General features: G+C 39.5%; 7 protein-coding genes and 1 long non-coding RNA gene across 10 annotated transcripts; 4 read left to right on the forward strand and 4 right to left on the reverse strand.

The window, feature by feature from the left end:
• The first annotated feature begins 26,317 nt into the window (after nt 1-26,317).
• LOC145769165 (uncharacterized) lies at nt 26,318-27,745 on the forward strand. The gene has a single exon (XM_082580757.1). It carries the CDS (start codon nt 26,318-26,320, stop codon nt 27,593-27,595), a length of 1,278 nt encoding a protein of 425 aa, XP_082436883.1. The 3' UTR covers nt 27,596-27,745.
• Nucleotides 27,746-39,348: 11,603 nt separating this feature from the next.
• LOC145769166 (uncharacterized) lies at nt 39,349-39,981 on the forward strand. The gene has a single exon (XM_082580758.1). It carries the CDS (start codon nt 39,349-39,351, stop codon nt 39,979-39,981), a length of 633 nt encoding a protein of 210 aa, XP_082436884.1.
• Nucleotides 39,982-40,159: 178 nt separating this feature from the next.
• Nucleotides 40,160-42,196, forward strand: LOC145769168 (uncharacterized). Its single transcript, XM_082580759.1, has one exon. The coding sequence runs from the start codon at nt 40,160-40,162 to the stop codon at nt 42,194-42,196; it is 2,037 nt and encodes a 678-aa protein (XP_082436885.1).
• Nucleotides 42,197-54,987: 12,791 nt separating this feature from the next.
• LOC145769499 (uncharacterized) lies at nt 54,988-74,320 on the forward strand. The gene is made up of 4 exons (XM_082581147.1): nt 54,988-55,149; nt 68,857-68,930; nt 69,157-69,316; nt 72,067-74,320. The coding sequence occupies exons 1-4, from the start codon at nt 55,013-55,015 to the stop codon at nt 72,143-72,145; spliced, it is 450 nt and encodes a 149-aa protein (XP_082437273.1). The 5' UTR covers nt 54,988-55,012; the 3' UTR covers nt 72,146-74,320.
• Nucleotides 74,321-85,403: 11,083 nt separating this feature from the next.
• On the reverse strand, nt 85,404-90,075 carry LOC145768097 (uncharacterized). Of its 2 annotated transcripts, XR_014288905.1 has the most exons (3): nt 89,697-90,075; nt 88,052-88,292; nt 85,404-85,584 (listed from the first exon to the last, which is right to left on the reverse strand). It is a non-coding gene; the product is annotated as an uncharacterized LOC145768097 (long non-coding RNA). The 2 variants fall into 2 exon arrangements; XR_014288904.1 differs by lacking the exon at nt 89,697-90,075 and having other exon boundaries at nt 88,052-88,364.
• Nucleotides 90,076-103,007: 12,932 nt separating this feature from the next.
• On the reverse strand, nt 103,008-103,448 carry LOC145769169 (uncharacterized protein F54H12.2-like). Its single transcript, XM_082580760.1, has one exon. The coding sequence runs from the start codon at nt 103,446-103,448 to the stop codon at nt 103,008-103,010; it is 441 nt and encodes a 146-aa protein (XP_082436886.1).
• A 5,991-nt stretch (nt 103,449-109,439) lies between these two features.
• On the reverse strand, nt 109,440-111,885 carry LOC145769697 (uncharacterized). Of its 2 annotated transcripts, none has more exons than XM_082581375.1 (4): nt 111,720-111,885; nt 110,914-111,103; nt 110,570-110,688; nt 109,440-109,556 (listed from the first exon to the last, which is right to left on the reverse strand). In XM_082581375.1, exons 1-3 carry the CDS (start codon nt 111,747-111,749, stop codon nt 110,576-110,578), a joined length of 333 nt encoding a protein of 110 aa, XP_082437501.1. In that variant the 5' UTR covers nt 111,750-111,885; the 3' UTR covers nt 109,440-109,556; nt 110,570-110,575. The 2 variants fall into 2 exon arrangements, with proteins under 2 accessions (XP_082437501.1, XP_082437502.1); XM_082581376.1 differs by having other exon boundaries at nt 110,914-111,099; nt 111,716-111,885.
• An 11,181-nt stretch (nt 111,886-123,066) lies between these two features.
• Nucleotides 123,067-126,479, reverse strand: LOC145769171 (uncharacterized). The gene is made up of 3 exons (XM_082580762.1): nt 125,582-126,479; nt 124,081-124,820; nt 123,067-123,438 (listed from the first exon to the last, which is right to left on the reverse strand). The coding sequence occupies exons 1-3, from the start codon at nt 126,477-126,479 to the stop codon at nt 123,067-123,069; spliced, it is 2,010 nt and encodes a 669-aa protein (XP_082436888.1).
• Between the last annotated feature and the right edge of the window lie 17,700 nt (nt 126,480-144,179).

The following is a 144,179-nucleotide window of genomic DNA, read 5'->3' on the forward strand; positions in this document are numbered from 1 at the left end:
AATGCAAATAGGGTGATATTTTTATAAAAGAATCTCCCAGCTGGGCACGTGTCTAAGCGCCGGCGAAGTAGGAAGTAACCCAAATAAAACATCCAGCAATAGTAAGATTGAATCAATCTCTTAGTCTGTGTAGTCTTAAGAAAATTAGTTTTTTCTTGTAATCTTGTGGTCCTTACAATCACCTCGGCAATTGACGCTAATTTCGAAAAGTGTGGTTAGTCTTTCTCACAAAGACTGCGTTTAGCGTCGCTGCAGCAATTAAGCTTTAATAGGTTGGATGTTTTCTTTCTTGCATCTTGCGATCTTATGAGCGCTGCTAAACTAAACAAACTTCTTTTATGTTTTCCGTTGCGACCTAAAAAGCGCGTGACTCGTGACCTGTTATCTTTAAAGTGGCGCCTTCGGATTAGCCGGATTTTGATTAGCAAAAGCGATTGTTTTAGTACGTCTTTAGTTTGTATCGGTTATTTTATTGTCATGTTCATTATGATGTCTTATTCACATTCCCTTACGCTGACCGGGAACTGAAGTTTCATTGTGACGTAACCAAAGTGAGACCATTCCGAGAAAAAATCAAATTACCGACGCAAATTCGGAGAAAAAATCAAACGTGGCTTTCTCTCACCATGAATTGCCAGCTGTGGCAGTTGCCGTAGCAACAACAATGCAGTGAGGACCGCATTTTTTCCACGCAGCGTTGTTGTGAAATTGCTTTGTTTTGTCGGATACCTAGCGAGAGACATAGCGTAAAACAAGAAGTTGCGCTGCAGTTGGTTGGATAGTCCAGCGTTTAACAAAAACGGAAATAATTGTAACGAACACTTCATAAGTGTCATGAAAACAGGGTGGGCGAAACATATTTTGCCCACCCTTGTTTCACGGCAGGGTGGGCGTCGCCCACCCGGCCCACCCTATTTCGACGCCTATGGGTACATACACTACAAATGATAACAATTAATAGCAGAATTCTTTCGAGAACAGTGGGTTCTTGGTTGTCATGTTCGACTTATGCTACAGTGTGGGGAGTTTGTAAGGGGCGTCGGTATTACAAAGGTGTCATTTTGAAGATATTCTTTAATTTTTGTTTTAATAACCCAGAGGGTTGTTTTGGTAAATTTTTTGTTGTCCCACATATATTTATCTCCAATGTCTAGTGAAATTTTATTTTTAATTATGGTACTCTTAACTGTATTTAGGATCAGCAGAATCAATAGGTTGTCAGCCTGTCTGCTTGGAAAATGGTTGTATAGGATTATATCAGTTGTAAGTTTAATCTTTTGTTTTGTTATTGAATGATATAGCTTTTCTATTTTTTTCCAAATTGATTTCGTGAAGGTACATTCAGTTAACCTTTAACATACCAAGCCTAGCTCACCAACGTCGTTTACCAAGGTGGGGTCCTCCAAGGACCCCATCGTTTCTATTGCTTAAAGTATACGGTATATACAGGGTCATCAATAATTAACGTTACAACTTCAAACAAATGTATTTAACACATGGTAGATAATAATTGAATAATAAACATGTAATATTATTGTCAAATAAATACATATTTAGGAAAAACAAGTTTTACTCAATGTGTCGGCCATTTGCGTCGATAACAAATCGGAGACACTTCGAAAAGGACCTGCAATAGTCACGAATAACTCTTTGAGGTATTTTGGCTCATTTTTTTTTCAGATTAGCCTTCAGTGCTTCCAAACGTTAGTGGTGCTTAGTCGAAACCCTGCTCTCCAGGTAAGATCAGATGCCAAAGTCTAGGGGGTTCAGGGTTGGGGATGAAGGAGGCCATTCTTCCTTGGAAATGGAAAACAGCAAATTAGCTGAGCCAGTTTTGCGTTCTCTCACAACACATACAATCAGTATACCTACCGGCACACCAAAGCACAAGCCAACTTGTAGTCTACTTTCTTCATCCTTACTTAGATTACAGTTTATACAGCTAATGTAACAAAGAAAGATTGCTAAAATTGTAAGTAAAGCAGATGCCATTTTTATGACTCTGTAACAAACCCCTGTTTTTATCCCAAGTGGTATAAAAACTAAAATTTTAGTCTTAGCATCACATACAGTATAATATATGTGTTTCTACAAATTACCTGGACAAAAGATCATATTCAAAAACACGCAATTCATTCTTCACATTGTTTTACACTTGTCACAGTTGTGTTGGTGACTCGGTGCTGTTTGCAAACGAAACGTTTGCATTTGGAGCATATGATGTTAACTTTTCTATCGTTGTTTCAAGGACATTGAAAACATCTTCTTCTCTTCCGTCTCACTAGCTGCCTTGATGCTAAGAATATATTTGAAGCTTTGATCAGTGTTTCGAGCTACAGAAACTCCCATACCTTCAATAGCTCTAACGATGTGAAGCTGAAAACCAGATGGATTACATGCTCTGCGCAAGACATTAGGTTTCGTCAATTCTTTGCCTAACTCCATCAAGAAATAATATCCTCGATTACATTTTCTACTGTTCCAGTGTCTGTTTTTGAACACCCAAGTGATATAGGAATTCAGGGCTCCAATGTCAAGAACGTTCATAAAAAGTCGGAAAGGCCATCTTGACATTCGTCTGGCACAAGAATATTCACTCACCAACTTGTCTGCATTATCCAATCCGCCTTTTGTGCGGTTATATTCAAGTATCATGTTGGGTTTCTTGTGATCTTCATCAGACAGTGAATCATCAAGATACTGAGAATATAGTAAACGAACCGTCTTGTTTCTTTTAGGCAAATAGCTTACAACTGACAGTTTATCTGAAAAGATAAAGTTTGACGATAAAACATATCATCCCTTCGCAACTTCCATAACTTCAGGAATATCTGACTTTTTTTCTCAGTGTTCCTGTCTTCGTGATATTTTTCTGGAGCAAAAATTTTGCAGTTGGCACTGATGTAAACAAATTATCTATGGTGACACTTCTTCCAGTTCCAAACAGTGGTTTTATCATGTGACACAGTACACACAACCCGACGTCCTTGATTTTTCTCTGGTGCACTCCCAAGAAGTTTTCCAGTACTTATAGATTTGGAGATTATACAGGTAAGTGGTTTTCACGTCTTCAGCTGCCCACACTTTAATTCCATACCTTGCTGGTTTTGATTTCATGTACTGTCTCATTGGACATTTCCCTCGGAAAAAGACTAATTGTTCATCTACCGTTACTTTTTCAAATGGCTTATAGAGTTTTTTGCAGTTTTCTACAAATCAATCCCAAATTTCGCGAAAATCTGCAAGTTTAGCATTTTCATTTCTTTGACCACGTGTTGATTTGTCATCAAATTCTCAAACTCTGGCAAAATTTAAGGACATTTTTCGCGTGAAGTTAACTGGATAACATTCAGCATTTGTAACCTAATATACCAAGGGGGGTCCCATCAGGATCCCAGGTAACGTTATGCTGCTTTTTGCATATGTTTCAAATAATTTTTTAATTTTTGTTGCACTATACTGAACTTGCTTACATTTATGACACATACAAAGAGTAGGAGAAAAAATGTTGCTATAGGTAAGGCGGGAGGTAAAAAAATTCACCACTGGGGTCCCTACGAGACCCCGCTTGGTATGTTAAGGGTTAACAGGTGTTTTATATTGTCAACAGCTATTTTGCAAAATTTGCACTGAGTAATTTTGTTCTGGCTGCAACGCCATGAGTTAGATTGTTTGTAAAAATCGCCCCATTTAAAAGCTGAATGTGCTATTCGATAGCAGATCGATATGTCAGAGTTTGAAAAGTATGGTTTGATATTTTTCTTCATAAGGAGCATGTCTGACCAGCTTATTGGTTCATTGTTTTGGCTCTTAATTTCAGTTTTAGTTTCTTTTTGTGTTTTTAGGGTTGTTTATATTGTGTTATATGATATATCAGTCCAGTCAAGATTGTGTTTTCGGAGTTGGAGAAAAGTGCTGAAAATATCAGAATAAAACGAATTTGGGCATTCAGAGTGTGGTTCACTTAGGTTATATAATTTTTGGTTGATGTGCCTCATTTTATAGTTTAGATTGTGGGTCATTTCATTATAATTTTAAGAGAATTCATGATTTTTTCCACAGGGTTCTTTAATATTCGTCATGTTTTTATATGTTAATCAGTGTAAAAAATTATGAACAATAAAAAAAAAAATTTTTGAAATTTGTTGAGTGGTTTTCGAGATATAGCCGTTGGAAGTTTTCACCACTAGGTGGCGATTTTATGACCGAGCGAGGTGGTCCAGAAAGTCTTTTTGTTAATATATGATATGTTAGTGAAATTTTGAAGTGTAAATATATGTATCCCCCTATTTTTAAGGTCAAGGAATCCAATTCTGAGGTCTAAAATGCATTTAGATCAACCCAAGTGAGTCTAAATAGCATTGCAAAATCAATTTCCAGACTTTGCATATGCCGGACTTCTGGAGCCCTTTTTGGCATGTTTGGAAAAGTTTGGAAATTTCTTTTTTTTTTAATCATGATCTATTAATCCTATTCTACTAGGAAATACATGATTTATAATTTAGTATTGACCATAGAGAAAGTTAAAAGTCTTACAAGTAATCTTGTAAATTTCATGCAAAATTTATACAAGTATCATATATATAATTAACAGATGGATTACTTTTTAACATTGTTAAGAAATAATTTTTTTTTTATTAACTCATCAAATTTATAGGCTATTGCATGAATGATGTACCTGATGCCTTATTCACTATTTAATCATTAATTAAATTATTGTGACAGTATAACTATATAATATTGTATTTTTCTAGAATTTAAGTCTTACATGATACATGAATTAATTTATATATAATATTCTGTAATAAATTGTGTTGCAAACGTCAGTTTGAGTAAGATAGAACCCTGCAGTCTTGGAGTTATATTGGACGATGAAAATTGTCACAAAATGAGCTATGTGAGGAAAATGGAATTAAAAGCATTTGCCGAGTATGGGGATAGTGACAAAAAATTAATTTTGTGGAGATCTGAACTCAGATACACTCACAAAGAGTCAGACCTATCAACAATTTGTCTCCATCATGAAAAATTATTTCTTGGAATTGTCTTCGAAAGAAAGTTTTCTAAATGTTGTAATATACTTAATGCACACAAATACAAAGCAAAAGGAGAGAGAGAGAGAAACCTTTTATTTTGTCTGTTGCGAGAAAAGTATACGGTACAAAATATAGACAATGCAAATAAAATAGCACCATAACTAGAATCTACAACAGACAGGAAGCAGCGAAAGACTATATTAGTCATCGAGTCAGCTGCTTCCCGTGTTTTTAATGTGACAAATGTCAAACATCGGCATTACGTTGAAACCAAGATATGCGTTAAAACAGGATAAGCTTAAGTTCCGTAAAAGATGAAAACAAAAAGTTGTTTACTGCTGCGACAGTCAAGTGAATCCTGTGATTTTATTCAAATATCAAAAAATATCATGCCCTACAAAAGTAGTAAGTTATGAGAAAAAAAAACAAAAAACTATGCATAAACAACAACTTCTAACTGCTAGCATAAAAGACGAAACAGAAACACTAAAAGTAAGAATTATGCTGGTATATAACTTTAATAACTTTAATCATAGTATATAACTTTAAACCTTAACAAAATCAGTCAGTTTATAGGCCGACTTGAAAACAGTTAATAAGATGACAGCCGTTAATAAATAGTACTTAGCACCAGTTTGTGAGTAGTAGGCCTAGGTCTACGTAGTATCAACAATGTTCAATCCGAAAAATTTGCGATAACACTCGTCAATGTTGTGGCAATAAAAACAGTCACAGACAAAGTTTTTTCATATAATAAATTTTACATTTTTTTGTGAAAGTTTTTATACTCGTAGCCCCTACTACTTCTGAAGGTAAATCATTCCATATTTTTGGGCCTAAGAATTTCAAACTGCCTTGGCCTTTTCTTGAGCCGACACTACGTAAGTGAAAGTTATTTTTTTGAGAAGCTCTCGTGCCATGGCAATGTACTTCAGTAATTTCCTTAAAGTAAGGTTCAAAGTAGCTTGGCAATAGCATGTTTTTAAATTTAAAGACAAATTTAGAAATTTCTAATTGATGCAAGTTAGTGATGGGAAGTATGTCAAGATCTTGGTACAGTAGTGAAAGTTTTGCTCTTCTGTTGCTAAAGGTTATTGTGCGAATGATTCGATTTTGCATTGTCGAAATTTTCTTGAGCAGTTTTTGTGTGCTTGAACCCCAGCATAAAATGCCATATTGTATTATTGATCGTGCAAGAGCATAGTACAGTGTTAACATGCTTTGTTTGTTTGTGTAGTTTCTAATTTTATAAAATATTCCAGATATTTTTGCCAATCTCCCAGATAGATCTTCAATGTGATAATTCCAACTCAGTTTGTCATCAAGAAATATGCCAAGATATTTGATGTTGTTTGTTTTTTGAATTTTTGTGTTGTTTAAGACTACATTTAGTTTTGAAGTTGACCCTCCTTTTCGTTCAAGTAACATGTAAAATGTCTTGGAGTAGTTGATACATAATTTGTTTGCATTGAACCAATCAGTGATACGCTGCATCTCAATTTCAGTGTTTTGCTGCAATTGCAAAATAGATGTGGCTGAAGTAAAAAAAACAGTGTCATCAGCAAATAGCTGAGAATCGAAAGTTGTTATCAGAGGCAAATCATTTATGTAAAGCAGAAAAAGCAATGGTCCAAGTATAGATCCTTGAGGAACACCACATGTGATATTTTCATGCTTTGATTTGAAGCCATCAGCAGAAACATATTGTTGGCGGTTGTGTAAGTAAGATTTTATAAGGCCTCCCATTAAACCTCTCAGGCCATAAAACTCAAGCTTTTTTAGAAGTATTTGGTGGTTAACGGTGTCAAACGCTTTTGCTAAATCAAGAAATAACAGGTAAACGTAATGATGTTTTTCTTTGAGTTCAATTAGTCTTTCATGAAGATTACTTAATGCTAACGTTGTAGAATGACCTTCCCTAAATCCAAATTGTTGATCATTAATCACGTTGAATTTGTCAAGAAAGCTCATCAAGCGTTTGTAAATAATTTTTTCTAAAAGTTTGCTGATATTTGAAAGCAAGGAAATAGGACGGTAATTAGTTGGATCTGCTTTTGCGTTTTTCTTGAAAATAGGAATAACTTTTGCAATTTTTAGAGCGTCAGGAAATATTCCTTGTTTCAAGCATGCATTAAAAAGTTTAGTTAAATGAGGTGCAATAATACTTTTTGATAACTTTAACATTCGAGAAGAGATGTCATCTGGTCCATCCGATTTTTTAACATCTAGTTTGTTTATTAGGCATTCGACTTCATTTTCATCAGTTTCATATACCGCACATGTTTGTTTTAAAGCAGGCCCCATGAATGAATCAAAGTTTGACTTTTGCTTTAAGTGTGAAGTTAATTTTTCGCCAATATGTGTAAAGTGGTAGTTAAGTTGGTTGCATATTTGTTCATGTTTTTTGTATGAAATGTTTTCTGCAATAAGTTCATTGGGAAGAGTATTCGTTTTAGCTTTCTTTCTTTGAAGAAGTTCATTGATAGATTTCCATGTTTTTGATGAGTTGTGTCTCGATTCATTGAAGCGTTGTTTGAAGTAGTTTTGTTTTGACATTTGTTTAATGTGAGTTAATTTGTTTCTATATTTCTTGTAAAAAGATACTTTTTCAGGACAATTTTTTTTGTAGCAAAGTTTGAATAATTTATTTTGGTGTTTGATTGAAACCAGAATTCCTTTTGTGATCCATGGCTTGTTGTACAATCCAGACTTTTTCCTACTGAGTTTTTTTAATGGGAAATGAGAGTTGATTAATGTTTGCAAAATAAGTATCAATTTATTAGTGCTGTCGTTAATATTTTTATAGCTTGTGGTTAGTTTTAGGTTTTCAAGTTGATCTGAAAGTTCACTCAAAAAAGCATCAATTTTATTTTCTTCAATTTTTCTTGTCAAATACGGACGTTTTTTCATTTTGCGTGGTACAGTTTTGATTAATAAAAATGTTGGTAAGTGATCAGATATATCATAAGTCAATACATTAGTTTGTGCACTTTCACTGTTATTAGTATAAATGTGATCAAGTAATGTTGACGAACTTTCGGTAATTCTGGTAGGCACATTAATCAAGTTAGAGCATCCCAAAGCAGTTACAGCTTGCAAATAAGAAGAAATTCTGGATTCTTTATTAGATTTGGCTAAATCAATGTTGAAATCACCCACAACGAAGAAGTCACAACGTTCTTTTTGAATCATGTGTAAAGTATCACTGAATTTATCCAAGAAAACTTCATAATTTCTGTAAGATGGATGTCTGTATACAACGCCTATAATAATTTTTTTAGAATTGGAATGAGACAGCTCTATCCACATGTTTTCACAGTCTTCGATTATAAATTGTAAATCTTGTCTTTCAGAGTAAATGATTGAGTTATTAAGGTACATTCCAACGCCACCAGCAGTGGTTGGAGAATCAGCTTGTATGAATTTGTATTCAGCAATATTAACTAATGGATTTTCCATTTTTAATTTTGTTTCCGTTATGCACAGTATGTTAGGTTTAAAATCCAACTGAGTCATTAATTCTTCTAATTTAAATTTGTTTTTTATTAAGCTAACCATGTTGAAGTGAAATATTGAGAAATTTTTTTTTGATCCATGCTTTAGTTTTGTACGTATTTCGGCAACGTCTGCATACTCAGAGGTGGTGACGATGGTTTTTTTTGACATGTTTTCAGTGGCAAAATTTGCAGGCGTAGTAAATGTGTTCTGGTCATGAGAATATGTTTTGTTACTAGAGAGGGAGTTTTTTGAGTAAGAATTTACGTAGTCAGCAGACATTGCAAGAAAGAAAATGTTTCCAATAGACAAATAAACAACCAATGATATAGGATACAAAAGATAACGGAATGATTGTACAACAAAACAAATAAGTGAATAAACCACCAACACCTGCATTTATATCTTATAATCAATATAACAGAACTGAGAAATTACTTAGGCTATGGGTGACAAAAGAGACAATTTAATGCAAGAACTTGTAATTAATTAAGACTAAATAGAACGTACAGCAAATCAAGTCGAAGTAGTGTGAGAAAAAAAAACTTAGAAACAAAATCACTATTAATACGTCATAATAAAAAAGTTTAACAAGGAAGTTAAAGCATCAGCCTTCTACCGTACGTACCAAGTTAGTGTTTTTAAGTAGAAATTTGCAATAAAAAGTTAGTGGTGAAATACAAACTATTGGCCAACAAAACAAAATTAAAGAAAAAGCAGAGTTGTAACATACAGTAGGCCTACAATGAACAGTCCAGATTTAATCCTTTAGAAATTTGATTTGGTAGACATAAACAACCTTTTTCTGAGTCAATGGTTACAGCACCAAGCCTGGACAGGGTTTTCTCTTGTTCTGGGTGAGAATGAAGGTTGACAACGGTTAGGTAAAATATAAAGACGTCCGAAAAGATTTCTTGTTACTTTTCTTCAAAGTTCAATTAACTCTAAGCAATCCAACTCAGAAAATGCAACTAACTGAATGGCTGACAAATTCACTGATAGCTTCTAGCTAGCCTAAATCAAGGTTTCTTTATAGTGACCTCTTTCTACGAGTTCTTTTTCAATTTCGAAAGTTTTGCTACTGAAATGATCACAATTAAATTCCTTTCTTAATTTGTCCGAATTTAGTTATTCTCCAGGTCTTAGTTTTTCTTGAGTCCAATTTATATATTTAGACCTGGAGAGCAAAATCTTTGCTGTTTACTTTATAAAAGCGCGGGAAAAGAAAAAGATAAGGAACCCATAAAATATCAATAAAAATTGCTGAAAAAATGGAACAGAAAAACTTATTTGTCATACCAGGATGGAGAATGTGTGCGTCTTGTTACAAGACCATTTCAGCACTGGAAATACCATGTGTAGCTTCATCAGATGATGACAAGAGCATAACCTCAGACGATTCAGTGGATGCTGAATACTCCAGTGAATTGAAAAAGATAGTCAGTAAGGCTAAGGTTAACAATACGTTGGATGCACTTGACTTATCACCAATGCATAGCTCACATGGTCTCTCAAAACGCCGTAGAAAAGATCAAGGGATAGAAAAAATAAACACAGTTAAGAAGAAGCTAGGGGATTTGTACAGTGGATTGCTTGATGTAGAAAATATTTCAATGGAGGAAGATAGTGTCATTAACATGAAAGAACTTGCCCTGTTGAAGAAAAAGGCTGCTGCACATGATAGATTAAATGAACTGATAAGAGATAAATTACAAGCCACCAAATCTTACAATGAGCAAAAACACATTCTCACATTAATACCGGAAAACTGGACAATTTCTGAAGCTGCAATTTATTTTAAAGTTTATGAATATCTAATCAGAGAAGCAAATTTATTACGAAAAGAGCATGGCATACTGGGACATCCAACACGCAAAACAAGGTTTGGAATTGATGATGAAACGGTGAAAGCTGTATTGAAGTTTTACCAAGATGATGAGAATAGCAGGATAATGCCTGGAAAAAAAGACTGTGTTAGCATTGGTAAGAATATCTATGAACAAAAACGTTTGCTTCTTTGCAATGTGAAGGAACTGCATGCCAAATTTTTGGAAAAGCATCCCTTCAAACAAATAGGAATTACCAATTTTTTTTCCCTGAGACCAAAGTGGTGTGTTAATGTTTCGTCCAGTGGAACGCATTCAGTATGTGTATGTTTACATCATCAGAATGCTTTGCTATTAGCTAATGCTGCACACACATCAGGTAACGATGACTACAAGTCCTTAATGGCAAAGATAGTGTGTAATGTTGATAATAGAGTTTGCATGATGCATCGGTGTGACAACTGCCCTGGAAAGGAATGTCTTCGAGAATATTTGGAACAGGTCACACCACTTGCCAAAGATTCTGATGAAGAACAAGAGATTAAGTTCCAAAGGTGGCAATCAACAGACAGATGTAGCCTTGATACACTAATTCTGCCTCGTTCTAACTCCCTTGATTCATTGGTGACTGCAATAGATGACTTAACTTCCCATTCGTTTCTGGCAAAATGCCAAGCAAGATTTCTCAAAAAACAGAAGGAGGAACTTGATGACAAATCTGTAATTCTTTTGTTAGATTTTGCTGAAAATTATCAATTTGTGATACAAGATGAAATACAATCGTATCACTGGAATCAAAGTCAGTGTACACTACATCTGGTGGCTATGTATTATTTGGAAAATGGTGAGATTAAACAACAATCCCTGTGTATTATATCTGATGATTTGGATCATGATGTCGTATTTGTGTATCAATTGATGGAGAAATTGTCAACTTATGTTGCCACGCAATTTCATAACAAGGTCAAAGTTCTGAAATATTTCTCTGATGGATGTGGTGGGCAGTACAAAAACTATAAAAATATGATGAATCTCTGTTTTCACAAATCAGATTTCAAACTTGAGGCAACTTGGAGCTTTTTTGCCACAAGTCACAGCAAATTTCCTTGTGATGGGATAGGAGGTACTGTTAAGCGTACGGCCGCCAGAGCAAGTTTACAACGTCCACGTCATAACCAAATTTTAACTGCAGAATCATTGTTTAAATACTGCAAATCACACATGACAAGAATAACTTTCTTTTTCTTTGAGCATTTTACTTTGAAAAAACAACGTCTTGTAATGGCCAAGCGTTTTGAACTTGGATCAACAATTCCTGGTACCCGTTCCTTTCATCATTTTCAACCCCTTTCTTGTTCTTCTATTGGATACAAGAGAACAAGTGAGGATGAACATTTTGCTGGAGTGCACACATTTAATGCTGTACCAAATGTTATTAATATATTGGATACAAATGTCAATGATTATGTTGCTTGTAAGTTTGATGGTCAATGGTGGATAGGTCTTGTTGACGAAATTAATCAAGAAGAAGTGGATGCACACGTTATGTTCATGCATCCATCTGGACCAAGTTTAGATTTCAAATGGCCGACTGATAAAGATCAATGTTGGGTTCCATTTACAGAAATTATCTGCATAATTTCAATACCATTTGCAGCAACTTCAATAGCACGTACCTTTCGAATCAGTGACAGTGACCGGAGTAACATTGTTGCTAATTTTGATTAATTTACACCTTGTCAAAATAATAACAATTTCTTCATTTGTCTGCTTGAACCGGCCGGGACCTTGTATTAGTTATTTGTTTCAAGATCATTGATTTACAGTGGCTTACAGCTACAGGTATGAAACTCATTATGACAATTTAGTAAAATGTTTTAAACATTTCATGTTCAGCTGTGTGCTTTTTAAGATCTTAACAGAAATGAAAATAAGACATTATTTGTATTTTCGGTTAGTATTTGATGACCGCTATTTACACAAAACCTTGGTACTATCACAATAATTTATTTAATGATTAAATAGTGAATAAGGCATATAGTGCATACATAAGGCATATAAGGCATTAAATAGTGAATAAGGCATCAGGTACATCATTCATGCAATAGCCTATAAATTTGATGAGTTAATAAAAAAAAAAATTATTTCTTAACAGGGTCATTCCATTATAATTCAACAAGTGAAGGCAACCCGCCCCTCTTGGAATTTTTTTGTTTCTAAATATGTTGATGTGCATGAAATTCTGAATGCAACAAAAAAAAATTATGAAAATTGATCAACCGGTTCACTAGATATGCCATTTTGAAATTTGTTGATCACTTGGTGGCGCTGATGAGCTCTCAAACATAAAAATGTCATTTGTTGCGCCCCCTGATGATAGAGAGGTGATCAAACATTCGATTTCACTATTTTTAAGGGTGAGGATTCCAAAAATGCAAGTGTTTTCTGTGTATTACTATCACAAAAAAGTTATAGCAACTTCTATTGTTTTTAGGTGGTCGCAAAAAGACGCCCAAAAAACCTTGTGGGAATCCACGTAGAGTGAAAATTTTTTTTTTGTAAGATAATCAAAGATGTATTTTATTATAAAAAAGAAAAAAATTAGAGGTGTTTTTTGTTATTTTTTTTTAAATTTAATTTTAAAGTAAAGTATGGTTTTCACAGAATTTGTCCATTTCCAAGCCTTACATTGTTGTTCTTGTGTCATGTAATAATAGGCACACCAATGACATCATAATGGTTATTATTTCTTAACAATCAGCCTGTTAGTGGAGGTTCAAAATGGCTGCTCTTTTAAACCTGACTGCTTCTCTATTGTGTTTTCTATCTGAGAACACCCTGTGTAGGTTAGTTAGTGGGTGTTGTGAGTAGAAGGTATTGAGATGGAGGACTGCACTGTTGGAAAAAAAAGTAGTAGTACTTGTCATTTGAAATGGTATAGCCGTAAGGACAGCTACATATCTTTGTCTGACCTTTCTGAAACTGAAACAAAGTTAGTTCTATGGAGATCTGGGATTGAACTTGAAAAAGAGGAACTGCCAATGTCAACAATTTGCAATCATCATTTGCTTACTTTCTGAAAAAATATTCGAATCATTAAATATTGATTTCAAATGACAAGTATAATACTACTACTTTTTTTCCAACAGTGCAATCCTCCATCTCAATACCTTCTACTCACAACACCCACTAACTAACCTACACAGGGTGTTCTCAGACAGAAAACACAATAGGGAAGCAGTCAGGTTTAAAAGAGCAGCCATTTTGAACCTCCACTAACAGGCTGATTGTTAAGAAATAATAACCATTATGATGTCATTGGTGTGCCTATTATTACATGACACAAGAACAACAATGTAAGGCTTGGAAATGGACAAATTCTGTGAAAACCATACTTTACTTTAAAATTAAATTTAAAAAAAAATAACAAAAAACACCTCTAATTTTTTTCTTTTTTATAACAAAATACATCTTTGATTATCTTACAAAAAAAAAATTTTCACTTTACGTGGATTCCCACAAGGCTTTTTGGGCGTCTTTTTGCGACCACCTAAAAACAATAGAAGTTGCTATAACTTTTTTTGTGATAGTAATACACAGAAAACACTTGCATTTTTGGAATCCTCATCCTTAAAAATAGTGAAATCGAATGTTTCATCACCTCTCTATCATCAGGGGGCGCAACAAATGACATTTTTATGTTTGTGAACTCATCAGCGCCACCAAGTGATCAACAAATTTCAAAATGGCATATCTAGTGAACCGGTTGATCAATTTTCATAATTTTTTTTTTTGTTGCATTCAGAATTTCATGCACATCAACATATCGCTCACCTAGAACCGAACTATGTTATGTCCATTTTTTGCAAAAATCACTTTTTCAACTTTTCTTGGGTTTTGGACATAGCTCTATCTGATGGCATGCTCAGATTTCTCTTATGTCAATTAGTTTAGCTTTTACCCTATGTTAAGTCCTGCAGAAATTTCAAAATTTTTAAACTAAACTGTGCTATGTCCTTACCTGGACTTAACATAATGTCAACCTATTAACTGTGTCTGGACATAACATAGTATGTTGGACTTAAACTAGTTGCTACTTTTGACTGATTGAAAATGCTGGACATAATACATGTTGTGAAAAGGTGATCTTCTGGTTTATGTATTGATGGTAAATTCTCAGCACAGTTTTGACATTGTGTCACTCAGAGATGACAGGCTGTGTAAGGCTGGTCGCTATGGGTCATTTAAAACCATAGTGACACTAGTATTTCCTACCATAGTGACAATCACTGATTTTAGCCAAGTTGTTGACTTCAAACAATTTGTGAATGATTCACCACAATACTCACATATCATGCGAGGCTCAACTTTTGATTCTGGGGTCCACGTCTTTTAGGCGCTGACAGTTAAGCACCGGTCAAATAGGTGTGCAGGTGCACACTGTGGCATCAGGATATTTAGGTGCACAGCACTGTGGCGTCCGTTCATTTAGGTGCTATTCCTAGTAAAGTCTGCAGGTTGTATCAGCTCAGCTTTGGCAAAACCTAGTCCGGGTTTTGACGGAAAACTAAGTTACTCTTCACTCAAGCCTACCACCCGCTTGAATATAGCCTACAGTATATTTTTTACTTAAGCATTGCCAGATAAAGCAGCTTCACTCACTGAAGCCAGGCCTCGAAATTCATGGCGGACATGTCCGCCGTCACAGCATGTAATGTCCGCGGGAAGTACCCTCTAGATCGGTCATATTTGTCCGCCGATAAATAACACAGGAACTACCGATACAAATCGTCATTGCATAGCACAAACAATTGTTGCGAGAATATAATTTCCCGCGCATCTAGAAAATGTGAATATTGTATCTCCTAGGTTCCATTCAAGAAGGAAAACTTTCGATTTTTACGTTGCTTCAACGATTGATGAGATTGAATCAGCGTAACAAAGGCGAATTTTTCGCTAAGAATTGATGGGAATACCAGTACTTCTACACTAATCACGCGCAACTTAGTTCAAGTCTTACGTCACTATGTCCGGCTTTGATCGAGTAATATTGATAACGCAAGGTTGGTAACAAAATTAGATTATATGTACCAGTAGGCTACTACAGCAAGATGTAGCAAAATTTGTTAAGTTTTGGTATTACAGTAAGAAAGAAAACGCCCAGAGAAAATTCACTTTTGCTCACAAGACATGCAAAAATAAACCTAAAGAAAAAGCCCAATGAAACTTCGCACAGCAGAAAATAGTGGTGTTAGTGTAGAAGTTTTCCGACTTGTGCCCAGAGCATTGTGACGCAAGAAGCCACACGACCTGGATCGGTGGAAGTTAATCAGTTATGCGGCGTATTAAGCATTTACATGGCGATTTGACTCTTCAAGCGCACGTCGTTGGTCTGATGAAAGCCTTTCAGAGTGACTTCGCTGAAATTTTGGAAAGCCTTCTAAACAGTAGCTATATTTTTCGAATGGCGAAGAATTATCAAGATGAAGTGATTAAACATGACGATCGACGCTAAAACTGGCATGTCTGCCGTAAGACTTAATTTGTCCGCCGAAATAGCTGCTCAGACCGGACACGTTTGTCCGCCGTCGACAAAAACGAATTTCGAGGCCTGGAAACCATGACTAACCACAAATACAAGCACGCGCATTAACAAAACAATATATTTTTCTTTTCAATATAACATTTTTTGTGAAAAGCATTGCCCTATCTGCCAAGCTGTTACAATCTGCAGACTTTACTAAGAATAATATGTAAATGAACAGGTGCCACAGTGCTCCGCACCTAAATATCCTGACGCCACAGTGTGCGCGTCTATTTGACCAATGCCTAACTGTCTGCGCCTAAAAGACTTGCTCACTGATTCTGATGGTGAAAAATTACTGTGGACCAAGATTATGCAATTAAAGTTTTGCTAGGTAAATCTAGTTAAGCTATACTTCAAATACAAATATTCAGAGCCGTCTTTCAGTGAGATAGACTTCATAAAATCAAGTCGACAGAGCAGCAGACGACTTGCAACTGAATTTTCATTGCCGTTAGTTATGGAACTACCCAAACGTTACAAATCACAGCTGGTAGTGAAAACGGATAAAAAAGCCGGTTTGATGAAGTTATGGAAAAAAACTTCATTCCTCCACACCACCACCACCACCAGTTTCATGCAGACATTCCAGAAGTGGCTGAACAGTGAACACCAATGTCAGTTTTGCTTTTGTTTCAGCTGGACTCATCTTAACTACGGTACCGTACTCAAAAGAACTGTTGAGAATTCTGAGATCCTAAATATCAATTTTGCTGATAATTAGGTTGCAGAGTTATTATCTTTCTTTGTAATTTCATTATGTTGTTTGTTCATTCTGTAGATACTGTTAGAAATTAGCAGAGAGATTTTATTTAACCATTCCTTGAATTCTAGTTTCATGAATGCATCACTGGTTTGTAACAATGATTAAGGTTGTCAGATCAACTAATTTAGTAAATACAGTATTGTTTAATAAATTACAGTATTATGATTGGGATGTTTTTTTTAATGTCCAGATGTTAATTTAGTTGAGCTGTTGGAGATTATTTCAAAGTCTGATGAAAGTTGGTGATTAGGCAGCTAAATTAGATATTCAGAAATCTTAGTTATGTTTCTATCTAACAAACGCGATTGCTGCATTAAGCAATAAACCTTTCAGCGATTTACTAGCTAGGTCATTTGAGGAGGCCATGTATCAAAAGTCCAAAGAAGACCTGGCAGATTTTATAGCACTATTGCAGAAGATTTGTAAGAGTATGGCAAAGAAACAATTGAACATAATATCACATAAGTGAAAAGATTGTGTAGTACCAAAACAGGAAATCATGGTTCTACACTGTAAAAAAGTTTACAAATGCTACCTGGATGCTTCTATCTCAATTTATAGCTCCATCTAAAATTGTTTCAATGTAAAAACAGTGGTTACAATACTTCGATCGATTTTATAAGTATGCTATGTCCGTTATGTTATGAAATTACCAGTTGGAATTTTCAAAATCAAACAATGTTAAGTCCGTCCGATGCTTAAAAATTCAGAACAAGGAAGACCAAAGAAAACATGGAAAAAGCAAGTTGAGGAAGAAAGCAGCAAGGTGGGCTTGACAAGAGAGGACGCGCTAGACAGATCGATGTGGAGGCAGGGTGTGAAGACCATTGCGGCACTTGGAGGTGAATCCGGCCACCCTCGGTAACGGGGACATCACTGGATTAAAACTGGACTACTACTACTACTACACTGGTATAAAATATTGCACATATATCCGGAGATAATTTACAAAAACCCAATTCAAAATCTATTTTCCTGTTTTTCTCAAAACTTGAAAAATGGACATAACATAGTTCGGTTCTAGGTGAGCGATATCTAAAAACAAAAAAATTCCAAGAGGGGCGGGTAGACTTTTTGAAGAAAATCTGTTGAATTATAATGGAATGACTCAACAGTGTTAAAAAGTAATCCATCTGTTAATTATATGACACTTGTATAAATTTTGCATGAAATTTACAAGATTACTTGTAAGACTTTTAACTTTCTCTATGGTCAATACTAAATTATAGATCATGTATTTCCTAGTAGAATAGGATTAATAGATCATGATTAAAAAAAAAAGAAATTCCCAAACTTTTCCAAACATGCCAAAAAGGGCTCCAGAAGTTCGGCATATGCAAAGTCTGGAAATTGATTTTGAAATGCTATTTAGACCCACTTGGGTTGATCTAAATGCATTTTAGACCTCAGAATTGGATTCCTTGACCCCACAAATAGGGGGATACATATATTTACACTTCAAAATGTCACTAACATATCATATATTAACAAAAAGACTTGCTGGACCACCTCGCTCGGTCATAAAATCGCCACCTAGTGGTGAAAACTTCCAACGGCTATATCTCGAAAACCACTCAACAAATTTCAAAAATTTTTTTTTACTGTTCATAATTTTTCACACTGATTAGCATATATAAAAAAGATAAAATTTTGGGGACCCTGTATTTTCTCTCTTAAAATTATAATGAAATGACCCTTGTACTTTGCCCACTCATGCCATAGTTCTGCAGCTTTATCGAGTGTGGACAGGTGTCTAATTCTATCAGCTCTACTGGTTTGAAATTTTGTTTCTATGTCAATCATTTTTAATCCTCCGTTTTTAACTTCTGCAATGATTTTTGTTCTGCTTAATTGCTCAATTGGAGATGGATACCATAGAAAATTGTATAAGGTTTTGTTTAAGGATTGGATATGCTTTTTTTGTGGGTAAAGAACCCTTCCCATGTGAAGAGATATAGGCACGAGGAGAGTATTTATTATGGTGATTTTTCCTATAAGGGAGAGTGGTCGAAATTTATGAATGTTGGCAGTCGTTTCAGTTTGTTTTATCACTTTTTCCCAGTTAAGAGTGTCTAGTTTTTTGTTGTTGTTTCCTAACCAGATTCCAAGGATTTTTATTTCATTTTGAATGTGAATATGTGGGTAATGTTGCTGTACTTCACTTTGTAACTCAGGTTGTGATACAAGCATTTGTGTTTTATTTTCGTTAATTTTTTGTCCTGACATTTGTTGGTAAAGTTTTAATTCTTTAAGTATTTCAGTAATAGAATTAAGATTATTTGTGATAAACGTTGTGTCGTCTGCATATTGTTCGATTTTTACTGCTTTTTTATTTATGAAGAAGCCTTTTATTGATGCATTGCACTCTATGCGTTGTGTGAGTACATCGGCGCATATTATAAAAAAGAGCATGCTCAGAGGGCATCCTTGTCGGATGCCTCGCCTAATGTCGATTTTTTTTGTCAGTGCTCCATTCATTTCAACTCGACTAGAGATGTTTGAGTATATAAGAGTTAAGTATGAAATCATCACTGGCTTAAATCCAATTTTTTGGAGTATTTTGTACAGAAAAGAATGTTCCACTCTGTCAAAGGCTTTTTCAAAGTCTGTTACCATTGTATATATATAATTTCCTGTTTTTTAGCTTTGCTGCTTCGATGGCTGCTTGAATATTCATTGTAGCGTGTTCAATTCGTCTGTTCGGTAGACCACATTTTTGGTTGGGTTGAATCAGTGTTTTCATTAAGGGCGTGATTCTATTGGCTAGGATTTTGCTTAAAATTTTGTAATCAGTGTTCAATAATGAGATTGGTCTCCAATTTTTCAGCGATGATTTATCTCCTTTTTTGTGAAAAAGTTTAACTATGGCTTCTCTCATCGTTACTGTCATAGTGTTTTTTAAAAAACAGTTAGTATATATACATTTCAAGCAAATCATATTTCAAAATGTGCCAACATTTTTGATAAAATATTGCGCTGAGGCCATCCGAGCCTGGGGCTGAGTTTTTATTTAATGTATCAATTGCGATCTTAATTTCATCTTTTGTTATTAGTCTTTCATTTTCTTGTGCTTCATCTGCATGTATTGTAGTGTGGTTCAAAATGTTTAGATATTCATCTTGTTCAGTTAGATCAATTTTTCCATCAATTCCCCATAACTTATGGTAAAAATTGTGTGTTTCTGTTAAGATGTCATTTTTGTTGGTTACAACTTTATTGTCCTCTGTATGTAGTTCGGTGATAGTATTATTTTTACCTCTGATAGTATTATTATATCGAAATATGTGATAGTATTATATCGAAATATGTCTATTAGTTGAAAATTATTAACTAGTGTTTTAAAAGTCTTTTTGACTTCTAAAGGTGTTTGAGAAGGATTGAGGGTTTGCAGTATCTAGTGGGTCTGTGATGAGGTTAAAGTCACCAAGTAGTATTATTTTGTCATCATTCCATTTTTGTAAGTTTGTGGATAGTATTTTTGATAGTGATGTTTTGTCTTTATGATTTTGTGGAAAGTATGCATTGATAATATGCATATTTTCACCATTAATATTGATGTGTAGTTGGTGGAGGTGGTTGTTCTTTAAAATAGTATGTCTGGGTTAACCCTTTTGATATATTTCATTTTTTAGTATTATCATAGTTCCTGCACGAAAGCTTGGAGAATCAGGGATATGTTTGAGAAAAGTTTTATGTTATAAAATTTTTCCCAATTTTCTAATTGTTTAGGTAAAAGTCGATGAGTTTCCTGAATAGCTAAGGCAGAGAGTCTATGAAGCTTAAAGAATTTTATAATGTTGGTAAATGTTTTGGAGATTCCATTTATATTGATTGAGCAAATTTTAAGCTTTTTAACTTGCATGTGACAAGTTTGACTCTCTGCCTCAGAAAGCATTTCACTAGGTGTCAAAAGTATGATACATAATCACATTAGGCTATATTATAGGCTATTTAACACTATGATTATTAGTACTTTTTTTTCGGTTTTTAAGCGATAAAGGAATTCAATAGAAATTCGTTTTAAATATTATAGTTAGTAGGTATTTTCGTTGTGTCTTGGCAGCTCTTCATCTTTGTTTGGTTCAAGGATAGATTTTTCATCATTTTCTGATGGTGTGGGAGGGTTTTCATCTGTTTGATTCTGGGATGATGTGTCAATCATCAGAGGCATTGAGTTTTGTTCTGAATCGGAGGATAATTCTTTTGAGTAGTTTGGATCTATTTTTTGTGTCTTGTTTTCTAAGGGCGGACTATCTTCAAGAGGTCGCTTATTAGGTCGGATGTGGGTGGGTGTAGGAGAATGGTGGCTTTCAGGTGCATTTCTTGTTTTAGATATCGGATGTCTTTGTTGATTGTGTGTTGTTTTCTTTTTCGTTTTCTTTCTTCGTGTGCTTTTCTTTTCCCATGGGTGTGATGCTATGTCAGTGGACTCTATATCTGAGGATAGTCCTTACGTGTTAGGGCTTGTAGTACCACTTTCAGTTTCGACGTTTCTTTGTTGAGTTAGGAGAGCACGTTTTGGGCATTCCGTACCTTTATGTCCTCGGTGTTGGCAATACCCACACAATATCCTCATGGGACATGTTGCATCGAGGTGGTCCAGTCCTTTGCAGAAGCGACAAAGATGACGTTGAGGAGTATTGTTCATTTTTTGTGTCGTTCGACATTGTTGGGCTGTGTGCCCCTTCTTTTTGCATATATCGCACTGGGCGCAATCTGCTGCCCAATGACCTCGCTTTTTGCATATTATGCACAGGGGGAGATGCTCCTCTCCTGGCTTTGTGATATATATCCATATACCATGAACTTTTATTTTGTCTGGGATATTTTCCAGGTTTATGTCCCTTAAATGGATATGGACATATTCGTTTTTTATGTTTGGGAATTTTTTAAATCGGCCAAGAAAGATTTTTTCCGGTTTTCCCCATTTACAGTCGTTTGCAATGTCTCTTGTTAGTTCTACCGGCCACTCTACTGGAACTGGGTACAGTGTTACTATGTCACAGGGTGGTTTTGGCTTCCATGCTGTGACTGTTATTGTAGCTCCTTGGAATTGATATGCTGTTGGGGTTTGGTGATCTATAGCTAGTTTTTCCAAGTTTTCTTTTTCTGATTCGGTGTGTGTGATAACGAATTGATGTTCTTTTAGGTTTAACGTGCGCACTCCTTCAAGTCCTTTAGAATACTTGCTTAGAAAGCCATCTTCCATGAAGAAACTAATAAAATTGTCTATGCTCAGCCAACCTTGGCATTCAGCTTTCACTATAAGTCTTCTTTGGAAGTTGTATGGCTCGCTTGGTATCATTGTTGCGAGCTATACTATAGCCTACTGCTTTAATTCTCAGATCACAATTGTATGTACGAGTATTTGTTAAAATTTTCAAAGCAAAAGTTAAATAGTTTGTGGTATTATAAACTAGCACTTGCAGGTTTTACCACGTTGGCAGTGTGAACGCTGCTGGCGCTTAATTAGTTACAAAAAAACTGCCAACCTTTTCGAAAGAAACTGCTTAAGGCGTTTCTTTCTTTTTCACATCAACAAAATAAAAGTTTTTCCTTTTTGAAGAAATCAGCAGAATGCCTCAGGGAAAAGAAGCCAGCTGATTGCCTCAAAAAAGAAAACTCTAGATCAGTGGAGCCTAAGGCAGAGTCCACTGATCCAGCTGATGTAGGCTACTCTCTTCACTTCTGTATATTTACTATCCTAGGCTAAAGTATACTAAACACAAAAGATCATATATATATATCTCCTTTTACTATACTAAATTCTTTAAACACGAGTTTCTCCCATGAGGCTGGGCTCATCAGTATCGCACTGTATTCTTGCCACTTGAGTAATCGACCGCTGCTTTCCCAGTCAGTTTAACTCTTATCTTTGTGGAAAGAGCCAACAAAACCAGCAGGTGCCAGGGGTAGGTCAATGTGAAGAAAGGCTACAGGTGTCTTTCGCTGTCTATTCGATGCTACAATCGGCTGCCCAGAAACTTATCGTTTATGGAGGTCTCAATGGCTACCGTGGAATCTACACCGTTCTGGTTAGCGAAGCGCAACTGCTGCTCGCTGTACTAGTGAGTGATCAGCCTTGTGCTGATAGCCGGGAAGAACGCCTTTCTTCACATTGACCTACCCCTGGCACCTGCTGGTTTTGTTGGCTCTTTCTTTCCACAAAGATAAGAGTTAAACTGACTGGCAAAGCGGCGGTCGATTACTCAAGTGGCAAGAATACGGTGCGATATTGACGAGCCCAGCCCCATGGGAGAAACTCGTGATTAAAGTTAGTACAGTAAAAGGAGATATATATATATGATCTTTTGTGTTTTGTCTAGTTTAGCCTAGGATAGTAAATATACAGAAGTGAAGAGAGTAGCCTACGTCAGCTGGATCAGTGGACTCTGCCTTAGGCTCCACTAATCTAGAGTGGTTACTTATATTTTGCTTTTTTTATTTTTTTTGAGGCAATCAGCTGGCTTCTTTTCCCTGAGGCTTTCTGCTGATTTCTTCAAAAAGGAAAAACTTTTATTTTGTTGATGTGAAAAAGAAAGAAACGCCTTAAGCAGTTTCTTTCGAAAAGGTTGGCAGTTTTTTTGTAACTAATTAGAGCGCCAGCAGCGTTCTCACTGCCAACGTGGTAAAACCTGCAAGTGCTAGTTTATAATACAACAAACTGTTTAACTTATTGCTTTGAAAATTTAACAAATACTCGTACACACAATTGTGATCTGAGAATTAAAGCAGTAGGGCAGTTCCATCGTGACGGACGTACCATTCAGAGAGTTATAGCAGTCTATAATTGTTGATGAAATGGAAATCTAGGCAATTCTACTACATAGCATGAAAGGGTACCCTACCACTATGAAATCACCTCAAAAATTATTTCCTAACTGCTTTCTGTAAAATAGATACAGCTCGTTTATCATGCGTGACGGACGTATGCAGAGAAACAAGAAATCATAAGTACCTTTCGTAAGATACAAAACGCTCTGAATTGTACACAGGTAACTACAATTTTTTAACTTAATTAGTTTAATGAATGAATAAACTAACTCACAAAAGTTGTTGCACAAATTTATTGTATGAATTGAATACACTATGCCCCAGAATGTAACGTGACGGACGTACAAAATTTTTGTGACGGACGTACGACTCTGAATTTTAAGCAAGAAAGGTGCAAGAAGTCTACTATAAAAGAAGTGAAAAATCGCATACATAGTTCTAAACTTAATGGATGGGCTATAATTGCCAATATGTTTTAATTGAGACTTTACAAGTAATTACAATTATAGTTGAATATTTTATTTTATTTTTTATATATATTTTATATAAATGGTTTATTTTTCATTCCCAGTAGAATCACTTGTGTTGTTGCTGTAGTGCCGTACAGGCATACACACATAGTTATAGAAAACGGGTCTGCTACTATTCGGTGAGTCCGATTTTGTGAGAGCCTTTTCGGTGAGAGCCTTTTTCGGAGAGTTTCCTATTCGGTGATTTTTTGAAAATTATCGGGTACCGTAGCCTGATTATTATTGCCGCTTTTACATCGTTTTAACGTCGCTAAACGTTGAAATAAGACCCTAACCCGTAACTCCTACCCCCTAACCCTTAACCCCTAACCCTTAACCTCTATCCCTAAAACGGCAATGATAATTAGGCTACGGTAGCCGATAATTTAAAAAAAAATCACCGAATAGGGCTCTCACCGAAAAAGGCTCTCACCGAATAGGGAACTCACCGAATCGGACTCACCGAAACGGGCCATTCCGATAGAAAACAGCTTAATTTGAATTTTGGCAGTGAATGTCAATTGTTATCAGCGCAGTAATTTCCAATTATTGTGACTGATGTACATTGTACAAGTGTTAAAATTCAGATGGTAGCCAATACCGGTATACAATAGATCCACATAACAAGTGTATCTACATGCACATACAAGATTACAATGCTACAAAACACAGTGCTCATTTTCATAGTACACTGAAAACTGCAGTAAGAAATCTGTAACACATTTTGAGAAAAATTAGTGAAGCCCAGACGGAATCCCAGTTAAAGCACAGGCTAAATAACATATCATGTGCAGTTGTGCATAGAAAAACTAACAGTTTAACAACCATAAACAAACAAAAAACCAAACAATACTGATACAAAATGAATCTTACTAAACAATTTTCAAAAGAACTAGTTTGCAGTTTAGTCAACGTCTCTAAACTTCAAACTCCTTTAAATTTAAATTGTCCACGGTATCCAACCACTTCATGTTGATTCAATTTCTTTGCAACTTTTTCGTCAGTGTAAACAATTTTGTCCTCAGGTGGAGGCCATCGCCACACACTGCCACTTGTGGGCATCACCTAAATTTCGTAGTTTGTGCCGACTACTTGTTGAACTTCACCAGGGTAAAATTCACTATCATATTCAACAAGTTCAACAAGTATTCAACATCACTTTTTTGATAGCAAACACTTTCTTCTGCTTCATATGTCTTCATTAGATTCTCCATAGTTGGAAGGTATAATAACAAATAGGTATATAAGTTTGTGCAACAACTTTTGTGAGTTAGTTTATTCATTCATTAAACTAATCAAGTTAAAAAATTGTAGTTACCTGTGTACAATTCAGAGCATTTTGCATCTTACGAAAGGTATCATACTTATTATTTCTTGTTTCTCTGCATACGTCCGTCACGCATGATAAACGAGCTGTATCTATTTTAAAGGAAGCAGCAAGGAAATAATTTTTGGGGTGATTTTATAGTGGTGCGTACCCTTTCTTGCTATGTAGTAGAATTGCCTAGATTTCTATTTCATCAACAATTATAGACTGTTAGAACTCTCTGAATGGTACGTCCGTCACGATGGAACTGCCCAATAATAACTAAGATTTGTGGTACCTGGTATAATAACTTTTTAAATCAATGACAGCATGAAATAGTGACAACATAAACATAAGCATGATCCCTGCATTAAGCACCACAAAATGACTAAGTTAAAGTTAGTTAAACAGTATAAAAGCCTGTGATGGACGTACGTGACGGACGTACATGATGGAAATTCCATTACGGTGTACATCCGTCACGCATTTTTACTTAGTTAAACAAAAAATTTTAGAAAACCATTTGGGTTGTAGGTTGATATGTAGGAACTAAAAGAAGAAATGAAGTTTCAAAATTTTAATTCATCTGATAATTTTATAAAATAAAATAAAGGAAAAAATTTGTGACGGACGTACAGGACCCCCAGGTCGAAGTCCCACATGCTATAAGTCCAACGTTACATCTTGTTCAAAAAAAAATTTTTTAGAGATTAATCTTACACTCATTTCTGATTGTACAACTGCGGTATTAACAAAGTTTCTTGAAATATCAATCAGAAGCTTCAGAATTCAGTATATGAGTATTTTTCATGATTTTTTTGACATTAGAAGTGATGTTCGCTTACTGAGGCATAACTTCCAACCATTTTGTGTGGGGGCCAAATATTTTTATTTTCTGAAAATTAGAAAGAATAAGCTTTTCAGGGATACCATTTTTATTGTTATCAGATAAAAAATATGTTTTGATGGGTTGGTTGTCCTTATCATGGAACTGCCCAGTAGGCTATAGTAGCTCGCAACAATGATACCAAGCGAGCCATACAACTTCCAAAGAAAACTTATAGTGAAAGGTAAATGCCAAGGTTGGGTGAGCATAGACAATTTTATTAGTTTCTTCACGGAAGATGGCTTTCTAAGCAAATATTCTAAAGGACTTGAAGGCGTGCGCACGTTAAACCTAAAAGAACACCAATTTGTGATTACACACACTGAAGCAGAAAAAGAAAACCTGGAACAACTAGCTAAAGACCACCAAACTCCCACTGCTTACCAATCCCAAGGAACTACAATAACAATCACAGCTTGGAAGCCAAAACCACCCTGTGACATTGTCACACTGTATCCAGTTCCAGTAGAGTGGCCGGTAGAACTTTCAAGAGACATTGCGAACGACTGTAAATGGGGAAAACCTGAAAAAATCTTCTTTGGGAGATTTAAAAAGTTCCCGAACATAAAATACGAATATGTTCATATCCACCTAAGGGATATAAACCTGGAAAATATCCCAGACAAAATCAAAGTTCATGGTATATGGATATATATAACAAAGCCAGGAGAGGAGCATTTCCCCCTGTGTAGAATATGCAAAAAGCGAGGTCATTGGGCAGCAGATTGCGCCCAGTGCGATATATGCAAAAAGAAGGGGCACACAACCCAACAATGCCGAACGACACAAAAAATGAACAATACACCCCAACGTCATCTTTGTCGCTTCTGCAAAGGACTGGGCCACCTCGATGCAACATGTCCCATGAGAATATTGTGTGGGTATTGCCAACACCGAGGACATCAAGGTACGGAATGCCCAAAACGTGCCCTCCTAACTCAACAAAGAAACGCTGAAACTGAAAGTGGTACTACAAGCCTTAACACTGAAGGACTATCATCAGATATAGAGTCCACTGACATAGCATCACACCCATGGGAAAAGAAAAGCACACGAAAGAAGAAAAAGAAAACGAAAAAGAAAACAACACACAATCAACAAGGACATCCGATATCTAAAACAAGAAATGCACCTGAAAGTCACCATTCACCAACACCCACCTACATCAGACCTAATAAGCGACCTCTTGAAGATAGTCCGCCCTTAGAAAACAAGACACAAAAAATAGATCCAAACTACTCAAAAGAATCATCCTCCGATTCAGAACAAAACTTAATGCCTCTGATGATTGACACATCATCCCAGAATCAGACAGATGAAAACCTTCTCACACCATCAGAAAATGACGAAAAATCTATCCTTGAACCAAACAAAGATGAAGAGCTGCCAAGACACAACAAAAATACGTACTAACTATAATATTTAAAACGAATTTCTATTGAATCCCTTTATCGCTTAAAAACCGAAAAAAAAGTACTAATAATCATAGTGTTAAATAGCCTATAACATAGCCTAATGTGATTATGTATCATACTTTTGACACCTAGTGAAATGCTTTCTGAGGCAGAGAGTCAAACTTGTCACATGCAAGTTAAAAAGCTTAAAATTTGCTCAATCAATATAAATGGAATCTCCAAAAAATTTACCAACATAATAAAATTCTTTAAGCTTCAGCTATTCAGAAAACTCATCGACTTTTACCTAAACAATTAGAAAATTGGGAAAAATTTTATAACATAAAACTTTTCTCAAACATATTCCCTGATTCTCCAAGCTTTCGTGCAGGAACTATGATAATACTAAAAAATGAAATAAAGCATATGACACAGCAAACCAACAACTCCAGATCTTAAACTCTAAGATTGAAGACGAATTTCATCCAAACCTAGTATCTGATCGAGCAAAATTTACCGATGTTATTGAACAATTTCACAATAACACGCAAAGAGGAGCACAAATTCGCTGCAAAATACCTCAAAACGATTCAGAGCAAACAAGCAAAGGATTCTTTCATCTTGAAACGAAAAGAGGTAAAAATAATACTATCACTGAACTACATACAGAGGACGATAAAGTTGTAACCAACAAAAATGACATCTTAACAGAAACACACAATTTTTACCATAAGTTATGGGGAATTGATGGAAAAATTGATTCAACTGAACAAGATGAATATCTAAACATTTTGAACCACACCACAATACATGCAGATGAAGCACAAGAAAATGAAAGACTAATAACAAAAGATGAAATTAAGATCGCAATTGATACATTAAATAAAAACTCAGCCCCCGGCTCGGATGGCCTCAGCACAATCTTTTATCAAAAATGTTGGCACATTTTGAAATATGATTTGCTTGAAATGTATACTAACTGTTTTCTAAAAAACACTATGACAGTAACGATGAGAGAAGCCATAGTTAAACTTTTTCACAAAAAAGGAGATAAATCATTGCTCAAAAATTGGAGACCAATCTCATTATTGAACACTGATTACAAAATTTTAAGTAAAATCCTAGCCAATAGAATCCCGCCCTTAATGAAAACACTGATTCAACCCAACCAAAAATGTGGTCTACCGAACAGACGAATTGAACACGCTACAATGAATATTCAAGCAGCCATCGAAGTAGCAAAACTAAAAAACAGAAAATTATATATTATGGTAACAGACTTTGAAAAAGCCTTTGACAGAGTGGAACATTCTTTTCTGTACAAAATACTCCAAAAAATTGGATTTAAGCCAGTGATGACTTCATACTTAACCCTTATATACTCAAACATCTCTAGTCGAGTTGAAATGAATGGAGCACTGACAAAAAAAATCGACATTAGGCGAGGCATCCGACAAGGATGCCCTCTGAGCATGCTCTTTTTTATAATATGCGCCGATGTACTCACATGCCACATAGAGAGCAATGCATCAATAAAAGGCTCTCCATAAATAAAAAAGCAGTAAAAATCGAACAATACGCAGACGACACAACGTTTATCACAAATAATCTTAATTCTATTACTGAAATACTTAAAGAATTAAAACTTTACCAACAAATGTCAGGACAAAAAATTAACGAAAATAAAACACAAATGCTTGTATCACAACCTGAGTTACAAAGTGAAGTACAGCAACATTACCCACATATTCCAATTCAAAATGAAATAAAAATCCTTGGAATCTGGTTAGGAAACAACAACAAAAAACTAGACACTTTTAACTGGGAAAAAGTGATAAAACAAACTGAAACGACTGCCAACATTCATAAATTTCGACCACTCTCCCTTATAGGAAAAATCACCATAATAAATACTCTCCTCGTGCCTATATCTCTTCACATGGGAAGGGTTCATTACCCACAAAAAAAGCATATCCAATCCTTAAACAAAATCTTATACAATTTTCTATGGTATCCATCTCCAATTGAGCAATTAAGCAGAACAAAAATCATTGCAGAAGTTAAAAACGGAGGATTAAAAATGATTGACATAGAAACAAAATTTCAAACCAGTAGAGCTGACAGAATTAGACACCTGTCCACACTCGATAAAGCTACAGAACTATGGCATGAGTGGGCAAAGTACAATCTAAACTATAAAATGAGGCACATCAACCAAAAATTATATAATCTAAGTGAACCACACTCTGATTGCCCAAATTCGTTTTATTCTGATATTTTCAGCACTTTTCTCCAACTCCGAAAACACAATCTTGACTGGACTGATATATCATATTATATAATACAATATACACAACTCTAAAAACACAAAAAGAAACTAAAACTGAAATTAAGAGCCAAAACAATGAACCAATAAGCTGGTCAGAAATGCTCCTTATGAAGAAAAATATCAAACCATACTTTTCAAACTCTGACATATCGATCTGCTATCGAATAGCACATTCAGCTTTTAAATGGGGCGATTTTTACAAACAATCTAACTCATGGCGTTGCAGGTAGAACAAAATTACTCAGTGCAAATTTTGCAAAATGGCTGTTGACAATATAAAACACCTGTTAACTGAATGTACCTTCACGAAATCAATTTGGAAAAAAATAGAAAAGCTATATCATTCAATAACAAAACAAAAGATTAAACTTACAACTGATATAATCCTATACAACCATTTTCCAAGCAGACAGGCAGACAACCTACTGATTCTGCTGATCCTAAATACAGTTAAGAGTACCATAATTAAAAATAAAATTTCACTAGACATTGGAGATAAATATATGTGGGACAACAAAAAATTTACCAAAACAACCCTCTGGGTTATTAAAACAAAAATTAAAGAGTATCTTCAAAGTGACACCTCTGTAATACCGACGCCCCTTACAAACCCCCCACGCTGTAGCATAAGTCGAACATGACAACTAAGAACCCACTATTCTCGAAAGAATTCTGCTATTAATTGTTATCATTTGCAGTGTATGTACCTGACTTGTGAATTTTATGAAATGCGCCATAGTAAATGATACTTATTCACACATACCATCTGCATGTAGCATCATTGCACTACAAGAGAGCAATGAGGCAACATGCAGATCCTTCTTCGTTTATGCAATTGCATGCATTACATTATATTCCTACTTATTGATTTGTTTATTTTTTGGCTACAAATGTGCGTTGTGGGACGCACAGTAACATAAACACTTTTATTGTGACTGGTAATGTGTTACCATAGATATCTTACATATAGATATGCAACTCAGCAATCGTGGAATTATCGTCACGCTCGACTGACTTTATGGACACAATCAACAATCAAGGTTGCCAGCTTGGCTAGCGTATCTATGGTAGGCTATTATTGTACGGTTTGGGCTTGGCGAGTGGTGGCTTTTGAGCTCCTTTGGAATATTTTTGATGTCGCATATTTCAAGTTTTCACAGAATAGCCTACTATGAAAAATCAAGACAATAATTTTTCTTCACGTAGGTTACGCAACTTCTGTTTCATGATCGTTGGAACTATCATTTAAGCTTATTTCCAGTGACTCATTAAAGCTTGTTGTAGGCAGTTTACAAACCTGAGATAGAGGGGCGCCGGAACGATTTTAGAGTGAGATATACGGTAGCGATAATTGTCAAACATTTTCAGGGGTTGTCGAGGATTTTCAGGGGTTGTCAGGCATTGTAGAGTAGCTACTTTCAGGCATTGTTGGGAATTTCCAGGCATTGTCGATCAATATCAGTGGTTGACAGGGTTTGGTAGTCATTATGGAACATTTTCAGGCATTGTCGAACATTTTCAGGAATTGTCAAACATTTTCAGGGGTTGTCGAGCATTTTCAGGGGTTGTCAAGCATTGTAGAGTAGCTACTTTCAGGCATTGTTGGGAATTTCAAGGCATTGTCTAGGATTTCCAGGCATTGTCGATCAATATCAATGGTTGACAGGCTTGTCAACCATTATCAGTCATTGTCGGAAATTTTCAAGAATTGTCAAATATTTTTAGGTGTCAGGGGCTCTCAGGCATTATAAAATACTTTAGATTCTTTCTGGCAGGCATTGTCGGCAGTGGCGTAGCTAGGGAATGTGCCGCCCGGGGTGGATTCAGATTTTGCCGCCCCTTCAAGAAAAAGCATGTGAAAACAGGCCCGATTTAGAGGGGGGGCAGAGGGTGCAGGTACCCCGGACCCCCCGACTTTTAAAGGGCCCCCCTACGTGAAAAAAATGTGATTTTTTTACTATTAGCTTTTGTGGTTTCTGCAAAATGCTGTGCAGTGCTGGATTGATGCTACTGTAGACGTCGAGGGGGTGTTTCGCGCCGTAGGCGAATTTTTTTGCACGGGGGCCCCTGATCTAAAAGTGCCCGGGCCTCCCATTAGCTAAATCCGGCCCTGTGTGAAAATGAAATGCGTTTTTTATCAGATTATAATCAAAATCAAAATCTGAAAGTAGCTTAATCTAGAATGCCTGACTACCCCTGAAAATGCTAGACAACCCCTGAAAATGTTCGACAATGCCTGACAAACCCGTCAACCACTAATAATGATCAACAATGCCTGGAAATCCTAGACAATGCCTGGAAATTCCCAACAATGCCTGAAAGTAGCTACTTTGCAATGCCTGACAACCCCTTAAAATGCTCGACAATCCCTGAAAATGTTCGACAATGCCTGAAAATGTTCCATAATGACTACCAAACCTGTCAAACACTGATATTGATCGACAATGCCTGCAAATCCTAGATAATGCCTAGAAATTCCCAACAATGCCTGAAAGTAGCTACTTTGCAATGCCTGACAACCCCTGAAAATGCTCGACAATTCCTGAACATGTTCGACAATGCCTGAAAATGTTCCATAATGACTACCAAACCTGTCAAACACTGATATTGATCGACAATGCCTGGAAATCCTAGACAATGCCTGGAAATTCCCAACAATGCCTGAAAATAGCTACTCTACAATGCCTGACAACCCCTGAAAATGCTCGACAACCCCTGAGTATGTTCGATAATGCCTGAAAATGTTCGACAATGCCTCACAAGCCTGTCAACCACTGATAATGATCGACAATGTCTGGAAATCCTACACAATGCCTAGAAATTCCCAACAATGCCTGAAAGTAGTTAGCCTACTCTACAATACCTGAAACCCCTGAAAATGTTCGACAACTCCTGAAAATGCTCCACGACCCCCCAAAAAGCCGACAATGCCCGACAATGCCTGACAATGCCCGACAATGCCTACAATGCCTGACAAAGGGTATTTAGAGGTACCCTCTGTGACTGTGATTAGTTTTCAATCGCCAGAATCTCCATAAAGCAGTCCATGCGGAACGAGAATGTGACGTCATCACAAGCAATCCATACGTCAACTTGAAAACGAAGAAAGTTTTATTTAAACAAAAACCAAAAAAAATATATTAAAAATAAAGTTGTTTTGCTGTGCCAAGTTTGAAGTCAATGCATACAGCCATAGCTACGCTGTTAGCCTTCAAACATCTTACGCACCACTGAGTTGCATATCTATATATAAGATATCTATGGTGTTACCTACCTGCCTGCGCAATGCATCTAATTTAATGTCGAACACAACAACGCCTTTTGGCATACGCATGATAAAAATATCTTTTGGGCTACTATTGTATGAACGTACTTGTTAGATGACCGTTATTGTGGAGATAAAACACTAGCCTCAAACATAAAAGTTATATCATAGCTACAATGAATTTCCAAATCTATCGCATGCCTTTGATCTCTTAATTCAGGAATAACTTATACTGTGCAACAGATTGGTATCAATAATATGATTGCATTCACCAATTGCTTCTTTTGTATTGTTTACTGTACAACTGTTTTTACTTTTCAATAAAAAAAAAAAAAAAAACACATGTAAGGCAACGTCGATCAACGGGTGTGACGACTAGCGACCCTCCCCTGCAACAGGTCCGCTGGCAGAATCACAAAACGGAAATGACGTTTCTTGCAAGCAATTCCACATACAAAGCATGTGCCCTTCTCAACCAAATACCATGGCTCACATAGAGAGCTTCCCATCACCCTCCTGAAACGGACTACTGCTCTCCACATCTCGAGCTAGGCCCGAGCCCAGAATTTGAAGAATCACCGACGTTACCTCTCGATGCAGATCACAGTTCGCCTGCACTCTCTTGCCCCACACCAGCCTCAAGCTCAAAGCTTGTGAACCACAGCACTTACATGACCTTCCAAAGCAGCCGATAACTTTTGATCTAGTGGAACCAACCGAACCCATAAGTGGAGTCCCTCATATTAAAAAATCCCCTATTCTGTGCCATTCTACGCGGTCCCGAGGGCTGGCACTGGATCTAGACGCGCATCTGGTCAATTAGTGCAGTCGTGGGAGCTTAAAAAGTGGTGTTTGTGGGAAAAAATTGTTATCAAGCTGATACTTTTCTCAGACCTTCCCCATATTATGCAGATGGCTCAGAAAAAATTCCCCATCAATCGGATGATGGGAACCCCCCTTTTGGACCCATTTTCCAAATGACGTCACAATCCCTTTATGAAAATTTTAAGTTTTTCAAAATAGGACATATTATACATCATTTTTTAGGTTTTTTCAAGGGGAACAACTTTTTCTATTAACAAGAACCCTGAAAATGTACAGAAAAAGAGTTATTACCGATTTAGCAAAAGGATAAATCTGTCAATTTCAGGCAAATTTGAAATTATTCGTCACTGTTGGACTTATTCTTCTATATTCTATAACAAAAATTAAACAAAGTAAGCTAAATGTAAATTGAAGCTATCATCAAAAACGACAAAGATGTTGCTTTCCTCCTCGTCTTGTCCCGTTTCATATCTTCATTGTACGAGAATTCTTTTTCTTCGGTACCAACATCGACGTTACGCAGTAGTGAAAAAAAGTCTTCATTCTTAAGTTTTTCGTCTAGTCTCTGGAATATGTCCTTCATACAAATTATTACTTAGATACGAAAAAGATGTGAAACTATATTTGTATTTCAAGCATGCTTACTGCTTAGGCTACTATACTACAGTATTACATTCCACACCATGACATTCACCACACGAAGAAACACATGCCATTCCATAATTACGACAGGTGCAAGTTTTCGTTCCACATGGATTTTTCGTTGATTTCTTACATCTGCATCTAATTACTTTGGTCAATGCTTCTGGTGCTATAGGCATATCCGTCATTATTGGGACAAGTTCGTTGTTGCTATTGTTTCTCCATCCCCATTCACAAACATTGAATTTAAATTCTAAAGACGTACGGTAACCCATGAAAGCAGGCTGCTCTTTGGCTCGGTGGTAGCTTTTCGGTGCAATTATCCCTTCGCATGCCATATACATGTAATTGTCATGTCTAAAAGTAAACAAAGATAAATATTACATACAGGGTATCTAGAATTGGACAATATCTTGAAAGTGTAAACATTATTATATAATCCCTATGTAAAAATACATACCTGAGTTTAGTAAGCGTTGAATCTTCATTGCCACAATACCAGATCTTGAATGCAGTTATAGAGGCTTCTCCGACCTCGTTTTGGGAACTCCAGACATTGCTGATAATTGCAGAATTCTCTTTCAGCGTTTCTGATTTTCGCAAACTTTTTTTTCCTTTTGTAGAATCCGCTTGAAGAATTGCCCCTTCTTTGACACTTCGTATTGCTCTCTGCTGCCGCCACTAAAAGCATAACAATTCTCTGGCGTGCAGATTCTGTTGAATCTCTTTTTGTGTGAGCTACCCTAGCGTGAGGGTGTGCTAAAGTTTACTGCATGGCCTGTTCGACTTCCAGCGTGGCTTCTCTCAAAAGGTTTGTGCTAACTATGTTTATTTATTTTGCAGCACTTAACCCTAATGTTTAAAAATCAGATAACCAGATAAAACAGGCTTACAAGCATTTTGACAATTGAACTAAGCTCTGAATATTGACTTGCAAATAATCTGTGGCACATGAAACTCTGGATTGGAGTTGTCATTTTTCCCCTCTCTTTTTCTTCTGAGCTAGCCTGGGTTGTTTTTTTTTGTTAGCTCAGTTAGTTGTAATATTTGGGTGGGTTGGGCCTTCTTGATCATAACTTGGGATCATTTGGTTTGGCACTCACATGTGCTATTGTCGGCTACCCCTTAAAGTACATTTTCCCTTTATTATTTGTAGTGTAACTTTCTGCATTTTTTGTGTTATTTGTTAGTGCTTTATTCATTAAATAGAATCACGTTGATATTGGTGTCAACATCATTTTTAAACAAGGTAATTGTTTGGTAAATTAACTCTAGTTCATTGGCTGAACTCTTGTGTGTAGTTAGTTTAATTGGCTTGTCTTTGAAAATACATATTGAACATTTACTTTGTTGCCTTTGCTACTGTTGCCTAACTCTGGTTCATTGGTTGAACCATTTTTGGCTTGGTTAGTCACAATAGTTTGGTAAGGTATTTGATTGTTTTTGGTACGGTATGTATGTTAACTTGTGATTAAGTCGCCTTGGTAAACACAGTTGGTGTTTATACTGTAGACTTATTCTAGTGTATTGGTTGCACTGTTGTTAAAGTTAATTTGCCTCTTTGTTAAGTAAATTTGGGTTGTTTTGTTCCAGTATCAGTAGTTGTGATAGCTTGACATCTGTGTTTAAGTAAATTTTCAGTAATTTTTGGTATTGTAATTATATAAGTATGCATACTCGAAAGAGTATAGGGACACATGTTAAGCAAAATGTAGCTAGTGAAGAGGGCTACCAGGCAGAAAAGCTGCACAGCTTAAAAAAGACTTGGCAGTCTCACTTGGGCCTTCTCACTAGAAGAGAAAGAGATGTCTTGGGTGCCTTAGCTGATGGGATTGGTGTGGATCAAGTGAAACAATTTCGAAGTGAGTACAATAAAGCGTACCAGTCGTGTATAGGGGCATGTTCGCAATACATGCTTGCAATCCCTGTCAAGCAAGAATACCTTGTTGAATTGGAAGATGCTCGCCAGCGATGGGATGAAGTACAGAAGCGCAAAGATAAAATGGATGCCCGCCTTTCTGGGCAAACTAGTCCTAAAATGCCAAGCTCGTCGAGTAATGCCCAAACCTTCCGCCAGTCTTCTGTAGCACCAGCCACTATTGGACAAGTTGTGCAACCTGGAGTGGCTGTCAAACAAAACATACGTGAGAGGGCAATTCGTGTAGCTAGGGAGGCTGCAAATGACTATAATAAGCAAAAAGAAGAGGAGAGGTCTGCTGGTTATCGCCTTCAGTACAGGTCGGAAATGTACCCTCCTCGGCCAGCGCCCCCTTCTCAGTCCAGTGATCATTTTCAAAATAGTGAACAGGGTGAGACAGGCAGTCATTATGTAACATACGATAAAGTAGGCCCTTCAGAGCCGTCACTAAATAGGACCAGAGTAGAGGAACGTAGGCCTGGCCGTTTGACTCCCTCCGGCTATACTATGGAACATTCTCCAGTGGAACCTGTTCGCTTAAGCCCGCCTGCTTTCAATTCAATTCCTTCTGTTGGAATTAGATCAACTCAAGACGAAAATTGGACATCCATTTCTCAAGACAGAAGACCTCGTGAACCTGACATCACTGGACTTGTTGACGCATTGTACACTATGACTACTTCCATAAATCGGAACCAATCCAGCATGGAACCGTTTGATGGTGCCCCAGAAGACTATCGGCGTTTCATCCGGCATTTTGAAGCATACACCATTCGGGGAGTTATTGATGCAGCGACAAAACTTGACAAGTTAATTTCTTCCTGTGTTGGTGAAGCAAGAGAAAGCATTGCAGACTGCATCCTCAGCTCTTCTCCAGATTTGGGCTACCTGGAAGCAAGGCAAATTTTGGAAAGCTCTTATGGTCAAATGCACAGCATTGTAAGTGCCTATACTAGAAAGTTAACTGAGGGAGCTCCCATCAAACCTAATGATGCAGAGAGTATTGTTAAGTTAGCTAGAGACATGCGTAGCTGTGAGATTGCTTGCAGTGACTTTCCAAATTCAGGTCTAGACACACAACAAGTCATTGGCTCCATATTTGGCCGACTCCCTATCTATATGCAAGACAAGTTTGTATCTTCTGTCAGCCATCAATTGGAAAGAGGACAAGCTGTGACCTTTTCCCAGCTCTCTCAGTTTGTTCAGAGGAAGGCCCAGGCAGATAGAAGTTTCCTTGGACAGCTCGTTGGAAGAAGAAAAGAAAAGGCATCAAGTACTGTTGCACCCACTGCTAGACAACCACGTAGAGTTTCAACATTCTTGAATCAAACTGTCGTAGCGCAGAATGCAGAGGCTGGTCAATCGAAGGGAGTCAGAGATTCTACGAGGTGTTTGGCTTGCAAAGGTGCACATCAAGTCTGGAATTGCCAAACCTTCAAAGACAAGTCTGGACCTGATAGGTGGAAGCTAATTTGGTCCAGCAAGCATTGCCTTAATTGTCTTGGAAACCATTTTGTCAGAAGGTGCCCTTCGTCCAGGACATGCCAAATTTGTAGACAGAAGCACCACACCTTGCTACATCAGTCTAGCCAGGATGGACGTAGGAATCATAGCCCAAGCTCGAATGCCAAGAGTCCTCATGGGGCCGGTGTTGTGTCCAATGCAGCACCAGAGAAGAAAGTGTGTAGTACCACCACTTTGCAACACTCTAGACATGGTGAGGTGAGACTTAAGGTAGTCCCAGTGGCTGTGTGGGGATCTGACTCTCAGAAATGTGTGAACACGTATGCATTTCTGGACGAAGGTTCAAACTCCACTTTGTGCACCATGAGTTTGATGAAGAAGCTTGGAAGCAGTGGCAAGAGAGTTGGGTATTCCCTTTCAACTGTAAATGGGACAACCCAACAAGAAGGATTCAAGCTCAAACTGTCAGCAAGGGGCATTAGAGAACAAAAGGTCATCCCTTTAGCTGATGTGTTAGCAGTACCAAGCTTGCCAGACTTGGAAAGCAGCATCCCCTCCAACGACATTGTAGAGCGTCATGCCCATCTTCATGGTCTGGACTTTCCTATGTTGGACCAAAGGAAAATTGATATCTTAATTGGTGCAGATGTCCAGGCAGCGCACATTGCTACAGAGTTCCGTCAAGGCAGAAGTAATGAGCCAGTAGCATGTCGGTCAGGATTAGGTTGGACATTAGTTGGTCCCACTGGCGTTGAAAATCCAGAATCTATGGTGCACCTAAACTTTGTTAGGAGTGAAAATGTCTTGCTCCATCAACAAATGGAGCAAATGTATAACACAGATTTTAAAGATGCTGGTGTAGTCGAAGTAGCGCCATCAGTTGAAGACAAAGAAGCTCTAGCCATAATGGAGGATTCGGTGTTAAAGGTTGATGGACACTATGAAATTGCCTTACCCTGGAAGAATGGCCATGTAAATCTTCCATACAATAGATCGCTTGCTGAGAAAAGACTGAACCAGCTGAGACACAGGTTTTTGAAGGACAATGACTTGTTTGAGCTTTACAAGGAAAAGATCTAGGAATATGTAGAAAATGGTCATGCCCGTCCAGTACCAAATGATTTACTTTCTCCCTCATCCAAAACTTGGTACATACCCCACCATTCCACTGGAGGGAAATTTAGAGTGGTTTTTGACTGTGCCGCAAAGTTCAAAGGAACTTCCCTGAATGAGAATCTGCTTCAAGGCCCAGACTTGACTAGCAATTTGGTTGGAGTTCTCCTTCGGTTCAGGCAGCAGCCAGTTGTAGTAGTTGCAGATATTAAAAGTATGTTCCACCAGGTGAGGGTGAAGCCAGATGACTGTGACAGCTTGCGTTTTTTGTGGTGGCCTAATAATGATCTTTCTTTACCTCCTCAAGACTACCAAATGTTGGTACATCTATTTGGTGCAACATCCTCCCCTAGTTGCTGTGGCTTTGCACTCAGAAAGGTGGCAGAAGACAATGAGTTAGGGGCCAGCCAAGAGGCAGTGGATGCCATAAAAGGTAATTTTTATGTTGATGACTTCCTCAAATCCTTTGAGACATCTGAGGATGCTAAAAGAGTCGTCCTGGAAATTAAAGACTTACTGCAGCAAAGTGGTTTTGTGCTTACTAAATTCATTAGTAACTCGGAAGAAGTGGTGGAGTCTTTGCCTGATGAGTGTGTGGTGAAACCTTCTTTAGATCTACATCTAGACGAGGGTCCTGTGGAGCGTACCTTAGGAGTGCAGTGGAACACACTTCATGACAATTTTGGAGTGAAGATCAATGTGCAACAAAAGCCAGTGACACGCCGTGGCATTTTATCAATGGACACTGGTCAGCCAGGTCTACGATCCTTTGGGATTTGTGCAGCCATTCTTGTTGCCTGCAAAATGTATCATGCAGGATTTATGCATCAGTGGCCTGGGTTGGGATGATCCAATACCTGAAATTAAAGCTGTAGCTTGGCAAGAGTGGGTAAGATGTTTGCTAGCACTGCAAGACTTGAAAGTAAGTCGGTGTTTTCGTCCAGCACAGTTCAAACCTATTTTGACAGAATTGCATTGTTTCTGTGATGCAAGTAATATCGATTATGGCGCAGTTGTGTACTTGAGGATGGTGGACAAGAGTGGAAATGTGCATTGTGCCTTTGTCATGGGGAAGTCACGAGTGACTCCAGTGAAGCCCATGACTGTTCCGAGGTTAGAGCTGTCAGCTGCGGTGATTGGTGTCAATTTGGTTCGCTCAGTGAAAAATGAGCTTGATTTGAAGATTGATAGGACTTTCTTTTGGACTGACTCCACATCTGTACTACAGTACATTAGGAACACTGCTAGAAGGTTTCAAGTTTTTGTGGCAAACAGGGTTGCAGCAATTCATGCTGGGTCAGAACCATCACAGTGGCATCACGTTGGAACCAAAGAAAACCCAGCAGATATTGCGTCTCGTGGTCTTGGTCCAGTCAAGCTTTCCAAAGCTGACCTGTGGTTTAAAGGACCAGACTTCTTGCAACTCAGTGACGAGTTTTGGCCAGCCGGTCCTGAAACTTTGGTTCCTTTACCTGAAGATGACCCTGAGATCAAAACCATGTACCGAGTGAATGCAACTGAAACTGAGGAACCTATTGGAGGGTCCCCTCTCAATCGCTTGTTAAACTATTTCTCTTCGTTTGTTCGTCTAAAGAGGGCAGTTGCTTGGATATTGCGGTTTCGGCGATACCTGAGGTCAAAGACTGAGCTTCCCAATCAATCAGGTGCATCTGTAAATCTCAAGGGCGACTTATCGGTATCTGAGTTAGAAACTGCCACAATTGAGATTGTGAAGGCAGTGCAAAAAGAAGCATTTCCTTTGGAGATGAGTTCGCTCCAGAATTGTAATGAGTTTGGTGTGGGTGGATCCCAAACTGTGTTGAAAACTTCCTCTGTTAAAAGGCTTTCCCCTGTGGTGGTTCATGGTGTGCTTAGAGTTGGTGGCAGATTGCACAAGTCCCCTGTCTCTCAGGATGTTAAACACCCTGTTATTTTGCCTAGTAAGCACCATGTTACGAATTTAATTATTGAGTTTTACCACCAACGTGAGGGTCACATGGGTGCCCTACACACACTTGCTGCCAGTAGAGAGTTATTTTGGATTGTTCGTGGTCACTCTGTAGTTCGACGTGTTTTGCACGCTTGTAGAAAGTGTCGTCTTCGAAACATTGTTGCTGGTGAGCAGATTATGGCGCCATTGCCCGAGTTTCGTGTTACTCCAGGGAAGCCGGCATTTGCATGTGTGGGTGTCGACTACATGGGTCCAATTATGGTTAAGTTAGGTCGTAGCTGGGTAAAACGTTATGGTTGCATTTTTTCGTGCATGGCCACCCGTGCCATTCACATAGAGATTTCACACTCCCTTTCCACCCATTCATTCCTGCTGGCATATCAACGATTCACCAACCGTCGAGGAACACCAGAGAAGATCGTGTCCGATAACGGTACAAACTTTGTCGGTGCGGCCAGAGAACTAAAAGAAGGAATACAACGATGGAATAACAGCATCATCCACAAGAAGTTCAGTCAACACGGTACGCAGTGGAGTTTTAATCCGCCAGGTGCTAGTCACCAAGGAGGTGTCTGGGAGCGTATGATACGTACCGTCCGCAAGATTATGCTCTCGCTGACTGAAGAACGTTCACTAGATGACGAGAGCCTCATCACATTCATGACCGAGGTCGAGCGCATCATCAATAATCGTCCTTTGACCTCAGTTACTTCTGATCCTGACGACCTGGAAGCTTTGACTCCAAGCTCGTTGTTGACCGGACGATTGGCTGCATCTCTACCTACCGATGTATTTATCGAAGCAGACGGCTACCGTCGTTCGTGGCGTCTGGCAAATTGGTTAGCTGACCAGTTTTGGAGTAGGTGGCTGAAAGACTATTTGCCTACTCTTCAAGTTCGGCAAAAGTGGTTGCAACCCAAGCGCAACTTGCAGGTTGGGGACATTGTACTTGTGAAAGACGAGTGTTTGAAAAGGGGTATGTGGCCCAAAGCCCGAGTAGAGGAGGTATTTCCCGGGTCAGACGGTCATGTTCGAACAGTACGAGTAAAGACCGCGGCATCGTCATACAATAGGGACATCCGCAAACTTTGCCTATTGGAGGCATCGGATTGATCAGGACATTTGTTGAAATCATGCCTTTTGTGTCGACACTCCTGTGTTAGACCTTTCGACAACAACGGAATGAAAAGGACATTTATTTGAAAACCATGCCTTTCGTGTAAACCTTCATAGTCTCGACCTTTCGACGACGGAATGCACAGGACATTTATTTGTAGTTACTGTATTATTTGTGTGTACTCTTATGATTCAGACTTTCGGCGAGCGACGGAATCTACAGAACATTTGTCTGCATCAGAACTTTTGAACTTGCTTGCCTTCTGTCTTTTTGTTTGTTTGTGTTGTTTTCTATGTCACATGCCGCATCAAGTTTATTGCTGCAATTGTATCTACTCGTTTTAGGGGTAGCCTTCACATTTTAAATTTTATTGTTTATCTAACCATTCCTCTTCGTGCTCATCGTTAGCTGTTCTCAGTCCTACTTGTCACTGCTGGGGTCGGCCATTGTGTTGTGTCAAGCGTCTTAATATGAATATAATCTGTTTGGTACAGTTATATTGGGGCCGGTGTAGAATCCGCTTGAAGAATTGCCCCTTCTTTGACACTTCGTATTGCTCTCTGCTGCCGCCACTAAAAGCATAACAATTCTCTGGCGTGCAGATTCTGTTGAATCTCTTTTTGTGTGAGCTACCCTAGCGTGAGGGTGTGCTAAAGTTCACTGCATGGCCTGTTCGACTTCCAGCGTGGCTTCTCTCAAAAGGTTTGTGCTAACTATGTTTATTTATTTTGCAGCACTTAACCCTAATGTTTAAAAATCAGATAACCAGATAAAACAGGCTTACAAGCATTTTGACAATTGAACTAAGCTCTGAATATTGACTTGCAAATAATCTGTGGCACATGAAACTCTGGATTGGAGTTGTCATTTTTCCCCTCTCTTTTTCTTCTGAGCTAGCCTGGGTTGTTTTTTTTGTTAGCTCAGTTAGTTGTAATATTTGGGTGGGTTGGGCCTTCTTGATCATAACTTGGGATCATTTGGTTTGGCACTCACATGTGCTATTGTCGGCTACCCCTTAAAGTACATTTTCCCTTTATTATTTGTAGTGTAACTGTCTGCATTTTTTGTGTTATTTGTTAGTGCTTTATTCATTAAATAGAATCACGTTGATATTGGTGTCAACACCTTTTTTAAATATCGATGACGTTGTGTCGCATCCTGACCATGCATGGAGGAAAAGAAGATCTTCTTTAATACTTGGGTTGGCTTCTTTGATTCTCCAGGCTTTGTTGAAGCGCTCCTTGGTCGAAGTAAATATCATCATGAGTGCCAGTCTTCCAATGATGCAGTAACATAGTAACTACATCAGTATCATCAGCAATGACATTTACTGGACCTTTTCAAAGAAGAGCATAATCGAGGGATTTCGCTACAATGGAACCGTCAGCATCATCAGAGCATTTTGCCTCGCGTAACTAACCGCCATGCGATGTGCCTTTTTCCTCTGCTTTGCAGTTTTATTCTTGTGCATTTCGTTTTTCAATATTCATTGTGTAGATCAGTTATTTTCAATGTAGATGTTATTGTAAAATCATCACAGCAGTTGTGAACTTCAACTTCGGATTGTCTCAGAAGGGTAGAAACAAACTTGATGAATTCAGCCTTGGTTTCGATGCAGCTGAGGTAGCGATCTTGAGTAAAAGGAAGTGAATTGCTCGGATCAATTTTCACAAACGTGCTCTGTGGAACGGAATTTCGGCGCAAGTGCTCGTGACTTTTAGTACTTTCGTCATGATAGACATCAAATACAACTACAGCATGGGTATAATGTTTTTGGATATATTTCACATACGAATTTCAAACTTCCGAAAACTTCATTCCTTTTTTCCAGCGAACTTTATGTAGTAGGCCTAATGCACCACCGTCGATATAATAGAAGTTGCTTGTTGATTTCCTCTAAGGCATGCGACGAAGAACCAGGCAAAAGAATTTTTCGAAGAGAGGGTTCGTCAGGCTTTCTCATCATGCCTTCCTTGAACATAGACATTGGCTCTGAAGTCAACTCGAATTCGAAAAATTGCTCAAGGCTTTCCTTGCTTTCAGCAACAGCAAACATCCTATTGAACATGACTTTCGAACCAATACCACTTGCACTACTTTTTGTTTTGTTTACTTCCATTAAGGATTCTAATGGTTTGAACAATTGATTGATGCGATAGTAATTGCTACCCCATCTAAACCTTTTTGGATATTTTGACCAATTTGCTCCGCTTGTTCACAATTGACGTCATCTTTTCCGGCGATGGACACTAGACCGTTTGAAGGAGAAGATAGGTTTACATCTGGTACTAAGAATGGGTTTTTCGTTGTTAACCAGGCCAGAAACTTTTAAAATCTTCGTAATCCCTCTTTTTTCTTGAAGCACCCAACTCTTCATGCTGGTTAGCCTACTTCATAGAAACTGAGCCTTGTTTAGTTGCGTCATTGCTTCATGAATACTTGCCGAGTGACTCACACCAAAAACCCAAAGATGTCGAACACTTTCTGCATACTTTTCCTTCCGTCAATCCTCCACGCGACTTAATTGAGCGCATAAGAGCTTACTCGATCGCAAGATCTTTCCAAATTCCGGTGAAGCTTCTTGCTGTCCTCTTTACTGTGTGCTGCTCGGTTAGAAGTTGATCGTAGGCTTACAACCATAGATGAAAAGAGAATTCTGCAAATATCAGCAATATCTGGAGTCATGGTGTCGAATGTAATAGTATAGTAGCCTAAGTATGCTTCAAATACAAATATAGTTTCACATCTTTTTCGTATCTAAGTATAATAAGTATGAACGAGTGAACGACATACTCCAGAGACTAGACGAAAAACTTAAGAATGAAGTTTTTTTTTTCACTTTTGCATAACGTCGATGTTGGTACCGAAGAGGAGTGCTCTTACAATGAAGATGAAACGGGACAAGACGAGGAGGAAAGCAACATCTTTGACGTTTTTGATGATGATGATAGCTTCAATTTTTGTTTCGCTTACTTTGTTTAATTCTTGTTAACGAATGTAGAAGAATAAGTCCAACAGTGACGAATAATTTCAAATTTGCCTGGAATTCATAAATTTATCCTTTTGCTTAATCGGTAATAACTCTTTTTCTGTACATTTTCAGGGTTCTTGTTAATAGAAAAAGTTGTTCCCCTTGAAAAAACCTAAAAAATGATGTATAATATGTCCTATTTTGAAAAACTTAAAATTTTCATAAAGGGATTGTGACGTCATTTGGAAAATGGGCCCAAAAGGGGGTTTCCCATCATCCGATTGATTGGGAATTTTTTCTGAGCCATTTGCATAGTATGGGGAAGGTCTGAGAAAAGTATCAGCTTGATAAAAAATTTTTCCCACAAAAAGCCTTCCACGACTGCACTAAATGGGTAATCAAGGGTTCGAGCTCGTAAGTCTACAGATCGCATTACGAACTGGAGGAATGCACATTGCACAGATGCCTGCAGTTATCATGCCTTCTTAATTAAGACTCGTTTCTTTTGTCTCGTGTACTCCGCAAGACAGAATCGTACTCTGTTTTATTCATGTCATTTCATTTAAGCAAGGCTAGCAAACAACAGCTTATTTTGTTGTGGTTCAGGTGTTGAGTCTGACAATCTTACAACAGCTTCTCTTGCTGTAGTAGTTCAAGTGTTGAGTTTAACAATCTTTCGTAGTGTATTTTGTTGTAGAAATTGCATTTCGATCATTTTTCATTTGTGCATTCAAGAAAAATAACCGTCGTTGTTCAAGGTCCACTTCATTTACATAGAGACGAGCTGATACCGTCGCCGTGAAAGTCGCATTCTTTGGATTGTACAAATTTTATCACCTTATCATCAATCAGTAAACAGCGCTTGTTCAATTTTCACCTTGTCAGGTTAGAGCATCCCATTTGCGCCGGTGTCCTTTCAAACAGGACATCGCTTTGAATGACTCAGTATTGTATCATCTTATTTCGATTGAATCATTTTGGACTTGCTAGTAGTTACTATATCTATCCGCACAAAATATATGGCCCTCCGGGCAGTCGTATCCACCCTACTCTATGATTGTAAAACCTGGACATTATACCGCCGTGACATCAAACGTCTTGAACAGTTCCAGCAGAGGAAACTGAGGCAAATGCTAGGCACTCGTTGGGAAGATTGTCTCACCAACGATGCAACCCTTGATCGCGCTAGGTTGCCCAGTTCAGAAGCCACCATATTGCAACACCACCTTCGCTGGACAGGACATGTCGTGCAAATGGACCGAACGAGGCTTCCACAAATAATGCCTTATGGTGAATTGGTTTCGAAAAAAACAAAAAACAAAACAGGATACAAAAAGCCCAAGGAAACTAAAGCACTAGAAAAGCTAAAACTACCCACCCTCCATACAATGTGACTTTTTCCCACGTCTTTTCCATCATAGACTGGGCCTCCAAAACCATATTCGATTTGACAACGAAACCAATGCTTGGGCACGAGCTGGAGCCGACGACAACGACTGTCAGTGGCGTATAGCTAGGGTTTGTGCGCAGGGACGAACCATGATTTTCCACCCCTGATCGCGTGAAGTAGGATTCAGCAAATAGAATTCGAGCCAAATCCGTTTCAATATTTTACTATGCTTTTAGTAGCTAGTGCGCCCGCCTCTGTATCTGTAGGCATGGGTTCAATACCTTGTCGGGTCATACCAAAGACTTTTTAAAAATGATAGGCTACTGAATATAATTCCTGCTTGGCACTGAGCAATGGAGTGGATTCGGGTAATAATGTACTCAGTTGCGCCTCTATACGACTGCATTGACATTGTCCGCTTTGTAAAGCACTGAGGAGCAACGCATTCTGCGATGGATACAGCGCTATATAAAAACTGACATTATTATTATTACAGTACATGTAAATATTCTGCAGCCCACAAGCTGAGGATCAGTGGGGGACTGCCTACTTGGGGGGACCGCCCTCTCACTAGCCACGCGGATGGTTACAGTGAATATAATATGTTTATACGATAATTTTGAAACGTCCTTCAAGAAAGATCTGACAAATTTCTACCGAAACAAACACCTGTTTCTGTTAAGGTATTGCGAGATTTATATTTGACTATGTAGCTGGTGTCCTTTTGAAACTAAAGGCAAACAAAAAAATGCATCAAAAAAGCTAAGATTACCAGATTTTTTTGATCTAATTAAAAAATTAAGACAATACAATACAACTTTGTGGCTGAAATATCACCTAAAAAGATCAACGGGAACTTGTGGCGCCTTTTAATGGGATAAGCACCCGCCCAAGCGAGCAAACCTCGGATTGATTAACTTTGCACGTGTTTGGACAGAGCTCGTCGGTTAAAGTTGAAGCCCTCCACCTGTTTTGTCACAAACGTAGCGATGCCGCTTTGATGGGATAATTGTTTGAAACCTAAGAAGCAGTTTGCTCAATGGTTCAATTTATTCACAAACAACGGAAACGATGTTTGCATTGTCTATTTCCTTCTATTGATTCATCTGGTAACGGATTATATCGCCACAAACAACTAATTGAAAAATTGTGGCCTCGGCGAAACATGTTTAGTGTTGTTTGAAATGAATTGTTAGTTTTAAGAAATGTTGGTTGTTGCTGAAGGGCAGCAATCTTTTGAAAATTTGAACCTTAGAAGCATTTTTAATTGTTCGTTAACAAAATAGTCTACACAACCCCAGTGGGTTTTACACTAATAGTCACCCCTTAAATAGGCGGAGGGTATGTTTAAAAGCACAAAGCCATTAGTTAAAAGGAAATTACAAGGGCACCAAGATAAATTGGGCCTCGAAGTATATTTTGTACAAAAATAAGTGAATTTTGAACAGTGGGAAAACAGAGATGAAGAACACTTTGGTTTAGGGTTTGACTTTGTTCCTGAAGGGCAAACATAATCATAGAACGTTCCGATGAAATACTCGCAGCAATTTTCTCATTAAATTAACTTGTGGTGTGGAAAGCCTCTCTACCCATCTAATGTGGATTCAATGTCAGGACTGTACATTGCCATGGCAACAGAACAGTCGATTGCAAGTTTTAACTATTTATGACGTGTGAGCCTAACCACGTAATGAACGTTTGCTGGATCTTAGCATAGCTTACTAAACGAATTTATTTATCACTTGTGATTGTTTTGTATGTTAGAGATATCATGGAATCAAAAATATCTGCAGAATGTGGATTGCAAACACTGTGTTTTGGAGAAAATTAATAATGGTCTCGCAGCCATTGAACCTGCCCCTCCTTGTGCATCCAGGATGAACATTCTCTGGAGCAGAGTCTTGAGAGTATATTTTTTGCTGCTCGATCAAATAACCAACTTCAGACGATCCCTAACTTGTTGGCAAATTCTCTCTGCCAATGTGTTGTCAGATCAAGAGACATTCGTACATGACAGATGGTGTACACAACACCTTTGAATGCTTGCAATTGCTGAGACATTTGAACAATAGGCAGATGAACATTGTGAATGAGGTGGTTCAAAGAAAATACACACGTTTTTCTCATCCAGACGATTTTTTTTCCATCATGTGTAGGCTATAGATGAAGCAGTCTGAAAAGAAACTGTTAATTAAATTTAGAAAGTTAAAAGATCAGTGGTCTACAATCCAAAATTGAAGGTGGAGCTTATTTCAATGTTGAAGAGGATAGTGAGAGGCCCCACATTGATAAAACTATTTTGTATCAACTGATGATGAAGCAAAAGAAGATACAAAGGTGATATGAAAGTCATGTAACATGCCTTCCAAGAATATTAGGAAAGTAAATTTTCCAAAGCTGAACTATCACGCAACGAATTACTATCATATGTTTGATTGGGAGATGGGACACTGAACTGAAAACTGAGTCTTTATTTTTAACATTACTCACTGATGAAGAAGTATTAAATATCCTTGAAAAACCTCGGAGCATTCCGAAGTGCCAACCACACTCAGAGAGTGGAGTCAGGAATTAGATTATGACTAAAACTTGGACAGAAGTGGCAAGTCACAAGAGGTGGTTACATGAGGCGGCTCAGCAGCCGACGCATTATGCCTACACTTGAAATAAAAAAGCATTTCAGCTTCAATTATGAATTGAAACAACAAAAAATCAAAGGCATCGCAATACTTGAATAAAAAATACCTAATACTTAAACGTCAGTTAATCTACGTTGTCGTCGTGTGAGCCTCTGGGTCCGAGGGTTTATCTTTTATCACCCCAGATTCACGATGCAGACCTTCCACTGTCCGCAGAGCGCTGCTGATGACAGTGACGATGTTGTGGCATTGAAAATTGCGGCACCAAACAGGTGCGCAGTAGGCTACTCTGCTGAGGAGTAGACAACAGTAAGGGCTTCTACACGCAAAGTGTCAGCACTTGCTCCCCAGCTGGAGCCTGCCAAACTTTCGAGCAGCGCAGCACGCGATGTGAGTTTCTTGCGCAATGACACCAAATGGTGGCGGTGCATGAGCATTCTGTGTAAGGTCACGACGAGGTATTTTAGTTTGAGGCAGAAGGACAGTGATTTTCCGTTGTTTAGGACATTCCGCTCACGATCAGCTTCCCCGTTAAGTTGATCGAAAACTACTGCCACAGTTTCGGTCTCGCTGAGTTTTTGGTTTGGTTTTTAATCTTTTTCATCGGACTGACAAAGCCTTGATATGTTATTCCTGGTACAGCAGGGGTTCCCAACCTTTTTTACACCGTGGCCCCCTTTGAAAAATTTGAAAATGAATGCCCCCCCTATTTTTTCAACCTTTTAAAAAAATTAAAAAACGTCATTTTAATTAAAAAACTTGTTTATACAGTAACCGGTAGTTAGAATGATAAAATGATATAAATACAGCACACAATAAATATGATAGTACATTAATTAGTTATTACATAATATGCAGTTAATTTATAGTATTTTTATTACATTTTAATTTATTTCTTTAGTTATATTGTGTTGGAGTGAACTTAGAGATGATAAATTAAAAAATGGAACAACAAACAAACAAACAACAAACATTCCTGGGGGGGAAGAACAGTCACCTTCACGCTGTCCCCCCTGTAAGTAGCATCATAAAAAATGCGAAACGAAGACTGTCAAAACCGAACCTCGACCCGGAACGCTCAGCACAGGACCCCACGAGAACCGCTCTTTTCAGAGCGCGGCAGTTCCACTGTCGACAAGTACCGCCGTCCCACCATCTTACAGCCGAACGCTGAGGGCATCACGTCCAGCAAGATTGATGTGATCGAGCACCTCGCTCATAAGGACCGAGCTCTTGTCATCCTCCTCCAGGAGACCCACTGCACTTCTGCAGACAAGCTAGTAATTCCACACTACTCACTAGCTGGGTTTACCCAAAGCAGGAAGCATGGCCTTGCCACGTTTGTCCATGAGAGCTTAAACTGGACGCTTGCAAACTCCTCCGCCAATGAGGAAATAGAATGGGTTTGTGTGAGCATTGAAAATTACAACATCATCAATGTATACATGCCACCATCCTCACACCTGAACCTATCATCTATACCCGCATTCCCCCCACCCAGTATCTATGCTGGTGACTTTAACTGCCAGCACACCGACTGGGGTTACAAGTACATCAACAGCGACGGAGAATGCCTGGCTGCTTGGGCTGCAAACAACAACCTCGCCCTCCTTTACAATCCAAAAGATCCAGCCAGCTTCTGGTCCGGACGCTGGAGAACGGGCACAAACCCTGACCTGGCCTTTGCAAGCATGGATACAGGCAGCTCTCTTCCTGACAGACGTGTGCTAGAGAAGTTCTCACGTTCCCAACACCGACCTTCGCTTATCACTGCCCCTAAGCTTGTCTCTCCCATCCCAAGTGCCCCAGTGAAGCGATGGAACTTTAGAAAGGCCAATTGGAATCGCTACAACCTCATAACCAATCAAACCGCGGCGGAACTACCCTCACCTTCTACCGCCAACGTGGATAAGGCTTACCAAGACTTCTGCCGTGCTATCAAATCTGCAGCTAAACAAGCTATCCCTCGCGGCCGCCGAAAGAACTACACGCCGTGCTGGGATTCAGAGTGCGAAACTTTATACCGCTCTTATATTCGTGCCTCACCAGGTGCTGCTTCTATCTCAACCGCAACAAGACTGCTTGATCGGCTGGACTCACGGAGGCTAGAGCGATGGAAAAACACCGTCAACACTATCGACTTTACACACTCTAGCTGGATAGCATGGAGTACTGTCAACAACCTTACGGGCCGTTCAGCACGCCCTTCCCGCCAATGCCCCGTTACTGCCAATAACATCGCATCAGAACTAGTGAAAAACGGGACGTATAAAATAGGCGACCGCAAGTTCTCCAAACTTGTAAAGAGGGAAACGTCTGATCTCTGGAAAATCCCAACACCAGACGAGGAAAGCATTTCTGGTGAATTTACGTCCGATGAGTTCACCGCTGCCCTACAATCAACTAGGCCTAAGACCCGTAAGGCCCCTGGTCCCGATAACATCTGCCCCGAACTTGTACTCCATGCTGGCACCGCCATGAAGTCTTGGCTGCGCAAATTCCTGTCTTCCTGCTTATGCCAACTCAAAATCCCCAAATGGTAAACCAAGCAGGTTACGACGCCTTAAGAATGGCGTCCCTAAGGAATCTGTCCTGGCCCCCCTTCTGTTTAACCGTATCTGTCACTGCTTCCTTTTGGCGGCAAGAGTTACTGGCCGAGACCATCAGGTCTACGTCTCTCTTATTGCTAATTACTCCGTCGGCTTATATCAAATAACACCGGGAAAAAGTATGCCGTTGGTCAAAAGCCTTATCTATCACTTCAATCAATTTATTTCGCAAAATATATTCGTGATTGTGTATTTTAGGTAGAAAAGGTGATAAAGACTCGGTTTTAGACCTATTTTCGCCATTTCTTGGTCAAATTTTTCAGTTGCCATTTCATTTTGAAAGTCCTCTTGCATAGAACACAGAATTTCATCAATTTTGTTTTTCCGTTTCTGTGCAAACAGTATTCCATGCACTATTTGCACTACAAAGCAGTTTGCGCAACTAATAAATTACCTTCCTAATCATTGTCTGCCAGCAAAGAATGACTCATATTGCGTCAGAGACCGACTCTCTACCCAGACAGCAAAATCGACGTTAAATCAATGTAAAAAGACGGATTTTGCTGCCTGGAATTTTAGCGCCGTCGCGTTTGACTGACAAGCACAAAATGAAACCGCACGCTAATAGTAAACTGTCAATCAAGCTATTGAATAAACCCGAAATTTTCCTGCATTTCATAACTGGCTGTGACAAAAGGTTTATTGTGAACTTCACCATTATCCGATACCAACATATTCCGGATTAAAATTTGGGGCAAGAAAAAAAAGTAAAAGTCAAGAAATCTCAGGTTTCTAGCGTCACTGCTTCTATGTAAAATTGCTGAATTAGCAGAGGGCGAGACCATAAGGTCTACACCAGTGACAGATACGGTTAACATCTACATCCACGACTTGCCAATCACGATATCCGCAAAGTACGCCTACGCCGATGATTTGGCCATTTTACACTTGTCGAATCAATGGGATACATTAGAAGAGACTCTAAACCAGGACATGTCGACACTTTCGGCATACCTCCAGAGATGGAGACTGAAGCTCAGCGAAACCAAAACAGTGACGACAGCCTTCCACTTAAGCAACCGGGAAGCGAAGCGTGAGCTCAAGATCAACACCGATGGAAAAACTCTGCCCTTCTGCCCAAACCCTAAATATCTAGGGGTAGTCCTGGACAGGTCACTCACTTACCGTCAACATTTGGAGTCACTACGCAAAATGATCTCAACACGCACAGCTTTGCTAAGGCGCCTGGCCGGCTCAGGCTGGGGAGCCGGAGTCGATACCCTGCGCATTGCCACCATCGCGCTAGTTTACGCTCCAGCAGAATACTGTGCACCTGTCTGGAGCCGCAGTGCCCACTGCCATCAAATCGACACTGCCATAAACGACGCCTTGCGTATCGTGACAGGATGCCTGCGACCTACACCATCGGAAAATCTCCCTGTCCTTGCAGGTATCCAACCAGCTGAGCTTCGTCGCGAAGAAGCCATCCTGTCTCTTTCTCGTCGCGCTACGAACCCCAACCACTTGCTCTACTCAAGTCTCTATGAGTCTGTGAACGAGAAACCTCAGCGACTGAAATCGAGACACCCATTTGTACGTGCCGCACAACTCCTGATGAAAACCGCTGAAGACTAATCCATCAGTGCGGCTACCTGGGCAGACCACCAATGGAGCTCGGAGTGGAAGAAGAACTCCTCAAGACTCCAAAGTTTCATCTCCGACACCAGCAACCACCCAACCGGAATGCATTTGCCAAGGAAGGCCTGGGTGCGGCTCAACCGCCTGCGTACTGGCATCGGACTATTCCGCTCCAACATACACAAATGGGGGATGGCTCCATCCGCGATTTGTGAGTGTGGCAAGGAGGAACAAACCGTAGACCACACCATTTGTAATTGCGCCATCTACCATGCGCCAAATGGTGTGCGTGGTCTGCGTGAACTGGATGACAAATCAATTGAATGGCTGCTCGACACCTGCCCAAACATCTAGACCGCGTCGCCGCCACTGCCCAAGGGTGGTAAAAGGCAGAGCCCCTCGACCCTTGGAGTGGCGAAGAAGGTTCAAACGAAGAAGAAGAAGAATTAAAAAAAATATTAATTTTCAAATTTTTCCATGGCCTCCTTGAAAAAGGCTCATGGCCGACTAGGGGGCTATGGCCCACAGGTTGGGAAGCCCTGCTTATAGAGGCTCTTGACGCAGGGTCGGTTACCGTGATTGGCAGAGTGAAGTTTTCCGATTGTTGAAGTGTTGTTGCCGGGGATTTATTCCATTCACTAGGTACCGCAGAATGGAGGGCAGTCCTAAAATGCGTTGCTCAAACGCACACCCCGAGAGTCGAACCAGCGCCGCGTGATCTTGAGCCGAGCGCGTAACCACTGAGCTATTGGGGCGAAGTTTTGATTGTCTTTACTGGAGATAAGCTGAGAGGGTTTTCATGTCCTCGCTCAAGGTGTCTTTTAGGTTTTTCCACGCCTTTGTGGAGTGGAAACTGCCATGTCGTCCGCGTTTGCGTATTTTGCTGAGACCGTGCTTGGTAGATCGTAGGTGTAGATGTTAAAGAGATGTGGAGCCAGAACCGATCCCTGTGGGACGCTATTATTCAGGCACCTTACTCTGCTTCGCCGTGAGTTGGTGGTGAGGGTGAAGCTTCGATTCCTAACAGGCTTTATGATCATATGGAACAATTGTGGAACATTTGAAGCCATGGTGCCATGCGTTAACGCAGGCTGCTGCAAGATCTAAAAAGACAGCGCCGGCCTTCTTTTTTACCTCAAAGCAATTCTCGATGTCTTCGGTCAAAAGTGTGACATCATGATCTACGGTGGATTTTTTGCACCGGAACTCAGCTTGCTCTTTCGGGAGGAGTGGGTAAATGTTTAGTTAATGTTTACAACTATATCAAAACTTTGTAAGGAATTACTTAGCCTATACCTAAGCAAAATTAGACGAAAATTGACATGGATCGACGGTGAGGATAATGAGCTCATTTCAAAACAAATTGAAGCATAGACGTTTATTTTACCCATAGAAACAATACTAAGCGGGCATAACACAATTAAAGAAAATTGTATTTTTTCATTGCCCCCTGAGAGTCCCATGCACTCAAACAATTTGACTTGCTACAACTAACACAGTGCCCCAACCTTACCCCGAAATAAATCCAACATTTCACAAATCAAACTTTTGGCCGGTTTTATTGTGTGAGTTTCATTCGATGTGTTTGCAGGTGTTGAAAAATACAAATTTATTTATAAATCCCAATGAACTTTGGACTGAAGACGATGTGGCAGCAATTGTCAGTGATTTTTCTTCTTGGTTTATTTATGGCGCTGTGTTCCTTATATTTCCAAGAACAGAACACGAGGTATCAACAAAATGAAGTTGCAGCTAACCAGAGGTGGGTATAGTAACACCTTACTAAATAATGGTCATTACCCTATATACAGTATGCTGTAACGCTGCTAGTGGTTAGCCTACTGTTTTTGCAAAGATTTTTAGACTCCCGCTCTATTCCGACCGAAAACCGAGACTCCGGCTCCTAAATGCTCTAAAACTCTATCCAACTAAAGTAGGTTACACCTCTGTTTCATAAGGTACTTAAATAAAGCTTTTCAATATAGGTTTAAGACAAAAGTATCGAGTAGAAGTAGCGGTGGCGCGCACAACCTTTGGTCTGAGTAGCAATAGAGCACTACTTTCAAAATAACCGATGCCCACCTCTGCAGCTACCACATTTGTTTATTACTATGAACTTCACTACCTTGTTGTCAATCAATTAAAGACCTGAGTTGAAGAACTACCGTACTTAAGTCAAAAATACGAATTTTGAGTTAACGTCTTTTCAATGTTCAAATTTTTATTTAAATGCAAACACCAGCGCATGTTATAGAGAAATTTAGCGGTATTTTTAAATCAAATTTTGCGTGACGACAGTCATTGACCGGCGTTATTATCTGTATTGGTGATCTCCATTTCCACAAAATGTGATTTAACCGTTTCTGTTACTCTTTTGGCGGCAAGAGTTACTGACCGAGACCATCAGGTCTACGTCTCTCTTATTGCTAATTACTCCATCGGCTTATATCAAATAACAACGGGAAAATGTATGCCGTTGGTCAAAAGCCTTATCTATCACTTCAATCAATTTATTTCGCAAAATATATTCATGATTGTGTACAGTAGCGCACCCAGAATTTTTTTTAGGGGGGGGGCTAATTCAGAAATGTCGGCCGAGTGATTGAAAGTTTGAACATTGCGCGGGGGAGAAGAGTTTCAGCTGCTGCATTTGCGCGGCTGTCAACATCAAAGGCTGGAAATTGCGCGGTTGTCAATATCAAACGCTGGAAATTGCGCGTTTGAAAATTATTCACAAAAACGTAAGGAAAACGCTTACTGAAACCTTAACTTTGCAATTGCAATGCTGTCCTGCCTCGCTGAGCTTCTTTTGGAAATAGCATAACAGCTCAATAACTGCGCTAATCTTGACCACAGTATCTATGATCCCACGGACCACGATAGGCATTTTAACATAATCCACTGGTCGACGCAATCATGCGTGACATATGACATCACTGATGTTGGTAGCGCTATCATGCGTGACATGACAGATTTGTGTGAAGGCTACTGTGACAACTTGTTGTGTAGGTGCATTTTTTGGTTTTCTCATAGGTTACTACGACATTTTTTGATATCTGAATAAGGCTACAAAAGCTAAAAGTTCGGAAAAGCATTCAATTCAAACCTTAAATCAATAAAAATAACCAGCCTTAATCAACTTCGCCTACCGTACTGCCTTTTAGTCAAATATATTTCGTAATTCTGTTCTTGATCTGGTAAACACGAGTGTTGTAGAAGTACGTCACTACTTTGCACTCCTTGATGTCACAAAGGCGATGGATAGAAACGAAACAAAGGCTATCACAAGCAAACAAAAGGCCAGGCTTAAAAAACTGCGTGAAGGGATGCCAAGCCAGCTTAGGCTACTAAAATATATCTTTTAAGTTTGGTTTGGAAAACAAGTTGCCTGAAAATTTTTACTTTCCACAAAATTTTTTTTTTCGGGATTGTGTTATTTTTTTGGAAGGTGCTTGGCGGTCCTAGAAATTTGTCTCGCGGACCCCAAAAGGACCGCGGACCCCAGTTTGAGAACCACTGGTATAACGTAAGCTGTGACTTGATTTAACGTGCCATAAGAGCAAGGCATGGGATGGGAGGCATATTTTGGGATGGAAGATCCAAGGATGGAATGGAAGATTTGGATGATGGGATGGAAGAAGGTCTTCCATCCTCATTCCATCATTTATTTTTAATCTAGGCTACGTATCATGGCACAAAACAATTTTTAACTTAAATGCGTAAAATTTTGATATGATGGTCAGAAATAACAACAACTGAACTGAACTTTCTATCCAAAACTAAATTTTGTTTCTTGAAAACAATGAAATTTTTCCTGTTTTTTTTTAACAACGCGACCGACGACCGTTAGACGTTGCAGTAGAAAACATTATTTCGCACGTAATTTCATTGCGGTTCGGTAATTTAAATGTGCTGCAGCGCTCTTGCATGATTCGACCAGTGCGCAAGACATGGGGCTACATAAAAATATTAAGAATGGCGTGCACAGTAACTTACAGTTTTTTTAAATATTGAGCAGTGTGTAAGGGCATAGCTAGGGGGCCCGCTTCCCAATCCAACAACTTTATGAGCGATATATTGCAACTTTTGTACATTTCGGACAAATTTTTCAATAAATTGCGGCTAATTGAATTCACTTTAACAATAATTTAGCTGATTACGAAGTAAAACCAATATTATTTAACATTATGCCAATTTTGACGAAAAATTTTGACATTGTTGGTTCAAAAATGACTACCAAAAGGGCTATGTTTGGTCAAAAATAGTCAAAATGTTCGGGGGAGACAAATTTTGCTTGACATCTGTACTTCAAACTTTGCCCCCCCCCCCAATCGAAAATCCTGGCTACGCCAATGGCAGTGTTGCAGCAAAGGGTTACTATAATAAAACAGGTACGGTAGGGGAAAACCTCATACAGTGCCCAGGTTCCTACAGTGCCCATATTCAAATTTTACCCACAATGCATCATCAATTGCGCGCCCGAATTTATTTTGAGATGTCCACATGCCCAATGATTTCTCGCATGTAACGTGAAGATGCAATGTGAAGTACTTGGCAAGTGATAACAGAAATCCTTTTTTTAGGAAAATAGAAACTTTTTTGTGACTTCATTGCTAATGTTACAGTATTGTCTGTTACACTGTGGATATAGTTAGTTAATGTAGGCAAGCTTTGATACTGCTTAATGCTTGTAATAATGTAGTTTATAAATATTGCAGCACATTTTGTCCAAAATGGCGACGGCCCCAACAGTGCCCATCAGTGACGGAGCCTACAGTGCCCAGGGGTGGGCACTGTTGGATCTATGTTTTTTTTATTGATCATGAGCAACAATCTTCAGATAGGGGTACGTTTAGTGTTTTTGTCCAGACAATAAGTTTTAATCTTTTATATCTTATTTTCAAAATGCCCAGTAGCCTACAAAGAAGCTTGTTAGACATCCAGAAAATGTCATAAAGAAAGCATGCATGGAGGTGATTGTAAAAGGTAGATAAAAAAAATTTGTATCGGAAGAGTTCGGCATTTCTCGTAGAACAATTCGGCGTTATTTAGCTAAGTGTGAAGGAGATCTAGAGAATATTACCATGAACAATTTCAAGCAAACAAAAAACAGGATTTTCAATGACCAAGAAGAGCAGAAACTTTGTGACTATCTAACAGAGTCTGCTAAGCTCCATTTTGGTTTTCCAATAAGAATGTTAGACAGTTGGCATACGAACTTGCTACGTACAAAATATGACAAAAAAATACCGGAAGCGTGAAGGGCAAATAACATGGCTGGAAAAAAATGGTTAAGAAGGTTTTTTTATTTCTTCATCTGCTTCTTTTATTGTTGAATAGTGTTGTTCATTTTATGTTAGGCTATATGGCTTGAATTCAACATTTTTGTGTGGTGATTGCTGCAGCCAGAGTATTACAACACAAGATAAGTAGGATATGACCTTTTAAGCAGTAGCCTACGATAATGTGATGCTTTGTAAAGTGGGCACTGTAAGTACTCCCCATGGGCATTGTATGGGACCGATACCCTACAGTGCCCACTTTTGAAAGCAAGTTTTTAAATGGCTACCGTACCGAACAAAAATTAGTAATCCCAGAACTTGGACAAATAGGCCAAAAAATAGAGAAAACCTCAAACTATAGAATAAAAATCAAAACTTCAATGTTTCTCTGCAACTTTTTTCAAAATTTATAAAAATGTAAAAAAACTGGGCACTGTAGGAGGTTCTCCCCTACAATAGGTTTAATTACGTGCTCTTCAATCACATAATTACAAAACATAATACACAAAAGAATTTATTTACATTGCCAGACCCGGCATTATAACTTGCAAATTTACGTTTACATAAATGCACTGTTAAATATCATCTTCATAATATTATAACTTACTGCGTCTGGTTACACTGTAATTGTAGGCTAACTGGTAGAGTATAGTACGGTAATGAAATTAGTAACCTACAGTCTGTACACAGGGAGACCACAATAATAGCAAAAAATTTATGTCTAATGTTATTTAAACACTCAAGAGCCAGATATGAAGGAGGCAGGGTAGGCTATTCATGTTTTGCATCGATAAATCCTGGTAGGCATCATCCACGTTGTTTGAATCAGGCGGTGGTAACTTCTTTAGTGGTTTCGTTGGTGATTTCGATAAATCAATGAATGCCGGATTGGATTTGGATGTTGCATGTTTTCGGGTTTGTTACTTTCCTAAAAAGTGGAAGTAGCCTAGACACGAAATCATTAACCGAATCAGCCGCGACATGTAATCAATCTCCTAAAAAGTTGTTATCATTATAGCCTACTATTATACAAGATACATTCTATAAATCTATAAGTTACAGTTATACGTTGGTCGTCGAGTTATTATATTGTAAGTAACTTACTGTTACTGCAAAATTCGTGAATGTTACATAAATTGTCTTGTTTCTCTGAGTTTGTCCTGTTCAAAAAAAAAAACAGTTTGCGCTGCGGGGCAGAAAATGATGGTTCGGCACAGACTAAAAAATATTTGTTAGCAACAAGGCTAAGCTAAAACAAAGTTGAAATCAGAAACATAGTTTGACCACACTTCAGCAGAAAAACGTAGCCTACGGCATTTTACCAAACTTAGGCTAGGCCTAGCCTACTTGGAAGTGAGGGTAGGCTACGTTGATAAGCCTTCAACGCTTCTTTTGCTAGCGGGCTGTGTTCTGAGACAATTTTGTCCGTTGAGACATTGCAATTCTTGTGAACAGAACCAATGTGTGCTTTTGATGTTGAAGTATTGAATCTTCCCAACCAAAATTTACTTTTGTTTTGCTCAAAGCAAATTAAGCAAAAGGACATCAACGTTTTTTCATGTCCGCTTTTCGTTCTTTTTTTACTTACTCCTCCACAAATATCCTGTTTTGATCGCCGTTTAAGAATAAGTAGGCCTACGTCTGAAAAATATGAAATCATTAAATAACACCAGTTTGTCAATGGGTAGCCATCATAGGCGTAAATCCTGGAGAGAGGAGAATTATTCCCCCTAAAAGTTTGGCGGGGGGATGCAAATATTCCCCAAAATTTTCTCTTTGTCAGTGACGTCTTCACAATGATCTGAGACTGGTGAAAAACTTCAAGATACTAGGCCTATTCATGATACTGACTCAGTCTGTGTACAGTATCTATGCTGTAGGCCTAGGCTATAGGCCTACACATACACAGCCTAGCTAGCTCTATTATTATGACAGCATAATAGGATAGCATAGGCTAGGCTATAACTAACTTTTCTAAACCGAAAGGATACCACTAGCCTAAGCTTATCATGCCTAACTGTACCCTACGTCGAAGCTCAGTGAACTTTGTCATTGCTACTCAAGTTCAACTGTAAATCAACGGATTACCTAACTTTAACTAAAAGAATTGAGAACTAACTCACTCACTGCACTCACGTCCAATTTCCAAAATGGCGAAAATAGAAATCAATCGACAGAAAGGCGAGCATGGGAAAGGGAGTGAGAGGGGGTTCCTGGTGGCGAGTGACGACGGAAACCAGCTGATCATCGTTATTCCAATCATTTTTAGAACTTTTGAAAGGGAATGTTAATAATATTTTCTTTAAAAGTGCTAAAAACAACAATTCCCTTTTTAAGACAAAATTTCCTTGTAAAATTGTTAAAAATCCTTAAAAAATCCTTCTGATCTTCATTTCCTTTTTTTATCCTTCGAAGCGTTGAAAAATCCCAATTTCGGGATAAAATCCTTCAAAGTGGAAGCACTGCAGGGGTGGGCAATTTTCGTTGTTACGTCACATAAGGTGAAACAATGGAACATAAATTGTTGATTTTCTCGATTCAACAAAAACTCACGAGTGGTTTTTGCATAAAACGATAGAATTGTTGCGATTATTTAGTTGCATTCTCGCGGCTGGCCGGAGCGATTTTGCGCGGCTGAGGTTGTGATTTTTAGTGAATTGCGCGGCTGCGCTTGTGATTTTTCGTGAATTACGCGGCTGACACCGCGGCTGGAAATTGAAGTGCGCGGGGGATTTATCCCCCGCGCAGGCCAAACTTTCCAATGTGGAACAGACGTAAATGAAAAGTTGTAAATCCAGCCTACCATTGCTCTTGCAGAATCTTGAGTACCCTACCTGACGACATATGAACTATCTGCAGTTTCAAAACTTTTTACCTGTTTAATAATAAGAATATCAGCTTTACTTTTTTCTTAAAGCTAGTCCAAGCTTTCATTAAAACGTCAAATCTCTCTAAATCCTAATTGCTTGCAGCAACCATCGTCGTGAAATTTCACAACGTGATACGGTACTTGCCGTTCCATTTGGGATAGCATCCTGGAGTGGTCAATTGTAGGGTGTAGGCCGACTGTCTACTGTCTCGCTAGCTCTGCATTATTCGTGAAATGACATGCTTGGAGAGGTCGTATAACGTCACTAACGCAAAACTTTGTGAAGACAACGGAGAGAATTAAAAATTGCCATGGTTTTATTTAAATTGCCAATCACAATTAGAATTAGTTATGTGAACCACGTTAAAAAGGCCAAATTAAGATATGCCAAACAATATTTTTGTTTTGCCCTGACATCCTTCACAAAAGGCTATCTGTACTCCAGGCTTCTGGTCATGGCGAAGATGCTTGATGTCGTCATGTCCTCTAGTGGCCTGTTCTTCAAACTCTGTAATGATCTTGGTTATTTCTGGCCCTGCCACCATCCAGCGGCTGAGTGCTCCAGGGTTTCCTGTCAGTCCAATAGCTACACAGGTCCCTTTGACTATAGCGTTGTGCTGCTCATTACATTGGTCAATCGCCATGGCAGATAAATTATTGTTTGTCTTGAGTACCACAAAGTTTCCAGACTTGAATTCTGCAAGGACATCTGAATGCTTGTCAATGAGGCTTATCATATCCACCTTACCTAGAATTACTGCCAAACAGATATTGTAAGCATAATATTGGCCAGTGCTTAGGTCATCAATGATGTCTTGAGTCAATTCAGGAAAGTTGGTGCTTGGAATATTACAGAAATCTTCCACAGGCCAATGAGACACTTTCCATCCAGAATTTTGCCAATTGGCCCAGAGAATGCATCTGGGCTTTGAGTCGAACAATCTAACTCTAAAAAAACATGACATAGTGGTAGTTTACATGCGTGCATTATGCAAACCACTCATTGCAATGGTCTGTTTAACAGCTCTTCTAAAGCTTGTATACAGCCATTGTGTCATCCTGTCATTGACGCTGTATCATCTGTATTTTAGTCTGGTCAGTTATGCACATTTCGGTGCAAACTTGGGTAGACATTTTTCACCTATATTTTCGAGTTGGTTAGGTGCAGTAGATGTAAAAACCGTCTGGAGCTCGAAAATTTCGGGGGTGGAAGATGCCCAAACGGCTGCTCCCACTTTTGGGGCTACAAGACAATGAAGCGCATACAAGAAAATGCCAAAAAATTTTAAATTATAGCATGTGGGTGATCAATTTAGGGTAATTTGGCCCAAAAACTTGTTTAAAAACACTTATTTTCATCTAAAATCATCACAAAGCCAGTTATTTGCATTAAAATAGCAAAAAACTGCAAAAAAAACGTCAAAAAGCACAATATTTTGCAAATGGTTAGTTGGTTACCGTACCGTATATAATATAGTTGTTGTTTGTTTTACTCAATGAAATGATCTTCTTCAATTTCATGCTACACTATACATTGTCTCTTACAGGTACAAAAACTAAGGCATTGCAACCCTAATTTTGCACATTGACAGGTGTCACATTTAGCCATCTTGCACTTGCATGTCTTCGTCAGTCTTTCCAACTGTTGTGCTCTTGCATCTGTTGTCCACTGAATGCTCAGCTCATTCTGCAATTTAACCCAACCCCATTGTTCAAACAGACTGATTTATAGTGTTCCCCATAATTATCCATCCTGCCTGATACGCGCTGCAATGAACATGTAGAGTCAGGGCATCAAGTGTAGGTGGAAGGTCCCTTAATTCATTCGATGATGATGAGACGAACAGCTCATACCGAAGTCGATTCAAGTTGGCCTCTTTTTTTGTATATGCAAATGAAACAAAATCAGCAATATCTGACATGCTCTCAGTGAGACATGCTTCTGATGGTAGCCACCTGAACCTTTGGAAAACTCTTGTGAGTTGTTCCACTTTAGGATATTGCTTCCACATATGGAACCAGCTGCGCTTAGAAATTTTTTAAAAGGAGCTTGTTGTATCTCCTCCAGCAAATGCATGAAAAAACAATATACCCAAGCAGGCAGCCTCTCCTAAATGATTGTACATAGCATTGATGGAGATGGTCTGCCTGTGTTTTCCGGAGCCAAAGTCCACAGTTATTTGGGTGTTGGCATTCCTATCAATAAACTGCTTCATGAAAGCAAGGAAGATAACAATTACATCTGTATCCACAGTCCGTACACATAGTGTTGACAAACCACTTCGCAACATATCCTTAATGTGGCAAACAATCCTGTTATCAGCCTCTTCTAAGGCAAGGTGATCACCATAGCTTGTATCATAATTGCCAATATTGGCCCAAACGCTACTACCGCTAGTGATGCAAAAGTCTTTTTGCCATGACCAATAATGCTCTTTGCTGATGTCAGCAATAAGTTGTTTCAATCTCGTTTTGTTTGCCGAGTTTGTAAGATATAAGCCAGAAAAGTTTGGTGGTAGGAGACCCTTTTTTTCAAACTTAAGTTCTGGGTTAGTGTCCGACCTACGTTGTTTCCTTGTAATGCTCTTTATGCTTAAGGCGTGGTATTGATCTGCAACCAAGTCAATTCTGTGCTGCTTTTCTCCCATGTTGGCTGTCTCATTTAAGACCATTATTGTAGATTCCTTAAATGTAGACTTCTTTTCCACGGTGGCAGCTTTGGCTCGAATGATGACAGAAAGATCGACCACAAGCTCATCTGCCTTTTCTGGATAAGTGACTGACTTGCTTGTCAAGCAATAAGTGATCCTTGATTTTGGGTTGTGATATAGTAAGCCATCTTTGGTTGCCAGGCACTCTGGTAACCCTAAAAATATAGACATTAAGAATTGTGCGCATATTACAAAATACCGGTACTTTCAACTAATTTGCTGGCTAACAATAAAACAAAACTACAGAAAAAGTAGGCATAAAAAATATAAAAGGCCTTCTTCAAACCTGTAAATTCGAAGCAAAAAACATCTATTGCAAGTTCTTTCCTGTTCCAACAGGCATCACGAAGCTTGTTCATCATTGCAGGATTAAGCATCATTTTGGGGCATTCCATTTGAATTTTCCCAGCAGTGCTTGGCAACTTCAAAGCGTTCTTTCTGATAGGTGTTTTTATTACATCATCTGTCCCTTCAACAAAACGGGTCTTCTTGAAGTTGTTGTACTGTGCCTTTCCCAAGTCAAAGATTTTCTTACAATCAACAGTAACCTCTACTGGAAAAATGGCCGACGAGTTCAGCTTTGTAAACTGTTGTTGACTGCTGAATGGGTTAATGTGGAGCTTTTTGTATATCTTTTTACAGTCCTGCACAAACTGCTCGATAAATGCAGTAGTATCATTCTTACCATCGACTTTCTCCAGGTAGTGAAGCATCTCTGGAAGAGATATCTCGATCTTGCGTAGAAAGTCTAAATCTTCTTTGTTGACCAGATTGATATATCCTCCTTGGGATGCTTTTACTTGTTTGTTGTTTTGCTCGTGGCGCTGGTCAAACGCTACTTTGAAGAATTGCTGTCCCACAGAATTTACAACAACGTGATCAGCCATAAAGTGTTCAAACAAATAGAATGTGTAACACTTCGATTTATTTTAAGTTTTATATGAAGACTGACGACCACCTAGCATAATTGATGTGATTCAATGCAAAAAATGGAGGTATTAATTCTTCGATTGTGCCTATAAAAAGTGGAAGGTTAGCCTCTCGCAAGGATCTCACGTACAGTAGAACTGTTTTTATGATCTGTAGAATTTTGAACCAATACTTGAACATTGTACTTTTATTACTTTTAGACAGCCAATCGTGGAATGATTGTTGTACGTCTTCATGTTCTGGATAGTTCATAAGCATCTTTTGAAAGTTTTTTCAAGCATACTGCTGTCATTTGCAAAGCGTATCTTGCTTTTTTAATGTGGTTCACATCACATATGGCATTGGCCAATTCGACAGTATGTAAAGCAGTCGAGTTGATAATCGTATCAAGACCAGTGCCTTTCAGCAGCTGTCCAACACAGAGTAGAGCAGTCCAACACAGAAATATGCACTCCACCTAGGAAACAAAAGTACCGGTAATCGTCTTGGTTTGGACATAACCACTGTATCTGTTTCTTCATTGCGTACATCGGTTGATCTGAACAGTGAACAACCAACAGCGACCTGGCCGGGATTCAGATATGCTATATAATCTTTGGCAATGCTCATAATGTGCAGTTGCAAGTCCCAGCTATGACTCACATGGTCGATTATTGGAAGAATGCTATTCATTGTTGTGATGTTTGCAGTTTGATCTCTTGCTTTAGTTGAATGGTATGCAACCCATGAAGGAGGAGTACCGGTACTGTAATCTTCTCCTTCCCTTTGCATTGTAGTAATTGCTGACAGCATCCTTCACATTCAGCAGTTATCTTTTTCACTGTTTTGTTTTGGAGTATCAGTTGAATGTTCTTTTTAAATTATTCTTCAAAGTCATGCATAGTGTATTAAGGGCGTCGTGCATGTTTAGGCAGGTTTGCAAGTGATGCATTGAGAAATGTATCAAGTGAACATGTGTTATTTGACTTCAGTTGGTGTACCTCGTCTGTGGCCATGTCTGCATACTTTCTTCTGACCCGCTGTTCACCTTGATCATTATGCAAGTGAAACTGCATGATTGAAACGGACGTTCCATGCAGGTAATGAATTACAGCCGAACTGGAGCTGTTTTGGTAGATGTTATCAACTACCACAGTAAATACACCATGCCGTAGGGCAGTTGGCAATACTCTTCCACCTGATCTGCAGTAAAGGTCTTTTACTGTAACTGAGAGTTCTTCAATGAAGCGAAGAGTGTTATAGTAAGATAAGGCTATCCCATGATGAAACAAGGCTTGCATCATGTTTTTAAACCTAGTAATAGAGTACAGCTTGATCGTAAGGTGACAGTTGATAAAACCAGCCTTGTCCTTTGTGCGTCCACGAGATAGCTGTGACTGAGTTGCAGGGGTGCGACAGGGACGAGTGACAGTTTTGGTGTTCTTTACAATCAACCTACAAATAGCTTGATAAGGCAAACAAATTTTGTCATATTCTGGCTGCTTCTGACAAATTAGTGTAATCAGGATGGTGAAATGATTGAAATGGTGAAACAACGTTGACAACTGTCGTACAATTACACTTGAAGCAAGTCAGAACCACAAAAGTGATAGCTTGTTTATTCTAACACTAATCAGTTTTCATAACCTATAGGATAATTCTAACACCGCCTGGTTTGTACCAATATTAAGTCATATTATATGAGACAAACAAAAGATGTAGGCTACCGTACCGTAACTCAGAAAGATTAAAATTGTTGCAATGGTGTGTCTATTGACTGAATAAAGGGAAGTCAGACTTTTCCATTCCCTGCTGGAAATAGACTAAACAAAAGAGGAATCCAATTTTTGTATTCCCTGTAGAGAATAGTAGGCCTATAGTTGGATTTCTCTTTGTGCCTGACCAATCTCAATGTTTCCCGAAGACTGACTGACTGCTTAACAATCCTACTCTTAAAACTCAAAAGTTAATCTGTCTGGTGAAAATGCAATTCAAAACTAAATTCGCACCCCTTTCACTGCCCAGGTTACTGTAAACTTGCCTCCCGCTTTCGCATATTGCCACGTAGCCTACACAAAAACGGTCATTTTATTCATACGGTTTTAGTGTTTTGGACAGCTGTTGTCCATTATCTGCTTCAATGATTGTTTTGGGTTAAAACTGATGCTTCCAAACGGTTTTTCAGGCCAAATTACCCCCAAACAAGTACTCATATGCCATTTAAAAAAATAAAACAATTTTTGTAGCCTACATGCGCTCTAGCCATCACTACCCCCCAAACGGGAGCGGCATTTTGGGGACCTTCCACCCCCAAAATTATTGGGCTCCAGACGGATTTTGAGTCTGATGTGTCTAAGGAACTGGAAAATGCATATGAAAAATGTCTACCCAAATTTGCACATAACAGCCTAAAACGTGCATAACTGACCAGACTATTTAGACAAATGAACTACCATCAGTACTTAACATCATAATGGTAAATTTTCGGTTTTTATTCAAAAACTTAACTATTTGTGAAAATACAAGAGAAAGTTCTTAGAAGTTACATGGGAACATGGCAGTTTCGCTTCTTTTACACTCAAAACCATATTCTTAGCATGTAGCCTACGGTTCAAACGTTATGAAGATTTTCATGTTTTTGGGTTACTTGAGTCACCTAGTGGCTGGTTGCAGCCAGGAAAATGGTGGTAACCTCTCATATTCATTTTTGTGGTGTTTTTATCATATTTGTCCGGACTTGAAAACTACTGATTTTTGAATTTCAAAACAAAATATTTCAATCCACCCTATTTTAGAGGTTAGCCACGTGGGAGGGTTTGAATACAGGGGCATTGTCCTCATCTTCATGCATGTCCTCCATGAACACCACCAGCTCAGCAAACACTATGCCATGCAATCGATCATCGTTCTCATCTTTGAGTGATGCTGGTCTGATTATGTTGTATAGCCACGTTGCAGTTTGCAACAATGAGACCAAAAAGTTCGATGTTTATGATGTTATAGTTGAGATTAAACAATTTCGTAAATACGTTGTAAAAAGTGTAAGTGGTCGACTGCTGTTGCGTAATCGCAGGTTTATACGTAAGCGCATACCCGCTTCAATGCCTGAACATCAATGTACTAGGTCTAACGATTCTGTGGCAACCACCCTCGACAATGATAGAAATGTACGATCACGTAGAAATGTTTTTAAGCCACGTAGGTTGATTGAAGACCCTGATTGGCATTGATGATTGTACAAATTGTGTTGCTATTGGTGATTTATTTGTGGAAGTCCATGCCATTGCATGATTGCAATGTACTTAAAAGGGAGACGTGCGATATGGCAACCCTGTAATGTCATGGTCGACTGAACATTGCATTGTTTCGTTTCCAGTTCTAACCACTGTGCTAACGGGGCGGACGTTAATCCAGAGTTCTACTGTGATTTAAGATTCAATGATCATTTTAAAGAGAAAATTTGTAGGCTACATGTAGCCTAGAGTTTGCAATCAAAATTACCGTACATTATCTTCCACTTGTTAATCTTTCATGGGTTTGCACGTTGGCAAGATCTTTATGTTGTATAGGTGTATAAGTCACACACACTCTGCCTGTTATATCAAACGAAATTTATTGACCAAAAGTCCAACATAGCCTATAGCTTTCGAAAGTGTTTGATGATACTATAAAGCTGAAGATAACTTTTTGTTTTTCAGTAAATTGGCTTCCTACTCTGACGTCAGCAATGAATTTATAATTGAGCAATCACCAAGTACCCCCATCTCTTCAGGTATCGTAAGGCCAAAAGTGGAGTAGGTTGAACAGAAAAAGGTCAAGTAAAATGTATTTGCGGTTACAAGATAAAGCTCTCACTATGACGAACAAGCAAACAAGAATGCAGCCACGTGGCAATTGTTGTCTCCGACTTTTATTGAACTTGTTACTTGAACAACGAAGGAGCGATATATAATTATTTGGTTATTTATTTTGGTCTCAAACTGGCAACTTGATTTTAGATTCCATTGACAACAACATGGCACGAGTTGGACAATTCGCTAAAAAGCTCCTAGGAAAGTCCCTGCAGATGCAGGAATTGATTCAACAGCTTGTTGAGGATGTGAATCAAACGTCTATTGACCGAAAGAAGAACTCCAAAAATTTACTTTTTCTGCAACGGTAACTGAGGGAAATGTTTGCTCAATGGATATTACAAATGAATATGACGTCATAAATTCAATTTGTGCAAAGTTGAGTCAATCGCAATTGTAATCGAAAGTAATCACTTACACCAGGGGTCACCAACCTTTTTTGCATGCGGGCCACTTTAGCACTAGCCTAAGGAGAGCTGTGGTGGGGCCGCACTAATAAAATTGTAGGTAGGTTGACTCTTATGCTAGAAAAGAACGCATTTCGTACCCAATATCGAGCGTTACATGTTTTTAATACTTATCTTAGAATACCGCAGCAACAAAATTAAACGCTACTGCCTGGCCAAGCTCTTTTAACAACACTTTTGGGCTCTTTAACCCTATTCGGACTAAGCTATTTTTGTGAGGTAATGGCCTGACGTGTGGACTTATTCCATCCACACTTTCATTTGCTAATAACTTTTGATATTAAAACGTTACGAGGTTGCTTTTTTCGCAAAGTTAAAGCAAACTTATTGACAAACTGGTTAAAATTTTAAGTGGACACACATACTCTACCAGTTTTTTGCTATTGCTTTTTTGCAAAAAGTAGTCATTTTTTTTTAATTTTTCTGATGTCTCCGTCATAATCTCCTGAAATCGCTAATATCTTCGTTAAATGCACATGGTCCAGTCATGCATGTAATCCGAAATGGTCAGCAGTCATGTAGGTCACGCAGTAAATCTTGGAAAGCACAAAACGATACAAATGTTTGCTAACTTGCTTGTACAAGATGATAAAGTTTTTCAGATGACCTGGCAATTTTAGGAGTAGGGTGTCAAAAACTGCTGATAACTAAAAAAACTATACCACATAAAAATGTCATTTTATTACTAAAACAAAGATGAATAATTTTTAGGAAAAGTCATAAAACTTCAGCTAATTTGAGCCAGTAACTTTTACGTAATCGATGAAAGTTTTAGGTATGGACGGAACCCGTCCACCCGTTAGTCCAAATAGGGTTAACAGAGATGTACGTATACGCCGCAAATTCTACGCCGTAGACTTGCGGCGTAGAGTTTTTGTTTATGCTAACGTTTACGGCCACATTTTTTTGGAGATGTCGTTTGAGGCTACGCCGTAACGTTTTTGCGTTTTTTTAGCGTATAGCGTCAACGAATACTTTTTAATGTCTTTTTAATACTTTTTTTCACTACAACACGCCAATACCTTCCAGCGCTGCAGTTGAAAGAATGTTTGCAACGGGCAAAGACATATTGAAACCAAATCGCAGCAAAGTGTCAGATGAACATTTTCAGATGCTTGTTTTTCTTCGTGGAAATTCAAAATAAAACTTGTTTGTTTCGAGTGGTTTTTAACGTGTGAATATTTGGCACCTAGCAAACAAAATAAGTTTAAGCTAGTATATGCGCTGACGCCGCCAACTTTTTTTACAAGTTACGTTGACGCATACGGCGTATCTTTTTTCGAACGTTTGCGTTTATGCTGACGGCGTCAATATTTTTTGTATACGCGTACATCACATTTCTTTAACAATGCTTAATAAACGAGGCACTTGTTTTGAACAATTGCAGCGAGACGAGCGGTTGCAGCGAGACGAGCGGTTACATCAGAATATTCGTCGCCAAGCAAGAGTGGTGTCGTCACTTCGCTTCACAAAAGATATCTTTCAATTAACAGTTTCAATAAACAAGGAAATATTTGACACATCGCATTACAGACAACAGTAGTGACCTGCAAACATATCAGTGAAAAATAAGCTCCAATAACAGGGAGAAAGAAACAGGCACCATGAAACAAACGCTTGTGGAAATCACCGAAGAAACGTTTCTGTCGTAGCCTAGGTCATGAACAGAGTTCCTTTAAAAGCGATGAATTGGTTTTTCATCCTTTTTGTGAGAGTCTCTAAAACCGCCTTTCTTTGATTAATTATAGACAACTGTCACTTGCGGTGCTTATCAGCATGGCAAGAATTGTTGACTAACAACATTTTGCAGTAGGCTACTAAGCTAAATATTTTCGTATTATTACAACCAGAAAAACGTTTTTAAATGTATATATAATATTCTGCCAAGTTATTATAAATTGAGGTGGCACAGTTGCACACCGACCTATTTGCCAACAAAAACTTGCATATAGGGAACCCTGCTCATGAAACACAATATCGGTGAATCGCACAATTACATGAAATTTACAAACTTAAAATAAGCAACCCTATGCTCACACACAATTTCAAAATTCGAAAACAAACGTTTTAATCAACCACTGGGACAGTGTGGTTGGACATCGCATTGGAATAACTTTAAGCGACCCCCACCTAGAACTACCATCTGATTGGTCAGTCGGTGGAATCGCATGCAAAGCGAAAATATGCTTCCCAGAAAGTAGCCTATTTTTGCCATCATGCTCTTTGAATCCTCAAGAAAAGTATTTTTGGTTATACCTGTACGCTGATACCTTCCGCGGGCGGCACATAACAGCGTGGCGGGCCGCATGCGTCCCGCGGGCCGCCATTTGGTGACCCCTGACTTACACATTTTCATGTAATTCTAAGTAGGTAATTGTAATTGAGACTTTTTGTTGTTGTGTAATTGTAGTTGAGGTATAATTGTAATTTAAAAAGTTCAGAACAATGTAATTGAAATGTAATCAAAAATTTTGATGGTCTAATCGTAACGTGATTGAACTGAAAACTATACAACTTATTCAACTCTGGTATCGTGTGAGTCCTGCCGAGAGAGCCAATGACATGAAACTTAACAAACTTTCCGTTTCAGAGAATTCGTCGCCGATCTTGAAGTGTTGAGCGTGAAAAAGAGTACGCGCAAGAGTGAAAGCAAGAAAGAACTGAAATAACTATCAACATAAGCATATACCGTATATTTGTATAGCTTAATTATATATAGACCTAGGTGTTACTACCGGTATTTTCAGTTTTCTGAGGCTTCTGTGTAGCCCAATGATATAAAGTGGTGTTAAAAGCACATGCAGGTACTTTTAACCGCTTTGCTTCATCTTTTCTGGACCTAGGTTTTCTTTGCCTCATGTGGGTTTTTTTAAACACACACTGTTAATCAAAAGGGTGGAAACCTTGGGGTGGAAATTTCCATGGGTGGAAATCTCTCGCGACAAGGGTGGAAACGGAAAAGAATGGTGGATATTTCCACCATCTAGAACTTAATCCACCCTAAACTGTGGAAATACACACGTTGTTAACAAGGAAGGTGGAAAGGTTGAGTTGGAAATTATTGAGGGTGGTTATTTCTCGCGGCAAGGGTGGAATGAAGGATAGGGTGGATTGTTCCACCCATCTAAAATTTGTTCACATCTCAAAATAGAGATAATTAGCCTATAGCATCAGTAGCTTTGCGGTATGGTAGGAAGAGAAGATTTCTACACTGTTTAATTTGAAAAAGTTGCAAAAGCTTTTTCAATTGCCTTTGTTAGCCTAATTCAGTGCATTGTTTCTGCAATAAGCTAAAGCAGCTCATTAACCCAAAGATAAATACAGACATGGTACTGTGGGTTAAAGATTATTTACTTGTAGCGTCTGTGGCATAACATGTGTGTTGTTAAAAATGCTTAGATTGCTGGTGTAGGCTATAGCTTATAAGCTTAAACCGTCTTCGAAATGAATTTCTTTGAATAAAAAGAAGCTTTATTCCATAATCTGCAGTTTGAATTGAAATATCAGTAAACATTAGGCTAATACCAAAGAATAAAGGGAAAAAACAAAATTAAAATTTAATGTTGAAACAAAGTTTGATTATGAAAGACCTCATAGGCTATTCATTCATTGAGCGACGTACTTTCTATGTTTAACGGTGCTGATGAGTTCCACTAATAATTCAAGCTAATACAAATTACAAAAGTATGCCTACCCAACCAGAAAAACTAGTTCTATTTACATTGATTCAATGTCTGCAGATGTTCAATCAATGTAAAAAAGACCAGTTTTTCGGGCTGGGGCATGGGTTTCAAAAGAAGGAATTTTTTCCAGAAAGTTGAAAACGATATACAAACAATATCAACTTATTTTTCATTTCGACGTCCTAATCAGAACGTCACCCCATAATGGTAAAACACTATGAATAATGGCATATATCGCACCGAATGCTTTTTGCATTGCTTAAACAAAATACTAGTTCTTGCTTACTGCTTTGCAGTTGAGATTGAACTAATATTTAAAAAAACAAGCATGTTTATCGAAATTACCGTTTTGAAAATAATATTCAATAAAAAAGAACTTTCTAAACGAAATCAAAATGAAAAATTAGTGGGCATGCAATGTGATCATATCCAATCAACATGTTGGCAAAAACAAACAGAAGCAATAATTTCATTGAAAATCTTATTATCTGAGTGAGAAAACTTGTTGGAAATTCATTCCTGGCAGTGCCTACTTCACAGTTGCAGATATTTTCAATCACAAAGAGAGGACTGGTCACCAGGGTCAAAAGTATGAATTTGCCACTTTTTATTGTGTTGTTGAACCATAGGCATACGAAGCCGAGCAACGTGATCAAGTTTAACATATTAAAGATGATTATATTTACAAAAAACACAAAACTACCGCAACAATTAAATATCGAACGTTTTCGACATCACAAGATGTCCTCTTCAGGAATAATATACATACAACTTAACTACATTAATTGTTGCGTAGTTTTGTGTTTTTTGTAAATATAATCATCTTTAATATGTTAAAGTTGATAACGTTGCTCGGCTTCGTATATGCCTATGGTTCAACAAGACAAACTCTCTACCGAAGCTGTTTTATTGTGTTGTTGCCTGTAAATTATTTCATCCGCTTGATGCCGCTAACTAGAAAGCTATTCGTGTTGCGAAATGCTCAAAGACGTATTCCGCAGTTGAATCATTGCTCTTCGAATTCGAGAAATTTGGGTTTGCTAAACTATTTCCAAAGTGTTGTCGGAACAAACAAACGAGTTCAACAAATTTATGAGAAATGTTCAAAACAAATTTTATTCTATGAAAAAAAAAATTTTTTTTTCACTGGAATGTCTTACAATTTTAAAATAAATTTGTTTCAAGCAGTACTCAAATTTACTGCACGTTTGTGAACAATTGTAGAAACTGGGCAGCTTAATAGTTTTAGAAATGAGGAGTGTTCGAAACGAACTTTGCTAGTGAAACAAATATAAGGATTGTGCATTTATGTAAATATCGAATGACTAACTTTGAAATTACAGAATCAAGACCAAAACAAATCTTGATTACCAAAGCCTATTGCTCACCATCGCCATGGAAAACCATGTTCAGCTGAAACACATCCAGCCGGAGATTGGCAGTCAATGGAGAGGAACCTAAGCCAGGACATGTCAACTATATCAACATATCTCCAGAAATGGAAGCTACAGCTCAGCAAGGCAAAGACAGTGTCGGCGGCCTTCCACCTAAACAACAAGGAAGCAAAACGTGAGATCAACATTACCACCGATGACGAACACCTCCCCTACTGCGCCGAACCCACCTACCTCGGCGTAACCCTGGACAGGTCACTCACGTACCGACGACACCTGGAGTCACTGCGCAAAAAACTATCTGCGCGCGTTGCACTTTTGAGGCGGCTGGCGGGTTCCGGTTGGGGAGCTGATGCGAAAACCCTTCGCACAGCTACCTTGGCCCTTGTCCATTCTACTGCTGAGTACTGCGCACCAGTGTGGTGCCGCAGCTCTCACACCCGCCACATTGACACCGCCATCAATGACGCACTACGCACTGTGACTGGATGCCTGCGTCCCACTCCAACGGACTGCCTTCCCATCCTTGCAGGCATCCAACCTGCTGAGCTTCGCCGTAAAGGAGCCATGATTTCCCTTGCTCGTCGCGCACTGGACCCCGACCACCTCCTCCACAGTACATTTCAGCGCCTACCTGGAGGACAGCAGCGACTGAAATCAAGACGCCCATTTGTGCCCGCCGCACGACAGCTTCTGAACAAGGTTGAAGATCTTGGAATAAGTGCGGCACACTGGACGAACTACACATGGAACATGGAGTGGCAAAACAACACCTCCCGACTCCGTGATTTCCTACCCGACGTCGATCCCCACCCTCCGGGAATGTCCCTCGCAAGACTTGCGTGGGTCCGGCTTAACCGCCTACGAACCGGCGTCGGTCGCTTTCGTTCAGACATGTGCAAATGGGGCCTGGCTTCCTCACCGGGATGCGAGTGTGGCGCCACAGACCAGACAGTAAATCATGTCGTCCATGACTGCCCAATTCATCAACCACCACATGGAGCGCCTGGACTGAAGGCCCTGGATGACGAGACTGTCGAGTGGCTGATGACATCATGCCCAAACATATAGTCCAGAAGAACAGCTCATACGACGAAGAAGCTGAAACACATCAGCTCAAATCTTAAAAAATATTGTCAATAATCTGTTTTGCTACAGAGCCCGTGATTTTTATGACAGAACAACATCTCAGCTGTTAAACATTTATCTTGACATTTAATCCAAGCAACAAATATGAAAAGAAGCAAAACTCCGACCCTTAGACTGGGGAAAAAAGTTTTTACAAAGAAAATAATATAACCTACATTTATTATAACGATTTCCCCATGAGACATGCATGACATGAAGAATGATGTTGCGAACAATTTTTCATTTATTTTTCAAAATATAATAGGTTTACTAATGGCAAAAAGAAGAAGGTCATGACATATCACCTTATTGAATTCTTCACGCACACTGCATAATATAGGCCTACAATCAGACTGAAACACATTTTTTTTTAGTCGAACTTTATGTACTGCGAGAAATACTACCAGTTAAATGTTTCTATTTGCGAGAGGAAAATTTTGATTTGAACCATCAACATTTTGATAAACATCGCTTCAATGAATTGGTTTTGAACTGAGTATTTTCAGAATACCTGAGAACGACATTCTTCTAATAGTCTCGTCAGTTATGCACATTTAGGTGCAAACTTGGGTAGACATTTTCCACCTATAGCCTATTTTCGAGTTCCTTAGGTGCAGTAGATGTAAAAACCGTCTGGAGCCCGACAATTTCGGGGGTGGAAGGTGCCCAAACGGCTGCTCCCACTTTTGGGGCTACAAGACAATGAAGCGCAAACAAGAAAATGTCAAAATATTTTAAATCATAGCATGTGGGTGATCAATTTGATGTAATTTGGCCCAAAAAATCGTTTGAAAGCACCTATTTCCATCTAAAATCATCACATAGCCAGTTATTTACATAAAAATAGCGAAAAATTGCAAAAAAAAACAGTCAAAAAGAACAATACTTTGCAAATGGTTAGTTGGTTACCGTACCGTATACAGTTGTTGTTTGTTTTAATCAATGAAATAATATAGTGAAGAAATTCTGAAGAAAGGGGCGTTCTTCCCGGCTATCAGCACGAGGCTACCCAAGCAGACAGCTAAATAATTGCACCCAGCATTGATGGAGATGGTCTGCCTGTGTTTTCCGGAGCCAAAGTCGACAGTTAGTGGGGTTGGGCATTCCAATCAATAAACTGCTTCATGAAAGCAAGGAGGATGATCCACAGTTCATACACATAGTGTTGCCAAACCACTTTGCAACATATCCTTAATGTGGCAAACAATCCTGTTATCAGCCTCTTCTAAAGCAAGGTGATCACCATAGCTTGTATCATAATTGCCAAAATTGGCCCAAACACTACTACCGCTAGTGATGCAAAAGTCACGGTAGCAGCCTTGGCTCGAATGATGACAGAAAGATCAACCACAAGCCTATCTGCCTTTTTTGGATAAGTGATTGACTTAATTGTCAAGCAATCAATGATTGATGTGCGAAGCGAAGCTTGTCACACTCGAGCAAACCAGGCCCAGGTTCAGCCCAGGGTGGATAGGGAAACGCCCTTCTTAGGGCGCGGCAGCTCCTCTGTCGAAAAGTACCGACGACCTACCGTACTGCAGCTGAACACTGAGAGTATTACGGCCAGCAAGCTCAGCATCATCGAGTATCTGGCCACAAAACATCAGGCCCTCGTTATTCTCCTCCAGGAGACCCACTGTACATCAGTGGATAAGTTGGTATTACCCAACTTCACACTCGCAGGCGCAACCATCAGCAGGAAACACGGCCTCGCCACGTTTGTCCATGAGCAACTGAGCTGGACGCCAATAGACCAATCCAGTGCCCAATCGGAGATAGAGTGGCTATGCATAGACATATCAGGCTATCACATCATCAATGTCTATAAGCCACCACCCTCACGCTTAACACCAACAGCCATCCCAGTGTTTTCCCAAACCAGCCTCTATGCTGGCGATTTTAATTGCCACCACGTTGACTGGGGTTACAACACCACCAACACCGACGGAGAAAGCCTGGCCTCATGGTCAGCCAATAATAACCTCACCCTACTGTACGATCCCAAGGGTGCAGCGAGCTTCTTCTCAGGACGCTGGAACACTGGTACAAACCCCGATCTGGCTTTCGCAAGTGATGATTCCGATAATTGCCAACAGAACAGACGTGTGCTAGAGAAGTTCCCCAGGTCCCAACATCGACCCTCGATTATCACGGCTCCAACGCTCATAATGCCTGTCCCCAGCAAGCCTGTTAAGCGATGGAACTTCAGAATGGCTAACTGGGAGTACTATAGCCTCCTCACCAACAAAGCTACACAGTATCTCCCATCCCCTCACACCAACAACGTGGAAGAAGCCTACCAGGACTTTTGTGATGCAATAACATCAGCGGCAAAACAATCCATCCCCGCGGCCGACGAAAGACCTACATACCGTGCTGGGATAAGGAGTGCGAAAGCCTCTACTCTGATTTCCTCCACGCCCCCCCAGGGCAATGACACCAACAGCTCAGCCACAGCCCTGCTGGCAAGGCTGGACTCAAAGAGGAAGGAGCGCTGGACAGAAGCCGTTGAATCAAGCGACTTCACGCACTCCAGCCGAATAGCATGGAGTACACTGAACAACCTAACTGGCAGATCACGTGCCTCTCGTCAGCAATGTCCCGTTTCAGCAAATTCCATCGTCTCATAACCTGTGGAGAACGGGAAATACAAATCGAGAGACCGTGATTCAGATAGATCCGTCTTACAAGAAATGACAGACCTCTGGAAGGTAACAACCCCAGACGGGCACAACATCTCGGGTGAGTTCACCTCGGAAGAATTTTCCGCCGCCCTCCAGCATATAAAGCCAGGTAAAGCCCCGGGCCCTGACCACCTATGCCCGGAGTTGATACTCCATGCTGCTGCCTCTTTAAAGTCCTGGTTAAAAGACTTCCTTTCCTGCTGTTTGCGCCACCTGAGAATTCCTAGAATCTGGAGAAGAGCCCTTGTGGTTGCAGTTCCAAAGCCGAAAAAGCCCCCAGGAGACCCGAAGAGCTACCGTCAAATCTCAATGCTCTGCATCCCCTTCAAGATCCTCGAGAGACTCATCTACGCCCGTGTCGAACCAATAATAGATCCGCAGCTCCCCCGTGAACAAGATGGTTTCCGAGACGATCAACCGTAGATCAGGTCACACTTATGACCCAAGACATTGAGAACAGCTTCTCGGCTAAGAAGAAAGCTGGCGCCGTGTTTGTTGATCTCACGGCTGCCTATGATACCGTATGACATAGCGGCCTTACCTGCAAGTTACTCCGTCTGCTCCCTGACAGACACATGGTCCATATGATGATGGAACTTGTGCAAAACCACAGTTTTACCCTCACAACCGGTAGCGGTCGTCGAAGCAGACTACGCCGACTTAAAAACGGCGGCCCACAGGGCTCAGTCTTGGCTTCTCTCCTGTTCAACATATACACCTACGACTTGCCCCCCACCATCTCCAGGAAATATGCTTACGCAGACGACCTGGCACTCCTGCACTCAGCAGGAGACTGGCAGTCAGTGGAGAGGAACCTCAGCCAAGACATGCAAACACTATCAGCATACCTCCAGAAATGGAAGCTATAGCTCAGCAAGTCAAAGACAGTGTCGGCAGCCTTCCACCTTAACAACCGGGAGGCACAGCGTGAGATAAACATCAACATTGATGGGGAACGCCTGCCCTACAGTGCCGAACCTACATACCTCGGCATAACCCTGGATAAGTCACTCACGTACCACCGGCACTTGGAGTCACTGCGAAAAAAACTATCAACACGTGTCGCACTTTTGGGGCGATTGGCGGGTTCCGGCTGGGGAGCTAGTGCTAAAACTCTTCGTACAGCTACCCTAGCCCTTGTTCATTCCACCGCTGAGTACTGCGCGCCGGTCTGGTGTCGTAGTTCTCACACCCACCAGATTGATACCGCCATCAACGACGCACAGCGTACTGTGACTGGATGCCTGCGTCCCACTCTGACGGACTGCCTACCCATCCTAGCAGGCATCCAACCCGCTGAGCTACGCCGTAAAGGAGCCACGATTTCTCTCGCTCGCCGCGCTCTGTACCCCGACCATCTACTCCATGCAACATTAAAGCGACCACCACCTATAAAGCAGCGGCAGAAATCAAGACGCCCCTTTGTGCCTGCCGCACAACAACTACTTAATAACGCAGAAGAACTTGGTTTAAGTGCGGCACACTGGACGAACCACATGTGGAACACGAAGTGGCAAAATTACACCTCCACGCTCCGTGACTTCATACCCGACGCTGATCCCCGTCCACCAGGGATATCCCTCGCAAGGCTTGCGTGAGTCAGGCTTAACCGCCTGCGCACTGGCGTCGGCCGCTTTCGTTCGGACATGCACAAGTGGGGCCTGGCTCCTTCATCAGAATGCGAGTGTGGTGCCACGAAACAGATCGCAGACCATGTCATCCACCACTGCCTAACCCACCGGCCTCCACACGGTGCGCATGGTTTGAGGGTCCTGGACGACGTGACTGCTGAGTGATGATTTCCTGTCCTCCAATTTAGCTTGGAAAGATCGCTCATACGCCATCATCATCATCATCATCAATGTTCCTTGATTTTTGGTAGTGAAATAGTAAGCCATCTTTGGTTGCCAGGCACTCTGGTAACCCTTAAAATACAGACATTAAGAATTGTGCGCATATTACGAAATACTTTCAACTAATTTGCTGGCTGACAATAAAACAAAACTACAGAAAAAGTAGACATAAAAATATAAAAGGCCTTCTTTCAAACCTGTAAATTCGAAGCAAAAAACATCCATGACAAGTTCTTTCTTATTCCAACAGGCATCACGAAGCTTGTTCATCATTGCAGGATTAAGCATCATTGTTGGGCATTCTATTTGAATTTTCCCAGCAGTGCTTGGCAACTTCAAAGCGTTCTTTCTGATTGGTGTTTTTATTACATCATCTGTTCCTTCAACAAAACGGGTCTTCTTGAATTTGTTGTACTGTGCCCAAGTCAAAGATTTTCTTACAATCAACAGTAAGCTCTACTGGAAAAATGGCCGACGAGTTCAGCTTTGTAAACTGTTGTTGACTGCTGAATGGCTTAATGTGGAGCTTTCTGTATAGCTTTTTACAGTCCTGCACAAACTGCTCGATAAATGCTGCTGAACATTCTTTGTGTTGCTCGGCCATATTCTTACCATCGACTTTCTCCAGGCAGTGAAGCATCTCTGGAAGAGATATCTCGATCTTGCGTAGAAAGTCTAGACCTTCCTTGTTGACCAGATCGATATATCCTCCTTGGGATGCTTTTACTTGTTTGTTGTTTTGCTCGTAGCGCTTGTCAAACGCTACTTTGAAGAATTGCTGTCCCACAGAATTTACAACAAAGTGACCAACCATAAAGTGTTCAAACAATGGACTGTGTAACACTTGGATTTCCTTTAAGTCTTGTATGAAGACTGAAGACCACCGAGCATAATTGATTGGATCACATCACAATTGCATTGGATCACATCAATTGATCCAATACAAAAAATAGAGGTATTAATTCTTCCATTGTACCTATGAAAAGTGGAAGGTTAGGCTCTCGCAAGGATCCCACGTAGGCTATAGTAGAACTGTTTTTATGATTTGTAGAATGCTGAACCAATACTTGAACATTGCACTTTCATTACTTTCAGACAGCCAATCTTGGAATGATTATTGTCCGTTTTCATGTTCTGATAGTTCATAAGCATCCTTTGGAAGTTTTTTCAAGCATACTGCTGTCACTTGCAAAGTGTATCTTACTTTTTTAATGTGGTTCACATGACATAGGCTACGGCATTGACCAATCCGACAGTATGTAAAGCAGTCGAGTTAATCGTATCAAGACCAGTGCCTTTCAGCAGCTGTCCAACACAGAGTAGAGCTGTAGGCTATGTTCAATATGCAATCCACCCAAAAAACCAAAGTTATCGTCTTTGAACTGGTTTGGACATAACCACTGTATCTGTTTCTTCATTGCCTACAGCGGTTGATCTGAACAACCTACACTCCAACAGTGATCTGGCCTGGATTCAGATATGCTGTATAATCTTTGGCAATGCTCATAATGTACAGTTGCAGATCCCAATTATGACTCACGTGGTCAATTATTGGAAGAATGTTATTGATTGTTGTGATGTTTGCAGTTTGATATGTTGCTTTAGTTGTATGGTATGCAACCCATGAAGGAGGAGTACAGGTACTGTAATCTTCTTCTTCCCTTTGCGTTGCAGTAACAGGGATATCTATAACTACGGGATTGGAAACTCTGTGGAACTGAAAACCATTTTGTACACCAGTAGGGTCACTTTTCTTTGTGCGCTGCTGTGATAAGTAATCACATAAATTGACCTCAAAGGGCAGCAAGTATTAGGCTAAACGAACAACCAAAAGTGTAACAATCAATTCACCTGCTGTAAATTGTAAGGTCTACGCTTGCCTGGTTTGTTTATTTGTTTGTATTCCATTAGTGCAGTCATGTTGTATTTTGTTTGCTGCTTAAAAAATTTCCAGAATGACTATTGGTTTTAGTTCTGATGACATCGTAAACGGATTAGTTTCGTACTAGATTGGTCTGTGAACAAGTTGATGATACAACAGCATATTTCACTGATTGCTGAACACTCCTCGTTACTTCTGATCCGATTTGCAGCACGCAAAATGCTAAAGAACCACAGTAGGCGGTTTTTGGACTCGTTGCATTTATTCATTTTTTGGATTCATTGTTTTATTTCTAGCAGCGTAAATGTACTTTTATAATCAATTAAGTTTTAATGTGAGTGTACATTTTGTATTATTATTGTGAAATCGAATTTTGTGTATCTTTTAGTCGGTATTTTATTTTGTTAATCTCTCTGTAATCGTAGTAATGTGATGACCCTACTGATGTATAGCACTGGATAGAGTTTCCAATCCCGTAGTTATAGATATCCCTGTGCAGTAACTGCTGACAGCATCCAGTCATCTTTTTCCCGGCTTTATTGTTGGAGTACCAGTTGAATGTTCTCTTTAAATGATTCTTCAAAATCATGCATAGTGTATTGGGGGCGTTTTGCAATGTGCATGCTTTGGCAGATTTGCAAGTGATGCAATGAGGAACGTATCTTGCGAACATGTGTTATTTGACTTCAGTTGGTGTACCTCGTCTGTGGCCATGTCTGCATACTTTCTTCTGACCCGCTGTTCACCTTGATCATTATGCAATTGAAACTGCATGATTGAAACGGATGTTCCATGCAGGTGTCGAGTTGCAGCAGAACTGGAGCTGTTTTAGTCGATGTTGTCATCAACTACCACAGTAAATACACCATGTCGAAGACTCGAAGGGCAGTTTGCAATACTCTTCCACCTGATCTGCAGTAAAGGTATTTTACTGTAACTGAGAGTTCTTCAATGAAGCCAAGAGTGCTATGGTAAGATAAGGTTATCCCATGATGAAACAAGGCTTGCATCAAGTTTTTAGACCTAACCATAGAGTACAACTTAATTGATCGTAAGGTAGTAGTTGATAAAACCAGCCTTGTCCTTTATGCGTACATGAGACAGCTGTGACTGAGTTGCAGGGGTGCGGCAGGGACGAGTGAAAGTTTTGGTGTTCTTTACAATCAACCTACAAATAGCTTGATAAGGCAAACAAATTTTGTCATATTCTGATTGCTTCGGACAAATTAGTGTAATCAGGATGGTGAAATGATTGAAATGGTGAAACAACGTTGACAACTGTCGTATGATTAGCCAACACTTGAAGCAAGTCAGAACCACAGAACTGATAGCTTGTTTATTCTAACACTAATCAGTTTTGATAGCCTATTGAATAATTCTAACACTGCTTGGTTTGTACCAGTATTAGGTCATATTATAGGAGACAAACAGAAGATGTACCGTACTGATACTCAGAAAGATTAAAATTGTTGCAATGGTGTGTCTATTGACTGGGTAAAGGGAAGTCAAACTTTTCTATTTATTTTTTTCGTGTTTTTATTTGCGCCCATTGCGATAACATACAGTACACTGCGATTACAGATGCAATTGAACAGACTGCAGGAAGCAGCGAAGTGACATATAGTCTTCGAGTTACCTGCTCCCCTTATTTTGGCTTGCCATTAAGTGTCTTTGCCGATACACGGCCGCGTGCTCTGGAGCGGTGTCAAACCCACGTCCTTTCGAACGTCGCGCAGACGTTCTCACCACTCGGCTACGCAGCCGACAAACCTGCTGGGTATAGACTAAAAAAAGAGGAATCCAATTTTTCTATTCCCTGTAGGGAATAGTATAGTTGGATTTCTCTATGTGACAGACCAATCTCAATGTTTCCCGAAGACTGACTGACTGCTTAACAATCCTACTCTTAAAACTCAAAAGTTAATCTGTCTGGTGCAAATGCAATTCAAAACTAAATTCGCATCTCTTTTACTGCCCAAGCTACTGTAAACCTGCCTCCCGCTTTCACATATTAGCACGAAGTAGGGATAGTAGAACATAGGGATGCGAAACTTCATCCGCTTTTGGCTTATCCGCAACACTAGAAGGGTTACGTTTTTTTCTAATTTACAAAATATTTTACTTTTTATGGGTTATATAAGAAGAGTTAAGTTGGTTTTAATGTAATTTAAGGTTTTTAGTTGAAAGCAAGCCTGCAGTAAAGCGTAAAAAATGTCAAATTGGCAATTGACCCTTCTAATGTTGAAGGAACAACGGAGTTGCGCGTCCCGTAATATACCGTCCCTAGCACGAAGCCTACACAAAAACGGTCATTTTATCCATACGGTTTTAGTGTTTTGGACAACTGTTGTCCATTATCTGCTTCAATGATTGTTTTGGGTTAAAACTTATGCTTCCTAACGATTTTTCAGGCCAAATTACCCCCAAACAAATACTCGTATGCTATATTAAAAAATAAAACGATTTTTCTACATGCGCTCTAGCCATCACTACCCCCCCAAATGAGAGTGCCATTTTGGGGACCTTCAACCCCTGAAACTTTCGGGCTCCAGACGAAATTTTAGTCTAAGGTGTCTAAGGAACTTGAAAATGCATATGAAAAATGTCTACCCAAATTTGCACAAAACAAAACTGACCAGACTATAAAACGAAATGAAATTTCGAAAAAGGAATAACGATTAAAGGGAGACTAAAGGAAAAACCTGACTTGGCGACTTTCCATGTTCTTTGTGTTTAACATGCTACCATAAAACGATTTTCAATAAAATTTTGCCCCATTGCGGTCTGACCACCATTGCGCGCGTGGTTTTGTCAGAGCTGTCAAAACGGGAATTTGCGTGAGCAGCGAAGCGTGCGACTGTACAGCCTACGTCATAAAAGCTGATCGAGCAATATTTCTTACTGCGGGCGATTTAACTGTATGTATTCTCTCATTAACCAGAGTTTCTATGATTACAAGCGGTAGTTTTTATACTTGGAGAATTAAATGATGTTTTGTCTAGTTCAAATACTGCATTCACAGAAATGGCATACACATGATTTTACACAATCAACCAACTCTACATAGGCTACTGTGTAAATTCACGCTCGTCTGATCACATAGGCTACATTTCTTGGACCAACAAAATGAGCGATTTTATGTAGATTTAACAGGACATTGAATTGCTTTTCATAGTTTAGTGCATTGCTCACTCGGTGCAGACTTACATATTACTAAGGCCATTTTAATTTAACCTAAAAAAATTCTTTTTTACTTTATTTTTACTGAACGGAATTGATAACTTGGAAACAAATAAGGCGATAGCAAGTGAAGTCAATTTATTTTGTTTCAACAGCGCCATATATTAACAAACAAGCAGAGTAAATGTAATCATGCATGTCCAATTGTCCATCTAGCATGTCTTTCATCCGTGCTGTATCTATCTCACAGTAGCACAAAGCTTGATGTTGCTCAACCATTGCCACACAGTGACAACATGAACACCTGTTGATATAAAATTGGTAATAATTAGGGTGATTACTTTACACTTGTCAAAAAAGTCAAAAATTTATCAAAATTGTAGCGTTAGATCAAAAAGTTGTCAAAATTGTTCACAAAGTTAAAATTGTTTACAAACTGCATTGTTGTGGTGTCGTAGAGGTTGCACTGTCAGTGAATTTTTTTCATTTTACACCTTGTAGCCTACTTTGGCGCAGAGGGATGGTGTAACGGATAAGAATTGGACTCACCAAATTGTAGCAGACCCTCTACAATCTACATGTATGCGAAACTACCAAGAATAACCTATCAAGGCTTTGTTAGTCCGAGGATAAAGATTCAAAACCAACCAAACCTGGTTTGACTCCCAGCTTCAGCTGGTTGTTGAGAACATCGCGCACCTCTAGCTAGGGTGTAATAATTTGGGTGGGCACAATTACTGCAGGAAAGGTGGCTGAGAGAAAGGAACTGGCCACCCTACTTTCTTAGTGCCAAAGGCTTAGTACAATGAGTACCTATCTTCTCATACCCAACACTTGAAGTTGAATCAAGTGTTAATTTTATAATCGACTTGAATAACATGTCAAGTAGCAGCCACTCTATTCTTTGTTGTTTTAAGAAAACCTCTGAAACGTCAATCGTGTTTTCGTGTTGATAGAATTATTACGTTACTTTTACAGACATAAAGCTTGTGTTTACTTAAATCCATATATCTCTCTCCACGGAGTTAGTTGTCTATCGAATTGTACAAAAACAATTTACATTTTTAGCAATTCCTTATTCTTCCCGAAAAAACAAGTTAAATAATTGCTGTCAGTTTCTAGACAAGAGACTGGGCTTGCAGGGATTGTGACTCATGAAACGGCACCAGAATATCTGTAGTGTGTTGTTTTAAAATGCTATTTTTAACTTCTATTGCTCTAAAAAACAATTTATGTCATCTTGTGGGCTGAGAATTAATCGTTGTTTTTCATCATCCATTTAAACGTTGGCATAGCACGGCCAACGGTAATTCAACGTCTAAATGTCGTTGTCTGTATGTGAATTGTAAATACTTGGTGTAGCACAACATTTCTTCGAAGCTTTCGCCGCATCTTGAAAGATGTTGTATGAACGTCAGCGAACGATTGTTATCCGCTTGCTTTCTTCAACCAAGGCATATTACTGAAGCTATTTTTTCTTATCGTTGTCTTTATATAGCGCATCTTCTTTGTGTTTTGCAATATCAGCAATTCAGCATAAAAGGCTTAGCAAAGCGAACGTTTGAGAGCGTAGACCAGAAATTCTCTTTGAGTTTTGTATTAGCTGCATTTGGTAAAACGAGATGTTTAAATCTTAACTCTTAAAGCATAAATTGAGAAACTTTATGTTAAATATTTCTTGACCATTTACTAACTGTAAATTTTGTATTCTATTTGAATAAGATGCACTAGTAGAATCAATTGCTGTATGACTGTTACGACTATTATTATTGGATTATTGTTTGTACGGATTATCACTTTAAGCCCTGATTGCTGTCTCGGTGAGTCTGAACTATAATCACCAGCTCTATCTAGAATTGAAGTAGCCTATATCTGCCCACTAAGTTTGTTAAACGACCTTGCGACCTGCAACCTTGTGGCCGACCTTGCGACCTGCAACCTATGTGACTGAACCTTCGACTTGCAACTTGTGATCTTGTGACCTTGTGATCTTCTGACTTGTAATCTTGCAACCTATCTGCCACAATAAACTAACAGAACTCAAGACCGCGTTCAGATTCAATCTACTTGGTTTGTTTTTCTGTCTGTTGTAGGCGCATAACCGTATTAACTGAGCGACGCATATAATAATCCAATCCACTGTTTGGCGCCAGTGAGAAAGATATTCTTTAACGTAGAATTCGCGTCAAAATTCTACATCAAGTATGGGATCACATTTGCCTTTTTAGCTTACTTTATACTGGTGTAAATGGCCCATTGTCTACATATTGTGAATCATAAGCCATTAAGTTAATATGGTGTGGTGCTCATTGCTCAACACACCTCAAAATGTGTAAAATTTTTGATAGGTCGTTTTGCGGCAGCTGTGTTGTACAGCATTTTGTACAATGATGCGTAATTTAACTACTTGAGTTCTTCATACGTGAAAATTTGTCAAAACAAATTTTAATGTCAATGGTTTCAATTTTTAGGGGCCAGTAATAATTCATTGCATAGGCTAACGGGACGGGAAAATTCAACTTTGCAATATAACTAGTATTAGGCAAGGTAAACTTAAGAGCGTTAAGATTTCATTTTCTTATAATTTCAGTTGCATTTGTAAAGTTGTTTTCAACGTGTTGTAGGTTCAAGGCCTTACAAACCCATAGGGAAATACAATGCAAAGCTGAGCAGTGAGCACTTATCCCGCTACGGTCGGTGATTTAATAATTTTATGTTAAGTAAAGCTAAACAAATGCAGTATATGTTGTCAAATATCTAAATTTGCTTACCAATCAGTGTTCCCCACTCGATCCTCCTGGTGAGAAACGTCAGTCACATCAGCAAGGTAAAGCTGATTGATCTCTGCCTCTGAGTACTCAGGCTCAAAACGATAGGGTTCAGGTTCTAGCATACTTTCTTCTTCATCATCACTTTCACTTCAACCACCGTACTATCTTCCTCTTCGTATTGGAAACCAAGAGGTAGAAATTCTCCAATATGACACAAAAAATTTATAGTAACCTAAAGCACCTAAAAATTGACAACTATATAAACCACACATACAATAATGATGTTATAATTAAAGTAACTTGCGTTCTTCTGGTGACTAGGCTACCATACTAGGTTGCGTTCTTCTGGTAACCTAGTAGCCTAGAAGAACGCAAGTTACTTTAATTATCAAATGTCTGGTGAACCATTTCACTCTGCTTTTAACGATGTTATAGGCCTAAAGTGAATTCAATTCATTCAATTTTATTTTTTGCTGCTGGCGCAAACAAGTACAGAATGACAAAGTAAACATACGAGTTTGACACCAAGCAATTTAAGCAATTTTGTGAAGTTGGTTTTTGTTGCCGAAAAGTGCTTCAAACTGTGGTTTAGATTTTTGATAAAAAAATGTTTTTAATTCATCACGAAGATCAAAAACACGTTTCCAAACTTTGCCTCTGGACAACCATCTCACACTAGTGTGAAATAACAGAACATTACTGGATGTATCCAATTCACTGCAAACTTTTGAAAATAGGCGGCTGTTTAAAGCGGGTGCAACCTAGTTCGTACCCTGAAAAGATCGAGAGAAAAAATTAAAAAAGCCGAAGTCGCTGATCGGAGTTTCCGCAAACAAACTCAAGCGTTAGGGTTAGGTTAGCGGAAACCGCGGTTAGCGGAAACCGCGGATAGCGGAAATTGAGGAAAAATATTTGCAGAAACTGCGATCAGCGAGGGTTAGAGAGCATAGATTACTCGATGGTTAGGGTAAGCCGAAACTGCGGTTAGCGGAAACAGCGGAAAAATGTTTGCGGAAACTGCGATCAACGAGGGTTAGTTAGAGCATAGATTGCTCTATAGTTAGGGCTAGGGTAAAGGTTAGCGAAAACTGCGGGAAAATGTTTGCGGAAACTGCGATCAGCGAGGGTTAGGATTAGAGCATAGATTAGTCTATGGTTAGGGTTAGCGGAAACTGCGATCAGCGACTTCGGCTTTGTGCTATCTTTCTCTCGATCTTTTCAGGGGGAAAATTTTCAAATGTTTGCGGAAACTGCGATCAGTGACTTCCGCTTTTTTTAATTTTTTTTCTCGATCTTTGTAGGGTACGAACTGAGGGTCTGAACTGTTCAGGGTACGAACTAGGTTGCATCCGTTTAAAGCACTAGCTTTTACAAAATTCACGACACTTACAACGCTTTTCATTGTATCTTGGAATTCTTGTGGCAAAGTTTCTAAACTAATGAAATTCTAAACTTTTCAGAAGGCCTCAGGTGACCCCAGGCAAATTGTCAGGCGACCCCAGTTGGGGTCGCGACCCACATGTTGGGAACTCCTGCACTAGGTTAATGGCCTTGTTGTAAATTAGGCCCTGGGGTACCGTACAGGTTATCAAAACCTAATATTGTAATTCTAAATAAATACAATAAACCATAAAATCAACATTACTTCATTAACTTGGCGTCTTCTATAAGCTGGTCGCCAGGTAGAAGTCAAATGTGATCTTTCAGCTGTTGCACTAGTTTCTGGTGGAGAAGGAAAGATTGATGGACATGCACCGGGTGTCAAGTCAAGTCTTTTGACATATCCCATTTGGAATTGAAGAAAATTTTTGAAGTCTGCTTCTTGAAAATGCAGACTACAAAATCTGTGGTGTGGTTTTGGTCCACTCCAATGACAAGTTGTGGTGTTGACAAATTTATTCCATTTCCTTTTTTTGTGTACTGTCTTTGGGAAACCCAAACATACTAACTTTATGCAATGCTGTCGTGTCACAGCCAAGCACAACACAAAAGTCAAGCATAGTATTTGCTATGATGCAATATTGTTTCTACAATAGTCAAATAATGATGCAATATAGATTTTATGGACATTTAATTTTTAGCAATGCTACCGTAACTCACCTTTCTCGTAACATTCCTACTATTACTCAACGAAATATCCTAGAAACTTAAAAAACGTGTAAAACTATCCTGCAAAACTCCTTTGAACACAACACGTCCGAACTTTGCAACCCAGCGCGAAAAGACTTTTGATATTGCTGGAGCTCTTGGCATTTATGACGTATACTCTAACAGTGTTTCCACTTTTTGGTCATTTTGAAAAAAATAAAAAATAAATGAAACATTGGACTTTGGGCCTTGCCAGCGCCCTTGAAAACATTTTTTTTTTGTTAATTTTTTTAAAAATGTATTCTTGAGTGTTCAGTTTACGCATTTTAATGCTTAATTCCAGTTTGAAAATTTCATTGAATATGCCTTTAAGTTTTGAATGAGACGAAATGTCACAAAGCATGCCAACAGCGCCACAATTAACTTGATACCTCCTACTTTTCATTCAAAAGTGGAGTTCATCAATTATTTCTGAAAGTTCCTTGGTTTCATATTATCTGAATTTCTTTTTCTGCATTTGACTATTGCATTCTTTTCATGTTTATACAAAGGATTGGTAGACTTTGTAATCATTTTAGCTAATTCATTGTTTTATCGATCTATCAGCTTTCTGCAGAAACAGATCTTGCGTGACCATTACAATCTCTTTTGCACTCTGCTTTTCTTTATTTTCTGTTTGCTCGTATACAGAGTAATTACGTTTTATAACGTGTTTTAATTGTATTTGTATCTTCGTATTGCGCTAGCTGGTTATCACAGATGGCTTGGAAGGCTGTTGTTTTAACCAGTGCTGTGTTAAGGGGGGGGCCAAGGGGGGCCCGGCCCCCGGGCCCACCATCTCAGGGGGCCCACAAATAATAGACTTTCGCGCTTCAGTAAAGTTTTTTTTTAGTTGCTAAAGTTTACTGCGTGTAGGCTACTTGTCAATTAGGACGATTTAGGTCTAATTATACTAAAACATCTCAAATTTGGCCCCTTTACTACACTGAAACATCTCTAAAAACACCATTACTATCTTAAAAGAAAGTTAAAATGCGATAAAGCTAGTATCATGATCTGCAGAAGTGTATTTAACATATAACAGGTGGGTTGCAATTGAATATATGAATCCAAGAAGGGCCCAATTGCCACAAAGTGTTTTTGCACACCCGTTTTAATTATTTTGGTTATTTACTTTTGTGGTAAAACTTCGATTATGATTACATGCTTAAGCATACTGATTAGAAGCATCATACGTAAAAAGTTCACTCAATGTGGTGAAGATTCTGTGCAGAAACAATGGAGAAATTGAAGTGTAATTGCTGTAGTTGGGCCCATTTCAAAATCAAAAGAAATATTGATAGGTTTTTTTTTATGTGTTTACTGATATGTTTGAAACATTTAGCCATTTTTTTAAAAGTATCATTTAGAAGACATTGGAAAGCACAAATAGTGAAATGAAAAAAAACTGGAGGCCTCTTTGTGAATTCGCATATTCAATTTGTTTTCATCGAAAGAAATCAGAAAGCACAAAAAGTGAAATGAAAAAAGTGGAGTTGGGCCCTTTGTGAATTTACAATTCACATATAGCTTATAATTCAATTTATTTTTATCAATAAAAGTGTTTTGTTTTTAAAAATTGTGAGGTGTTGGCAAAATAACATTTCTGATAGTTTAATTATCATTTTATTTTTAACATTTACAATACCGTAATTTTAAATATCTTTGACGAGTGATGTCGTGAGCAGGAAAATCTGTCCGCTGCCGCACTGCACATGTCTCCCCGTACAGTGCTCCTGCACCACAAAAAATAAGACTGCACTTGCACAAGTGCAGAGCAAATGCAAGAGAATTTATTAAATGAAAGCAAATTTTGGAAAAAATTTAAGGCCTATTTAGGAGATTGAGTAACTTGCAGCACTTAGTATCTACCTTTGATAGCTAATCTGAGTTGCCTTTTATTGAATGCTGTGGGTACTTTTAGCAGAAACCTTCTATGTTTACTTTTTTTAAAACATATGCACATGAAATTGCTCTTATCTTCAAATACCTTATAGACCTGGCATATCACATGTTGTACGGTGGCCTACTGAAATTGCTTTGATCCAAAACAAAAATCATTCTTATCACAAGTGACCTGTGTATTCTTGCCACTAACCTAGGCTACCATACCCTAAAAACATTAATTAACTTGAATGCCTGCATAAAATAATGAAAGCTTTGCCTTGGAATGAAATAATGTTAAATAAAAATAATTACACCTGATTCTCAAAACTCTTGACACTGCTTTTGTTTACAAATTAAACTTTACAATCACAATGTTTTTACAATGGTTGACTGAACAAGTAGTGTTGCCAGATAAACCATAAAAATGGTGAAAAACAATAATGTTACCAGACCAAATCTGAATGAAAATTAATAATTTCTTCAGTTTTGGTTTTATTCTCAGATTTTATCACGGTACTGCGACGCAAAGTTCAAACAGTCAAAATTCCGCGCGGTACAATGGTATGTACGCGTCGTGACCATACTCTATTTCCAGTGTTTATTTATTAGAAATTTTTAACACTTTTGGCTTTCATTCCGAACAAAGGTGTAGCTAAGAAATGGTAGACCTGTGTTTGTGTTTACTTACATTTGTGTTGTTATTTAAACTGGTGAGAAAGTTTATTGAAGTGAACCACATTTCCATATCGGTGCAGTAAAAATATACACAATACTATAGGCCTGCTTGACGATAGGGGGCCCAAAATTATTCTGGCCCCGGGGCCCACAAAAGGTTTAACACAGCACTGGTTTTAACTTCAATTCAGTTTAGTTGTTTTTATTTACTTCGACATCAGGGGTCTCCAAAAACACCAAATCACAGTCTACAATGACGCACTTCATATTTTTAGACCTTTTTCATGATTTGCACTATAGTTTCGAACTGATAACTTGACAAAACGAAATAGCTTGGACTTGTTTGCGTTTTTTGTACATAATACATTACTACATGTGTGCTTCTCTCTGTTTTTGTTTTTGCTATTTGTTTTTTGGGTTTTGTGGCCGTGCTAACTACTGATATATAGCCTACTACATAATTTTCCATTCAGGCACGTTTTATACCTTTCAAGGTTTTGCACCTTATTCTGTTCATTAACGTGCTGGTAGGTCTATATCGATTTTTGTAGTTAGTATCTTTTTCGTCCCGGACGCGTCAATGACGAAAAATAAAATGATTGATGTTGCTTGATTGATAATACAGTAGGGGAGAGGAAACAAATTTTGCTTGGTCTAACGGTTCTTGAAATGTTGTAGCTTTGTTTCTAATAGCCCCAGTTAGCTTACAAACAACAAATTGTGAAGCTAATATAGGTAATATTGCATTATATAGGTAGTATTGCATAATATTGGTAATATAACTGCATTCACAAATATAGGTAATAGCCTGCGACAGAACGACGCATCGCATGCCCTAGAAATAAAACAAAAAGTAACATCAACTGTAGGGCCGTTAAGAAGATTAAGAAGATAATTTAGGCCCGGTACCAATGAGATCCTTGAGCCCCAAATCAGGACACTTCTAATAAAAAAATGCACGGTATCCAAACAAATCGCGGTGGTTTCTTCAAGTTCTCTGGCCATTAGGCAGGTTACAGGCTCTTGAAATCATGCCGGGCGTCCAAAAGTATTTTCTGGACCCCTGTTAATGCTACTGTCAACATGCAATAAACTTGTTACACACATCATTATCGCCAGAAAAAAATATTCCTTCAGCAACTTCAGTCGGAGTGGAAGGCTATTCCAGATAATATCGGTGCTGACAATGCTGTCATCGAAAAGTGCAACTTCTTGTCTAGTATCCTCTGTTACACCTTTATCACTACCTAAGCGTTCACAACCGCTTTCTGGAGAGTATATGACAGATCTGTCCTGTCTCCTTGGAAAAACTAATCGGTCTCAAACACAAATCATTAAAGCGTTGATAAAAAAAAATAATGAAACTTCGTAAGCCTTTTCACTTCTGTATCAACAGTAACAGCTTTCTCAATGCTTAGGCCTACTTAGTTTGGTGACTGTATGTCCTTAGAAGTGTAAAAATGTAGCCTCAAAGGCAATGGTTGCATCTTGTGTATGATGTACTTGATTGGATATATGTTGCAATGCAGAAATAGCCTATGGTAAATTTTGATGCTGTGGCTATCTAGTCTAAGGACAATTTTGTGTTTTTACTCGACTTAAAATTCTAGATAACATTTTCACACAATATGCAAATACAGTATCCTATGTATATTTTTTTACATGTTTAGTTGATTTCAGCAACATGGTCCTGTGTTTTGCCATGTTCGACAGTTAGCGACTACCTGGTCTAGCTCCTTGAAGAAGTCAGTCGTGTCTGATTGACGAAACGTCGGAATAAAAGCAGATTGTCACTTTATACATCGTGTGATAGTTTAGCTTAATTTACACCAGTAGAACGCATCATGTTATTTAACTAAATGCCCGATGAACAGCCTCATTCAATTTTCAACAGCAGCCTATACTTCGCAGTTGGCCCATTTCTGTTTTTCAAGCAAGTGTGTCTAGCTGAGTTCATCATTCCATCAGTTCATCCTCATTGAGGGAATGATGAGCTCAGCTCGATACTCTGAATTGATAACACGAACCTTAACTCATGACATGCAAAGGGCATTTCCTGAAGGTGGGGGAGGTATGTCAGCAAGATTTTGCTCCATGCCATACATCCAAGCAACTGAAGAGGGTTTTTCATCAACTTAAGATAAACGTTCTAGACTGGCCTGGAAACTCTCCTGACCTCAACCCAATAGAAAACCTTTGGTCAATTTTGAAATCTTGTTTGCAAAAACTCGATTGCACTACAAAAACCAAACTCATATAGGCCATTATTCAAGTATGGTATAGACACCCAGAAATGCAAAAAAAACTGCAAAAAGCTTGTTGAATCGATGCCAAAGCGTGTGAAAGAGGTGCTGAAGAATCAAGGTGGTCACACAAGTTATTAACACCGGGTTTCAAGATGTATTGTGTAAAATAAATAATCAAAACTTTGAATAACTGAAATTGTATGCTTTTTCCTGCTTGAGTCAATTAAGATGGACTCGACTGTATTGTAGGCTACTAGCAGTAAGCTACTTCTCCCCAGGAACCCCATTATTGACTTGCATAGGTGATTATTGAGTTGGGGAGTATTGTCGAGACGGTGCACGGCGGCTCCTGCGTACGCCACATAACATTGTCATAAGAAGCACCACCTCAAACGTACGGAAATCTCCAAGTGAAAGCACAATAAAAAATTAGAAGCCACATTTGAAACATATTAGAAATACCAGTTGTCAACAGTGTAATTTCGGTAAAAATCAATAAACCAATTTTTGTCCTTGGTGATGCATAAATGCACTTTGCATTTTTCGCATTAAAACACAGGGGTTGCCTTACAATTGGGGTACTTGCATCTTCCTCTTGTCATCACTACTGGAAAGTGATGGTACCCATCAGTTCGGATTTCAATAGGAGGTATTGCTTTGGTAGCAGCACCTAATTTCTTTTTTTTATGAATTGTGAAGTCGTTGTCTGTGATGGCCGCTCCCTTTTGCGAGGTGTCGTAGGTTTTCTTTCAAGAAGCAGAGCTTCAGCAATAGAAAGATAAATTCTTAAAGCATCATTGTTTTCTCAGAACCACTGACTGCAAAAGAGTCCTTTCTATACAACAGCCAGCAGTCTATTATAGTTAGATCTAAAAAATGATTTATGGTAATACTTTTTGATTCGATATAGAGCCATGAGAGAGTTCATGAGATCAACGCCTCCCATACCGTTTTAGAACATTTTTCTTTTTTGTCAAACCGTTTGTACTCTCCCGTTGGTTGAGCAGTAGCAAAGGTGGACAATAAAGTGACAAATCTGTTGCCTATCCATTTACCGCACGCACTTCCGTGCCATCAACCACAACTTTCTTTTCATCATGAGCACCCCTTTTTGTCACCGGAAAATGTGATCCCTGGTAGCCGATTAACTGCCACAGTCCCTAAACAGTGTATATTTGATTTTTCCAGATGGGTTACAAGAGGAATATATGTAAACCATCTGTCAAAGTACAGTAAAGCAAATGGTCAAGACCCCTTGAAACAGATCTGCATAAATTTATTACCACATTGGAGCTGGCTCCAAAGTCTGGCTGATCAGGCAATGGTTCGATTTTTCCTGAATACACAAAGAAATAGACAGACAATCGATAACAACTTAATAACATTGAATTGCATAATTCAAAATTAATACAGAAATTAATACAATGTTATTAAGTTGTTATCGATTGTCTGTCCATGGTTTCTAAAAAGTACCTCTCTACCAAAGCTATACACAAAGAAATCGTGTACAAATCCAAATTTTCGACTATATACAGTAGCTACCAAAGCTGTTTTGCAGGATGTTGTTCCTCTTGGACGTATGATTGCTTGTTAGGTCAGGTGGTTAATATCTTTATCAATGCTTGAAAAACAGAAATGGGCCAACTGCGAAGTATAGGCTGCTGTTGAAAATTGAATGAGGCTGTTCATAGGGCATTTAGTTAAATAACATGATGCGTTCTGCTGGTGTAAATTAAGCTAAACTATCACACGATGTATAAAGTGACAATCTGCTTTTATTCCGACGTTTCGTCAATCAGACACGACTGACTTCTTCAAGGAGCTAGACCAGGTAGTCGCTAACTGTCGAACATGGCAAAACACAGGACCATGTTGCTGAAATCAACTAAACATGTAAAAAAATATACATAGGATACTGTATTTGCATATTGTGTGAAAATGTTATCTAGAATTTTAAGTCGAGTAAAAACACAAGTAGTAAGTAGTACCCCATCTCGGACCCCCATATACCATGCTGTGACGTCAAAAAGGAACAAACCATAAAACCACTCATGTATGACAATGAATTGTTGTTTGTTTATGTGATGATGCTAAGGTGTTGACGTCATAAAAGGTGTTGAAGCGGAACAGTCCCACTTTTAGTGTAAATTTACCATCCAAAATTCAAATGTATAAAGAATAAACAAAGAAATGTGAGTATGATTGTATAAAGAATAAACAAAGAAATGTGAGTGTGATGCAAGCTTCAGGGTTGCCAGATGTATGGTAAATAAGTCTCCAGGGTTGCCAGATCACTTTTTGTGTAAATTTACCGGCCAAAACAAAATTCAAATGTATAAAGAATAAACAAAGAAATGTGAGTTCTGCAGGGTTGCCAGATGTATAGTAAATAAATCTCCAGGGTTGCCAGATGTATGGTAAACATATTCCATATGAGTGTTCAAGTGTGACAAGAATCACTCATGTGTGACAATGAATTGTTGTTTGTTTCTATTTTGACGCTCCAGGGTTGCCAGATGTATGGTAAACATGTTCCACATGAGTGTGCAAGTGTGACAAGAACCACTTATGTGCGACAATGAATTGTTGTTTGTTTCCTGCAGGGTTGCCAGAAGTATGGTAAATAAATCTCCAGGGTTGCCAGATCACTTTTTGTGTAAATTTGTATAAATTTACCTTTTGTATAAACGTGAGTTCTGCAGGGTTGCCAGATGTATAGTAAATAAATCTCCAGGATTGCCAGATGTATGGTAAACATATTCCATATGAGTGTTCAAGTGTGACAAGAATCACTCATGTGTGACAATGAATTGTTGTTTGTTTCTATGATGACGCTCCAGGGTTGCCAGATGTATGGTAAACATGTTCCAAATGAGTGTTCAAGTGTGACAAGAACCACTCATGTGTGACAATGAATTGTTGTTTGTTTCTATGATGACGTCAAGGTGTTCAAGCTCCAGGGTTGCCAGAAGTCCCACTTTTTGTGCAAAGTCACCCGTCAAACTTCAAATGTATAAAGAATAAACAAAGAAATTAAATTTCAAATGTATAAAGAATAAACAAAGAAATTAGATTAGAACACCGGACGATCAGTCTCAACGCACATTATTTGGTGGTGTTTAAAAACCCTAAAGACAACTCTCAGATACTTCATTTGGCAAAGCTAGCTTATCCGAGGCAAACGGGTGTTCTTCAAGAAGCTTTCGCAGACGTAACATCTAAGCCTTTCGGTGATTAACTGTTGGATTTTAAACAAAGCACTCTGGAAAAATTTCGATTGTGCACTGACATCTTTCCAGGAGAAACCAATTTTGTATACATCCCCATTCCTTGATGATGACTGCCCGTTTACAACGACACATCGACACACTCAAACTTCTTTCCAAGGCAAATCCTAATGTTGCTAAAGGGGTTATAAAGTCAGCAGATAACGAATTGATTAAGTGTGTTTGTGATTGCTGCTACAACGTGTTGAAGGGCAACGTCCCAATCTCTTCAAAGCAAAAGGCAAATCTGCTTAAATACAAGAAACCTTTGCGTGAGCTGGCCAAAAAGAAGACCAGTCTTACTAAAAAACGACAGATTATTCAACACGGAGGCTTTCTGGGAGCTCTCCTATCCGCCGTTGTTCCTGCGATCGCTGGGTTGATCGGCACTTTGGCTTCAAAATAACAAGATGAAGAGTGTCAAAAAGATGAGCCTTGTAGAACCACGCCTTCTAGAATCGATGCGAGAAAAGAACATGCAAAAACCTCCTTTGCTGAACGCGATGAGTGAGTTGGACTCCAAAATGAATGACATTCTTTCTCGTTCTGATCTGACCACGAGTGAAAAAGTGAAACTCTACGATCAAATCTTGCAGCAGTACATTGTTTATCGTGAAAAATATGTCAACACTCCAACCAAGATTGTTCTTGAAGAGAAAGGACATTTTACTGAGGATGACATATTGGCAGGAGTTGCAAAAACCTACCTCGGAAAAAGTCGTGGTCTTGTGGACGTTATCAAAAACAATTCTTCTCTCGGTTGGAACAAATCAGGCGAACTCACGATTCATGGACAGGCGATTCCTAACTTTAATATAAAACATTTGATTTCGGCTGTCGTTCATAAATCCAAAAACTTTCAACCGACCGGTTTGAAAGAGTTTCAAGAAGAGTTGGGTGAAACTCGCGCTTTTCCTAGTCTCAAAAAGAAGATAACATGGCGCCAGCAAAATTAATTTTACTTTGACGCCGGGAATCCTGAAAGCTTCGGTGGAGAGGAAAGGCTACATAGGGTGATCAAGAAACCTGTAAAATCGTGGCTCGGCTCTCAAGATGCTTACACACTCCATAAACCGATTCGCATACGCTTTCCATGTCGTCGTGTGGTGATCGGTGGCATCGCAGAACAATTTCAAACAGATTTGATCACGACATCTACAAGGTAGAAGCGATTCTAGGGAGGAGAAAAAAGAATCGAAAGAATCAGATCCTTGTAAAGTGGCTCGGTTACTCGGACAGGTTCAATTGCTGGATTGACGAAGCGAGTGTTGTACGTTATGGCTGAGTGGAAAATGTGTGGAAAAAACGTTCCCAGAAGTGAAATAGTCTATTTTTTCAAATGGTTGTCATTTTGATTGTGATATCATTCAGTTTCTACAATCTGAGTTTAGAAGAGGACACGCACAAACTTTGGATCGTGTTGCTTTCCAATTGTTTAGGGTTGGTTATGCCCCAACCCAAAATAAAATATCCAAAGAAAAATGTTTTACCTAACCCTGCCGAGTAACAGTTCCATGAAATTTTTCCCCTCCAACACCTTGACGGATTATGTGGTCAGACTACCAAATGAGATCAACTTGGAAGGAGATTGGGAGGTTGGTATCGCCGAAATCCAATATCCACACTCCTGGAGGAACATCATCAACTCGGTCAATAATTGGTTGCACTATGTAGACGGTGTAATTGACACTGTCGTGGCCTTGGATTCTGGTCACTACCCTAATCCTCAAGCAATCCTTCAATACTTGGAAATGAAATTAAAGCGCACAATTGGAACGCAATTGTCATTACACATGTATTACAATCCTTACACAAGGCTTATCAATTTGTTGGTCACAAGCGGCGCCCACATCACGATGGGTGAAGGACTTGCTGAATTGTTGGGGTTTCATAGAAAGCGTTTTAAAAGCGGTGAATATGAAGCAAGGCGTCACGTAGATATCCATCAAGGTTTTTATGCCATGTACTTGTATTGTGATGTGGTAGAACCCAGGGTGGTTGGCGACACTTTAGCTCCTTTGCTGGGTATAGTTCCTGTGGAAGGAAAAGATGGTGATTACATTTACCGAAGAAATGAGAAAGTGCATTATCACCCCGTTCAACTGAAAAACTTCGACACGGTACATATATCGCTGCGAGATGATCAGGGCAAGCCAGTTCAATTTGAGACGGGAAAAGTAGTGGTCACGCTTCACTTTTGGAAAAGACGTCTTCATCAACTATAATGCCTCACAAGCCCGTGTTCTGTTGCAACGCAAGAGTCTACGAAAACTACTACGTCTCCCAGGTAGGTCACGGTACACCAGGCTTTTTTTCCGGTGCTCAATATCAAAACGGTTATGGTTTGGGGAGTATATTTTCTAGCCTTGGAAAAGCGATCTTGCCTTTGATCAAGTCTGGAGCAAAGACGGTTGGAAAAGAAGTTCTCAGGTCAGGTGCACATTTTGCTTCGGATGTGTTATCTGGAAAAAGCGCGAAAGAAGCGGCTTTACAAAGATCGAAGCAGGCTGGTGTCAATTTATTGAAACGCGTCGCGGCCCCGGTCCATCGAACCCCACCACGCGAGACCTTTTTCTCATCTCCACCTGTCAAAAGGCGAAAGAAAATAAAACAATCCAACAGTTTGTAAAAACGTAGACGGAAAGCGGTCGTATCAAAAGACATTTTCGATGGCTAGCTTGATTCATGAAAAGTCTTGTGAAGGGTTGAAAACCGAGCTGGATTTGTTTGCTGTTCCACCTACCCAAACCAGTTTGGAAAGTGGACATTATGTGGAACATCGCCCGCAATCTACTCTCACCGACAGCGGTCCTGTCGAGTTTTTGATTGTCGAGGAAGGTGACTACTACATCGATTTGGCCAACACCTTACTCTACGTTCGTGCTAAAGTGGTCAAAAACGATGGCACAGATTTAGCCGAAAACGATGCCGTTGCTCCGGTTTGCAATTGGTTGCACAGTCTGTGGTCACAGATCAACTTAAGCCTAAACAACACCCAGGTTTCTCAATCGAATCACACGTATCCCTACAGAGCTTACTTGGAGACTCTCCTCAGTTTCGGAGGACCTGCAAAATCTTCACAGCTCTCTGCAAACTTATGGTACAAGGACTCCAAGGATAAGTTTGATACGCTCGCTGTTGCAAATGCAGGCTTCAATCGACGCAAGGCGTTGACGCAAGAAATTCGATCGGTGGACATGATAGGAAAATTGCATCTGGATATGACCTTTCAGAATCGATATTTACTCAACGGAGTCGAGATGAAGCTCAAATTGACTAGAGCCTCCGACGCGTTTTGTCTCATGGGGGCAGGAAAGGTTAAGCTGCAAGAAGTGGCTTTATTCTGTAAAAAGGTCAAACCCAGTGACCCTGTAAGAGTCGCCCACATCAAAGCGCTCCAGTCTGGAACAGCCAAGTATCCAATCCGCCGTGTATATGACAGTCAAGTAAGGGCGACTCTAAACTCATCTTCGTCAATTTCTGCCCGTACCAAGTTGACGCGTTGCTGATGAGAGCAGTCATGGTCTATTTCTGCTGTGTCCAGTATGCGACAGTCAAGTAAGGGCGACTCTACAACCTTGACGATAGTGAACAATTTTTGGCACTCTTCGCACTGCTCAGGTCAAACAAGTCAAAACACTGCAGCGGTCTCAGGTCAAACAATGTAACGCTTCTGACAAGCCCCCAAGCAAACGTCGCCGCAACATTGAGATCTTTTTTTTTTTTTTTTTTTTTCGAAATTTAATTTCTTCGAAATGAAATTTCGAAAAGAAACTTGTTTCTTTTCACCTGCATCATTTTAGCTTTTTGTGCTTTGCGATAAAATAAAATTGCTAACTTGTATTTTTTTTTATCTTTTTTATTGAACAAATTTCAAAAAGAAACTTGTTTCTTTTCACCTGCATCATTTTAGCTTTTTGTGCTTTGCGATAAAATAAAATTGCTAACTTGTATTTTTTTTCTTTTTTATTGAACAAATTTCGAAAAGAAACTTGTTTCTTTTCACCTGCATCATTTTAGCTTTTTGTGCTTTGCAATAAAATAAAATTGACAACTTGTATTTTTTTTTATTTTTTTATTAGGCAACAACAGCAATATAATTTTAAGTGCAAAGGTAGAATTAAAAATAAAAATAAAAAAAATAAAAAATGCATTGAAAGGTGGAGCAGGAAGACTTTTTTTTCTAACTTTATGTTGAAACAAAAAACAAACAAACATGAAATTGATGTAAAAATGCAACAATTGTGTAATAGACACAAATACATAATAAAAAACAAAAAACTAAACAAATGTACAAATTAAATTTTTATTCTATAATGCTGGCGTACAAAGTCTTCAATAGCACGATCGTTTGCATTGAGATCAGAATGAAAATTTGAGACAATCTCTTTCATGGATACACCGCGACAGCGTTTTAAATAGAAAATACATGCAATAGTGACCACAGACAAGCGACAAAGGTCCTTGAATTGTGGTGTGGTTCCAAATCCAATCAATCGAGTGGAGATGCATGAAGTCGATAAATTCACGCTGGTAGGGTCGGATACCAAAAGAATCGAAAAATTCGCCTTGCTCGTGACCATTCAAATAAACAGCAACCTAATGTTCACCCGGTTGATCGCTTTCGTTGGTGTTGATGACAAAGGCAGCAGGGGGACCATACGTCTTGGGGCAACATGTCTCTCGCGTACACACCCTTGAAAACACGCTTTAGACAAGAGTCGTTGAATAAAATCCTCGAAATCTGGTCCGAGTTTATGCCGAATAGTCGAATATGACACTTTTGTTGCGATCAATTTCTAGAAGATTGTCGTGCTCTGCATAGACAATGACGTTGATAGTTTGCTGTAAGGCTGTCGCAAAGTGAATTTCCAATCGTAAGTTTCCGTGCTTTATTAATTCGAAATGACTCGCCCCCGAACCAAGGTCCGGTGTCAAATCAAATGCAAACAGGGTATATCTGCCTGGATATTCCGCTCTGGAGATATCATTGCCTTCGTCTGCGTAATATTGATTTGTTCCTGTAAATAGAGAGAGGTAGCTGCGTATATATTTTCCATTTCCAAAGTCAGGTTGGTATGGTTTGGAAGGAATCTGCTTTCCGTCACGATATAAAGCCAAAAAATTGACAGAGTTGTGTTTGAAATCAAACGGATTTCTGGCCGACAAACCGTTGAAAGAAGCATTGTCCACCATGCCGATCACCACCCTTCTTGGTAACTGACCGAGAAAGAGATTTTCTTTGGTGACGGTGAGATTGCCTCTTGGCACGTTAAAAGCTTTTGTTTCTACACGGCGGATTGGATACTTGGCTGTTCCAGACTGGAGCGCTTTGATGTGGGCGACACTTACAGGGTCACTGGGTTTGACCTTTCTACAGAATAAAGCCACTTCTTGCAGCTTGACCTTTCCTGCCCCATGAGACAAAACGCGTCGGAGGCTCTAGTCAATTTGAGCTTCATCTCGACTCCGTTGAGTAAATATCGATTCTGAAAGGTCATATCCAGATGCAATTTTCCTATCATGTCCACCGATCGAATTTCTTGCGTCAACGCCTTGCGTCGATTGAAGCCTGCATTTGCAACAGCGAGCGTATCAAACTTATCCTTGGAGTCCTTGTACCATAAGTTTGCAGAGAGCTGTGAAGATTTTGCAGGTCCTCCGAAACTGAGGAGAGTCTCCAAGTAAGCTCTGTAGGGATACGTGTGATTCGATTGAGAAACCTGGGTGTTGTTTAGGCTTAAGTTGATCTGTGACCACAGACTGTGCAACCAATTGCAAACCGGAGCAACGGCATCGTTTTCGGCTAAATCTGTGCCATCGTTTTTGACCACTTTAGCACGAACGTAGAGTAAGGTGTTGGCCAAATCGATGTAGTAGTCACCTTCCTCGACAATCAAAAACTCGACAGGACCGCTGTCGGTGAGAGTAGATTGCGGGCGATGTTCCACATAATGTCCACTTTCCAAACTGGTTTGGGTAGGTGGAACAGCAAACAAATCCAGCTCGGTTTTCAACCCTTCACAAGACTTTTCATGAATCAAGCTAGCCATCGAAAATGTCTTTTGATACGACCGCTTTCCGTCTACGTTTTTACAAACTGTTGGATTGTTTTATTTTCTTTCGCCTTTTGACAGGTGGAGATGAGAAAAAGGTCTCGCGTGGTGGGGTTCGATGGACCGGGGCCGCGACGCGTTTCAATAAATTGACACCAGCCTGCTTCGATCTTTGTAAAGCCGCTTCTTTCGCGCTTTTTCCAGATAACACATCCGAAGCAAAATGTGCACCTGACCTGAGAACTTCTTTTCCAACCGTCTTTGCTCCAGACTTGATCAAAGGCAAGATCGCTTTTCCAAGGCTAGAAAATATACTCCCCAAACCATAACCGTTTTGATATTGAGCACCGGAAAAAAAGCCTGGTGTACCGTGACCTACCTGGGAGACGTAGTAGTTTTCGTAGACTCTTGCGTTGCAACAGAACACGGGCTTGTGAGGCATTATAGTTGATGAAGACGTCTTTTCCAAAAGTGAAGCGTGACCACTACTTTTCCCGTCTCAAATTGAACTGGCTTGCCCTGATCATCTCGCAGCGATATATGTACCGTGTCGAAGTTTTTCAGTTGAACGGGGTGATAATGCACTTTCTCATTTCTTCGGTAAATGTAATCACCATCTTTTCCTTCCACAGGAACTATACCCAGCAAAGGAGCTAAAGTGTCGCCAACCACCCTGGGTTCTACCACATCACAATACAAGTACATGGCATAAAAACCTTGATGGATATCTACGTGACGCCTTGCTTCATATTCACCGCTTTTAAAACGCTTTCTATGAAACCCCAACAATTCAGCAAGTCCTTCACCCATCGTGATGTGGGCGCCGCTTGTGACCAACAAATTGATAAGCCTTGTGTAAGGATTGTAATACATGTGTAATGACAATTGCGTTCCAATTGTGCGCTTTAATTTCATTTCCAAGTATTGAAGGATTGCTTGAGGATTAGGGTAGTGACCAGAATCCAAGGCCACGACAGTGTCAATTACACCGTCTACATAGTGCAACCAATTATTGACCGAGTTGATGATGTTCCTCCAGGAGTGTGGATATTGGATTTCGGCGATACCAACCTCCCAATCTCCTTCCAAGTTGATCTCATTTGGTAGTCTGACCACAGTCTCTATAATACTAGTCTGGAAACTCAATGGCGTTGCTAGGCAAGGCTGTGTCTTTGCATTTGAGACAGCGCCTCAAGTGTTGGTAGGGTACTTTTGCAAGTCGTAGCCAAACGTCTAGGCACTAGGTAGGCTTAGCCGAGTAATGTCAACTGCAGGTTGTTTTAACTTTTAGTAGGCTAAATTCTTATTTGCAGATTACCGCTAAATAGGCCTAGGCTATTTTTTCTTATTACCAGATTATCCTTCTAAGTTAGTCTTAAGTTTTTAATATGGAGACTGTGGTCAAATTACAGAATCTGCTTGGAAGGTAGGCTATGCAAATACAGGCATATTGCCAACTATCGACGGTGAAACTGCATGATATTGTGGTTGCAGACTGTTTTTAACTAATGTAGAATGTTTAGGATGTTAGTTACAGTTAATATCTAGCATGACTACAAGTAGTTAAATTTAAAATATGATGTGAGTTTTCAAATTGCTAAGGAATTGATTACTTTATAGTTTGAAGTAGTGGTCTTTAAAGTTCATAAGTTTCAATGTACCAAGTATATATATACAGCAGCTTAATAATTAAAGGGTTTATAATTACTAAATATTTGTGGAAGCTTTAAGCTGAAGTAGGCTTGAAATTAGTACCGTAATTGGCAGATGCTACTTAGCCAGCATCATTTCCAAAAACATTGATTGATCAACTAATTCAGTTGACACTTATTTTAAAAAAGTGCATAAAGTTGTTTTATTTAGTGATAGGCCTACAACAAAAAGTTGATATGTTTCAATCTGTGGCACTCAAAATAGTCACTCCCAAAAATAATTTGTAAACAAAGAGCATTAGCAAGATAATTTTAAGTACGGTACTGGTAAGTATGCAGGTTCAGTAATTTAAAGCGACAAAGTCACAAAGGTTAAAAGTTCTGAGATTTAACTTGTATATATAGCATATACCGGTATAGCAGCGTTTCTCAACCTGGGGGTCGCGACGGTCATTTGAATGTGAATTTCTCTTTCAATTGGCGTGATGATTTCTTTGTTGTAGTTAGCATAGATGATTTATCTGATGTTGAACTGTTGATGCTAATGTTACGTGCTTTGTTAGTGGACACATTGGACGTAGTGTATCTCACCGAAAAAAGTGCTCGGCTTGCAAAGAATTGCTTGTGCAAGATTATAAATGTACATAAAATCCAAGACTGTGTACCAGAGGAATATGCCCAGTTGTTTGAGTTAGCTGATCGTGTAGGTTTGTCTGCTCCTACAGATGCTTGACTGCACTACATGATTTTCTATATGTTTGTGTAGAGATCCTACCCCAATCAAGGAACTTCAAACATCCTCCGAAACCAGGCAACAATGAGCGACGTGGCAGTCGTGATACCCCCCTTTCAAGGGTTAATATGCTTGCCCATGGCAGCAGGGGACCTGGAGCCACCGGAAACACATAGGCCTAACAATGTTGGCGTTGCAGCGGTATTCATTATCTTTGTTTAATTTTCCAAAAAAATGAATATATACAGTCTTATATTATTGGCGATTCCATGTAGTCTTATGATTTTAAATGTTATAGTGAAATGTTCATAATACTAAAGTTACGTTTTATTAGTGTTTGCATATTTTTTCTCACCATATACTCAATTGGAAGTGGCTATTTTTCCACACTTAACGCCGTGGTTACAAGCAGGTGTTGCCAGAGTTAGGATTAAAGTTAAGAAGGGTCAAGGTAAGGGTTAGAGTTAGGAATAAGATTAGCGTTTTCATCTTTTCCCAAGACTAAAAAAAATTACATAATTCAGGCTTTTGTTTTCAAGAGCTTTAAACTTTTCTCAAATTAGACCAGAATTCCTTATCTGGCAACACTATTGAGGTAATTATTACACTATATAGTGTAAATGTCGCCACAGCTTTTGTAGTGGCAAAAAATATGACTCCTCATACGTATACAGCACTTAAGTTCAGTTTTTTTTTATTTCTGACCATCACAGTGAAAACAATACACATCAACATAGTAAGGTTCTAGAAAAGTTCTTTAAAAGCGCCTTCGTAGAGGGTTTCTGTATGGGTTGCTGTATACCTTGCACAGTCCAAGTCCGGCAATAAGCTTTTTTCACAATAGTCATATGCATTAGGCAGATTAAGGTTGTTAATTTCATTGCGCGCAATATGTCGGTGTAATACCCCACTTTTCGAAGGGAATATTCCCCGTCATATGCAAATTTCCACCTTCCAAATCTTCATTCAACTGTAAAATACAAATAAATTCAGTAATGCATCATCTTCATGAAGTGCCATTAATCTCTCCGAACTTGGGTGACCATTTGATGCCATAGTTCTTTAGCATACCAGTAATGTAATGCATATGTTTTGTGTAAAATAAGTCACGTTCAATTGCTATATATAGTAGGCAAAATTGGCACCCAAAGAAAAACGTTCATTACCGGTACCTCAAAATGTAAATATAGCTACGGAATTATTGAATTAATGCACTTCTAAAGTAGCACTGTCATCATAATGGTGTATATTGCATATTATGCTTTTGAAAGCTAACTTTTTCAACCTGCAATTATGTATTTCATTGGCTATATTTCCAAATTTGATATTGATAATATTATTATTACTATTTATTTGCATCAGACCAATCAGTCCATATTAATTACCATACATGCAAAAAGACAAAAACAAAAAATACAAGAATAATCACAATAACCCAGTTAACAGATAATGCTGTTCCGGAGAATTGTTAACGAGTAAGCTGCAAAAATATTAAGTGTAGTTTAACATACCTTATCAAAAAATATTGTACGATAAGTTCTTCTTCACTCATGTCTTGAAGAGCCTCCAAACATTGTGACAACATTTTAATGACTTTTTAAAACAATATAATAAAAAACCTTTCTGTACACTTATTGCTGTTTGTAATAAACATATACTGTATTTATGAACATTCTCTATTTGTATTAAGCATATAAATTGTTTTGTATATCATGAGTGGCCCACGAGTAACATGCTAAATGTGACATATCTGAAATATAGAAATACTGTATTTCATTTTGTATGAAGCTAGCTGTTTGCATTCAAAAGTAAGTACCGGTAACCAATATTTTAGCCCACCGGTGTTTAATTCAAACATAGTTATTTTGCTTACCGTCCCAGTAAACATTGATTGTTGGGGCAACATTGGCAAGAAGTTGGCCGCAACATTGGCAAGATGCAGACGCCAACATTGGCAAGATGTTTTATGCACCATTTGGATGCATCTGGCCAGCGTTGGCATCTGCATCTTGCCACCGTTGGCTTCTGCATCTTGCCAACATTGGATTATGCATCTTGCCAACGCTGGCTTCTGCATCTTGCCAACATTGGCTTCTGCATCTTGCCAACGGTGGCAAAATGTTTTATGCACCATTTGGATGCATCTTGCCAGCGTTGGTGTCTGCATCTTGCCAACGCTGGCTTCTGCATCTAGCCAACATTGGCTTCTGCATCTTACCAACGTTGGCAAAATGTTTTATGCACCATTTGGATGCATCTGGCCAGCGTTGGCGTATGCATCTTGCCACCGTTGGCGTCTGCATCTAGCCAACGACGACTTCTGCATCTAGCCAACGTTGGCTTCTGTATCTTGCCAACGTTGGCAAAATGTTTTATGCACCATTTTGCTTCATCTTGCCAACGTTGGCATCTGTATCTGGCCAACGTTGGCAAGATGGCTTGTGCACCATTTTGCTTCATCTGGCGCCTAAATTCTGGTTGACTTTTATGCACCATGATGCTGCTTCATCTGATCTATTGACTATTGTGATGCCCGCGCTTTGACCAAGGTTGGCCATGCGAAGCAAGCTGGTGCATAAAACATCTGAACAGCATTGGCATCTACATTTGCCAAACGTCTCTGTACTTAAACCTCGCTCATCACCAAAAGTTTATTGTTGAACCTAGCAAATCCTTGGGCGAAAGAACAGCAGCAACACGGATTTATAAGCAACACTTCCCCCTTTGTGACAAAGCAAAGTAACAGCCGAGCTTCGTATATTTTCACATTTATTAGAAACAAGCCACATCAAATCGTATTGATAGATGGAGATTCATTGCACATCAGCAGCTTTTTCTTGTGTATCTTTATCATTGTGAATTCCTGCGAATGAAACAAAAATATTTAATTCAAGAGGGCTGTTTGGCAACAGTGTAGGAATCATAGGCGTAGCCAGGGGGGCAAAAGGGGCCATGCCCCCCCAAATTTTCAAACTTTGGATTCCGAAGTTGAGCCCTTTGTTGAAAATGCAATAAAGTTTGTAGAAATTTATATCGTTTTCCAAGACATCTGGCTATTAACACCCCCAAGGACTTGTTTTACAGAAAGACAGAAAAACACAAGAAACAGAAATTACAGAAAGACACACAGAAAGACACCAATAAATTTTCCAAATCGTAAATCGCCTAAAATTTACGCGATTTACATTTCTTTGAACTAATTTGTGGAAGCAATTTCAGAATGGCTTACTCTGTTGGGCTTTTGTGTAGTTATTGAGTTTTTGTTTAGCTGTGTTTTTGGTGTTCTCTAATTTAGCCGCAGTTTTTGCCAGTTCGTGTGTAAGAGCTATCTTTAATAAGTTAATAGCTGTTTATCTGCTAATAAATTTCATAGAAATATTACCCTAAAAGTGTTTTCAGAAAGCGCTATAATCCATTATTTGAGTGTAATTTTTCAACAATTTTTCGGGGGAGCATGCCCCCGGACCCCCTTAGAATACGCGTGCCTTCGGCACGGTCTAACCCCGCTACCAGTTTTATTGCTTCAACCCACCAGGATACGCCACTGCACATCAAGTGGCGATGGCTTTAAATCAAACACTTTGTTGTTCTCTTCAATTCATCAAATATTTGGCCCCCCCAAAACATTTTTCTGGCTACGCCACTGTGTAGGATTTTGATCAGTTGTCGTTCAGGATACTACGAAGTTAATTGACAATCTGCAATATCAATGTAATATCCCTCTCTCCAACGTGCGTGACAAAAAACTTATCATTCGATTCTGCGCCACGCAGAGCAATAATCAAGTTCCAATACATTCTAATTGCGTGTACAGTAGTTATTCAACAACTAAAGCAACACATGCGCTGTTGTCTTTCAAACATATAACAAGCTCACCAAAAGTTAGTTTTTGCCGTTTTCAGCCACCTTGCCTGTCCTTCCAATTTCGAAATCACTCTGAAACTCTTCATCAATTTGCTGCACGGCAGCAGCTTTGTCGTGCGCCATCACCATGTCTAATCATGAAAGTAAAAAAAGAAGTGTTAAATCAGTATATAAATGCCGACATAGCCTACTAACCACCATGTTCGTTGTTCACATCAATGCGAATACACCACTAAAACATTTTCATACATTACTCAATACTCTTCACAATTACATCATACATTAATCAAAAGAACAAAATGGCATAGTTATGACATAATCATTTAGTCGTAGTAAAAACATTTATCCGTACTCACCAAGAACAACCTTTTTCAGATTCTTTTTTAAACAATCAAACGAGTGCTTAGACTTTACGACGTTTTTTTTTTTCCTTTCTTTTTTCTCGACATGCTTTGAACTGTGTTGTGTTCGATAATAATAGTTGGTAATAAGTCCACTGATACAATCGCTTGCATTTTTGCCAACAGCTTGACTTAAATTTGCTATCTGCAAAATGTAAATCGAATGTAATGACAGGGGTTTCATCCATCATATTAAAAAGCTTCAGCACTTGTTACAGAAATTTTCGACTGTTACAAATGACAGCCAACGTTTAAAGTTTATTTCGGGATTCCAGTCGTCTGTTTTGTTGCGTATGTAGGTCGCAGTGTAGGCTACTGTAGGCTATGTTGTCGAAATGGGCGCAAAATAAAACATGTTATTATTATTATTATTCAGTTGACGGCAATGAAAGCTACATTTGCAAATACTCTACAACCATCACAGACCTATCCACACGACATAAAAATACAAACACATTCAAGCAGTCAGGCAAACACTGCCGGAGTAGCAAAATCAAAGATTGAGCAGAACCCTACACATGTTGTGGGACATCACAAGCTCTGCTACTTTGCTGATATCTTCTTAGCACTCATCTAGAAGCACTGGCACTAAATTTATCACGAGAATATTTCATATGAAAGTTTTCCATTGGTCATTGAGTTTTATAACTTTCTCTAAATTGAGTTTTATAACTTTCTTTAAATTGTGTAAACGTAGCCTAGTGACAAAAACGACTTTACACAATTATTTCAGGTTCAATGAATAAAAGACATTCACTTACCAGGTTTTCATAAACATTGTCGTAAGTCATTCCTATAGTTTCATTTTGATCATTTCTAAAACTTCTTTCGGCCGTAATAGGCCTATCTCAATTGAATTCGATTTTTTATATTTTCGATGCAAGAAGCGAAAATTCCTCTTAGCGCTGTTCACATAAGCATTGTGCTTTCGGCTCTCCACGTAATTGTGTATTGAGCACAAACGCCATGCTTGAACAGTCGAAGTGAATCGAGTGACGTCATAATCCCTTTAGCAAAGGATTACGTCATGGCCTTTGTCTTCCTTCATAAAAAAACCAAGTTCTTCTGCTAAATTGCATCTCCTCACGTTGATATAACGCATCGCCGCATTCTAAAGCTTTGTTGCCTCTTTCACTTCAACGCGTCATATTGCCCAGTCAAAGTTTAAGTAGTGACGTCATAATGGAGTTTTCACAACAATTATTGTGCCTGCAGTATTGTTCTATGCACCGCGAGAGGAGAAAAAACGATTCGCCGCATCGTTGAAAGTAAAAGTAGCGATCGTTTTGTGAAATCTCGCTTCAAGAAATTGAGGAGAGATTTCGACGCAACATGACTGCTCCTGAAGCTGGCCTATTGTGCAAGCTTTGCTACATTTAAAGTAAAGACGCCCCTTTGTTGGCGACACGAGAATCTCACCCACGTGGTCAAAATCAGACAGTGAGCGAGACTGCTCTCAGAACAAAATCAACAAGTGATACTGCATCAATCGATTTTTTTTACATTGATTCAGCGTCTGCAGACAGGTCAGCAGCGCGGCGGCAGTGCAGCCGCAACTCAATGATTACATGATCACCACAATCATGCTGCTGTGTCGAGCGCTACTAAACATCAACAAGTGAATTCGATTAAGCTTACAAGTTGTTTTAAATTTTCTTGAACTGCACGCAAATTTTGAGGTTAGTCCTGAAAAAATGTTTTCAAAAATATTACAAAACATTTTAGTATAGTTAAACTTGAAAATTAAAAAAGCTTTTGTTGAACACAAGAAAAAAATGAAGACCTGGCAACTTGAATTAGCAACCACGTTTTTAAGTTTATCGCTTGTTAGTTACCTTACCAACGTCTGCAGACGTTGAATCAATGTAAAAAGAACGGATTATGCTAGTTGGGTATTGCAGGCGCCAAAGCCTAAACTTTCTGGAAGTGTTCTCTGAATCACAAGACATTTATTGCACTAAATTATCTAAAGCAATTGAATATGAACAAACGATTTTTATCATGGCGTTGTTGGTACAAGAATACGGTATGCGAAAGAAACTGTGTTTTTCCACTAAACCACATGAGTCATTTAGTTAAAGAGTCATTTTATTGTTGGCTATTAATATTTTCAAAGAATAAATCCAGTGAAGCTGAAATAAAGTAGCCAACGTTGCAATTGTTTATTTTGTAGAAACGCGTAGGGCGAATGGAAACTTTAAACTGGTTCGGTATCAAGCACGTTATCGCGTTCGCGTTTTGTTGCTCCTACCTTTTTCTAGACCTCTGCTCAGTTTGGCATAAACAAACTTGGCAAACTGTTGGCTACACTTCTGACCAACGCTGGTCTTAAATATTCATAGTATACTTGTACGGTATCAAAAAATAATAACAGCATTGATAGCCTATTATAAAAATGTAAAATTGTAGCAAAATCATGGTATACATTTGCATAATTTTAAAGAAAACACCGAAATTGTTATGAATTGGCACAACGCTGGCAATGCTTCTGACCGATGTTAGCCAACCACACAACTGTGTTTTGAAGCAATACCACATGAAAAGAGGTTTGTGTTAGTAATTTTAAAGATTAAAACAAATAAACCTGAAATAAAATCTTTGAGACCTTTTTGAACGCATGATAAGAAATAAGTTATTGAAATTGATGGCGTATTGTTGGCAACATGTTGGACATAATTGCCAATCTTGTGCCCTCACATCCAGCATATAGCCGACATTGCAATTGTTTATTTTGTGGAAACGTGTAGGGCAAATGGAAACTTAAACTGTTTCAGTATCAAGCACGGAATCACGTTCGCGTTTCTGTTGCTCCTACCTTTTTCTAGACCTCTGCTCCGTTTGGCATAAACAAACTTGGCAAACTGTTGGCTACACTTCTTACCAACGCTGGTCTTAAATATTCATAGTATACTTGTACGGTATCAGAAAATAATAACAGCATTGATAGCCTATTATTAAAATGTAAAATTGTAGCAAAATCATGGTATACATTTGCATAATTTTAAAGAAAACCCCGAAATTGTTATGAATTGGCACAACGCTGGCAATGCTTCTGACCGATGTTAGCCAACCACACAACTGTGTTTTGAAGCAATACTACATGAAAAGAGGTTTGTGTTAGTAATTTTAAAGATTAAAACAAATAAACCTGAAATAAAATCTTTGAGACCTTTTTGAACGCATGATAAGAAATAAGTTATTGAAATTGATGGCGTATTGTTGGCAACATGTTGGACATAATTGCCAATCTTGTGCCCTCACATTCAGCATATAGCCGACGTTGCAATTGTTTATTTTGTGGAAACCTGTAGGGCTAATGGAAACTTTAAACTGTTTGGGTATCAAGCACGTTATCGCGTTCGCGTTTTGTTGCTCCAGCCTTTTTCTAGACCTCTGCTCAGTTTGGCATAAACAAACTAAAATGAAACTACTTTGTTGGCAAACTGTTGGCTACCCTTCTGACCAACGCTGGTCTTAAGTATTCATAGTATACTTGTACGGTATCAGAAAATAATAACAGCATTGATAGCCTATTATTAAAATGTAAAATTGTAGCAAAATGATGGTATACATTTGCATAATTTTGAAGAAAACCCCGAAATTGTTATGAATTGGCACAACGCTGGCAATGCTTCTGACCGATGTCAGCCAATCACACAACTGTGTTTTGAAGCAATACCACATGAAAAGAGGTTTGTGTTAGTATTTTTACAGTTTAAAACAAATAAACCTGAAACAAAATCTTTAAGACCTTTTTGAACGCATAATAAGAAGTATTGAAATTGTTGGCGTAATGTTGGCAATGTTGGCAAAATGTTGGACAAAATTGCCAGCCTTGTGCCAACATACCCAGCATATAGCCGACGCTGGCCCAGCAATCAATGTTTGCTGGGGTATGTATGTGCTTACGAGAATTACCACCAGCATATTTTTAGTGGAATTGGCTCAAAATCAACCATAGTTACGGTAGTGAATAAGAACCCCATAATATATAGGCTACAAATGTGTCATGTCAAATGCACTTCTTCATTTTGGTGCAAAATATCTTAAGAGGAACAAGAAAAGAGATAACATATGCAACTTTATATTTTTATCAGTAGGCTAGTAAACAAACAAGTTTTTTGCCAGTATATCTGCAGTCTGTAGTGTAAACTGACAAACAATAAATATTCAATGGCAAGTTAGAATAAACTTATTGGGCCTGTCGCCTTTCCGCTTATGGATGGGTTGGGGTCACCAGCTTAGCCCTTTGCTAAGCGCCACACGGTCTACGAAGCAACTGTGATGGAAGTCGCTTCGGCGACGCGACCGTGTAACTGTATAACAATAACTGTGTAGCCTACTTATTACCGTATTCACTGTTCACTGCGTCCAGTAGTTTATTCCACGTTACTGTACATCCAAAGGTTGAGGGTTGTATCTCCAATATATAATCATTACTTTGATACAAGATCCGAAATAAATCGATTATGCATTTAAACATATATCCAGTGCTTGACTGTAATAAGCGACCGTTAAGCAGACGTCCAAAACGAACTAACTTTCTTTTTTAAGTTTCAGAAATAAAAAATGGCTTCTTACAAGAGAGGAACGCATCTCTCATAACGAAGAAACAAACACTGCGCTCTCACTAAATCTAACGTCACATTCCAGAACTGTGGAAGAGAGGACCAATCACGTGCTACTACGAGCTTGTCTCCCCAGTGATGCACAAAACACATTATTATTTGGGTTCCATGGAGGGGAGTACCGCGACATAGCTCCCCCTCTAAGTGGGTACGAAGTTATGCGAACACACGACAAGAATACAAAACGAAATGACAAAAATATTGGTAGTTCTGGGTGAATCGGCTGATGGTCGTTGTTACGGCATGAAGCAGGCGGAGAAGAATGATCGTTGTTCTTCTAGCATGACGGTCATTCCGAGTAGCAATCCGGATGTGATAAAAATCCCGCGGAACGGCCGCAGTATCGCGTGAGCGATCGACATGCAGAGTATCCCTGCTCGCGATGACATAATGTCCGTAATTGTCCAATCAGTCCTTAGATTTCTTCTGATCTTTCAAAGTTGTGTCACCCAGTCTACAGCAGTGTTGGAGGTGAATATCTACAAAGTATATACAAGGCAGTAAGAGTCCTTCATAAGGAAGGTATCTAAAGTAAGTCAAAAATTTTGAATCACACTCATACTCAAAGATGTTCAAGACTCACCAGAGAAACGAAGGGACACGAACACAGAATCCCTAGACTCAAGGTAAGGTAAAAAAAAGGGACTGTGTACGGCAGAAAGGTACGGTAAAGGCAAGGGTTCATCACTTCCGGAAACGAGTAGGTAACTTGACTTCTCTGCCGGTACGTGTCACGTAGTGTGAAGCGGTCGATGAGACTGGGAGCTCATCGGAAACCCTAGGATCATCCTGGGAACGAACGTACTGCATAGAAGAAGTCGAAGAAGTTAAGAACGTATCGTCTCGAAACGGCAGTGACGTTTCGGCATGACTTGAAAAATCCTCATCAGGGGAAGTGTCCATATAAGCAGGTTTTAATCTGTCAATGGTAACTGTATCAGTGCGACCAGCGATGTCAACGGTAAAGTACTTCTCACAACGATCGATTACACGGTAAGGCCCGTCGTAAGGTGGACGTAACGGTCCCTTCACTGCATCATGTCGTATAAAAACGTGTGAGCATGTGTCAAGGTCAGTGTCCATATAAACAGAGCGTTTGCCATGACGCGGGCGTATGTAAGGAAAATTGTTGACAAAATCACGTAACTGACGCACGTAGTGGGAATTGACAGGACCTACAACGGGGTCTGCAAAAAAATCACCTGGTAAACGAAGGGTGGTGCCAAGTGTGGCTTCAGCAGAAGAAAAACCAAGATCTTCCTTTATCACTGCACGAGTGCCCAGGAGTGCCAATCCGAGGTGGGAGAACCAGTTGTTTGGGTTGGATTGAGCTCTGATGGCAGTTTTGAGTGTGCGATGCACCCTTTCAACTAATCCGTTGCAAGCAGGGTGGTAAGCAGTAGTTGTACGATGATCACACCCAAGGTATTGGCATAGCTCTTTCCACAGGAGAGAGGTGAATTGTCGACCACGGTCAGTGACCATGGTGACAGGGGCGCCAAAGCGTGATACCCAACCCCAGAGAAAGGCATCAGCACATGCACGTGCAGTAATGCTGGTCAACGGTAGGGCTTCGACCCAACGCGTGTGGCGGTCAATAACGGTGAGGAGATACGAATTTCCGCTGGACTCAGGTAGTTCTCCAACGATATCAACATGGACATTCGCAAAACGTTTGTCAGGAGTAGGAAAATGAGTTAGAGGCGCCGAGACGTGCCGTTGAATTTTGGCGCGTTAACAAGAGACACATGTCGTAACCAAAGCTTTAATGTCAGCCTTCATGTCAGGCCAAACGTAGCGTTGAGCAATAAGGCGTTGTGTTGATTTGATTCCTCCGTGGTTGAGGTTGTGCAGTTTGTCAAAAACTGTTTGGCGATACGTCGTCGGCAACAGGACTCTAAAGCGTCCAGTTGAGGTATCCCCCTCGATGGAGATGCCGTGTTCAGGTAGGAGTCGTTTTTCCAACGTAAGAGAGGTAGGACTCATACGAAAGTCAGCTAAGGAGGTGTCATCGTGTTGAGCAATGGCCAGGTCACAAAAGTCGAAGTTGATACCATCTTCATAAATGGCATTGACTGCAGCGCGACTGAGACAGTCTGCGACCACGTTTTCACTACCCTTTAAGTAGCGAACATCAGTGGAGAACTCACTGACGTAGGCCAAGTAACGTAACTGTCGTGCTGTGGCTTTCGCCATCGTTGCGCTGAAAGCTGCAGCTAGCGGACGGTGATCTGTAAAGATTGTGAAATCACGTGACTCAAGGAAGTAGGAGAAATGTCGGACGGCGAGGTACATGGCTGTAAGCTCCCTGTCAAAGACACTATACTTCTGTTGAGCTGTATTAAAGAAACGAGAAAAAAACATGAGCGGCTTGGCTTCGCCATCGATGAGTTGTTGAACAACAGCGCCAGCGGCAGTATCTGACGCGTCTGTGACTAATTGGATGGGAGCACCATGAACGGGGTGAGAGAGTAACGTGACTTTCGCGAGGCTCTGTTTCGCAGTCTCAAAAGCATGCTTCATGATGTCAGTCCAGATCAGAGGTTTCTTTGACGACTTACCAGGCGGTAAGGAAGTGTACAGAGGTTGAAGGATTTCCGCACAGCGTGGTATGAACATGCGGTAGAAGTTGAGCATACCCAGGAAACATCGTAATTGTCTTACGGTGGTGGGTAGAGGAAAGTTCAGGATAGCTGAGACTTTGCCAGGAAGCGGCCGTATGCCGCTCGAGTCGAGCTGGTGTCCTAGGAACTTCAGTTCGGGTACCGCAAAGGAACATTTTTCCTTGTTGAGGATGAGACCGTAGTGGTCAAGACGTTTGAACACCTGAGATAGGTGGCGTTTGTGCTCCTCTAAGTCTCGAGAATGGACGAGGACGTCGTCAATGTAACAATAGACATAGGGAAGACCCCGCAGCACTTCATCCATGAAGCGCTGAAACGTCTGTGCGGCACCCGAGAGACCCATAGCTGTACGTTTGAAGTTGTAACTCCCCATTGGAGTCACAAGGGTCGTCTTGTGACGATCCTGTTTTGCTATGGGTATCTGGTGGTAGCTCTTCACGAGATCCAAGCTGGAGAAGATATTGGATCCAGAGAGGTGGTCTACAAAGTCGTGAAGATAGGGTATGCGGTAGGAGTCTTTCGTGGTTTGTTTGTTGAGCAAGCGGAAATCACCCGTGATTCTGTACCGCCCATTTGGCTTGGGTACAAGGTGTACTGGTGTACCGTATGGAGAGTTCGCCGGTTCTATAATGTCCAAGTCAAGGAGCGTCTGCAGTTCCTTGCGGAGACCCTCCAGCTTTTCTGGAGATAGTCGTCGTACCCGTTGGCACACAGGTGGACCATTGGTAGGAATATAGTGTTCCGTTGTGTGGCGAACTGGACGGTTGAAGTTCTCCAGCTCAAAAACAGAAGGAAACTCTTCCTCTAGGAAAGCTAGTTCGGCAGGAATCTGTGCCGTGCTCGCAGAAGGTGAACAGGCATCAGAATAGAGTTGAACTTCAGAAGCATCAGTAGGTGAAGTAGACAAATCCGTATCAGGAGCAAAGTCAGTACTCGATACACAGGGATCGGCTGGGGTCGTCTGTAGGAGACGGCCGTTAACAACGTCAGGTGTTAAACAAAAATGGCGTAAGAAATCCAATCCAAGAATGGGAAAATCTACGTCTGCAACGCGGAACGTCCACTCAAATGTGCGGTCAAAACCAAGCGACAAAGTCAATGGTCTTTCGCCAAAAATGTTAACCGCAGTGTGATTAGCTGCGCGTAGACTGGATTGCGGTTTGGAAACGTCGGTATAACAACGCGGCAACAACGAAAAGGTCGATCCTGTATCAACACAAAAGTTAATGTCACTAAGAGTGTCAAGAATCATGAAAAGAGCGGAATGTGTCGTAGGTCCTGCGGAGCCGAGGCTGCCCACTCGTCCATCCCTCGGCGTTATTCGTTTTTTGGCTTGCCTCTTGGGACCCAAGAGCAAGGTTTTTCACAGCGATGTGCCTTATTACCATATGTGAGGTGGTAATAGCATAAAACACGCCTTGAGTCATTGGACCTCGGTTTGGGTTTGAAGTCGGTGGAGTCCGTAATTTTCGGAGTAGAGGTACTCGGCTCCGAGCGGCTAAAATTCGCAGGCGAGCTCAGTGTAGACATCGAGGTTGTACATGAACGAGAGTCAGAAGAAGCAGTAATGGAGGTTTGGAGCTCCTCCAGGCGGTCCGCGAGTGAAGAAATGCGGTTCTCCAAGTGGAAGTTAATTTCTGGCTGTTTATTGGTATCTTGCGTGGGAGCAGAATTAGATGGCTCTCCCGCAGCAATGATGTCATCTGCTCGTTCGGCGAGCGTTTGAAGATCGTCACCCTTACAGATGGTTAAAAGTTGTCGCACTCCAGGAGGAAGACGGTCAAGAAAAACTATGCGAAGGAGAGGAAAAAAATTCTCAGGAACACGACCGTTTATAGCAACTAACTGACGTAAACGCTTTAAGAGCTCGGTCGGCTTAAGGCCTCGATCTTTGTTACCATGTAAGAACTCGTGAAGTCTCTCCGTAGAAGACTTCATATTCTCGGCAGTGATCAAAGTTTTAAAATTTTCATACGGTAAATCACAATGTACACAATTATCCAAAATTTCTGTCATATCAGCCAATTGCTTAGGATCAAATTTTTGTACGATGCAATCGAACTTATCACGTGAGCTCATGTCAGGGTGCTGCATGAACGCAGATTCACACAATGATAACCATAATTGCACATTGCTATGAGTAAACACAGGTAATTTAAGTTTTTTTGATACTGGTACGTTTGCCGACAAGTTCATAATATTTTGTGCAGCAGTGTGAAAAGCCTCTGTGGCGTTATTATTTGCCTTAGTATTAATGCTACGTACTACGAAATACAGTAAGGTAGTTAAAAATGACGTCACAATAGCCAAAAGTGACACTACAATAACAATAAAGTCCATGTTGGTTGAATTAGGCCAAGTTAAGTTACATAAAAAAATTGTTGCAACGTTCCAAATCCAATCACGTCGGGGTCACCAATGTCGCCTTTCCGCTTATGGATGGGTTGGGGTCACCAGCTTAGCCCTTTGCTAAGCGCCACACGGTCTACGAAGCAACTGTGATGGAAGTCGCTTCGGCGACGCGACCGTGTAACTGTATAACAATAACTGTGTAGCCTACTTATTACCGTATTCACTGTTCACTGCGTCCAGTAGTTTATTCCACGTTACTGTACATCCAAAGGTTGAGGGTTGTATCTCCAATATATAATCATTACTTTGATACAAGATCCGAAATAAATCGATTATGCATTTAAACATATATCCAGTGCTTGACTGTAATAAGCGACCGTTAAGCAGACGTCCAAAACGAACTAACTTTCTTTTTTAAGTTTCAGAAATAAAAAATGGCTTCTTACAAGAGAGGAACGCATCTCTCATAACGAAGAAACAAACACTGCGCTCTCACTAAATCTAACGTCACATTCCAGAACTGTGGAAGAGAGGACCAATCACGTGCTACTACGAGCTTGTCTCCCCAGTGATGCACAAAACACATTATTATTTGGGTTCCATGGAGGGGAGTACCGCGACAGGCCTAACCTAGAAAACTAGCCACAGGAATGGGAAATTTTTTTACTGTAATTCACATATTCTTAATGAACAGCAAAATTGTTGATTGTGACAAGTATATATAGATTTGACCAGTGCATCATAATTTGCACATGTCTAGTATAGCCTTATCTAGATTTACATAATGTAATTAATATCTTTTAAAAATTTTTCAGTATAAATAACCTGTACAGTGTACATATATATTTATAGACTTTGAATAGACAAAAGTAGCCTACTGTTTAATCTTCAGTCTAGGTCAATTTCCATTGGCAACAAGTGCCTTCCTTTAAACTAACCAGTGCCTAATATTCCTGGCAGAAAAGTTTATCAACTAACCAGCCTTTCAACAACCTATGTTTTGGTCTTCTGCTGAAGAAGCCAAAATTCAATTCCTTATAATTTGAACTTACATCATCTTTTAACTACTTGTAGTCATGCTAACCCAAGCCTCAGAAAAGTAATCCAAACGAATTTTTCTAGATAAATACTGTAACTAACATCCTAAACATTCTACATTAGTTAAAAACAAGTCTGCAACCACAATCTCTTTCACAATTTCACCATTGATAGTAGACAATATGCCTGCATTTGCATACCTTTGGTGCTTTGCTTTCATAATGTACCCTACCACCACTAGGAGCGCTGTTTCACGAGCGACGACAACTGCCTTTTTCGTTAGCCTTCCAGACTAGTAATATAGAGACTGTGGTCTGACCACATAATCCGTCAAGGTGTTGGAGGGGAAAAATCTCATGAAACTGTTACTCGGCAGGGTTAGGTAAAACATTTTTCTTTGGATATTTTATTTTGGGTTGGGGCATAACCAACCCTAAACAATTGGAAAGCAACACGATCCAAAGTTTGTGCGTGTCCTCTTCTAAACTTAGATTGTAGAGACTGAATGATATCACAATCAAAATGACAACCATTTGAAAAAATAGACTATTTCACTTCTGGGAACGTTTTTTCCACACATTTTCCACTTAGCCATAACGTACAACACTCGCTTCGTCAATCCAGCAATTGAACTTGTCCGGGTAACCGAGCCACTTTACAAGGATCTGATTCTTTCGATTCTTTTTTCTCCTCCCTAGAATCGCTTCTACCTTGTAGATGTCGTGATCAAATCTGTTTGAAATTGTTCTGCGATGCCACCGATCACCACACGACGACATGGAAAGCGTATGCGAATCGGTTTATGGAGTGTGTAAGCATCTTGAGAGCCGAGCCACGATTTTACAGGTTTCTTGATCACCCTATGTAGCCTTTCCTCTCCACCGAAGCTTCCAGGATTCCCGGCGTCAAAGTAAAATTAATCGTGCTGGCGCCATGTTATCTTCTTTTTGAGACTAGGAAAAGCGCGAGTTTCACCCAACTCTTCTTGAAACTCTTTCAAACCGGTCGGTTGAAAGTTTTTGGATTTATGAACGACAGCCGAAATCAAATGTTTTATATTAGAGTTAGGAATCGCCTGTCCATGAATCGTGAGTTCGCCTGATTTGTTCCAACCGAGAGAAGAATTGTTTTTGATAACGTCCACAAGACCACGACTTTTTCCGAGGTAGGTTTTTGCAACTCCTGCCAATATGTCATCCTCAGTAAAATGTCCTTTCTCTTCAAGAACAATCTTGGTTGGAGTGTTGACATATTTTTCACGATAAACAATGTACTGCTGCAAGATTTGATCGTAGAGTTTCACTTTTTCACTCGTGGTCAGATCAGAACGAGAAAGAATGTCATTCATTTTGGAGTCCAACTCACTCATCGCGTTCAGCAAAGGAGGTTTTTGCATGTTCTTTTCTCGCATCGATTCTAGAAGGCGTGGTTCTACAAGGCTCATCTTTTTGACACTCTTCATCTTGTTATTTTGAAGCCAAAGTGCCGATCAACCCAGCGATCGCAGGAACAACGGCGGATAGGAGAGCTCCCAGAAAGCCTCCGTGTTGAATAATCTGTCGTTTTGTAGTAAGACTGGTCTTCTTTTTGGCCAGCTCACGCAAAGGTTTCTTGTATTTAAGCAGATTTGCCTTTTGCTTTGAAGAGATTGGGACGTTGCCCTTCAACACGTTGTAGCAGCAATCACAAACACACTTAATCAATTCGTTATCTGCTGACTTTATAACCCCTTTAGCAACATTAGGATTTGCCTTGGAAAGAAGTTTGAGTGTGTCGATGTGTCGTTGTAAACGGGCAGTCATCATCAAGGAATGGGATGTATACAAAATTGGTTTCTCCTGGAAAGATGTCAGTGCACAATCGAAATTTTTCCAGAGTGCTTTGTTTAAAATCCAACAGTTAATCACCGAAAGGCTTAGATGTTGCGTCTGCGAAAGCTTCTTGAAGAACACCCGTTTGCCTCGGATAAGCTAGCTTTGCCAAATGAAGTATCTGAGAGTTGTCTCTAGGGTTTTTAAACACCACCAAATAATGTGCGTTGAGACTGATCGTCCGGTGTTCTAATCTAATTTCTGGACGGGTTTAAAGAAACGTGGCTTAACTTCAGCGCATACATTGCATGATTCACATATTCTTTTAACATCAGTTGTCGAGTAAGGCAAATTTTTCGAACGCACATAATGCAACAAACGAGTTAAACCCGGGCAACACAATTCTTTATGAATATCCATCAAACATTTAATGTTTCGAGCCGGTACCGTTGCGTAAAATGCTCTCGATAAAGCGTCGGGTGCTGTATTGTCTTTGCCGGGACGGTAACGGATAGTATAAGAAAAGGATGCCAGTTCGAGGCGCCAACATAGCACTTTATTGTTTTTGACTTTGGTCCGCTTCTTGCTGTCAAACATGAAAGCTACTGATTTTTGGTCTGTAATTAATGTAAAATGCCTTCGAATCAGAAAATGGGACCATTTTCTTACGGCTTTAATAATACTCGTAGCCTCCTTTTCCATGGCAGGGTAGTGTAGCTCGCTCCCTTGTAATGACCGAGACATAAATACTACCGGTCGCCCACTTTGATTTAGAGTAGCCGATATTGCTACATCTGATGCGTCACATTCTACGGTAAACGGTGAGTTCTCATCAATTGCTTGAAGGGATGCATTAGCAATAGCTTCTTTGAGGGATTGAAAGTCGCTTATTTGTAACGTGCTTAAAGGAAAGGCATCAACTCCCTTTAGCCTTTGTATTTTGTCAGAGAAGCCCGGAACCCACTTAGCGTAATAGGCAAACAACCCAATTGTTCTCTGTAGCGATTTTTTAGAAGTGGGTGGTGTTAAATCCCAAAGAGCTTTTAAACGCTCAGGATCGGGCTTAATTTGTCTATTTCCTACGCAGTAACCCAGGATGTTAATGTTCTCCACACCATAGACGGTTTTGTTATTATTGAGCGTCATATTACGTCGTTTCATGGATTGTAGAAATTTTGCAGCGGTCTTCTCTAGTTCTTCAGAATTACGACCGCCAATGATGACGTTGTCAAAGTACACGTACGTGTTTTCGAGTTTGTCCGAAGCAACAACGTTGTCCATTATGCGTTGGAATACTGGGCCACCATTTTGAACATCAAATGGGATGCGATTAAATTCAAATAATCTTCCACCAGCTTGAAAGGCCGTATAAGGTTTATCTTGGTCAAGCAAAGGAATCTGGTGGTACGCTGATTTAAGATCATAAGTCGCAAAACTATTGTACTATGTGCAAGACTGTTCACGATGTCCTCGATGCGGGGGATGGGGTAAGCGTCGAGTTAATTAAATAGATTAATTGTTTGCGAGTAATCGACGCAAAGTCTTTTACGTCCAGACTCAGGATTTGTTACTACGACTACTTGAGCACGCCATGGCGAATTACTCGGCTGAACGATACCTTCAGCAAGCCAATTGTTAACTTCTGAATCGATAAATTTTAAGTCATTGTGACTGTAGGCTACCTCCGAGATTTAGTCGCTACGGGTTTGCAATTATCTTTCACACTTGAAAATAATGATAGACACTCTACTTGGGCGGCGGCTACGGCACATGTCCCAGACATATTATGTGAAATGATGAGGTCATTTTCAGGACCAACCAATTCAAAAACTAAACGCTTATGCTTGCTTTGAAAATCTAAACCAAAGAATTATATCAGAGCATAAGTTCTTTAGAATATAAAGCTCAACGTTGTTATACGTGCGATCAAGAATGTTAAGATTTACTACACATTTACCGAGAACTCGACTTTTGGCTGACATTTGAGCCATCGTCACTTCGAGCCTTGCCGGAAAAACTTTGAGGTTTAAGTCTTTAACTGATCGTTCGTTGATAAAACTCTTAGAACTTCCGGTGTCAATTAGAGCGGACAGTTCATGACCAGCAATGTTTATAAAAATTGTTCACTGTTTCAAGTCATTGTTCACAGTTTTTGCTGAACAGACATTACCTTGAGAGGGCGTACCGGTACTGGTCGCTGGACATTGAATATCAATCGATGCTGCCGCCGTGTTATTTGCTTGATGGCCAGAGCTGTTCCCGTTCTTTCGACAGACTATTGCCCAATGTCCTTTCTTCTTGCACTTAAAACAAACTGATGAACGCGCTACACAGTTCTTGCGGTTATGAGAACGCTTACTCCCACAGAAGTAGCATTGATGTTGAGTATAAGTGGCTGATAGATTGTCGGATTTTTCGTTGTTGTCACTAACGTTTATGTCACTCTTAGAGGCTGACGCTAACACGTCCTTTTCAGAGAAATCAGCTTTGTGGCTGTCGTAAACTTCAAAACCTTCGGCTTCTCTTTCTGCTTCAGTTAACGATAACGCTTGGTTGAAAGCCGACTCAAAATCCAAAGTTTTATTCTCCAAAAGACGCTGCCTGATATTCCGCGAAAATATTCCATTGATAAATGCGTCTCTCAGCATAATATTCTTATGTTCTGCTGCAGACACAGCTTTAAAATTGCAGTTCTTTGCTAAATTTTCTAAATGGTGCCGAAACTTATGTAAGGTTTGATCTGAGTGCTGCTTTGCAGATGCCAGCACATGTCGCGCATATATTTCGTTTGGTTCCTTAAAATAAATTTGTTCCAAAAGCTGCATGGCTCCTACATAAGTCTCGCACTCATCAATGTATTCAAAAACTTGGGGCGAAATCATGCTGATCAATGCTTTTAATTTAAGTCTTAAACGGTTGGCTTCGCCTGCTTTGTTTTCGGCAGGTCCCTGTTGTAAGTGCTCCTGAATATAGTTCTCAAAGACTTGTCGCCAGTGTCTAAATTCTCTGGCCGCTTGTACATTGCCAGGCTCAATGTCTAATCGCTGAGGTTTTAACAACCTCTCCATCCTTTGCGATTTTTAGTTGAAAATGTGTAAGGTTTACTGTTGTCAAATTGTCATGAAACTAAAGATGATTTTATTCATAAAGTTTTAACCAACTTAGAATGCGGCCACCCCAACTCAAAACATACTAAAAATGAAGGCAGGTAGCTCACAACAACAAGCAACACAAAATAGAGAACAGCCAGAAGGACAAAACACGCCAACGAAGTAATCATTAGAACAAGGAGCAATACAGAAACAAAGTACGTAGAAATAACGTAAAACAATATATTATAACACTCACTGTACATCTGTGGATAAGTTGGTAATAACCAACTTCACACTCGCAGGCGCAACCTGCAGCAGGAAACACGGCCTCGCCAGATTTGTCCACGACCGGCTGAGCTGGTCCTTGGTTGACCAATCCCAAGCTCAATCGGAGATCGAGTGGCTTTGTGTAGATGTAGCAGGCTACAATATCGTCAATGTCTACAAGCCCCCACCTTCGCGGATAACATCAACAGCCATCCCAGTGTTCCCCCACCCCAGCCTCTATGCTGGCGATTTTAACTGCCACCACACTGACTGGGGCTACAACTCCATCAACAACGACGGAGATAGTCTGGCCGCTTGGGCAACCAACAACAACCTTGCAACAACTTATACGATCCTAAGGGCGCACCGAGCCTCCAGTCCGGTCGTTGGAACACTGACACGAACCCAGACCTGGCTTTCGCATGTGATGACCCCGATGATCGCCAGCCGGACAGACGTGTGCTAGAGAAGTTCCCAAGGTCTCAACACCGACCCTCGCTAATCACGCCCCCTTGCTTGCCACACCTATTCCGAGCAAGCCTGTCAAGCGATGGAACTTCAGAAAGGCCGATTGGGAATACTACAGCTTCCTCACAAACGAAGCTACGCAGTACCTCCCATCCCAACACACCATCAAAGTGGATGAAGCCTACCAGGACTTCTGTGATGCAATCATATCTACGGCAAAAGACTCCATCCCGCGAGATCGACGACAAAACTACACACCTTGCTGGAATGTGGAGTGCGACAGGCTCTACCGCGAATTTCTCCGTTCCCCCCAAGGCACCGCCACCACCAACTCAGCAACAGCCCTGTTGGCAAGATTGGATTCAAAGAGTAAGAAGCGCTGGACAGAAGCCATAGACTCAATCGACTTCACGCACTCCAGCCGCACAGCATGGAGTACACTCAACAACCTCACTGGCAGATCACGTGCCTCTCGTCGCCAATGCCCCATTTCAGCAAATGCCATCGCCTCACAACTTGTGAAAAATGGAGTGCACAGAACGAAAGACCGTGAATCAGACAAGTCCGTCCTCAAGGAAATGACAGACCTCTGGAAGGTCCCAACACCTGTCGAGGGCAACATCTCTGGTGAATTTACCCAAGAAGAATTTGCCTCCTCCCTCCAGCACCTAAAGCCAGGCAAATCTCCGGTCCTTGACCACCTATGCCCAGAACTAATACTCCAAGCTGCCCCCTCTATGAGGTCCTGGTTAAAAGACTTCCTTTCCTGCTGCTTGCGTCACCTGCGCGTCCCAAGAATCTGGAGAAGAGCCCTAGTGGTTGCAGTCCCAAAGCCAAAGAAGCCCCCAGGGGATCCGAAGAGCTAACGCCCCATCTCTCTGCTCTGTATCCCCTTCAAGATACTCGAGAGACTTATCTACGCCCGTGTCGAACCGATAATAGACCCTCAGCTCCCTCGGGAACAAGCCGGCTTTCGCCACGAAAAATCAACCGTAGACCAGGTCACTCTGATGACCCAAGACATCGAGGACAGCTTCTCGGCAAAAAAGAAGGCTGGTGCCGTGTTTGTCGATCTCACGGCTGCATACGACACTGTATGGCACAGCGGCCTTACCTGCAAACTACTCCGTCTCCTTCCTGACAGGCACATGGTCCATATGATTATGGAACTTGTGGAAAACCGCAGCTTTACCCTTTCCACCAGTAGCGGCCGACGAATTAGACTACGTTGACTCAGGAACGGTGTCCCGCAGGGCTCTGTCCTGGCTCACCTCCTCTTTAACACTTACATCTATGACCTGCCTGACACCATCTCCAGGAAGTATGCTTACGCAGACGATCTGGCTCTCCTGCATCTAGCCGGAGATTGGCAGTCAATAGAGAGGAACCTAAGCCAGGACATGTCAACCATATCAACATATCTCCAGAAATGGAAGCTACAGCTCAGCAAGGCAAAGACAGTGTCGGCTGCCTTCCATCTAAACAACAAGGAAGCTAAACGTGAGATCAACATTACCACCGATGACGAACACCTTCCCTACTGCGCCGAACCCACCTACCTCGGCGTAACCCTGGACAGGTCACTCACGTACCGACGACAACTGGAGTCACTGCGCAAAAAAATATCTGCGCGTTGCACTTTTGAGGCGGCTGGCGGGTTCCGGCTGGGGAGCTGATGCGAAAAACCTTCGCACAGCTACCTTGGCCCTCGTCCATTCTACCGCTGAGTACTGTGCACCAGTGTGGTGCCGCAGTTTTCACACCCGCCACATTGACACCGCCATCAATGACGCACTACGCACTGTGACTGGATGCCTGCGTCCCACTCCAACGGATTGCCTTCCCATCCTTGCAGGCATCCAACCTGCTGAGCTTCGCCGTAAAGGAGCCATGGTTTCCCTTGCTCGTCGCGCACTGGACCCCGACCACCTCCTCCAAAGTACATTCCAGCGCCTACCTGGAAGACAGCAGCGACTGAAATCAAGACGCCCATTTGTGCCCGCCGCACGACAGCTTCTGAACAACGTTGAAGATCTTGAAATATGTGCGGCACACTGGACGAACTACACATGGAACATGGAGTGGCAAAACAACACCTCCCGACTCCGTGATTTCCTACCCGACGTCCATCCCCACCCTCCGGGAATGTCCCTCGCAAGACTTGCGTGGGTCCGGCTTAACCACCTACGAACCGGTGTTGGTCGCTTTCGTTCAGACATGTGCAGATGGGTCCTGGCTCCTTCACCAGGATGCAAGTGTGGCGCCACAGACCAGACAGTAGATTATGTCGTCCATGACTGCCCAATTCATCAACCACCACATGGAACGCTTGGACTGAAGGCTCTGGATGACGAGACTGTCGAGTGGCTGATGACATCATACCCAAACATATAGTTCGGAAGAACAGCTCATACGATGAAGAAGAACCCCAGCTCAGTGCAGGGTTTAAAAATGTTCATGGTCCTCGATTATCGCTTGGGAAATTTGACGGCAATGTGTTAAAGTTCTTTAACTTTAAAGGGCGTTTTGAACGATACATTGAATTAAACTATTTAAGTTTTGAAGATCGATTGCCTTTTTGGAGGACAATTGTGTAGGCCAGGCCTTGGAAGTAATATCTGGCCTGAGTTGCTTGCAAAACAGTGAAAGAGCATATGGAATGGCATGGGATAGATTGAGAAAATGGTTTGACAACCCTGGAAAACTCATGGCCAAAGTGAAGGAAGATTTGCTGCAAGGACCCCCTATTTCAGAGTGGAATGCGCTGGGCCTCACAAAGCTCTGCGACAAAATGTATAAATGTGAAGTCAGTTTCGATGGCTGGGATAAGTCTCATCTTTTAAATAATGATGAGATGCCTCAAGGCTGTTCCTGCGACTTCCTTATAAGCTAAAGGAGCAGTTTTTTAATGTTAGTCACTTAGGATCGGCCTATGCCACGTTTGGTGATTTAAGAGTCTTGGTCGAGGATGCAGCCTCTCGAGCCGACAGCCAATATGGCCATCTTATGCAATCAGGCAAAGATGTTAAGAGAGCTTCACAACCATCGACGGCTCGATCTAATCCGCAAGGTGGCTACAAGCGTGCTTCGGTTTGCACAAGCCAAGAGCAGGTTTCCGTGCTGATTCAGCATCCAGTTTAAGCGCTTATTTCTCTTTTATTACGAGTCTCATCATTATCATCTTTTGACAAAAGATATAAAATTCATCTGGGGTTATGAAAATTGTAAAATTGTCATTAAATTGCTTAAAAAACTCTTGCTTGCAAGCAATACACAAACAGTGTTTTTTTACAACATTTAAAATAAACAAACACTGTGATGTTCGTTTTTTCTCACTCTTCAACGTCATCACCGATTGCGGTTTCTATACTCTCGAGGGATTGATTGGCGACAAACGATTTTAAGATTTTACTGCCTGCGGATTTCTTGCTGACGTATTTGTCAGCGCTCAGGGTAATGGTCACGAGCTGATGATTTTACAAATTTTTAACGTCTGAAGACGTTAGTCTGATTTGAGTAACGCAATAATATGATTGCTTTTCCTGAAAAGGTTTCACTGTTGTCTTTCAAGATAGTCAAAAAACGAATGTACAAAAACAATTCAAGCTGTTTTGTCTGTGTATGGTTCAAACAATTTTGTATTGTTGAAAAGTATCTTATTCTGTGCGAGTCAAACGGGTCTTCAAGACACCCTGGATACATTTTTTGTTATGAAAACGTCTTGCAGTTCGTTCACCTTAGCAGAATAAAAATATTTTGTTTTGATTTTATTGAACATTGTAACGACGGCAATGTTGGTCTGATGTGCTATCAGTCATGGATTACCAGAATTCTTGTTCTTCTTCTTCTTCTTCTTCTTCCTGTTTTACGTCTCATTTCCTAGAATCAGAGTAGGACGGGGTCTGACAAGGCACATCCCCAGTCTCCATTCATCACGATCTAGGGGGCTAGTGTTGGTCATCTGTCACCGCTTCCTGTTCTCGTTTATGGTATCACTCCATGTCTTTCTGGGACGTCCAGGCTTCTTCGTACTAGCAACTTGCACATCTCGGCATTGATTTATCCATCCGCTGCTTCTTTCAACATGTCTAAACCAGCGGAGACGGTTGAATCGGAGGACATCTTCAATCTTTCGCAAGCCCAGCCTGGCGAGTAGTGTGTCTGAGCTGGTGTACTGGTTCTCTTGTGGTCTGATGTTGCAGATTCACCGTATCATTGCGTTGTCATTGCGTTTGATTCTTCCCAGTACCTTTTTTGTCACAGCCCAGCATTCACTCGAAAACAACATCACACTCCTGACACAGCTGTTGTAGACTCTGCCTTTACAAGAAAGGATTTCTATATTCAAAATTCTTTGTTCAGTCATATTCTTATTCTATGGTGTTGTTAAGTTTTGTTCCACTGTAAAAGAAACTGTATTGAGTAGGACCGTTTGTCACAAAGTTGATTGTAATAGCAAAAAACAGTTGAATTTTTTGCAGCATCAGGGAAGTTTAAAAAAAAATGCACGAATAAACCTCAAATAAGTTTTGAAGTCCATGCCGACTTGCTTTGCACTACACGGCGGCAAGAAAAAATTGTGCTTTTTGCATTGATTTAATTTCTGTAGACGATTTTTTCAGTACTAAAAGGACATTATTTTAGTTGCTGGGTTCATAAAAACGGCAACGCCACTGCAACTACACCGATTTCATAGTCCAGCCACTATTATTTATTCAATCTAAAACAAGATCATAAAATTATTAAATTTTGTATTGTAATGTAGCACAAGTCGTTCATAATATTGTGCATTTAAAATTTTCTTTTGTATGCCTGTTTTACTTTGCATTGAAACAAATTGCCCAATCATGACAAAATAAAATCCTGCTTGAGACTCGCGGCGTATTGAACATTGCAACTTTGGTATAGCGCCTGTATTGCAAAGTCCACGTAGAAGTTATTTTCCAATGCAGAGCTAACTGTCATCAACTTGTGGTGATATTTAGCAGGTGGAAATATGAAAAGCACTGCGATACCTCTGTACTGTGGTTGGGTATAATGTGTTGCCAAAAAGCAAACCTTGTCATTGTTTTTGTTTCACTTTTCCTTTGTTAATAGAACTAAATCAGATTCGATATTCTGGATTCGCCATGACTATTCTAGAATAGATTTAATTGTCAACCATTCGAAAATATTGATTCTGGGCTTGTTTGCAACTCTTTTCGAGTGAAATTGATCAGATAAATAACACAGATGACTTTCATTATTAATAATAATAAATTAGCCTAATATATATCAATCATCAGAAGTTGTAACAAGGTGACTAGTGAATATCAAATAGTAAAAGAATGTGTAAGTAAGTAAGTTATAATCACTAAAACATAAGCACTGTTTAACAAGAATACAGTAGGCCTAACTAACAGCAACAGAAAGATAACTAAAAACAAGACAATAAATAATCACTAAAAATATACACTAACAAGCCAAATTGTTTGTAGTGCATTGATGTTTACAATACAATCATGACCAACAAAAAAATGAAATAACTGAATTTTTGCACTTGAAAAAATACAATTAAATTAATGGCAACATATTAGGCTACATACGCTTACGCGATAAGCAGCATCGGAATGCAATGACAGTGGGCCTACTAATCAAACAAATTTTCAATCTTTAGCTTGGTACAAAAGGTTTTGCAGACATGGACATATAGTTCGGAAGCTCATATGTGAAACAAAAACAACTTTGGCACAATTTAGTAGAATGTGTTTGGCATACCGAGTGGCCACATCTTTGGCATTGAATATATATTGCCTGTAGCTGCTTTCTTTTCTTTGCACCAACTTCCCCAGCAGCCTCTTGTAAGCATTGTTTACATCTTCGCCGATTTCCAGATTTGAATGGTAGCAAACCTGACGATAAACTTGATGGTATCGTTTTTTTCCCTATTACCGTTTCTGTTTTTTGTAGTATTGTCAACGAGAGACCCTACAAGAGATGGAACTCAATTTGCGGTCGAACTAACAGCATCGCCAGGTCCCAACCAAAATTAGAAGAAGAAACTTTGTGTGGGTCGTTTTGCAGATTCAAAGCTAATATCGTTGAAACATTAATTCAGCACGTCTCCAGAAAATAAGCAAATGCTGTGACTGTCAGCGATGAGATTTGGCCTTACACAGGCCCGTAATTTCCGGGGGGGCTTGGGGAGGGCAATGCCCCCCCAAGCTCAAAGTAAAAACTCTGCCAGGCAAGCTACATTGGGTTTTCCAATTCCAAATGAGTACGGTAATCCCAGACCCAAGACTTTCTATATTTAATTTTTTTGATTCTCATATGTCACTTTGTACAATTATCTTGCTTGTAATTTTGTAGTTGTTATGTACTGGTAGAGTAATAGTTATAGGGTTATTCCAGACAGATTGCACGATAATGATTTTTAAATTTGGGTGAGTTTTTTTGGCAAGGCATCTCAGGTAAAAGCAATTACAATGGAGTAAGATGCTGGTTTTGGAAATATTGTCCATGAATATCTCTTAAAAACAAATCCATCAACATTGGTATTGGTATCAGCTTGGATAGCTGTTAGTGTTTTTTGACGTTTAGGCCTACTGCCGAATATTACATCCCAAAGGGGATAAATTGGTTTGGTGGAGACCTGTACCAGACAAAGTCACGAGGGTCATTCCTGACAAAGTTGTGTGTTAAAAATATTGCATCCAGTGGCGTAGCCAAGGGGGGAGGGGGGGGTTGAGGATTACAACCCCCTTTCGCACGTGTGATGCTTTCAGTCTAAAAAGAAATTGCCTAAGTACTTGAAGCAAAACTGCATTAAAAGAGCGAGTTTTGTCAATACCAAACATTCAAACATCTCAGCCAGGATTTAGCAACAAGAAAACATAGAGACTTAGCTTTATTTCCGAAAAATGCCGAAGAAAACATGATCTTATTCTTTTGCTATGCCACCGGACAGCACCATTTTGCAGGAATATTCATACCCACATTTTTGTTGAAAATTCTCTCAGAATGTACCAAATTCAAAGCAATTTTTCAAAATTTTCTGGGGGAGGCCCCCCAGAACCCCCGTCGCTGGGTCGTCAAAACCCCCCCTTTAAAAATTCCTGGCTACCCTACTGATTGCATCTATTCTATTCTGCAATCATTTTGGCTGGAATTACCCATGTTTTGGCTGAAATTATCCCAATCATTCGAAATTACTGCTATCTAGCACCTTGTGACTTTATAACATATGCCGTGCCTTTGCCCAAAAAACCGCAAATTAGACTAATTGCAACCAAATGTTATGTGCATAGCCTTTTACTTCGCAACAGCTTTTGAGCCCCCCAAGCTAAAATGTATAATTACAGGCCTAGCCTTACATAAGCAAAATCAGATTCTCTGGTCGACTATGTCTGCACCACATTTACTGAATTCATACAGCTTATAGATTGCTGTTTTTTTTTCTTTCCGTCGTCTTTTGTAACGCTCAGTAATGGCTGCATGGTCGATAGGAGCGACTCATTATGCTTGCCCGTACTTCTAGTGTCCACTACGTATGAATGGAGATTAAGAATCTTTTGGTTTGCTTCCCAAAACCCTTCATAGGAGAACTTTTCCCGGTTCTCTATACTCCTAATTTCAGCCGGATTTCCTTTTCGCGTAGCCTTTATAGTTCCGACTGAAGTTTTGCTTCGCTATAAAAGCCACTCGGCTAACGTCACCGACGTATACACTTACAATCTATCATAGCGAATGTTGAGTCCCCGTAAATCCATGTTCCGTGCAAACTCCGAGATTATTGCTTTCACTACTGCTTCTGTGCCACATATAATACGGATAAGGTGTGTCTACTGGCTTACCGCAGTACACTTTTGTGGTAATGTAAAGGGATAGGTGCATGCATTGATAGATTTGAAGAGCATTCCGTACTTTGCAGGCGTATTTGGGTTGAACTGTTCAAAACCTATTTGCATTCTTGTTGGGTATAGCGTTTCATCCAGTGATAAATATTCGTTAGGCACTAGATGCTCTCTGCAGTTTTCAGTGAATGTTTCAAAAATAGAAAGAAAAGCAGCAAATCGATCATATTTTCAGCGTCTTGATCTGCTAATTAAATCATCAAATGAAATGTTAGCCATCAAAAACTGAAATCGGTTTTTGCTCATTGTGGCTCCAAACACAGTGTTGCCAAAAGTATCATGAAACAACATAGCGCTTTTGTGACCAGCTTGCCCTAATAAACCTTTGATATAGCAGAGACCAATCAAACTCAGCATTTCTTGGTTGTTTGTTACTCCTATATACGGTGTGGAAGACAACCCGCTTTCAGGGATGCTTGCCATCAAATGCGCAATTCTTCGGTTGGTTTCATCCACTATTTGACTTAGCATGTTTTGTGTGAAAAATAAATGCCACGCTTGAAGCGGAGAAGCAACATCTTTAGCCACACCTCTCACTCCACTTTGTCCATGTGGGTAGGCACTTTTACGTATTACACTGCCCGAAGAGGTAACCGCAACCATGCGTAACGTATATGACATTACTGGTGTTTTAGTCACTACTTTTCTCATAAACTCCATTGATTGCAGTCACTACGATTCTTCTTGCACTCAGTTCAGTTGCAGAAGAAAAATAGTATTAGCAGAGGGTGGGAATCGAACCCATGCAATCGAAATTACTACTCCTCTGCAATTTCTTTGTATCAAAATCTTTCGATAAAGACGACCAGATAATCACGTGTTGAGTCATGTCACGCATGATAGCGCTACCAACATCAGCGATGTCGTATGTCACGCATGGTTGCGGTTACCTTTTCGGGCAGTGTAATACGTAAAAGTGCCTACCGTCCATTTGTGACATTAGCTCGGTTGTTCCTTCCACGCGACACAGGTTGAGTGTTTTCCCAAGTGATGATCCTCCAAATTTGCTCTCACAACGTTGATTCATTGTCTACAAACGTAAACAAAAGAAATTGCTTTACTCAGCATTTGCGTTGAAACGATGAAACTCGCACCAAGCACTTTCATGAAAAATTGAGATCTGACCAGAAAATGTGGTCGCCTTCGTATGTCTAAATTCTATGAAATCTGAGACAAGACTTCTAACACTAAATCCGCTTTTAATTCCATTCTATACACAACATGAATTGCTGTATATCTAGATTTCGAGTATTAAACTCTCTTCAGTACAGCTTGAATAGCGAATGAAGAAACACTACAATGAACCAGTATATATAATGCGAAAACAACATTTTGCTAGTGGCCTTTGAACATTTGGGAGACTGGAGAAAATTCAAATTTGCAGTGATACGACGTTTTTGAATGAAAGCGTTTTGTATTGTCATCGCCACTTTGCAGTTTTAAGGGTAAAGTAAACAAAACTATGTGCAGTTTTGTTGTTAGGAAAGGAATTCGAAGATTTCGTTTGAAGATTATACCCAAGAGAAGGTCTATCTCGTACAAGGAATTGTGATGTTACAAGTTCCACTTATCCTCCCCAATATAGGAGAAATGTTGATCAAACAATAGTTATAAGATCAGCGGACAAATTAAACGGTTGCAAATTGACTTGCGTTGAAATCACGTTTCAAAATTAAGTCATTGGCAAATTCACAATGGTGCATTACCACAGCGCGTACTTATAGTATCGCCGTCTATCGAAAATTTGGCCGCATGGGGCGAAATGCCACCATTTGGAAGATTTTACTATGATGGATTATATAGCCGATGCATTATGACGGCAACAAATTATGATTTTCTTTGAGTTATGTAACCTAAAGCAGGTTGTCGATGCAAAAAATAATAATAACAAGTTCGTACACAGAGAAGAGTGACCCAATTCTGATCAAACACTTCGAAAACCATACGTTATTAGACGAAATACTCGTTTTTTGTAGTTGTGACACAGCCAGAAAATTCGCTTTCATAACTTTGATTCATTTTCTGCAAAGGTAAAAAAAATTGCTTACTTGGTAGATTGATCGAATCAGTATTTGCGTTGAAACGATGAAATTTGCACCAAGCACTTTCATGAAAAATAGAAATCTGTACAGAAAATGCGCTTACATATTACAAGTGGTCTTTGAAAATTTAGGCGACTACTGGAGAAAATTCAAGTTTGCAGTGATAGCCTATAACGATTTTGAATAGAAGCTTTCTGTATTGTCATCCCCACTTCCCAGTTTTGAAGGTAAAGTAGATAAATGTGTACAGTTTTGTTGTTAGAAAAGGAATTCATAGATTTCGTTTGAAGATTATTCCCAAGAGAAAAAGTCTACCTCGCACAATAAATTGTGACGTCATGTCAAAATTGTTATAAATCTCACAGCAAACAACAAGTTTATTTATTTAGCAAATTGACTAAAGATCAGCGTTGTGTTCAAAAGATGAAATTAGTAGCAAGAGTTTTGATAAAAAAAAATTGACATCTAAGGTACCTGCAGCTAATAAGGCCGCTAATTTTCAAACCTCAATATTTTTCTAAATACTTCATAATTTTGAACGAAACTTGTAATGAGTATACTTTGGGTCTATCTAAACAACATATCTGTGAAACACGTTTCTACGTAAAAGGAGTTGTGAAATAAAAAAAAATAAAAAAAATGTCAAGCGGGCCTGATTAGATGCATGGGTTGTGAATAAGGCCCGGTTTGAAGTTGCACTAAAAGTGATAAAAAAAAGGTATATTTTCACAATAACAACACCACAAAACAACTTCTAATCGACAACACAGGCACAGAACTAATAATTATTATATACAGAGACAGCTATTCCCTCCCCCCACGCTCCTTTTTTTCAAACGGCATGGTGTTTTTAGATATTGTAGGGATGCTAAAATACTTTTATACTGACATTACGATATTTCCATTGCAAGAAAAAATGGGATTAATGGTGTAACAACAATTGTTTGGGTCACTCAAGTCTTTAACCCTCACTTTCTTAACCAGAGGTGCACAACAGTACAATTTTCCTACCCCACGAGCCTTTTTACCAATATTAGCCTAATCTGATCATCATAATCAGTCTTGCATTAGGCCTAACTAGAAAAAAAAAGTTCAAATTTATTGGTTTTACTGCATCAGCATGCACATATCTTTCACATAAAGTGCAAAAAAACGGAAGTCAAAGCAGTTTGTTAACTGCAGACCAGTCTAAATTATGTAAAAATTAAGAAACCACTCAATTTCAGTTCCCCCAAACGTCAACTTTCCGTAACTCAAAAATTTCTGAACTTTAGGCTCTGCAACCAGTGCTTCCACTTTTACAAAGCTAGATTACCACTTGTATTACCACATTTGTCCTCAGATTACCACATCTTTTACTGTGATTTTTTACCCGATCTTAACCGTATTTCGACTTACTTTTACATTAACACAGTGGCTATTTTTACCCACTTTTTGCCATAGTTACTATCGGTGTTGTCAGAGTTAGGATTAAAGTTAGTAAGGGTTAAGGTAAGACTTAGGAATAAGGTTAGGGTTTTGATCTTTACCCAGAACTAAAATTTTTTCTAAAATGCAAGTTTTTGTTTTCAACAGCTTTAAACTTTTCTCAAATTACGACAGAATTCCTTATCCGGCAACGCTATTATTTAGTTATATTTACACCATATAGTGTAAAATAAGGCCTAAAACAACTACTCAGTTTATTAACAGAACGTCCGAAATAAGAAAGCAAAGTGCCAGTAGCTTAGCCAGGAATTTTGAAAGGGGGGGGGGGGGGGTTTGACGGGCGCCGGGCTTCGCCTGCCGGCCTCTTTGCCAAAGGCGACACCCAGCGGCGGGGGGTCTGGGTGGCCTCCCCCAGAAAATTTTGAAAAACTACTTTGAATTTGGTGCATTCTGAGAGCATTTTCAACAAAAATGTGGGTATAAATATTCCTGTAAAATGGTGCTGTCCAGTGACATAGCAAAAGGATAAGATCATGTTTTCTTGGGCATTTTTCGGTAATAAAACTAAGTCTCTATGTTTTCTTGTTGCTAATTCCTGGCTGAGATATTTGAATGTTTAGTATTCGCAAAACTCGCTCTTTTAATGCAGTTTCGTTTAAAATTAGGCGAACTTTGTTTTAGAGACATAGAGACTAAAAGCATCATTCTCAATATCGTGACGTCACACGCGTGCCAAAGGGGGGGGGGTTGTAACCCCCAACCCCCCCCCCCCTGGCTACGCCACTGCAAAGTACCGGTACTGTACTTGACATGGCAGCTAGAATCTGAAAGACATCTTGACTATGAATATCATCAAATGGTCACCCTACCTTCAAAGTCAAAAGTCAGCTCAGGACGCATTCCAAAACCAAACCGAAAACAGCGGAACATGCTAGTCACATGCTGTTATAAGTATAGTTTTTTGCATATCTGTTCGATTTTGGAGGACAACAGTTTAAATGCTTTTATTTATTGATAGTATTTTATGTCAAATTTTCAAAATTTATAATTTCCACATTTTGGGAACATTTCCACACAAAATTTCCATATTACCACATTTTTACCACAAATTTTTCATTAGCACATTTTTACCACAAGCATGATGAAAATTCCACAATTGTGGTAATTACCACAAAAGTGGAAGCGCTGTCTGCAACTTCACCAGTCAGTCTCAATTCACCATGGCAGCCATCAGAGCTTCCATTTTTGTTTAAAAGATTTGTAACAACGGAGATCCCGGGAGTGGGCCTTATTACTGACCGGGCATTATTAGCTGCAGAGACCTTACCAAGAAATTTTGCTTTGGTTTTACACGCCGCCTCTAAACGTTTCCTGGGGATGTTACGTTTACTGCAGCAATATGACGTTATTGGATTAAAGGTTTGTGTATGAAGTAAAATTCTCCTTTAGCACAAATGTTTGATTGACAACGCTATTAAACATCAAGCAGAAAACCGTCAATTAGAAAATGAGTCACACATTTTTGTGGTTTAGTGTTCAGACCATAGACACCTTAAATAAAAGGACTCGTAACTCGCAATCTCGGGTTTTTAAACTTGGGTCACAAATCCAAACTTGGGTCCATCTAAAATGTGGTATAAATTATTCATAAAACTTTGCTTTTGATGTCTTTTACAAGGTTTTGGGTGGCAAGGATTCCATTTTTCACACTTGTTTTGTTCTAAAATATCAATGAATGGTCTTTTGAAGCTTATTAGTCGCAAAAATATTACAATTTTGGCAAAAATGGGTGTTTTTTTTTACTTAAGTCAATAGAACAAGAATTAAATTTAATTAAATTTTACACACCTTTTCACTATCTTATATGATGAACACCTGCAAAATTTGAGTGAAATTTATTGAGAAACACGAGAGTTATAAAGCATTTAGTTTGGGGGGTCTGTCGAGGGGGCACAATTTTTTTTACTTTTGGCCATGTTTGAGATCCTGAAATTTTCTCAGTTCATAGAGAATCCTGTAAACAACATTTCTACTAAATGTCAGCCAAAACCAATCAAAAATAGGGTCTTGGCAAGGTTGAGTTTGGAAAATTTTAACCGAGAGCTGGAAACGGCCACATTTGGATGTCTATGACCTTTGACCTTTTAGAGTGACAATGTGAACGATGTTATTTTGTCAATATTTGGCAGAAGTACTATCACCTGTAAAAAATTAGGTTCTTACCTTATTTACTTAAGCAGTAATAGGACCTCAAACATGGCCAAAAGTAAAAAAATTGTGCCCCCTCGGCAGACTCCCCCCAAAACTAAATGCTTTATAACTCTCGTGTTTCTCAATAAATTTCACTCAAATTTTGCAGGTGTTCATCATATAAGATAGTGAATAGGTGTGTAAAATTTAATTTAATTTTTGTTCCATTGACTTAAGTAAAAAAAACACCCATTTTTGCCAAAATTGTGATATTTTTGCAACAAATAAGCTTCAGAAGAACTTTCATTGACATTTTAGAGAAAAACAAGTGTGAAAAATGGAATCCTTGCCCCTCAAAACCCTACAACAGACACCAAAAACAAAGTTTTATGAATAATTTGTACCACATTTTGGATACACCCAAGTTTGGATTTAACACCCAAGTTCCAAATACCGAGCATAGCAGATACTAGTCCTTCTATTTAAGGTGTCTATGGTTCAGACAGTTCTAGGCCAGCGCGACGCTCATATGAGCAATAAAAAAACACACAATCTTCTCCGAAACGAGCAAATTAGCAAAATTTCACCAATTGCATTTCAAAATGCATATGTTTGCATGAAAACTATAAGACATTGGAGGCCCAAATTTACACACAAAAAAATTCGATAATATTTAGGAAAAGCCAAAAAACCTAGATGTATGGAGCCAGTGGTTCAGCCGCGACAGCAAATTTGAAGTACTTAGTTCTGATTCCGCACCACCTTGGCAATATAGTGTTAACACTGTAGAGAAACCAAAAATATTCGAAATTTAACAAAGAAGTCATAAAGTAGCCCATGCCCAAACTAAACTGATACGGAATTGGTCTATTCTTGAGCAATGGTCAAACTATTGAGAGATTTGGCTAAAAAACGCAATACTTTAATTACCGCTTAACCCTAGAAATACCGGATATTTTTTCTTCAAGAACTTCCATAGGGGTCAATTGACACTAGCACATAATATTGCTTGAAAACAATTTCCTGGACACTTTGCTGTTGAAATAACCCTAATTTAAGTGTGTCTGAAATCAGTTGACAACAAAGGAATTCAATTATGTGATCAAACTATATTTAATTAACACATAGACCAGGGGTTCTTAACCGGGGGTACCCGCACCCCTTAGGGGTGCAAGAGCTGTTCCTATGGGGTGAGGGAATGCTGAATGATTAGGGTTAGTTATAAAGGAATAATTAGGGAATCAGGATATTTCGACCTGCTTCCTATAAAAAAAAAACATTGATTCGTTCTTGACTTGCGAGTAGTAGTTAGCACCAACACACCACGATTTGATGCAATCATCAACAGGAAACAACAGCAAATATGTCGCTGAGCTTGTTGCTTAACCACCACTACGGAGAAACTATTTTGCATTTTTCACATAACTGACGAAATAAAGGTAGTTTTGGAGCCAACTGCTGACAATTGGTAAGGCAGAGTTCGGCGTCGTTCTTGATTTTTGCTATCTTATGTGACATGATTGGCTGGTCTGGAAGCTGTAAGTAAGCTATGTCATGGTAGTGAAGATGCAAATGGACTGGAGGAGTTTCCGTGAGCTTATCTCTATTCTTATGGACAAGGATATTTCATTCGATGGTCAAGGTCACATGCAAATGCACAGGCATAATGTAAGGAATGTTCTATTGGGTGGCTGGTCGATTGGTCGACAGACATTTGGTCGACAGTCATTTGGTCGACAGACATTTGGTCGACAGGATGTTTGGTCGACAGACATTTGGTCGACAGACATTTGGTTGACAGGACATTTGATCGACAAGACATTTGGTCGACAAGACATTTGGTCGACAGGACATTTGGGTTGGCGATCCCCGTTAATCCTTTACAAGAGACTAATCTCAACACTACACTCCAGTTACTGCCGGAGAGAGCATATTTAGGGTGGTAAAAGGATAGACCCTCGGCCCTACAATGAAAATTTTTAAATAATGCTCTTACCTGGCTCCGACACTGGCGTGACAAGCTATGAATGAATGAACTTCTGATAAAACCATTCTGTATGAGCATAGATTGCAAACATGCCCTGCTGGTGCACATACAGAAGAAATGTCAATTCCCTGATGCAAAGCAAGCTTGGTCTTGCTTATTGACAGTTTTTCGGAGATCTGCTGAACAGTGAACATTTATAAAATATGTTCCCTCACAACCTTGCCTAATAATTTCTCAAGAGGATCTGTTGAAAACTCACTGAACATAACAAAATCATGATCTGCTGATAAAAGGCTTCGAGCAGGATCAACTAAAGAAAAGCTGAGCTTGTTAAACTGAACAACTGTTAGACTTGTTTTCTTTGAACTCTACCCATACATTCAACTGATTAGCCAACTGTGTTAAAATCTTAAGCTGAATGTCATTGTCAGATCTTACAACATCTCTGGCTGTATCCTTAAAGCCCAAATTAGCTCCTAACCCTTTCGCACTGATAATCTTCCAAAACTGAAGAAACATTTTTGTGTTTTGTCAACCAAGTTTAGTTTGAAATTGTTTCAAAATGTTTGAAAAAATACCTATTGAATTAGTTTCGATCACAGATTGTATCACCAATATGTGAACAGCACTGCTTAAGTTTATCGATAATAATGATGATGTGATCATATTGAAATCTGCTGTTAAATGATGAACTGGTATCATTTTAAATAAGAATTCGGGACCGCCAAAAATTCTTAACCGTAATTGCTAGAACAGTCGTTGCTACTCATTTAGAATTATATTGAGCTTTCCAAAAAATCTTTCTTCCGTGGTAAGACATACCTGTAGTGGACTTGACATAGGCCTATATTTCGTTTGTCAAAAGAAATACCGTACTTGTTTCTAGCGACTCTGCAATGTATCTAAAATAGTTTTTAAGTTAAAACCTTGCATATTATTAACTTTTAATGTAATTCTAAGTGGTAGCAGTCTCACAGAATTTTTTCCGATATTCAAAGGAGTTCGGCAGGGATGCATACTCTCACCAATATTATTCAATTTGTACAGCGAAGCAATAATTAAGGAAACATTAACCCATTTACGGCCGGTGTCCTTTTAAAAGGACATCGATTTGAATGCATCAGTATTGCATCATCTTATTTTGATTGAATCATTTTGGACTTGCTAGTAGTTGTTTAGGGTCTGTTTTAGAAGGTGTTGATAAATATTTGCGAACAACGTACTTTTTCTGAATTTTGTGAAAGTTTGAAAATTGTTGAAAAATGAGAAGAGCTCGATAAAGTGAAGTGAGGAGGAACATGCATGTTTTATTGCCTATTGGTAATACAGTCTTCGAAATTAGCCTCGGCAATCGGCAATTGCCGAGGTGATTGCCGAGGCAGATGCATGAATGGCACAT

The sequence above is a fragment of the Aplidium turbinatum genome, chromosome 4 (genome assembly GCF_918807975.1).
Source record: "Aplidium turbinatum chromosome 4, kaAplTurb1.1, whole genome shotgun sequence".
NCBI classification, from domain to species: domain Eukaryota; kingdom Metazoa; phylum Chordata; class Ascidiacea; order Aplousobranchia; family Polyclinidae; genus Aplidium; species Aplidium turbinatum.

Bases quoted from the DNA above. Each gene is read 5' to 3' on its own strand.
- LOC145769165 (XM_082580757.1), top strand. From the start codon at position 26,318: ATGATACCAAGCGAGCCATACAACTTCCAAAGAAAACTTATAGTGAAA.
- LOC145769166 (XM_082580758.1), top strand. From the start codon at position 39,349: ATGTTCCACCAGGTGAGGGTGAAGCCAGATGACTGTGACAGCTTGCGT.
- LOC145769168 (XM_082580759.1), top strand. From the start codon at position 40,160: ATGGTGGACAAGAGTGGAAATGTGCATTGTGCCTTTGTCATGGGGAAG.
- LOC145769499 (XM_082581147.1), top strand. From the start codon at position 55,013: ATGAACTTTGGACTGAAGACGATGTGGCAGCAATTGTCAGTGATTTTT. The intron at 68,931-69,156 runs GTATCGTAAGGC...ACTTGATTTTAG, and splicing joins AAGTACCCCCATCTCTTCAG to ATTCCATTGACAACAACATG. The intron at 69,317-72,066 runs GTAACTGAGGGA...TTTCCGTTTCAG, and splicing joins AATTTACTTTTTCTGCAACG to AGAATTCGTCGCCGATCTTG.
- LOC145769169 (XM_082580760.1), bottom strand. From the start codon at position 103,448: ATGGTGGACAATGCTTCTTTCAACGGTTTGTCGGCCAGAAATCCGTTT.
- LOC145769697 (XM_082581375.1), bottom strand. From the start codon at position 111,749: ATGACTTACGACAATGTTTATGAAAACCTG. The intron at 111,104-111,719 runs GTAAGTGAATGT...TACATTTTGCAG, and splicing joins ACAATGTTTATGAAAACCTG to ATAGCAAATTTAAGTCAAGC. The intron at 110,689-110,913 runs GTGAGTACGGAT...TTTCATGATTAG, and splicing joins TCTGAAAAAGGTTGTTCTTG to ACATGGTGATGGCGCACGAC.
- LOC145769171 (XM_082580762.1), bottom strand. From the start codon at position 126,479: ATGGAGAGGTTGTTAAAACCTCAGCGATTAGACATTGAGCCTGGCAAT. The intron at 124,821-125,581 runs GTAATGTCTGTT...ATCTTAAATCAG, and splicing joins TACCGGTACGCCCTCTCAAG to CGTACCACCAGATTCCTTTG. The intron at 123,439-124,080 runs GTAAGAAAATGG...ACATCTTTCCAG, and splicing joins CTACGAGTATTATTAAAGCC to GAGAAACCAATTTTGTATAC.